This window comes from Panicum virgatum, chromosome 8N (assembly GCF_016808335.1).
Source record: "Panicum virgatum strain AP13 chromosome 8N, P.virgatum_v5, whole genome shotgun sequence".
Lineage (NCBI taxonomy): Eukaryota > Viridiplantae > Streptophyta > Magnoliopsida > Poales > Poaceae > Panicum > Panicum virgatum.
In genome coordinates, this window is record NC_053152.1 from 42,952,243 (window position 1) to 43,094,250 (window position 142,008).

At 46.3% G+C, this 142,008-nt stretch overlaps 8 protein-coding genes, 2 long non-coding RNA genes and 1 pseudogene across 15 annotated transcripts in view; 6 read left to right on the forward strand and 5 right to left on the reverse strand.

Moving 5' to 3' along the window:
- Positions 1 to 18,022: 18,022 nt before the first annotated feature.
- LOC120685341 (DEAD-box ATP-dependent RNA helicase 52C-like) lies at positions 18,023 to 22,409 on the forward strand. Its single transcript, XM_039967196.1, has 6 exons — positions 18,023 to 18,842; positions 18,950 to 19,033; positions 19,395 to 19,637; positions 20,471 to 20,629; positions 20,716 to 20,829; positions 21,211 to 22,409. The coding sequence occupies exons 1-6, from the start codon at positions 18,066 to 18,068 to the stop codon at positions 21,721 to 21,723; spliced, it is 1,890 nt and encodes a 629-aa protein (XP_039823130.1). The 5' UTR covers positions 18,023 to 18,065; the 3' UTR covers positions 21,724 to 22,409.
- A 1,145-nt stretch (positions 22,410 to 23,554) lies between these two features.
- On the forward strand, positions 23,555 to 26,841 carry LOC120685726. 4 transcript variants are annotated; one of them, XR_005679713.1, is made up of 3 exons: positions 23,555 to 23,934; positions 24,018 to 25,996; positions 26,639 to 26,841. It is a non-coding gene; the product is annotated as an uncharacterized LOC120685726 (long non-coding RNA). The 4 variants fall into 4 exon arrangements; XR_005679714.1 differs by lacking the exon at positions 26,639 to 26,841 and adding an exon at positions 26,342 to 26,548; XR_005679712.1 differs by lacking the exon at positions 26,639 to 26,841 and having other exon boundaries at positions 23,564 to 23,616; positions 23,713 to 23,934; positions 24,018 to 26,528.
- Positions 26,842 to 49,300: 22,459 nt separating this feature from the next.
- Positions 49,301 to 54,496, reverse strand: LOC120685094 (bifunctional endo-1,4-beta-xylanase XylA-like). Its single transcript, XM_039966933.1, has 3 exons — positions 54,415 to 54,496; positions 49,803 to 50,362; positions 49,301 to 49,537 (listed from the first exon to the last, which is right to left on the reverse strand). The coding sequence occupies exons 1-3, from the start codon at positions 54,494 to 54,496 to the stop codon at positions 49,301 to 49,303; spliced, it is 879 nt and encodes a 292-aa protein (XP_039822867.1).
- Positions 54,497 to 57,671: 3,175 nt separating this feature from the next.
- On the reverse strand, positions 57,672 to 59,096 carry LOC120685095 (annotated as a pseudogene).
- Positions 59,097 to 59,279: 183 nt separating this feature from the next.
- LOC120686699 lies at positions 59,280 to 64,856 on the reverse strand. 2 transcript variants are annotated; one of them, XR_005680324.1, is made up of 3 exons: positions 63,887 to 64,855; positions 63,750 to 63,795; positions 59,280 to 59,545 (listed from the first exon to the last, which is right to left on the reverse strand). It is a non-coding gene; the product is annotated as an uncharacterized LOC120686699 (long non-coding RNA). The 2 variants fall into 2 exon arrangements; XR_005680323.1 differs by having other exon boundaries at positions 63,750 to 64,856.
- A 1,222-nt stretch (positions 64,857 to 66,078) lies between these two features.
- Positions 66,079 to 84,986, forward strand: LOC120685317 (cysteine-rich receptor-like protein kinase 6). The gene is made up of 7 exons (XM_039967160.1): positions 66,079 to 66,197; positions 83,288 to 83,378; positions 83,501 to 83,735; positions 83,836 to 83,986; positions 84,074 to 84,378; positions 84,733 to 84,799; positions 84,885 to 84,986. Exons 1-7 carry the CDS (start codon positions 66,162 to 66,164, stop codon positions 84,984 to 84,986), a joined length of 987 nt encoding a protein of 328 aa, XP_039823094.1. The 5' UTR covers positions 66,079 to 66,161.
- Positions 84,987 to 92,285: 7,299 nt separating this feature from the next.
- On the reverse strand, positions 92,286 to 96,462 carry LOC120685314 (cysteine-rich receptor-like protein kinase 10). Its single transcript, XM_039967156.1, has 7 exons — positions 95,348 to 96,462; positions 94,534 to 94,677; positions 94,121 to 94,251; positions 93,822 to 94,032; positions 93,467 to 93,704; positions 93,202 to 93,352; positions 92,286 to 92,935 (listed from the first exon to the last, which is right to left on the reverse strand). The coding sequence occupies exons 1-7, from the start codon at positions 96,249 to 96,251 to the stop codon at positions 92,588 to 92,590; spliced, it is 2,127 nt and encodes a 708-aa protein (XP_039823090.1). The 5' UTR covers positions 96,252 to 96,462; the 3' UTR covers positions 92,286 to 92,587.
- Positions 96,463 to 102,445: 5,983 nt separating this feature from the next.
- Positions 102,446 to 107,823, forward strand: LOC120685315 (cysteine-rich receptor-like protein kinase 6). 2 transcript variants are annotated; one of them, XM_039967158.1, is made up of 8 exons: positions 102,618 to 102,747; positions 102,841 to 103,492; positions 105,956 to 106,084; positions 106,166 to 106,290; positions 106,439 to 106,649; positions 106,752 to 106,989; positions 107,088 to 107,238; positions 107,325 to 107,823. In XM_039967158.1, the coding sequence occupies exons 1-8, from the start codon at positions 102,694 to 102,696 to the stop codon at positions 107,631 to 107,633; spliced, it is 1,869 nt and encodes a 622-aa protein (XP_039823092.1). In that variant the 5' UTR covers positions 102,618 to 102,693; the 3' UTR covers positions 107,634 to 107,823. The 2 variants fall into 2 exon arrangements, with proteins under 2 accessions (XP_039823091.1, XP_039823092.1); XM_039967157.1 differs by having other exon boundaries at positions 102,446 to 103,492.
- An 11,811-nt stretch (positions 107,824 to 119,634) lies between these two features.
- Positions 119,635 to 119,985, reverse strand: LOC120685096 (probable calcium-binding protein CML46). The gene has a single exon (XM_039966935.1). It carries the CDS (start codon positions 119,983 to 119,985, stop codon positions 119,635 to 119,637), a length of 351 nt encoding a protein of 116 aa, XP_039822869.1.
- A 12,320-nt stretch (positions 119,986 to 132,305) lies between these two features.
- LOC120685319 lies at positions 132,306 to 133,299 on the forward strand. Its single transcript, XM_039967162.1, has 3 exons — positions 132,306 to 132,625; positions 132,729 to 132,793; positions 132,916 to 133,299. The coding sequence occupies exons 1-3, from the start codon at positions 132,454 to 132,456 to the stop codon at positions 133,033 to 133,035; spliced, it is 357 nt and encodes a 118-aa protein (XP_039823096.1). The 5' UTR covers positions 132,306 to 132,453; the 3' UTR covers positions 133,036 to 133,299.
- Positions 133,300 to 138,160: 4,861 nt separating this feature from the next.
- The window catches only part of LOC120685318, a 4,324-nt gene continuing 476 nt past the window's right edge, over positions 138,161 to 142,008 (forward strand). Inside the window, exons 1-8 of the mRNA XM_039967161.1 lie at positions 138,161 to 138,333; positions 138,879 to 139,205; positions 139,986 to 140,057; positions 140,857 to 140,921; positions 141,042 to 141,183; positions 141,510 to 141,593; positions 141,673 to 141,762; positions 141,999 to 142,008. The exon at positions 141,999 to 142,008 is cut by the window's right edge and continues 476 nt beyond it. Of these exons, the coding sequence (XP_039823095.1) occupies positions 138,939 to 139,205; positions 139,986 to 140,057; positions 140,857 to 140,921; positions 141,042 to 141,183; positions 141,510 to 141,593; positions 141,673 to 141,762; positions 141,999 to 142,008 (730 nt within the window). The 5' untranslated portion in view covers positions 138,161 to 138,333; positions 138,879 to 138,938. The remainder of the gene's footprint in view (positions 138,334 to 138,878; positions 139,206 to 139,985; positions 140,058 to 140,856; positions 140,922 to 141,041; positions 141,184 to 141,509; positions 141,594 to 141,672; positions 141,763 to 141,998) is intronic.

Consider the following 142,008-nt stretch of genomic DNA (forward strand, 5'->3'; position numbering starts at 1 on the left):
CTTAAAAGATTCATCTCGTCATTTACAGTAAAACTATGTAATTAATTATTTTTTTAACTGCATTTAATGCTCCATACATGTGTTCGAAGATTTGATGTGACGGGTACTGTAGGAAATTTTTTGGGAACTAAACAGGGCCTAAAATTGGTCTTATCTCGTGGTCGTGTTACACGCATTTCCATAGATTTAGTGGACTCTCTACGCAGGGGCAGAGACAGGGGGGCAAGGGCCTGGTCCCCCCTAATGCTCCCGTAGCACCATTATCAAAGGTGAAACTTACCTCAGCGGCACCCTGCGGCAAGACTGTTGGCCCCCCAATGATCAAATCCTGGCTCCGCCCCTGTCTCTACGGTGCATTTTTTACCACTATCTTGTCCCTCTTGGTGAGTGGCCGTGTTACACGTTTTTGCCTTTTTGTATTTTTTGGAAAAGACATGGCCAACGCTGCTCATCGAGATTGTGATGGCTGTGCCTGAGCTTTCTACTAGCATCGACGTCTATGTCTCCTATCTGAAAAACTATTCCGCCCACCGCCAATATATCGGGCTTTGATCAACGTGTAGGGTTCAAATCTCGAACAGAAGAAACAAAAGAAGAGAGAGAGAGAGAGAGAGAGAGAGAGAGAGAGAGAGAGAGAGGTGCCGCACGGCATGGAGAGTGGGAAGAAGAAGGCAGCAGCCGGCGTGGCGACTCTGATGACGGCAATGGTGGTTCTGCAGCTGGTGGCAGCTCCCCCAACGGCCATGGCGCGCTCACTGCAGGCTCATCCGGAGGGGCCGGGGGAGATGGTGATCGGGGGAGCGCTGCGGTCGGCGAAGATAGCAATGGAACGCTTGATCCTGAAGCCGCCGGTCGGAGACGCCAACTGCGGCGGGGAGACATGCTACCTCCTCAGCTGCGACGGGAGTGGCTGCAGATGTCAGTACCCGTATTGCTGGAAGAGGCCAGAGTCTCAGTCTCCCGCTGCTGATGCTTGAAGCTAGCCATTCCCATGGCGGTACGATCGACACCTTCCCTAAATTGCTTGCTGGATGCATGGACGAGAACGACGACGATGTCCCCGCGTTTTGCTTTCGCTCGATCTGAGCTATATTTTGTTTAGCTGTGTGCGAGTGTGTTAACTATAGATGTATATATCTGCATGTTCGTGTCAGGAAGTTGATGGAGAAGGGCGGTGTTAGTTTTGCTATAGCTACGTTTGGCGATTGAATAAATGGGATGACTACTATGTGAGGGTTGCGTGTATTAGTACCACTAGAAAACCTAGGCGCGGCGTTGCCGCGCCAGCTTGATTTGGCCAGTGAGCCCTTCACTCCGTAATGATAATTGATCAGTGTTTTCTTTGTAAAAGATCAGAATAGTAATGTCAAGGTAATGTGAAAACAAGGGATCAAACACTTCGGTAGGACTCCGTTTTAATAGGAAACTTTTACACTTCGTTAAAATTACTTTCTAATATGCTTAAGTGGTCACGCTGCTAAGAAATAATTTTTTTTCTAAAACGGCTTTAAGGAATATATCACAGCTATAGGGGGGGGCACTCAAGTTATTAAAGTTTTGAATTGCTCCAAAGTCTATGAAATGGCAGATTTTAAATTATGTTACTGAATCCTGATGAACATACACTATCATTTGTGGAGGTATATACATATTGAATACGTGTCTAAAGTTTTAACCCATATGTCATTTTCTATTTGTAATCTTTCTCCAAAAATGTTTGAGTGACCACACTGTTTGGAGTATGCATAACAGTCATAAACAAATTGTCCGTAGATGAGTAGTATACATGTTTGTCTATGTACTGACAAAATTGTTTCCTGCCATTTATCCAGCTGATTGCAACAATTAAAACATCATGCCCAAGCCACTTTTTAGGCTTGGATATTACTATAGAGAAATTAATGAAAAGATGAGCATAGCTTGGACTTCGAGTTGTTTTATTAAGCTATATTATCCCAAAAAAAACTTTAGTACTACAATCTAGAACTTCCTCGCTGCCCAATTTATTCAACAAAGCAAAATAGTCAATGCAACTCAGTAAGATTTAGTTTAGTTCAAGTATCACTGTAATCTAAGCACTAATCTTTTGTACAATACTGTTGCAGGAGAGTAAGATATTTCTGATAAAATCAGTTTTCCTAGAAAAAATATAATTTGCACTCTGGACTCTTTTTGATTGGTTCTTGTATAAGGGTTCAGGGATGGCTCCTGAAACAAAAGTTGTTAAGTCAGCTAAGCCTGTGCTTAAGTGGCATAATAAATAGGATAGCACAAGTGCATACTACACGTTAATTGCTACATGTAGCTGCATCTTAAATGGCATTTGTAACATCTGCTGGGAAAGCCATCCTTCTGATGTTTCTCATGATTAGTACAATTAAAGCTGGAGCTCCATCAGGAAAACACAGCAGTATGTTGAGAGTTATATTTCTGAAGCTATATGGAAGTTCTTCTACGTCCTCAAATTTTCTCTTTTCAAGTTCATTCAGGTGTACATCCTAGTTTGATGATAGCCAAATTGGCTGCTACTACACTGTTATTTGTTAGAATGTATAGATGCCATTTTATCCTAATGCTTACAGAGCACAAGATACTCCTACAATCCAGAATGGCATAGCAGCTGAACTTCACTTTACTAAATACTTGTTGAAGTTGTTGTAGAGAGGTGAATATGGGGAACACCACACACCCCAATCAGGGGGGTGTCACTGATATATTTATATAGCCAATGGGCTTATGTATACATGGTAGAGAATCAGTATACAATGAAGGCCAATGAATGCTAATAAAAGCCTACAGCGATACATATCTCTAATAGTTGTTATTGCTTAACTTGTAATATGCTTCTACTTTATCAAAAAAATTATGCTTGTGGTACAAACTCCACTGTTTGGCAATTACTGAGATGTGCCTGTAAAGTTTGCATGCACATATCTTTTTACCAGCTTTGTGATCCCACCTCCATGCTATGTATTAAACAAACTTTGTTTGGTTCGTAATTATTGGTTTGTGCTCATGCTGCAATGCTCTGTAAATTTGTCACTGTATCTGTAAGGTAATATTGTTGAGCTACAGAATAAAAGGTGAAGTAGCACAAAAAAATGAGATTCATCCTTTATAAGGCACACCACACACTCCAAGCAAGGCGCATGCATGTGTAGGCCATGAAAAAAAGAAAGCTTTAAAAAATTTCATCAAACGACACATTACCTACAGAGAAGGCGACTTGCTGCAGCTACAATCTCATCTAACACGAGTAAGACATGGCTGAGGATGTTGTAGCCACCTTGTTCCTAGGCAGAGGATGTCTGTGTCGAGTGTTGGTCCAGTGAGTAGCTTGACTTTGAGGCATTTCGTCGAGCAGCTACCGGTCATCTTCCAATGGCCACTCTGTCGGCTAGGCCGCTAGCAGGTGTGCTCTGCAGAGTGTGAGGGTGCAGGGGGAGCTGCGAAGCGATGGCATTGCCTGCCTGTGTCGTCGTGTGTGCCTTTGCTTGGCACTGCCATAGATGTTGCTCCTCCCTCGCATGCGTTGGACAGTGGAACGAGCAGAGGGAGCCGTATAGGTAGGCGGCGAGGGTAAGCACCCTTTCTTTGGCCACGACCGCGCTCTATCGGTCATCTGGGGCCGTGCTTGCCATTCTGCCAATGCTGCTGCTTCGCTTGGCCCAGTTCTGCGACGGCGGCGGCGGCGCTTGGCCTCGCGTGGCTGCGCGGCGGCGCTTGGCCCTTCTCTCCCCCTCCCTTCCATGGCCGCCGGCAGCCGAGGCTTGAGGTATGGGCCAGCGCGGCGTCCTCGTCCTCCCCTCTGTGGCATGGTGGCAGGCCGGCCCCTCCCATCCCCCTCCCACGCGGCAGCAGGTGGCCAGGGGCCGGCCGGTGGCGGCGCGCGACCCTTCCCCCTTGCAGCTGCCGGCGGCGCTTGCGGCAAGCGCAGGTGCGCGACCCTTGGCCCCGCAGCGGTCGACGGCCGGCCCACCTCCCCTGCTCTTCGTGGTGCGGCGGCGGGCCGGCATCTCCCCCTTCCCTTCATGGCCTGGCGCGAAGTCGGCGGGGCGTGCTGGGCTCACTGCCCTCGTCAGCCGCCGCGAGGAGCCGGTCGCGGGGGAGCCTCGGCCGCACGAGATCATTGGGGCGGCAGCCGGTCGGCGGGTGGCAGCGCGCGACTCGTCCCCCCCCCCTCGACGGCCGGTGTTCGGGTGCTCCTCCCGCTTCCATGGCCGTTCATTGCCGGATGGAGGGCCGGGATGTCGTGTGCTGATGTGGCCCAATGAGAGAACTCGGTATTGGCCACGAATCGTATGTAGAGATGAGATGTTGCGTGCATGTATTAGTACCATGCATCGGGTCTGACGCGTCGGTTACCCTCTATTCCCCTATGACCATCGGGTCGGAGTTGGACCGAAGAGCCGAGCGAAGGCACGGCCCAGACAGCAAAGAGAGAGACGGCCCAGACAGGAGAGAGACCAGACAGAGCGTGCCGGAGAGAGAGGGGTGGGCGGCCCACGAAAGCAATAGCGGATGTGTTTTCCATGAGGAAAAAGTCCTTTCCGCCTCCCTCAACTTTGGACTGAATCCATTTTTCCTCCCTAGACCACAAAACTGGTTATTTAGACTCCTCAAACTTCCGAAACCGTTCGCGCGACCTCTTTTGAGTGGTTTCACCGTGACGTGGCAGCAGTTTTTTCTTTTTCTTTTATATTTATTTTGACTGAATCTTTAAAAAATCATATTAAATAATAAAAAATCATAAAATAGAAAATCCAATTTTGTTGGACTCCACATGAGTAGATCTATGCAGTGAACATATTATGTCGTATACTTTAGTATAAATTTTTTGCTATAATTTTATATATATACTTTTCTGGAATTAATTTATAGATACAGTGTCCTTTGTCTAATTATGATGAAATTTTTATGGTGGGCTAATCATTATATGGTGGAGCTATAGTAAAAATTTTATGATTATAGGATCATGTATGATTGAGATATAGATTTATCTAAATTTATCTATAGATTCGTCTAAATTTATCTAAGTTTATATAGACAAATCTATATCTCAGTCATACATGATCCCATAATTATAACATTTTTACTACAGCTCCACCATATAATGATTAGCCCACCATAAAATTTTTACCATAATTAGACAACAGAAACTGTATCTATAAATTAATTATAGAAAAATATATATATAAAATTACAGCAAAAAATTTATACTAAAGTATACCATATAATATGTTCACTGCGTAGATCTACTCATGTGGAGTCTAACAAAATTAGATTTTCTATTTTATGATTTTTTTGTGATTTAATATGATTTTTCAAAGATTCAGTCAAAATAAATATAAAAGAAAAAACCGCTGCCACGTCACCCTGAAACCGATCAAAGGAGGTCGCACGAACGGTTTCGGAAGTTCGAGGAGTCTAAATAACCAGTTTTGTGGTCTATTGAGGAAAAGCGGATTCGGACCAAAGTTGAGGGAGACATAAATGACTTTTTCCTTTCCATGACCTTTCTTTGCCTGTTCTGAAGCCCAGCTTCTGGAAGCTCCACAGCCCACGTGGCACGAGAATGTTGTAGAGCGAACCTTAACATGTTGCATGATCGGACAATGTGTGTGTGTAACTGTGTAAGTGTGTTCTATTTTGTTAGATAGATGTGCAGTCCTTGTTGTAAGAATAGGCTGTACGCCTGTATTGTGAGAAATCTACGTCAATTAAATGATTTTTTAGTGTACACTAGTGGTGATGTCCGTCCAAAGTTATTGCAGATATGAATCCACTGAAATCATTTGTGTTTGGAAAGATGCGGATTTCCTCTTCCTCCGCCTTCCCGCGGGGATTCAGACGAGCGCGCAGGCGGGGCGCAGCAGACACGCGCCGGGCCGGCGCAGGCGCAGCTCTATCTGCAACGCGGGCACGCAGCTGCGCGCCACCGTACCGTGTCTCGCGTCGCGTCTCCGAGTTCCGTTCGCCAATCGCCGTGGGGTGCCGGCTGCCGGCTGCCGGCTGCCGGCCTGCTTCGTCACGCTCCTCCTCGTCGCGGGGGCTCGCGGCGCCGGCCACGGCGTGGGAGTACGTGGCCATCTTCAAGTTTGGGGACTCTCCCTAGTGGACGCAAGATTTCGTCCCACACGTCGTGGGCTTCATCGCCAAGGGTGTATTTGGATTTTTTTTACTGCTGTTGATTATATTAATACAATACCGTGAGAATAAGTTAACGTGATATTAACATATGAGGTTTACCAGTTATATTCTAAAATGTGAGTATTTTTTAGTCCGCGTTTTACCGTCGGACCTGGTCATATAACCATACAACTTTCAAACATGTGCATGCTACACGTGGACTCTACTAGTTTTATTTAAAGGGAAAAGTCCAGTTTACACCCTTGAGCTATCGCAAAAATCCGATTTTCAAACTTAAACTACAAAACCGGATAAGATAAACCATCCAACTATCGAAACCGGGCAAATTTGACCCTTTTGGGTGCTTTGGAAGGTGGTTTTCTATTTTACGAAAATTAAAAATATTCAAATTTAAACTAAAAAATATAATTAATTCATTTTAAATTATAAAAATATGAAATGAGTATCAAATTTTTTCTAAAAATGAAACCTCTCTATTGGCATCGTACTTGTCATTTATTCGAATCCATTTTTTATGTTCATAGTATTTGATTGCTTGTAGTTATACTATTATTCTTCAATAAATAGGATTCAAATAGAGCAATAATAGATAGATTACACTTTTAGCAAAATTTTGATACTAATTTCATTTTTTTGTTTTAAAATGAATTAGTTTTGATTTTATAGATCTCATTAGAATTTTTTAATTTTTCTTAAAAATACAAAATCACTTATGAAACCACCCTAAGGACCAAATTTGTCCGGTTTCAATAGTTGAATGGCCTATCTTATCTGGTTTTGTAGTTTAAGATTGAAAATTAGATTTTTGCGATAGTTCAAGAATGTAAACTAGACTTTTCCCATATTTAAAAGGGAAAAGTCCAGTTTACACGCTCTAATTATCGCAAAAGTCCGATTTTCAATCTTCAACTACGAAACCAGACAATATAGGCCATCCCACTGTCAAAATCGGGCAAATTTGGCCCCTGGGGTGGTTTTGAAGGTGGTTTTTCATTATGTGAGAATTAAAAATATTCAATTTTACACTAAAAATTTATAAGTAATTCATTTTTAAGTTAAAAAATTATTAAATAGGTATCAAAAGTTTTCTAAAAATGTAACCAATCTATTGTCACATGACTTGTGAGCTATTCAGATCTAATTTTTTTATGTTCGTAATATTTGACTACTTGCAGTTATGCCTATTATTTTTAATAACTAAGATTCAAATGGAGCAATAATAGATAGGTTATATTTTTAGAAAAATTTTGGTACTAGTTTCTTTTTTTTATTTAAAGTGAATTAGTTTTGATTTTTTAAATCTAATTAGATTTATTTATTTTTTTTTAGAAAATGCAAAACCACTTTCAAAACCACCCCAAGGGCCAAATTTGCCCGGTTTTGACAGTTGGATGGCTTATGTTGTCCGGTTTCGTAGTTGAAGGTTGAAAATCAGACTTTTGCGATAGTTCAAGAGTGAAAATTGGACTTTTTCCTATTTAAAAATGCATCAAGATTATTTATGTACAAGGATTCGAGTACTAGCGAATAATAATCTAAACTAGAAGCATATCTCTGTATCTGATAATGGTGCAAGATATCAACAAAAGTGCATGCATTAGCATTAATTTAGGAGAGTTCATAGATTCATGTAATAATAAATAAATAAATAAATAAATAAATACACAGCCAAAGTCATGTCCCGGCCGGCCTCTATATAACCATGGACAGACAGACAAACAAAGCCATAAGCAAATTGGAACAGAACAGAACAATCCACAGGCACTCCAACATTGTTCTTCTCTCCAGATGGCCGTCGTCGTCAAGAACGCCGCAACGAGGGTGGCTTTGTGCGCTGCTCTTTGCATTCTTGTGATGGCGTCTTCAGCCCTCTCCAACCTCGTAGTGGGTATGTGGCTATCTAACTGCTCTTATACTTTCCATATGCATGTATATATCTTCCAGGATGCATGGCTTGCTAATCCGGTGAGATCGGTCGATGTGGGTCGCTTGAACTTTGCAGTTAAGACAGATTGTTTCCACATGGACCCATGCACTTTCAGGAAGTGCGCCGATGAGTGTCTGCACAGGGCCAGAACGGAAGACAAGCCCGTGAAGAACAACTGCGACACGCCCAAGGAGTGCTGCTGCAGATACTACGAGTGGCATCCCTCTCCGCCGCCGCCGCAGCACCGCGCCGGAGTAGCTGCCGCTGCAGAGGGTGACGACGAGGGGTTTCTTGGTTGAGCAGTACTGATCAACTGTGACGCCTAGGCTTGATTCATTCATGTCATGGATGAAGCCGATACCCGAATAAATCTAATGAAATAAATAAGTGTGTCCACCTTTTATCATCATATATACTAGAACGTTAACCTACGCCACTCTGATACACGTACATAGAATCCTTCACTAATCTAGACGCATCGTCCAACCTCAAAGGAAACATGGAGGAGAGTTGGTATCAGTGTTCAAAATTTCGGCGAAATTTCACGAAATTCGCTGATTTCGGCCCAAATTTCGGAAATAATAATTTAAATATAGTTAAAAGTATTTTTAAAAATAGTCTAAAAATATATTTCGGCCGAAATTTCGCTGATTTCGGCCATGTCCAAATTTTTTTGTCAAACGAAATTGAAAACCCTGGTTGGTATCACTCTCCCACATGTGTTTTTTTAGCCCTGCTAATGGGTTGGAACCCGCACCATACCCAATCCTACCCAAAATTAACATATTTAGATACCCAACCCCACCCAACCCAATTAGTTAATTTCTCAACTCTAACCAACCCGCCCCATTATAAGCGGGTAACCCATAAAAAACCATGGGTTCTATTATGCAGAGGAATTTAATGGTTCTACACTTAATGTGGGGACCACATATATGTCTAGCCACACTACTTTGCACAGAGTATCTGTCAGTCATATTGACTCATCTCTAAAAATTTCAGTCAATTTCGATAAAATTTTATAGTGTGAACGCGATGTTTTAATTCTAGGGTCCGAGTCTTGATGTGGAGCCCACGTGTAGTTCTAGCCACGCTACTTTGCACAGAGTAGCTGCCAATCGTACTGAGTCATCTCCAACAAATTTCAGTCAATTTCGATAAAATTTTATAGTGTGAACGCAAGATTTTAATTCTAGGGTCCGGCTCTTGATGTGGAGCCCACGTGTAGTTCTAGCCATTCTGCTTTGTACAGAGTAGCTGCCAGTCGTACTGAGTCATCTCCAACAAATTTCAGTCAATTTCGAAAAAAATTTATAGTGTGAACGCGAGGTTTTAATTCTAGGGTCCGGCTCTTGATGTGGAGCCCACGTGTAGTTCTAGCCACGCTGCTTTGCACAGAATAGCTGCCAGTCGTACTGAGTCATCTCCAACAAATTTCAGTCAATTTCGATAAAATTTTATAGTGTGAACGCGATGTTTTAATTCTAGGGTCCGGCTCTTGATGTGGAGCCCACGTGTAGTTCTAGCCATGCTGCTTTGCACAGAGTAGCTGCCAGTCGTACTGAGTCATCTCCAACAAATTTCAGTCAATTTTGATAAAATGTTATAGTGTGAACGCGAGGTTTTAATTCTAGGGTCCGGCTCTTGATGTGGAGTCCACGTGTAGTTCTAGCCACGCTGCTTTGTACAGAGTAGCTGCCAGTCGTACTGAGTCATCTCCAACAAATTTCAGTCAATTTCGATAAAATTTTATAGTGTGAACGCGAGGTTTTAATTTCAGGGTCCGGCTCTTCATGTGGGGCCCATATGTAGTTCTAGCCACACTGCTTTGCACAAAATAGCTGCCAGTCGTACTGAGTCATCTCCAACAAAATTCAGTCAATTTCGATAAAATTTCCTGATATAAACACGTGGTTTTAATTTCAGAGTCCAGCTCTCACGTGGACCCACATTTATATATAGTTATACTATTTTGTAAAAAATATCCATTTCAACCCACCCCAACCCGCCTAAACCCGCATTTATATAGAACCCGCCCCGACCCACCCCATTAACTAATACAACCCATTTTAAATCATCCAAACACACTCCATTTTAAAATCCACCCCATAAAACCCATTTCAACCCAACCCATTAGTAGGCCTATGTTTTCTAATGTCTTCTACGGTTCCAAACTGGAGCCTTGGAACCGTTCGATGCGAGGGTAAAAGGTTCCTCACCGTTTGGGGTGACAGGGAAGTTCATGAAATCTGGTGAACAAATTGTTTTTCCTCGCATATCTAGACTCCCAATGGAGAAGATCTCGCGGTAGGAACTGCAAGGTTCCTTCCAGGATAATCTAGAAACACAGCACACCGGCCCGAGCGATGCCGCGAAGCAACCGGACCTGAGACGTGCAGGGGCGTCCAACATGAAAAAAAAGGTATTGTTCCACTTAGCTGCACATATCGCACAGTCATGTTGTATATAAACTACTACAGAATATCACATCCCAAATGCTGCCTCATCACCGCGGGTTCCAAATAGTGATAATCGCCATTACCACCAATTTGTAATACGATCGGATGATGATAGGTACGATGGGCATTACCGTCAAGTCGTAATACGATCCAGCGGTGATGCTTATTATGACCGGTGGTGAAGCGATAACCACCATAATATATTTCCTCCCTCTTCACACTTCTCCCTGCCGCCCCTCCTCTCCTCCTGTCCCCATAGCCATCTCCCCCCTGCCGCCGCTCCGCTTCCCGCCGCCATCTTACACCGTCACCCCTCCACGTCCAAGGGCAGGTGCCGCCGCCGCAGCAGGAGGGCAGCCCCATGTGGTGGCAGTGGCCACGGAGCAGTGAGAGGGCGGCCCTCATACAGCGGTGGCAGCCGGGGAGCAGCAGGAGGGCGGCCCCGTGCGGTGGCGGCTGGGAGTGGGAGGGCCGTGGTTCAATAGGAGGACGACAGTGGCATTTTTTATTTTCATTACAAGGGAGGGCATTGTGGCAGCACCGTCCGACATAAACCGGCTTAAGTGCGCTAACCATCGTTGCAAAGACAATTAGGTTTAACTCGCACCGCAGACGGAGCACATCGAAGGTCTGTCGGGTAAAATCCCGATAAAACCACTTAGACCTGGATCGAACAAAGCAGCATAACTCACGCAAAGGTGAGTCCAGAGATTACAACACCTCACAATATATTACACCACAAAGTTTAACATAAAAGTAGCATTACAACCCAAGTTCCAAATTTACAAAGTACTCTTCGTAAAGCCAACATAAAAGAAGTTCACCAGAGTCCTTTATTTTCGCAAAAAGTAAACACGAGAGCTAACGACGATAGGGGTGTCACGATGAAGCCCGATTCATGACATCACTCGTTCTTGTCATCGCTGGCCGGGGACGTATCCCACTCCACGGACCAACCAGGCGGGAGAGTGCAAGGCCAGGTCAGACTGGCAAACATGTCCTCCAAAGTATCTCCTGAAACAAGTTGAGCCACAAGCGAGGCTGAGTATACTAATACTCAGCAAGTCTTACCCGACTAGGATATACATAGTCCTCTAACTAGACATGCAAGGCTTTTGGCTTGTGGGGGTTTGTTTTTGCTGAAAAGCCACAAAGAGTAAGTCCTTATTTCAGGTTTTTGCTTGCAAGTTCTAGTTTAATTAACCATTCTACATTAGCATCTATCCAATAGCATATATGGTGGAAAACAATTATCTTTCATCATCCAACAATATTCATCATCATACATATTCCACTTATTACTCTATGTGATAGAAGGGTTAAGCAGTCACAATAACCGGTGAGAAATGGACGATTCGAATCGAATTTGTTAACCTGGCCAGGCAGACCTAAACACACGTCACGTGGTTACTCTCAGAGTCACACGTGCAACTTTTCCCTTCAATTCCCGCTTCACGGAACAGGCCCACCGCCCTCGACTACAGAGCCCGGCCCTGCACCCGTCATTAGCTAGATGAGAACGACGTCAAGACGATGGGGAGTATATTCCGGCTGCGGTTCAATCCAGTACTTAAGCTTACCGATTACCATATTCTCGGCATGTGATTAGTACGTTCAAACGCTTAACCACCACTACCACACACTGCGGCCTTATCACTTTTCACTAAACAGACAGGGCATCCCGAGTATCACGACCCCGACCGTAAACCTTATAGTTGTAGCAAGTAGTAAACAACAAACTCCTATAATTTCTCGCGAGTGACAGGAAATCAGTCGACTTCTACCGAACCATTAGCATAGCTAACTAACGACCTGCACATACTAGTGTTCAAACATCGGTACCTAGGATCATGCAACTAAGGTTCCAGTCAACTTCTGTAACTCAAATGCACAAGTAGATAGGAACAATAATAAGTTGCATAATTTAAAATAGAGGGACATGCTCCGGGGCTTGCCTTCCTGGGCGTAACTGGATCTAGGCTCTTCCGAAATCGGGTTCGGGTCTTCAGTAACTTCAGTTAGATTCACCTGAGCTTCACGCTGCTCACTCTCGGACTCGGGCACCAGCTCGTATGTTCCGTCAACGAGAGTGGTAGTATCTATATGAGATGCACATGGGTGAGTCATTGTGATGGTAATAATTTATGAGTTAGTTCACAATAAAAATGTAATACAACAAGACTCAAATTAGAAAATAAAACACTATCATTTTTCTTTCATTGGGCAATCGTTTATAAAGTAGGAAAACAATATTAGTTAGTTCATAAAGTCAAGGTGGGGTTTTCATCACAGACCAAAACCCCCAAAAGTTGTTTCCTTTAACAACACTAACGATAACATGCTAGGATCAAGATGAATTTACACAGATTAAACCACAACACTTTTGAACCTAAAATTTTTACAGAGGAGTCTACACATAAAGCTAAACACACTTTAAATTTATCAGAATTTTTCTAGACATATAACATGAGTAATAAAATTGACAAATTCCACTCACATACAACAAGACTAATTTGTACAGAGAGTTACAAAGTGTTTTTGGCTCTCAAAACTTGTGTGCTAGCTTAACCTCTGAAGACTGAGCCATGGTAAAATTTTCAGATTTTTCCAGTTATAATAACTATTTATAACAATTTAGCACCATTTTTAAAGATTAAATCACAGAGCTAGCTACAGAAATCTAAAATTAATTAAACTTGGACAGTGATGTTAATCTAGTATTGTAAGCACACAGAAAAAGTTTCATACACATATCTATAACAGAACATCCAGAAATAAAAAGTAAGCTACTCTACTAGATCTAGCCAAAACTAGGGTTTCATCTAGTTATATATGTTAACTGGTGCTCAAATTTTTACACAACACTAATCATGGCATGGATTAGCTACCATCCAAAAATCACCTATATATGCTAAGTAGAACTCCCAGAATAATTATGGTCTATGTAATCTAATCTTTTTCCTAGATTAAAATATAGACATAAAATAAAAATGTGCTTGTAATGAAAGTTGTAGATCTAGTAACAAGGAACACAGATCAATTGAGTTTGCATTTTTCCGATTTTTCTACAAATTTATATCGAATTTACAAGTTCACTGCTTTGGAAAAACAAAAAGGAAAAAATGATCTTTTAGCGCAGAGGCCCCTAGAGAAGTGTTTTCTTCGTAGATACGCCCCTGACCGGAGTTGGAGGCAGGGGAGGCGGCGGGCGGCCGGATTCCGGCGCCTGCGGCGGCCGGCGGCGAGGGGGAAAAGGGGGAGGAGCAAGAGGAGGGCGAGAGGAACCTAGAGGTGGGCTCGGTTGGGCCTGGGGTGGCCGGAGCGGGCGGCACCGCGGAGAGCAGCGGCCGGCGGTGGCGGTGAGCGGCGGCGGCGGCGGTCCGGCGGGCCTGGGCGATGGCGAGCGGGTCGGGGAGGACCAGCGGAGGGTGAGGGAGCTAGCTGTGGGGTCGGTTGGGCGCGAGGGAGGGTGGAGGAGGGAGCTCCGCGGGAGCCTAGGGGGCGGCGGCGGCCATGGTGGCGGCGGTGGCCGTTCCAGGCGAAAGGGGGCGCGCGGAGCTGGGCTCTCGAGCTCAGGAGGTGAGAAGGAAGGTCGGGGACGTCTCTGAGCTCGAGGGGAAGCTCTAGACGGTTAAGGGCGCGAGAAGGGGCGAGGTGCGGTCGGTCGGGTCGTCACGGCATCGCCGTGGCGCCTCGGCGGCCATCCTCGGCGTGCGCGCGGGGGACAGCGACATGTGGCGAAGCCGAACGGATTGGAGGGAGCTGGTTTGGACGAACCCGGGGGTGGGGAGGTGGTCTGGCCGGGCGGGCGGCGCGCGGCCGGCGCCCTCTGCTCGGCCGGCCAGAACAGGGGAGGGAGAGAGAGAACAGAGAGAATAGAGAGAGAGAGAGAAATAGAGATTTGATTCAAATTCGAATTTTTCTCAAAAATTTTCAAATAACACTCGAAAAGTTTTGAATACGAAAGCTGTTCCAAAATTCAAACCCTACCATTTTTGTTTCAGGCTTACTTTCATTTGGAGCTCAATTCAAAAGTTAAATTTGAAATCCCGACGAAAGTACGTTATTACCTGATTCGAGTTAAATTCAAATTTTCTTCGACTTTTGTATGAAAACTTAAAAATATTTAAACATGAAAATTGTTCAACACTTAAAACTCTACAAGCTTTATTTCAGGAAAATGTTCAATTAAACCACGGTTTGAAAAATGATTTTAAATCTAACACAACTAAGATTTTAAATTCCTAATTATTTCATGTAGACTTGCATTGGGTTAAGAGTACATGATTTGGTGCTAATGACCCTGGTTTAGCTAATGAAACACCTGGGGTGTTACAGGCATAAATTAATAAGGAATAAATTAAAGTATTTGAAAATTTTCATCAATAAATATATCAGTTTTGGGTTAAGTCAAGATATTATATATCTATAGCATGGTCTTGATAGGAATACAGATAATATAATTTATATATACATAATTACATATGCATACTTATTTTGGATACGCAATTAGAATTCAGATCATGAAAAATTAATATGGATGTTGAGATGCAAGGATCATCATAATCCTATGGAGTTTTGCTACACATTTCGTCGCCGACAACTTCTACCACAAGTCAACGGTGATGTTGGAATTGTTGCTGCAGAAGAGGATGATAACGGATTGACTGGTTAGGATAGTTTAAAAATGGATGCTGATGGCTAGATTCATTTCATGGATGCAGCCAATACCAATAATCATCTTACTTTACATGTAATGCGCCCTTGATTTGTTTCTGCCCAACTCTAGTAAAATAATTGTTGCGTCTTTTTTCCTGCTGATGTTTCACTCCCAAAAATCTATGCAAATAAGAAATATTGCATCCATCATGTATTTTACAAAAACAATTTCAGAATACAGCAAATTTGATAAGTCTAAGCAAACACCAATTTTTGATTCAACCAAGAACTGTTCAGAGCAACAGCATTTTAAATCTTGGCACAAGCTCTGGTCATAATTCGCTCAACGACGCTCACATGATAGAACTCCAACCCAGATTGAAAATGCGCCCACATGATAGCGATTTGGAGAGAGGAGGGCGGGGATGGCAGTCAGGTTAGAGCTAGTTTGGAAACTCAAATTTCCTTAGGATCCCAAACTTTTCTCAGAGTGAGTAATCCACGAGGATGTTATTTGAATAAGATATTTAGCTCTCGATGGAAGGTTTTCCTTACTTGGGTTTAGCTCCCTCTTCCTCATTTTTTTAGATTACACATTACAACTCAGACACTCACAAAGCACGCACACTCACCCTATGAACGCACTCAACGCACGTACGCAAACCCTACCCTATAAGTATTTTCTAACATTGAGCTGGCAAATTCTCGAGATTGACGAATTCACCACATGTGAGCAACTGGCCGGCCAGATTGACCAAGACAACGGAGCCACGGATGGCGTGCCGGGAGATGTGAATTTGAGGAGGATAAGGAGGAGCTGGTGTTCATGAGCACAGCGTCCTGGTTTCCCGGAGCTCTTACTGGACATTTTCAATGGAAGTATTGGGGCTGATGTTTACAAGAGCATTTCTATAATTTCACATACCGAGAGCACAAACCAAGACGCATATGAAATTATTCCGGGATGCATCGAGTCTAAAATTGCAAATTCTCCATCGAGCCGAGTTGTATCCTTTGCTAATATGGACTCGATGGAGAAGATCTCACGCGAGTACCCGCAAGATCCAGATTCCAGAACCATCTAGCTAGCCGCTTTTAGCTAGCTGCAGGCCGCAGGCAGGCAGAATTACAACAGGTCCACCTCACGTCCACCGACCTCATCCCCCGGCGCACACCCACCGATCGGAATCGGATCCCCTCCTCCCAGGAAAAAAGCTCACACCAAATTGACCCTCCTTCCCCTCCGCCGCCGCGCAGATTCACCGCCGCCATGGCGACCTCCCGCCCGTCCTGGGCTCACATCATCGACGTCGAGCCAGCCCTACCCCCGCCCATCATCAGCACCACCCCCACGGCCTCCAACACCCCTGCCCGCTCCCCCTACATCCGGCCCCACCTCCGCAACCGCTCCTTCTCCACCGCCTCCCCCGCCCTGGCCCCACCCTCCACCGCAGTGCCGCCCTCCCGCTCCGCCACTAGCCTCCTCTCCTGTCCTGGCCCCGGCCCCAGTGGCGTCGGCGCCCACCCCCATGGCGGTCCCCACTAGGACTGCGAGCCGGACCCCTTCGCGGGCTCTTATGCATGTGTTGCATCAATGATATATATATACATACGTATGTTTTTATCCAAATAAATATATATAATGAAATAAATAAGTGTGTCCACTTTTTTCTTTTGTTTTCCTTGCTACTCCCTCTATCCAAAATTATTGATGAAGCATGCAATGAACAAGAAAAAACATCGTGAAAGACTAGCATGAGAGTTCTCTCCACGAATCACCTCAGCATTTATTATTCATTGGTTTCACTAATAAGAGAATTTTAATAACCGGTTGTAAGCGGGTTGATGTCTACTCCGAGCTAAGAGAAACGAGGAGAGAGAACGGGGCGGCCGGCTGAGAGACGCTGCCGCCCTGCTATTGGCGGAGCAGTGATGTTGTGCATTGAATGGTGGTGGGGTCTATCACACCGCGCGCCAAATACACCCTGTCCTGTAGTCGGCGGATTCATTAAACTTGCTCTACGTCCATTGCAACCGTCTAGACTCCTTAATTAGGATGCATGTTCCCTGATAAGTCCATTGTGATAGATCATAAGACTGCGCCACGTAAGTTGGTGTTTCCTCCATGCTAATTTTGTTCAACAATACTCTCTTTTTTTTGGAGTAGAGGCTAGGAGGCCAACCATGCTCAGCAAGAGATGGAGAGATCGTGTTTTTTTTCCTCGTGTCTTTCCTTCTCACCGATTCATCACAGGTACGGCATCCTTTTACTAACCTAACTCGATGGAGTTGGAGAAGGTCTCGCACGAGTAGCCGCACGGTTCCTTCCAGAACCATCTACAAACACGCCAGATCCGGCACGCCGGCCCGCCCCCGCGAAGCAAACCCGACCGGAGACGTGCAGGCGCGCGCAGCACGGAAAAAGGCCCGCCCGGGTAACGGAGCGCGACACGGCACCAACCCCCCCCCCCCCCCCCCCCCCAAAAAAAAACACGCCGCACGCCGCACCCCTCCCTCCCGAACCGACGCGTCACCAAAAAGACCACGAGAGCTAGCTAGCCTCCACCCACCCATCCAGATATTTTCCGCCCCCGCTCGTCCAGCTGTGGCCTGTTGGTCCCTCCCCACCGACCCCGCGCCGAGCCGCCACGCCGGCCGGGGCGGCGACGCACGGGCACACGCCCACCGCCTCTCCCCTCCCCACCCCGCTTTTAGCTAGCCGCAGGCAGGCAGGCCGCAGGCCCGATTACAACTGGCCCACCTCCCGTCCACCCACCTCATCCCATCGATCGGAATCGAAATCGAAAAAAAAAAACTCACACCAAATCCCCCCTCCGCCGCCGCCGCCGCCGCGCAGATCCGCCGCCGCCATGGCGACCTCCCGCACGTCCTGGGCCGACGTCGCCGACGCCGAGCCCGCGCCGCCCCCGACCGTCACCACCACCACCACCACCGCCCCCGCGGCCTCCAACGGCCCCGCCCGCTCCTCCTACGTCCCGCCCCACCTCCGCAACCGCTCCGCCTCCGCCTCCTCCGCCGCCGCGGTCCCGTCCTCCGCCGCGGCGCCGCCCTCCCGCTCCGCCGCCGGCATCCTCTCCCGCCCCGGAACACGGGGCGGCGGCGGCGGCGGCGGCGGCGGCGGCGGCGGCGGCGGCGGGTTCGGGGGCCGCCCCCGCGGCGGGCCCCGCTGGGACCGCGAGCCGGACCCCTTCGCGGGCTCCGAGCCCCCGCTCCCCGCCGCCGACGCCGACGGCGTCCCCTTCGACGACCACCAGAACACGGGCATCAACTTCGACGCCTACGAGGACATCCCCGTCGAGACCTCGGGCCGCGACGTGCCCGCGCCCGTCGCCACCTTCGCCGAGATCGACCTCGGCGCCGCGCTCAACGACAACATCCGCCGCTGCAGGTACGTGCGCCCCACCCCCGTGCAGCGCCACGCGATCCCGATCTCGCTCGCCGGCCGGGACCTCATGGCCTGCGCGCAGACCGGGTCCGGCAAGACGGCCGCCTTCTGCTTCCCCATCATCAGCGGCATCATGAGGGGCCCGCTCGCCGAGAGGCCGCATCGGGGCGCGGGCATGGGGATGAGGACGGCCTACCCGTCCGCCCTCATCCTGTCGCCCACCAGGGAGCTCTCCATGCAGGTCACCGTCTCCTTCTTTTTCTTGTGCTGGTGGTGTAGGAAGGATGCTACCTAGTTTTCCCCAGATTCATCAGGGTTGCTGATGCTGTCTTCCGTTTTTGTGGCCAGATTCATGAAGAGGCCAGGAAATTTTCGTACCAGACTGGTGTTAGGGTAGTTGTTGCATATGGAGGAGCGCCGATTACGCAGCAGGTCTGCTTCTTTCTTTTGAGCAGCAGATTTAACAGGATGATTTATGGATAGACTATCTGTCTATCTATACTCTTCTTTAATTAATACCTCAATTGGTTAGGTTGAAGCTTGCCTGGCATAGCATACATTTGTCTAGACTAACCTTGGGTGCAGAATTATGAGCTTTATATTAAAAACTTGTGCTGCTACAATGCAAAGCTTATAGCTAGTTAATACTTGTAGTATCAAGACATGAATCATAGTAGTTCCCCAGACTTGTCATGACACAAGATATTTTCCGCCACTGGGATCACTGAACCATCACAATAGCTTATTTTCTTAGGTTTCTATCACATCCTAAAGCTGTGTTCTATCTTTGCAGTTAAGAGATCTTGAGAGGGGTGTTGACATTCTTGTGGCTACCCCTGGCCGTTTGGTTGACTTGTTAGAAAGGGCAAGAGTGTCATTGCAGTCAATTAGATACCTTGCACTTGATGAGGCAGATAGAATGCTTGATATGGGTTTCGAACCACAAGTTAGAAGAATTGTTGAGCAAATGGACATGCCCCCACCAGGTGTCAGGCAGACAATGCTGTTTAGTGCGACATTCCCAAAGGAAATCCAGGTGAGCTGTTGTTTCTTTGTTAACATTACTGTGATGTTAAATTGCTGAACCCAGACATCTCCTAAGTAAGATTCCGCGCTTCTTGTAAGCTGTTGTTCTCCAAAAAAAAAAAAAACTGTGGTCCTTGTTGCGTTTCTGTTTGATTTCTTGTTACAGTTATGGCATGTTTGCCCCCGCTGATGTCCTGTGTGTGCTTGAGCGTTGTGGCTATTAGCTTTGCATGTTTTTCTTAAAATTTCTTTCCATGCTAGATGAGCTTAGGCAAAGCAATTTGTTTTAGTTTTGTGACCTGATGTGCTATATGATTTCTAGTTAGTTTAATATGTTGTTTATGAATGTTGAATTGACAATCTGATACTGCCATGCTTGTGTAGCTGAAACTTTTGATATGCTATTTAATGCTGTGATATAATTTTATATGCGGGTTCTATTATCATGTTCATTGTAGAAGCATTTCTATCGTAGTACGGTATACCATGATTATCTTGGCATTGCATATATGTGATTTTTTTAATCCTTAACTGCATTCGCCCTATGTTTTTATTAAAAACTTGAGAAGAAAAAATAACATGGACGTTGGATTATCCTTTGCTAGCCAGTGCTTGTTCCAAATTAGTTTTCTTCTTCAAACATCTTTTATTTGTTTTCTTGTTTGAACTTCTCTTTCCTGGAGATGATCATCGGGACTTGTGTAGATCAAGCTGCTTGCTGTGCTGATTAATTGTATCTGCACTTGATATTTGAACTTGTTGGATATTTTTTATTTACTCTAATGGCAAAGTTGTTCCACTCTTACATTCTTAATGATATCGATATTACTCCAATGAATACAGAGAATGGCATCAGACTTCCTGGAGAACTACATCTTCCTGGCTGTTGGAAGAGTTGGGTCGAGTACTGAATTGATTGTCCAGAGAATTGAATTTGTGCAGGAGGCAGATAAAAGAAGTCACCTGATGGACCTTCTACATGCACAAAGAGATACAGGAAAGGTAATGTTCGATCTAATCTTTTTGTCCATGCTATCAAATCAACTTTCCTTATATTTTTACTCATTTTGTTTTCCCCCCTGCTGCAGCAAATGCTCACGCTTGTCTTTGTGGAAACCAAAAGGGGTGCTGATTCATTGGAAAGCTGGTTGTGCATGAATGGGTTTCCAGCTACTTCTATCCATGGAGATAGAAATCAGCAGGTTTGTTTTTGTTTGTACTCCCTTCAGAATAGTTAGTTTTGTTCAGGGCATTTATTTACACTTGTTCAGTGCAGTACCACTGGGCAGTTAGTGCCACGATGACGAGTGAATATTATCTTGTTACTATTGCTACCTGATCTAATGGTGTGTCTGGCAAGCCCTAAACAGGATGCTATTTGCAAATGTTGCTATTAGGCAGCACACACATCGAGTTGCTTGTGTTTGCTCATATCTATATCCAAGATTCCAAGTTCCAACACTGCTGTATTATTTAACCATGTCCAATTTGACCTTTAATTTTTTATTTACTTGTTTCAAATCATTATGAGTGTTAACAGTGACTTTTCTATTCCTGATTCATTGATCTACTTTTTCTGACAGGAAAGAGAACATGCTCTGAGATCCTTCAAGAGTGGGCAGACTCCTATCTTGGTTGCTACAGATGTGGCAGCTCGGGGCCTTGACATTCCTCATGTTGCTCATGTTGTCAACTTTGATCTCCCCAATGATATTGACGACTACGTACACAGGATTGGAAGAACTGGGAGAGCAGGAAAGAGTGGCCTTGCAACTGCCTTCTTCAACGATAATAACTCATCAATGGCTAGATCTCTTGCTGAACTAATGCAAGAATCTAACCAGGAAGTACCTGCATGGCTCTCACGCTATGCAGCTCGCCCATCTTATGGTGGTGGGGGAAGGAACAGACGGTCTGGAGGTGGGAACCGCTTCGGTGGCCGTGACTTCCGCAATGACTCTTCCTCATTCGGCAAGGGGAGTTCTCGTGGAGGTGGCGACTACTATGGTGGAGGCAGCAGTGGTGGTTATGGTGGTTCCTCTTCATATGGTGGTGGTGGATATGGTGGAGCTGGGGCTCCTAGTGCTTGGGATTGATGTTATAGTCGCTCCCTGGTAGGGTTGCCAAGTCTAGGTCACTTTTTACTCTAGTTCTCTTTAGGTATACATTTTTGGTAGGAGCTGTTATACAGCTATAGTACAAGGTGAATGGTATCCCCTTTTTTCTTCTGGTTACTACCCGCTGCAGTCTTATCTTGCCGATGTTCATTATGGAGAGGGTCTTGAGGACTTTCAAGCACATGAGATTCCTAGTCAAGAATAGGATTTCGACTTCTGAAATTCCTAGTTAGGGACAGTAGCTGGTGGTGTTGCTAGGCTGACAAGTAGTGCTTGAAGGGAAGTTTCTGCCTTTGCTTTTTCCTTTGTCCGTGTCTCATTTTGGTGGTCGGTTGTAAAGCTTGTGTTGAGGGGGCTTTTGCGGCTTGATTTTTGTCCTGGATTCGAGTTTTGACACCCAGAGGTTGAAGAAGCGGTAGGATCGTAATAGTCCTTTAGATCCTGTTGTAATGTATATACTGTGAGGTGAGGCTGGATAGAATAAATTATGTAGGTTTAGAGGAAGAAGGGGTGAAGTCTGTGTGATGGTTTCGTCTGAGGATATCTGTTATTGTGTATTGAGAATTTCTTTTGGATGGAGTTCAACTAATATTAGCATTATCATCCAAATGCATTGTCTCCTGTACTAAAATTTCATGTATCTTTGTGCAATTATGTTACCATGATACCTGCCTGTGAATTTCGGGTGCTTTTGTTACAATGCTTCTGTTGGTACAAGTGATACCTAACCAGTTACTGCACTGCCCTACCAAGGATCGAACACACTCTAATGTGTTACGTCCATGTGTTTGTTTCTGTTTGTCAGGTAGTTCGGGAGATGCTTTTGTTTGATGGCTCGGATGGTTTGTGTTTTGCTAGTGAATCCGATGTCTGCTGTGCAGGGATGTTTCTTTGCAGAATTTTGTGGTGTGGTCATCAGGCTTCTATCTGCAATTTCCCTCTAATTTCTTATTGTGATTGAACATGAATGACCTCCGATTCGTCTCGTGTCCATTTATCTCCAGCTACTCCTTTATGATTTCCCTTTGATATGGCTGCACGTATGCTCTTAAAATACTGGACATATGCCTCATGATGATAGTTCTATTTACACTACTTTTAACTTTTGTCAACCTAGAGTGTAGTTCTGGATCCGTACGCCGCTAAGTAAAGCATGCCTTACTGGCAAAGTAATTGGTCGGGGAGAGGATGAAAGCACCTAATGAATTCTCGCCAATATTTTTAAGGAGAAATTTTGATATTTGACTCACAATACGAATGTCTCACTGGATTTGACATTCGATTCACATACCTTTCAAAATTTTACATCGAAACTGCGAATACCTTTAAGATAAAGACTAGTGTTAGGCCGGCAGCGTTTTTGCTCATCCGAACGGCCGCCTCCATCTGCCATCTATTTTTGATCGGACCCGTACACTTGATGTTCAGAATATCTATCCCTCCGCTGAAACCATAAACGATAACCATTTCACTCCCCCTCTCGTTGGAAACCATTTTTACGGTCTCTCTCTCTCTCTCTCTCTCTCTCTCTCTCTCTCTCTCTCTCGCCGGAGATCACCGGCAGCCTGAGCTCCCCGCATCGCCGCCTCAGGGAGGCCCAACCTCAGCACGCAGAGCCCCCATCCTCCTCCTACTGCAGACGGGGGATGGGGTTTTGGGAGAAGGCGGCGGCAGCGCAACCCTAGACTGTGGGATGTGCGAGCAGTCCTGGTGGCGGCGGCGGATCGAGGGAGGAGCTGCACCTTGGTCCACACCACTGGCATCGCGTGGGCGTATGCAGGCACGCATGGTTAGCGAGACCTATCCCCCCCCCCCCCCCCCCCCCCCCCCCCCCCGCGAGCGTCGCGCTAGTGAAATGCATCAGATGCGCAAGTAAGTTCATCCCATTCCTCTCTCTCTCTCTCTATTTCCTTCGCACACATTTCATCCCATTCTCATCTCGACCTCCATTTTTCTGATCTATTTCAGTCTTATATGTTCTAATCCTCCTCAAATCTAGGAGCTGCGAGCAATTACGGGGTCAAGGATTTGTTTCTGAGCAATTCATTGCAGGAACACATTGACTTTAATCTCTGTGTTCGAATTCCCTATGAATCTAGCATTATTCTAGAGGTTGATCTGCTTTTCCTTCAGTTATGCAGTGGTTGTCATGAGGAGGTTCATTTCTGGAGTTGAGGAGGTTGTCAGCAGGTTTGTACGGATCTGTCCCCCCTTTTTGTTTCTTCATCATTTCCCTGCTGCATGTTTGATTCAATGCATATTGTCTCATGCAGGGCATTAAATGGTGGAGGGTGCAGTGAATAGAGGTAGATCTACGAAAATATTTGATTTAAGCTTTAGCATATTCACCATTGTTAGGCTATTCAAGATTCATTAGTTTGTATATCCGGTGTCACTATGGAAGTGAGAAATTGGTTGCAGTTATACATCATTATGTAGCCAACGAAATACCTTAAATCTAGTTGGCTACGTACTAATCTTAAGTTGCAATATATGCATTGCATCAGTAAGTTGGCTAGGTACTTCACCTGGAACCTATATCTTTCCCTACTTGAGATTATAACTGATATTTTGTTTGTATGTAACTCTTGCTGTCTTGTTGGAGTCAGTTCATAGTGAAAGTGCAAGTATTTGAGAAGGTTCTTAGTTAAAAGAATAACAGTTACCTGAGGTTTGAATTAGTAAATATCAAAGCAAGTTAGAATAGATTTGGTTTCAGCTTCTCTTTATTCACAGATGCATTCTGCTATATTGTCTATACTACAAAAATAAATATACTTGTGGTGATTTGATAAAAAAAATACTTACATGCGTAGAGAAGGAACATTTGCGGAACATTAGACAACAATCATGATTCATTCAGGCAGTACTATGTAGTGCTACTGTTTTGTTGTTCGATTGGTGATGCTAGTTATTTGATTGTTCACTATTTAAATAATTTATCTTTTAGATTCAAGTAGTACTACTATTAGCATCAAGTTACATGATAGTTCATGTTTTCATCAGTAGTGAACTATCGGACATGTAATATTAGATATTTACTCCCTGTTTTCATCTATTCAAAGTAATAAAGATAATATAAAAAGTGATGTTATATAGAAAGAACCCCACCTCCTGCTATGTTCAGTTTTCTTTCATTACAATTTTTCTATGAATCTGTAAGCAAGGTTTTAATACCATGGCACCATGCAACTCAGTTATATTTTGGTACTATTATAAAATTGCCTTTTTTTTCTTGAGGAAATACAAACCCCAAATCTTGAGAGCCTCAGTGGAGGCTGCCACTCCACAGTTTCCATGGTCATCGGCTCCCATGCTGAGATGTCTAATACCATGCACCTCTACAACAGTTGACACTAACCTTTTCTTTTATGTTGCCTCATCATTTTATTTTTATTCCATCGTAATGTTCCATTGCTAATCCATAATTTAGCAATGACAACTTTTCTTAAGTCATCAAGTAATTTAGTAATTTTAGTTCAGCACTTTTGCAGTCTGATTCTAGCATTTTTCCAATATTCCTACTAATCATTTTTTATTTCATGTAGGCAACTTAAGCTAAATCATCAAGCAATTTATTTTTACTAATTTAGCATTTTTGTATTCAGATTCTAGCATTTTTCCCATGTTCCTACTGATCATTTGTTTGGATTTCATGTATGCACCTTATGTTCAATCAACATGCAAATTAATCATACTAGCTAAGCAATCTTGTGTCGTGATTGTTAGCAGTTTTTCACGAATTGTGATAATTTGTTTTTTGTAATTTCTACTGATCACTGCGTGCACTTACATGTGTACACCATCTATGCTAAATGAGCAAACAAATTATTCATTATGCAATGATACTATTTTGTGGGTCGATTGTTAACTTTCTAGACTGCAAGTTACTTGATTATTTTAGGGTACACATTATCTAGCATCACTATGGGATCTGATTTTTGGAGCTTTCTATTAATTTCTCCCTTTCTCTCTATCATAGATTGTCATGCTCGTATCCTCTTTCTTTCTTTATCACTCTTGCTGCCTTTTTCTTGAACTTCTTCTCTTAGGTTCAAAATTTTATGTAGTTTCATAACGTTTGCATTTCTATAAAATCATGTTGTTTCAGTCACATGTGTTTTGTAGTTCTGAAATGATGTACAATTGAAGGTGTTGCCGGATGGGGCTACTCATCCGATCAATAAGTCATTGCATTTGTTCAATTTGAAGTGACCCACAACTAGGCTCATTGCACTGCTGTTTTCTGCAGGTTGGTTTCCATGACATTTTTCTTGGATGGAGCTTGTTGTTGCTCATGATCCACAATTTGTATAGCTTGAAATTTGGACACTTTTAAATTATATGTTTTAAACTACAACTTGTAGGCAACTTAACTAAACCAACAAGTAAATTATTCATAGATTAGCTATCGGTTCTACTGGAATTCACTTTTAGACAACTCTAATGAACAAGCAATTTATTCTATTTTAGGTTAGCATTTTTGTGTGTTCTGGCTTTGGCATTTTCTCCTATTACAACAGGTTGTCATTTCGGATATACTTATCTTACCTACCATCTTTTGTTTGTACTTATTCAAATTCTTGCTTGGTTATAGGGTCCAGAGGAGGTGTGAAGACTTGTTTTTTATATGTTCGGACAACCCCTTCTTGTTTAGAAATGTATTATGATATCTGACATATGTGTTCTTTTCATCAGGGGTGGGGTGGGGGTTGAAAATAAAATATTAATGTGCTGAATGACAGTATGGTGTTCTAAGTTGCCTCATCATGTATGTTTTGCTTGATATTCATGTTCTAAGATACCTGATAATGTTTTCGTGCCTCTTTTAGCCTTAAATCAAACACCCTGATGCTAAATGATACTTGATCAATTCACTATATTATATTTGTAGGTCATGTGCAGCGAAGCTAAAGTCAAAGTATAAGCAGGGTGTATGTAGTTGTTACGTGATGACTTATGAAACAATATTATTGTGAATCTGTTTTATTTGCTTGTATATTTATTCTAATTTGCTTCGGATCAATCTGTTTTATTTGCTTGTACATTTATTCTAAATTGCTTCGGAGTTCATTATGATATGCTTTCAACTTTTAACAAAAGTGCTTTTTGAACTATACGAGAAAAATATCATCGAAACATATTGAAGTGAGATCTTGTTTTGATCTTTTTTTAGGGGCAATGCAATGGCGCAATCAGATTTTAATTTAGATACTCCGTTGTAAAATTATAGCTTTTTCAAGTATGGGATTGATTTTGCATGTGTCGATGTCATTTTTTTTGTTCTTATCCTTGCCACGGTTGCGCTCTTGTCTAAGAGTGTGCAGTGGATAGCAGTTTTTCCTTAGAAAGAAAAGAATAGGTGACATTGTGTTTTTCTATTCCAAAAATGGATCGGCAGTAGCGGAAGGCTAAAATACGGCCGGCCGTAATTTAGCCAAGTTCTTTATACTTTTAATTGGGATGTGTAACACCCTAATTTTCAATTTAGAAATCCAAATAAATTTAATTGATTTAATTATAGGTTTGATAAGGTTTACTTCAATTTATCTTGTTTCTAGAGCATTTATCGAGAATTTATATAATTTCTTTAGCCATAAAAATAAATACAAGGAGAATAGTTTTTGAGCATCCATGCTATGCATTGTTCTATTTGATTGGGTTTTGTTGAATTCAAATTCAAAATTGAATTCAAATAGTTGTGACCAGAAAATCAAAAGGGTTTTCTTTCTCCCTTTTTCTTCTTTCTCTCTTCTGGTCCATCTCTCTTTTTCTCCCTCTCCCACAGCCCATATCCGGCCAGGCCACTCCTCTTTCCCCTTTTCCTTCTTTCCGCCGGCCCAATTTCCGGCCCATTTCCTGCGCTTAGCCCGTTACCACGCCTCTTCCCTCTCTCTCGCCGACCGGCGGGCCCCATTCGCCAGCTCCCTCTTCCTCCCCGCGCTAGACTCAGGTTCGAGTTTGAGCTCGACGGGGCGTGCTTTCGGAGCGCTAGGCCCGCACGCCAATGCCCCTGCTGACACTTATAAAAGGCGCCGCGACCCCTCCTTGACTCCTTTCCGAAGTCATAGCAGCCGCCGCCTCAAACCCTAAATCGTGCCGTCGCCATTGTTGAAGCTCGGAGCTCCGTGACGCGCTGCTGTTTCGTCATCTCCCCTCGATGTTTTCACTACCCCGAAGCTTCACGTCGCCGTGAGGACCCTCTCCAGCCCCTGCTTTTTCCGGTTTCCCCCTCTGTCTCGCGCGAGATTCCTCGCCAGAGTGAGCTATCTCCGCTCGCGCCGCCTTTCGCCGTCGCGCGTCCCACTCCGTCCCTCGCCTCGCCGAGCCGGTGTCCTAGATGTGTTTGCGACCTCGTCCTCATTCTTCCCGTCCTCCCTGCTCTCAAATCCGGTTCAGAACGGTCGTTTTTTGGCCTGCGCCGGCGAGCCCGCCGCCGGCGCTCCGCTGCCCGCACCGTCGCATTGCCCCTGAGCCGTCCGATCTCAGACCAATGGCGCAGATTAGATCTAGATCTAGTCAACAGAGGCAAATACCGGTCAACCCAGCCTCTTTTGCAAAAGAGCCCCTATGTTTCCCTGGAATCAACCCGCGGTCTAGCATAGTTCAAAAATATTTGCGAAATAGACCTATTATTTACGTTTTAGACCCTGCCCTTTAATAAATTTAAACCCGCCATCTAGGAGTTGTCCCTTTGTGTGTCAGCCCCTGTGAATTAGATTTATTTATATTTAGGCCCTCGATTTCTTTACTAGAGCCCCTGAACTTTTCATTCCTTCGCAAATAAACCCTAGAACTCCGCTTTGGCCATAACTTTATCATTTTAAGTCCGTTTTAACCGATTCTTGTGCTCACGCGATCATTGTAACGCGTACAACAGTTCGGTAATGTCATTTTGTGCTGTTTATATTGATTGGTGTATTGTTTCTTATTTATTGCATTTGTTTGCTTGTATGTACGTGTGTGATAGATGATACGCAGTTCGAGCAGCGGCCCTACCGTCGGGGACGCCGTAGACCCGGAGGCCCAGCCCGAAGTCCCAGCAGAGGAGGCGGTCGCCGATCAGTAGGGCCCTCCTTTGTCTTATTTTGTTTGATGTAGATATCCAGCGCCTCCGTGCGCTTGTAATGAACTCCCCTGAGGGAAGCACTTTTGTTTGCAATGGCGTCTTGGCCGGCTCATCTTATTTTTTGGCCGTTGTCGTTTTCTTGTCACCGTGCCATTGGGAGAAGCCGGTACACCGTGCACTCCCTCGTCGTGTTGGAGTCCCTAGGGGTGCTCAACAGCGAGTCCTGCACCGCCTCCCTTGACGTGACGAGTGAGCCGGGTCAGGGGGAGCGGCCGTCGTGGCGCGCATGCCCAGGGCCCGACCAGGTGATCGGATCCTCGTGGCACCCATGCCGTGCTGCTAGACCTGTTGACCGGGGCGCGTGGCGGGGCCGAAGCAGCTGTCGTGCTTGCCTTCCCATGCCATCACGCCGTGCAAGGAGCTGAGCGAGGCAGAGAGCACACTAGAGTAGGGGGTGATCCTTGGTGACCAGTGGATCCTTCGAGGGTCCTGCTGGGAGACCCTGGTTAGACCGCCCGTGACCCTTGCTGGGCTATAAATGGCCAGGCAAGGGGGGTTTCTTCAAGCTCAAGTCCTCCTAGCCCTAGCCAAGCCACCAGACCTGAGTTCCATGGCAGGACTCCGGTGCTCCTCTCCGGGGTCGCCCTTGTAGTTGTGCCTCCCGCCATCGGTGGAAAGCATGGGGGTACTGTTGTCCCCCACCCTTCTAGTGTAGTGGAGTCGGGTCGAAATGGCGTTGTGGGCCTGGGCACCCACGGTGCTCCTGAAGCGCGGAGGAGGCGGTCCTTCGGGTCCTCCGGCGGCAGCCCGAGAAGGTCCCCCTCTGACTCGAGTGTAGTCGAGAGGGGTTGAAGGGGGGCTTGTTTCTCAGGAAGAGGAGGAAGTGCGGCTATGAGTGTTCTTCCTCAGAGCACTCGTGCCTGCTGCCTTCTGCCTCTACTGCCTCCGGGATCCACAGCACGCCCAGATGAGGGAGATGCTGCTCCACCATGTCGCCGGCTTGACGTCTTCCTCCACTGTGGGGGAGGAGGGCGTTTGCAGGCTTGCACGTTCGGTGGAGCGGCGCCCTCTGGGCCGCCGCTGCTCCTCAGGGACTGCTAGCCCCCGGCCAGCCGCCATCCACTAGAGGTTATCGTCAGCCGATGAGGGTTCCTTGTCTTCCTCGTCAGCTGGCGGTCTCCATCCTAATGATGGAGCTGGCTGTTGCTGCTTGTGCCGGCACTGGGGCTGACCCAGTTTATGCTGCTGGATCAGGTGAGGGGCCCAGGGCCTTTCTCATCCTCCCCAGTGCCGGCATTTCCTCCAATGACGCCCTGTGAGAGGGCGTCGCTTGCTTCGTTGGCTGCGCGGAGGTCGTCAAGAGCCTCCGGTAGCATCTCCAAGGCGACTGCTTTCAGCAGTTGCTCCAATATGCTAGCCCGGGACGCATGAGGTGGACAAGAGCATATGCTCTCATCTTCTCCCATGCCCCGGGGCTGCATATTGCCCCCGCGGCCCTTCCTGCTTGCGGCCCGGTGAGTGAGCCTGCCTTGGCCTCGTTGTAGGCCCGCTCCGACCGCGGCGTGGTGCTCCTGGAGGACCAGGGAGTTCTTCGCGACAGCTTCATGTAACCGGACCTGTACTTTGTACTGTGTACATACCAAAAAAGCAATAAAGTTCTCCTTTTTTGGGATCCTAAGACCCCGGTCGGCTTCGACCTTTTCTGTTGGTGGAAAACTTGTTGCCGTTTGTTCCTTATACAGAAAATGTTTGTGTCTCGGGGTGGTTGCTCGTTCACTACTCCGAAGCTTGCCAGCGCGAGGAGTTGGTGGGGGCATAGGGTTCCCGGCATGCAACTAATCCAGGAGTCCGGAGATCAAGTAGGGAGTTGGAGTTGGCCGGGAAGGGCCTGTGAGCCCCGCAACCAGTGTGCCGACCCGGCCGAGAGTGCCCTTCTTTCACGATGCTAGGTGTCCCACACGCCAAGACACAAAGTTTTTTTTTGAATTTGTTGGGAATTCAAAACGTACTTATCATAACTTGGAAACCAAAGTGGTACCTAGGTAGGAGGGAGCCCCTGAGCCAAGCTTCCCGAGGCGACCTCGAGTTGCTTGGTCCTCGTGCCGGAGCGTAGAGCTTTTCCCTTCTGTTGGCCCCTGATGACTATGTAGGAGGTCTTTCGTCCCAGCTTTGTTTGTCCGGGCTTATGTCATGCGCTGGTTATGTGCTAGAAGAGAAAAACCATAAAGTTTCCTTATGGGGATCCTGGGATCCCTATCTGTTTTGAGCTTTTTTGTTTGTGGAAAACTTTATTCGCGGTTATATGTTTTCTTTATGCGAAAAGATTCCATGTCCTGGATGGTCTGCTTGTTTCACTACTTCGGAGCTTCCCAGAGTCCGGAGACCAAGAAGGGAGTCGAAGTTGGCCGGGAAGAGCCTGTGAGCCCCACGACCAGCATGCCGACCCGACCGAGAGAGTCCTTTTTCATGATACTGGGCGTCCCACACGCCGAAACACAGAAAGTTTTTGAATTTGCAAGGAATTCAAAACATGCTTATGAAGAAAATGGTACATAGGTAGGAGGGAGCCCCCGGGCCAAGCTTCCCGAGGTGGCCTCGATTTGCTTGGACCTCATGCCGAAGCGTGAAGACTCTCCCCTGTCTATATACAAGACTTACATAGATGCTTGAGTTCTCCCGGCGTTGGTTGCTCGCGCCCCGCCCTTTTCGGTGGTCCTAGGCACACCGGGCCGGTTTTTCTCCGTCACACGGAAGGGGATTTTCTTTCCCATGCGGGTGGGAGTTTTGTTCATCCCTTCGCGTGATTGGAATTGGCGCAGTGTCGGGTTCCCGACAAGGAGGGGCACGGTGGCACGCTGTGCTGCGTCATCGTCACATTGTGATGCGCAGGTGTTGTCAACCGAAACCCACCGGCGAGCAACGACGGGCAACACGAAGAGCCGGGAGGTTGCTAGGGCGCTAGAGGCACTGCTCCCTCGTCGACGGCCCGCAATTTCTGTCACGCGCCCGGAGGATGTGTGAAAACCGGGCGTGCCACCTGACCTATACCCGATCAGGAGGGTGCGAATGTGCTCCAAACAGTTTCCTGCGTACAAAGACACGTGTAAACATAAGTCCGAGCCGTGGTCGGCTCCCCGGGACGACTCTTGCATCGGCTTTAAAGAGCCGATCGAGTCCCGGTGTCAGATTGGATCTGATTGTATCCGGATATGATAAAATAAGGAAATAACCGTAAAGTTGCTTCAATTGAATCTAATTAATCTAATCCACAAAGGTAAAAGCTTCACTGCTAGATCGGAACATCCTACACATGACTGGGCCTAATGAACGTAATAGATAACTAAACCAAAACCCAAAACATAGGCCTAAGAACTAGCAAGAGCCGATTCCCGGAACAATCCCTATCAAGGCTAAGATAAAGCATCTACTACATCACCGAATCATCCAATCCGTTTGCAAGGCCTAACCTAGCAGATATTACGCCAACTCTTAGAGATAAGAGCAAACCATAACAGATTAGATCTACTAGATATAAAAGAAGCAGGGTGTTGTCTCTGTGCGACTAATTCTATGCGACAAGAACTAGCATAAGATTGAAAACGTGACTGCACAGAGACAACGTGATATTCGTAGATGATAAGCAACGAAGCACAATGGATCTACTAAAAGCCATGCTACGAACATCAGGATAACTAGCATTACTCGCAATAAAAAAACGCTTCAGTACGAGTAATACCAAGGTAAAGGCAAGAACAATGCTGCCCTGATCGCGAGAAGCGATCAGGGCAGCATGGCACTTACTTGGATGAAACCCTAGGATTAGGGGTGGCGATGCGCCGAGGTTTGTTGTGGTGGAGACACCCGCTGTGTGTAAACGAATGCCGTCATCTTTATTCAATAGCATATGGGTACATATTTATAGTCCGGAGACTTCTTGCCGTGCAAGGCAACCTCTAAACTCTTTCCTAAACGAAGACTAGAGATAGATTACAACTCAATAAAGACTCGAAGATTAGATAACATGATCTGGACTCTTCCCTCCACCAGTCCAGATCTTCATGAAGCTTCCAAATATCAGCCGAAACATGCTGTATAATTGTGGCAGATTCTAGTCGTCCTACTGTTTCGGCAGTTCCCGTCAACTCCGAGCGAATCTGGACGTGATTCCAGTTGTATTGGAAAGCTTATCTCCTTAGCTTTCTATGCATATCTAGAACATCCAAAACGGAGTCCATATGTGGCCTGGGCGTCCATTTTTGCGCAGCCTCTTCCTGCAGTCCGAACCAGCCTCGCGAATAGACTGGGCTTCAACATGGATTAGGCCCGTAACTCCATCTCGGCTTGAGCCTTGAGTGCACAGTTATCATCATATTTGGCCAAACTTATGATATAAGCCTGGCTAAGTGGACTCCTTTACCGTGGGCTTCTTCTGACATTTGGCCTACCAATCCCGGTCAAATTCTGGCGATAACACATGCCCCCAAGCTTGGCCAAATATGACAGAATCTTCTAGGCGCCAGTCGTAAACCAAATAAGAACATCATCTCCTCAAATTATCTTCTCATACCACTGATGGTCTTGCCCCCCGAGCCAATAGATCGGCTATTAGCCAACTGACTTTTGTGACCGATTGCTTGAACCGGCCTCACGCCTTCCTCGACCAATCTCAATGTTGTTGCAGACCGGTCCTAGTTTTCATATTCCATGGATGGCACTGACTTACGGGATCATCCTCAAGCTTCATCAGATCAGCATCAACATACTTGGCCTCTTCTTGATGATCGTTGATCGACAGGAGTTGGTGAAGACATAGATATTCAATAGGTAGTCGACTCTCCATCGAATAAATAATAATGTGGGCTACATGGATTACCTGCAAAACAATCACTTGCCGGACCGGCTCTACAAAGATCTTTGTGAATCGGCTAAAAGCCGATGGATCATATTTAGTTAGGCAAAAGTCATGCAAGCTGACCCAACATCAAAAAATCTCTTCCCCCACAAAAATATGCTATGTCATGCAAAGGGTGAGTGTGAGCTTCCAGGTATGTCTCAAAGCATTTACAAGTGCTAGCATGTATATACAGTGAGGGTATAGCATAAAGACACCGCATAGAAAAGCTCAAAAGAATATATCTATATTAGAACATGAGCAGGCAATTTTTAAGATTTTCAAAATAAAAAGCATCACCACTTAGCCCAACCAACTAGTACATTAAAGCATGACAAGCAAAAACCAGCAAGTACCTACACCAGTGAGCCTTTTCCAATACAAGGATCTTTTAACAAGCTTGATTACTCATGCCCTCAGGTCTTGCAGGTTAAAACATATTGCATTTGAAACTCAAACAAGCCTTTTGTTCTGTGCCAGGGGTTATTTGCTTATCAGGCCACTTCTTACCAACCAATGCTAAGCCTAGGTCCATTGAACCATTAGAAGCTTAAAGCAAGGTTTTGGTCATTCACAGCCTAGTCCAAGTTCTTGCTAAAGTGCAATAGCAAGCAGTCCCGAACTAGATCAGTGAGACAAAACAAACCCACCTGGATCTTTTCATTATAGACATCATCCAGATTTTAATGTAATTTAGCACAAGATTATCATATAAGCATTGAGACTTGAGCTGCATAAATGATTCCAAGAAAAGGATATAGCTACCAGGCATGTACAAGATAGTAAAAGCAAAGTCAGCCTACACATACTAGTAGCCAAGTAAAGCGGTGACCATATTTCAGATTTTCAAAAGAATAAAAGCCATGCTCGGTATCAGATATTCAACATATTCAAATGAGCCTAACAACACATGGTCACCAGCATCCACACCTCAAAATATATACACGAAACACAAGTAGAAGCTACTAAGCATACAAGGAAGCTAGTGCAAGTGATAAACGCATATACTGTTTGATGATGCAATGGTAGGTTTGAATATTACCAATCAAATTGGATGTTGAAGAGCCGATGGTTAAAATCCCTCCTGGTCCGTACTTGCCATAATGCATTCTCATCACAACTATCGGCTGTTAGAAAACTGAACATCTGTAGCCTAAAGTCCAATCGCACATCTGTTGTCGTAGAGAGCTCTTCAAATGCTTTGTCGACGTGGATGAAGTAACCGATGTTGATCGCATCGAAAGAGCACAGAAGCCGAATCAGCCGGTTGATGTGACGAATGCCCTGACCCTCTATCCGCGGGGGTCGGGCGAGACGGACCCGTCCGTAGGCGATGAATGCCTTGACCCCGTAGGAGTTGCATTCGCCGATGTCGATGGTGTCGCAGGAACAGGAATAGCCGATGACGATGATGATGCAGAAGTACTGTTGGTTGGATCGATCGGCTAATGTATCAGACATTCCCACGCCCACACAAGAGCAGAACTAGCCGTTGTCAATGGCCGGAACTGCGAAGGAGCGGAAGTAGCCGATGGCGAAGAAGCTGTAGGAGCACCGGCGGTAATTCTTTATCCGGACGAAAATTTTTTGTATGGGTCTCCATATTTCATCACCAAATCTCTGCTTATGCCCCCCGAGCCGGATCCTTCATGTATTGGAGGAGATCGGCTCTCCAATCGGCCGTGCCCAATTCACTATGAACCAGAGGATTCAGACGTTTTGCCGCCGATTGCTGAAATCGGCCGTGTTTGGGGCTGATCTGCCCATCGGCCCGGACTCAGATGTTAGCCATGCAGCAAATTTGTTCTGCTACTATTTCTTTTGAGTTTCTTTTTCTGGCATCGCATCGGCTGGGGCCGATCACTTAGATTGGCCACTACAGGGCTTGATCCTGTAGAATTCATGAAGTGGTACCAGAATGTGTTTATTCTATGAGACCAGTGGATAAGACCAGCCTCAATCCGTTTTTTGTCGCTTCGATCCGATCACAGTCTTCCAGCGCAATCCCTGAGATCGGCTCTTGTCGCTCCGCGTCCCAGGCGTTCATGTCTGCGAGCGAAACCTCACTGGAGTCATCTGCACGGACCACCTCCACTTCGTTGCCATCCCATTGAACCAAACACTGGTGCATTGTGGAAGGAACACAACAATTGGCGTGAATCCAATTCCTCCCAAGCAGCACTGTGTACGTACTCTTACTGTTGACGATGAAGAATGAGGTTGGGACGGTCTTGCGGCCAACTGTCAACTCCACATTGAGGACGCCCTTTGCCTCCAACGGCTAGCCGTTGAAATCATTGAGCATCACGTTGGTCTTGATCAGATCGGCAGAAGAATGACCCAATTGGCGCAGCACAGAATAAGGCATCAGGTTGACTGCGGCACCAGTGTCGACCAACATCCTGTTCATAGGCTTGCCATTGATGAAGCCCTTGACATACAATCCCTTTAGGTGCTTGTAGCTTTTCTCCTTGGGCTTCTCGAAGATGATTGGTTGTGGGCCCAGATCCAGCTGTGCGATAGCCAATTCTTCCGGTTGGGGTGCCCGAAACTCCGATGGGAGCACGAACACCATGTTCACATCAGCCGATGGCTTCTCATCGGCTTTTGTCTACTTGGGGCGCCACTCTTTTCTCGGAGGGCGCCTTTCCTCCCTTCGCGGTCGCCTGACTTGCTCCGCGAGATCCGGACTCGCTTTCCTCAGCACGTCAAGATACTTTGCTTCTGCGTCTTCCAGATTGCGCAAGCGCTGTACTCTGCGCTTCTGTGACCGATTGAGCCCGTCAGGACACCACCGTGGGCGATGGTACCTGTCTTCTTCCTCTAGCTCTGAATCACCTCCGGATGGGCGCCCCACATGGTCGTCCAGACGTGTTCTGGGCCCCAAACGCCGGAACACCGATGTCTTGTCATGTTGGTGTCCTCGAGGCCTGCACTCCAAGCAATCATCTATAGTAGGTAATCGGCTCATGCCGGAATTGCAACAGTACCTGAAGAATGGGCAATGCCAGTGGTCGCGTATAGCCTGGCGCCTCCCCAATGTCCTTCCTGAGCGGTGCTGGTACTCGTCTTCCTCCGAATCGTATCGGCGGCGTAGCTGGTACTGGTACTGGTATTTCTCCAGAAGCCGATTAGAAGCTGGAAGCTGATTGCGGATGTGACGTACTTGCTCTTCAGTCACATGCTACTGTTCCAACTCATGTTCATTCTGCGGCCGCTTGCCAGAAGCGGCCTCTCTCCTCTGCTTGTCATGGCGGCGCATAGGTCCCACCATGTTGATCTGGAATGCCAAGTCCTGGCCCTTGGACCTGAAGTCTGACAGTTCCACCACGTTAGCTTGTGGGAAGGGCTTCGTGTCCACCTTCATAGTGTGCTGAGCCAGGATTAATCGGCCTTGCTCGATAGCCGATTGGATCTGGTGACGCAGCTGCTTGCATTCACCAGTGGCATGAGTAAACGAGTGATGCCATTTGTAGTACAGTCTTCCCTGCAGCTCTTGGGCCGTTGGCGACTTGTGATTCTCTGGAAGCTTCAGCTGTTTTTCTTTGAGGAGCAGATCAAATATCTGCTCCACCTTGGTCACGTCGAAGTCGAAGCCCTTCACAAGTCCCTGCTGTTTGACCCACTTGCACGGGACAGGGTTTGCCCCCCGGGTCCACTCTGCCACGGCTACTTCTTGCTCCTCACCAGAGTCGTCAGATTCTTCAGCTTGTGCCATGTTTACATGGCGCTTGAACTTGTTCTGGTACAGCTCAGGATGGTAATGCTCGTATGCAGTAAGCTTCTGCACCAGGTGCGCCAGAGACGTGAACTCCAACTGAAAAGCCGCATCCTTGATCGGCTTAGCGAGTCCCAGGACAGCCAGATCGACTGCCTCCTTCTCTGTGATGCGCGACGAGTAGCATCGGTTCTTGACGTCCCTGAAGCGCTGTATGTACTCTGACACAGTCTCTCCCCGCTTCTGCCTGACTTGGGCGAGGTCGGCAATTCCAGCTTCTGCAGCTTCCGAGTGGTACTGGGTATGGAATTGATCTTCAAACTGCCTCCAAGTCCGAATTGAATCCGGAGCTAGTGACGCATACCATCCAAAAGCTGGGCCTGTAAGGGATTGGCCGAAGAACCGGACCCTCAATGGATCCGACACTGAGATCATCCCAAGCTGCGTTAAGTATCGGCTCACATGCTCGATGGAGCTGGCTCCTTCTGACCCGTTGAACTTGGTGAACTCAGGAAGCCGATACTTGGGTGGCAGTGGGATCAAGTCATAGTCGCTTGGATACGGCTTGGAATAGCCGATCGCCTTTCTCTTGGGCAGGATGCCGAACTGGTCTCTGAGTATTGCACTGACCTGCTCCACACTAAGAACTCCTGGGGCCGATGGCTCAGCACTCGGCCCAGTAGCGTACTTTGCCAGCCACGCTTGTTTTTCTGCGTCCACTCCAGAAGCTCCTGGGTTCACCACCTGCACCGAGCGTGCTGGACTGACGCTGTCAGGGATGTAGGCGCACGTGTAGCCGTGCGGAATCTCCTTAGGTGGCTCGGTGAGGAACTGACCTTCTCCAGGATCACCGCCGATCTTGTGGACGACGTAAATCGGCGAGCTCTGTGGTCTGGGAGCTGCAAACGAGAATGGCAATTGCGGCCTAGAATGCAGTGCAGCTTCCTCTGTGTGACTTCCCAGGATTGGCTCGGATGGAGAGTACTGGTTCTTGATTATCTCCTGGATGACGCGATGCGCCATGCGCTCAAGCTCGTTCATCAGGCTCTGAGAATGCCGATGAAGAAAATGGGCCACCATGTAGTTCATCTCCTGACGCAGGGCCCTGGTGCGCTCCTCTGATGGTACAGACAGGTCCACATTGTCGAGAGCGCCTTCAGGCGAGAACCCCTTCCACCTGATGCCATGGTTGCGGGTCCTCTCAAAAGAGCCGATGAGATCGGCTTCCAACAGAGCTTTGACCTCATCATACTTCTTCTTGTGTTCAGGAGGAAGCTCTTCATACGTGACGGGCTTGAGAGCGGGTTCTTGATCTTGAGCTCCAGTCATTGTTGCAGTAGATGTTGTTGCCGAGAAGAGTCCCACCGAGCGTGCCAGAATGTGTTGTCAACCGAAACCCACCGGCGAGCAACGACGGGCAACACGAAGAGCCGGGAGGTTGCTAGGGCGCTAGAGGCACTGCTCCCTCGTCGACGGCCTGCAATTTCTGTCACGCGCCCAGAGGATGTGTGAAAACCGGGCGTGCCACCTGACCTATACCCGATCAGGAGGGTGCGAACGTGCTCCAAACAGTTTCCTGCGTACAAAGACACGTGTAAACATAAGTCCGAGCCGTGGTCGGCTCCCCGGGACGACTCTTGCATCGGCTTTAAAGAGCCGATCGAGTCCCGGTGTCAGATTGGATCTGATTGTATCCGGATATGATAAAATAAGCAAATAACCATAAAGCTGCTTCAATTGAATCTAATTAATCTAATCCACAAAGGTAAAAGCTTCACTGCTAGATCGGAACATCCTACACGTGACTGGGCCTAATGAACGTAATAGATAACTAAACCAAAACCCAAAACAGAGGCCTAAGAACTAGCAAGAGCCGATTCCCGGAACAATCCCTATCAAGGCTAAGATAAAGCATCTACTACATCACCGGATCATCCAATCCGTTTGCAAGGCCTAACCTAGCAGATATTACGCCAACTCTTAGAGATAAGAGCAAACCATAACAGATTAGATCTACTAGATATAAAAGAAGTAGGGTGTTGTCTCTGTGCGACTAATTCTATGCGACAAGAACTAGCATAAGATTGAAAACGTGACTGCACAGAGACAACGTGATATTCGTAGATGATAAGCAACGAAGCACAACGGATCTACTAAAAGCCATGCTATGAACATCTGGATAACTAGCATTACTCGCCATCAAAAACGCTTCAGTACGAGTAATACCAAGGTAAAGGCAAGAACAACGCTGCCCTGATCGCGAGAAGCGATCAGGGCAGCATGGCACTTACTTGGATGAAACCCTAGGATTAGGGGTGGCGATGCGCCGAGGTTTGTTGTGGTGGAGACACCCTCCGTGTGTAAACGAATGCCGTCATCTTTATTCAATAGCATATGGGTACATATTTATAGTCCGGAGACTTCTTGCCGTGCAAGGCAACCTCTAAACTCTTTCCTAAACGAAGACTAGAGATAGATTACAACTCAATAAAGACTCGAAGATTAGATAACATGATCTGGACTCTTCCCTCCACCAGTCCAGATCTTCATGAAGCTTCCAAATATCAGCCGAAACATGCCGTATAATTGTGGCAGATTCTGGTCGTCCTACTGTTTCGGCAGTTCCTGTCAACTCCGAGCGAATCTGGACGTGATTCCAGTTGTATTGGAAAGCTTATCTCCTTAGCTTTCTATGCATATCTAGAACATCCAAAACGGAGTCCATATGTGGCCTGGGCGTCCATTTTTGCGCAGCCTCTTCCTGCAGTCCGAACCAGCCTCACGAATAGACTGGGCTTCAACATGGATTAGGCCCGTAACTCCATCTCGGCTTGAGCCTTGAGTGCACAGTTATCATCATATTTGGCCAAACTTATGATATAAGCCTGGCTAAGTGGACTCCTTTACCGTGGGCTTCTTCTGACATTTGGCCTACCAATCCCGGTCAAATTCTGGCGATAACAGCAGGTTATTGAAATCTTTCGACAGATCCCACGGGGATGGCTCTGGTTGTCGTGCCTCTTCCTCGATGTCGCCAACATATGTTTCGACATCATGGGACTAGGAGCTCTGTAGGTTGACGCGCATGGTCCGTTGGAATGTCCAACCAGTGGTCCGCTGGAATGCCGAAGGGCATGCGGATGTGGTTTCGCCCCTTCGGGCTTGGCGCCGGGTTCTCTGCTGAATCGGTCGCGAGCCGGAGTGCATGGTGAGACTGTGCCCGATCACCTCCCTTGGAACCCTGGGTACGCCGAACGGATTCCATGCAAATCCGTCAACACTCTCCAGGAGGAAGGTGCTGAGCGCGCCTTCCTATTTGTCCCCCAGCTCTGCCCCCGCCGAGGCGATTTCCTCGACGAGGGTAGAACTGTCTGGAGATAGGCGCTGCTTCGTCGATGGATGGGCAGATGATTCGGGGCGTTCAACGTCATCAGAGGACGTGGTCGCCACCGCCTTGTAGGGCCGCTCGGCGCAGTGCACCGAGCCCTTCACGTCGGCTTTGACGGAGATGACCCCGGCTGGGCTGGGGAGCTTGACGGTGTTGTAGGCGTAGTGGACCGTGGCCATGAACTTGGCAAGCGCTGGGCGCACAAGTATGGCATTGTAGGGGAGGTTGAAGTGTGCCACATCGAACGTGATGTTCTCCGTGCGGAAGTTGTCCCTCCCGCCGAACGTGATGGGCAGTTCGATCTGCCCCAACGGAACGGTCTTCCCATCTGTCAAACCACAGAAAGGGGCAAAAGGGGTGAGCTTACGCTCCCCGATCTGCATTATGCGGAACACTTCCATCGACAACAGGTTGAGGCCTGCACCGCCGTCCACCAGGGTCCTCCCGACCCCGATGGTGCAGATGGTGGGCGTCACGACGACCGGGAGGAGGCCCATGCCCGCCGTGTTGGAGGAGTGGTCGCCCCGATCGAAAGTGACGGGAGTGCTCGACCACTTGAGAGGTTGGGAGCCCCCGGGTGCTGGGGACGCCGCGCAGATCTCCCTCCAAAGGAGCTTGGCCCTCCTCCGGGATTGTGGTGCACTTGCCCCACCGAAGATGGTGGTGACCGCATGCTGCTTCTCCTGGAATCCCAAGCCCGCCTCACCTAGGCCAGCCTGGTCGTGGTCGTCATGGCCGTCGTGGTCGTCAGAGCGACGGTCGTCACGGCCCCACTGGCGTTGTGCCGCGAGGTACTTGATGAGGCGGCACTCGGTGAGGTCGTGCCAGTCGGTGGAGTGGAGCTCGCACCATTTGTCGCCGTCCCGGCGGGGTGGAGCGGTCTTCCTCTCGCCTCCCGTAAGGTTTCTCCTGGGAGGCTGCCTTGGACGCCCCTCCGCGGCCAGGACGGCAGTAGCCTTCCACTTATTCGCCATGGCGCCAGACTTGGGGCCATCGCGCGCTGGAGATTCCTCTAGGGCACCCCGGCATTCGTGCCTGGCGAACAGCTCGGAGACGGTCTCCACGTTGTTGGTCTCCAGCTTGCCCACCAACCGCTTGTTGGTGACTCCCTTGCTAAACGCCATGATGACGGCAGTCGGCGAGATGCGGTGGATGGTGTTGCGTACCTGGCTGAAATGTTGGATGTACTATCGCAGTGTTTCGCCCATGCGTTGTCGGGCGACGAGGAGATTGGCGCGCGTTCCGGGTCGGGTGAATGATCCGGAGAAGTTGGTGACGAACTGCTCGCACAACTCCCCCCAGGATCCGCCGGATCCCGGTGGGAGGTTCATCAGCCACGAATAGGCCGTGCCCCGGAGGACGACGTGGAAGTAGTTCGCCATGACCTGGGGGCCTCCTCCGGCCGCTTGGACGGCGGTGATGTAGATCTGGAGGAATTCCTCCGGGTCGATGGTGCCGCCGTACTTCTTGGGCTAGTCCGGCCGGAATTTGGTGGGCCAGTTGACCCGCCTTCAGTCTGTCGTGAAAGCCTGGCAACCGGCCCCGTATGGGCCGGTGTCGTCGTCGGAGGTGGTGCTGTTGCCCGTGGGCACACCCGATGATGTGTGCTCGTCGGTGGCTTGGCGCCGCCTCTCCCGCACTCTTTCCAGAGCGGTGTGGGCGTCCTCGCTAGCCCTTACCATGTTGAGGTGAGAGAGAAGGTCAGGGCTTCCCCCAGCACAGATAGCCGACCGCTGGGCCTGCGCCGTGGGTACCCCACGAGTGGCGCTGGAATTCGGCGCCTTGGGTCCTGGCACGGCCTTCCGCACCAGGCTGGCCAGCTCGTCCAGCCATTCCCCCTCAGGGGCACCTACTCCTGCCCTCAGTGGAGGGTGGCGGAGCAAAGCACGCACCGTGGCGAACGCTTCCCCAGGGGGAATGCTTCCGCGGCTGAGGCGGCTGCGAGCCAAGGATCGACCCCACCGCGCCGCCCGGCCCCGTGCTTCTGCACGGAAACGGGTGATGCGGGTATTGGCCGACGTCGTCCCACCGGACTCGGCCCAGGGGCGTCGAGTCGCGGTGGCGCAGTAACGTGCGATACTGCCCGACGGACGGGCGTGATCATGGTCGATGAGCCCCCAGCCCCCAGACGAGGAGGGGCGTTGGAGAGCCCGCGGCACGGATGCGCGCGTTCATTGTCGCTCTCGCCGTCGGAATGGTCAGAGCGGTTCGCCATGGATTCCTACGAGGTGGAGCTTCACAGAAAGGAAATCTTACGCACTATACCCCCTACCTGGCGCGCTAGCTTACGTTGTATGATTACCGCTAGCAGGGATTACTGGGAATCTTCGTTTAGTGATTCGGCCAGGGGTATAAACCACGCAAGGAATTCCCCTAAGAAAGCGAATTTGAGACGGTGGATTTAGACAGGTTCTGGCCGCCCGTAGGCGTAACACCCTATGTCCTCTGTGTGTGGTGGTTGATTCCTTGATGATCCCGGGTTGGAAAGTCCAAGCACGGAACCAGTGTGCTAGTTAGGTCCCGAAAAGATCAGTCCCCTTACATGTACATCTGCCTTTTGTGTTGCTCTGTAACTAATGTGAACGCACACCCTTTGCATGGTGGGCGCCGTCTTCCAGACTGCCCTGCCCTGTCAGGTAGGCAGGCGTCTTGTCGAGCCCACTGTAGCAGCCATATGGGGTCCCACCAGTGTCAGAGCCGTCTGGAGTCACCCCGGGAGAGCCCGGGGTGGCCGTAGACACTGGCCGGTGGACCCTTCATCTCGAGGCGCTCCGAGGCCTTCTGTTCGATCCGAGCGTTCCGGGGCTTCCCTAGGGGCGCCCGGGGGTAGCGTGAGTGTGGCCACGTGGTGGCCTCCGGGGTCCTCCAGTGGACCCTTCAGGCCCGGGGTGACTCCGGTCAACCCCGGGGCTTCGTCCGGGGTGACTCCAGCCTTTACCGCGACGGGGGCGCGATAAATGGAGGTGGGTCCCAGCCACCGTCCACCTTCAAGTCGATGGGACGGGCGGCACAGAGATAAGTTGTCCGCTGCCTATCATCTTATCTTCTGAGTACACGGCATCCTGTAATCATGATGTTCTTACGGGAGAGCCGTGCACCCCCTCGGGCTCTTTATAGAGTCTGGCGGCGAGGCGCCGTAACCGCCTGGTAAAAATCTTTTTTACCAGGCGGGTGTCTTCGAGGGGAAGAAAATGTCCTCCCGGGTTTCGCGGGGCGGGCTAGGCCCAGCTCGCTCTCGGTGGGTGCCCACACCCGATGTGCGGACGTTTGTGGGGCCCATGACCGCGTCCAGCTGACGTTGCCGGCTGACGCGGCTGGCAGGCCCCGCCCTCCTTAATCACGCATGAGTCCGGGGTTATGGGGACCCCCGTTGCCATTACGCTGACAGACCCCGTCAGGGTAGGCGCACGTAGGGTTGTTCTATGATCGGCAGGATACCTAGAACGGTTTCAGACATCGTGGAGACGAAGGAAGAACAGCAGATGATGGTTGAAAAAACTAGGGTTTGGAGAAAAGGTAAAGACAATAAAAAGTACTAATTGTATTGTGTTTTGATCGATTAGATGTCCTCAATCGGCCGTGACCCTTTATATTTTAGGGTGGGGTGGACTTATCCCGCAAGAAATTTTGTTTACAGATCTAAATCTATTAAAAACTCTAATTGTACTCGGATTCTTCTCAGGCCGGTCGGTCCCCTGCCGGACAGGCTACAGCACTGGACCGGTCAAACCGCTTGGTCAGATCGGTCGGACCGGTTACAGCCAATTTTGGTCGTCAACAGCGCCGGTGAGGAGAGCTTCGGCGGCGAAGAGAGACGAGCTAAAGAAAAGGACGGGTAAAACTGACGCCGGAGAATGAAAAAGGAGAAAAAGAAAAAGAAATGATGGAAAATAAGGAGAAGGGTGAATAAACACTCCTATTGAAACAATTCACAACGCCGGTGTCAAATTTGGCAAATTGGATATCAAATTCAGTGAGACGTTCGTATCGAGTGTCAAATATCATTTTTTTTTAATTTTCGGGTGGTGTTTGGTCCGTCCAATTTGCTCCGGGAATCAATTTTTTGGTGGTGTTTGGTTCATCCAATTTGCTCCGGGAACTGATTGCTGTGCAAACTCGTAATGTTGTTTGGTGTTTGGTTCGAGTGATCCGTAAGGTTATACAGATCCCGTGTGGCTTTCCTTTCATGATTGGGGTCAAATAATGAGTTCTGGCCTCGGTCTGTGGGGAAGCGACACAACGTTTTCTCTTCCCGTTAGAACAAGGCTAACAACTTAGCCCGCCGGTCGACTGCGTGCGTCCGCCGGTCGACTGCGTGCGTTCGCTCTGCGCCTGCTATGCGCCCGCTGTAGGCTGGGAGCTAGCCTTTGCCTATGTCCGGACCCACGAGCAGAGATGAATCCGCCTATTTCAGCCAGCTGCGAGTGAAGCGTCCACTTTCTTCTCTCTCTTTTTCACTCTCCTCCATGTAGGATTCAGTTGGCTTGCTGTCTGCTATAATACTTGCTCTTACCAGATAGGATGATGTGTGAATCAAACAATCACAGTGATTCATTAATGTTATCAGGTCGCAGTGTGCGTTTACATCCTCTGGACCAAACAGCACCTGTCATCTTACCTGACACACTGAGTGGTATGCTGCTAACATAGCACTTCATTTACAGTAATATTAGAAATATAAACAGTTGTAGATGAATGTGCCTTAACAAAATCCTACCGGGAGCAGAAGATGATGACTCTAGGGAAACTCAATCAGCAAGTCAGATAGGAAAACAAATAAAATAAACACGGATCCTAACAAGAAACTGCAGGTTCCTAGCTACATGTTTGTGCTGCTTCCTACACTACCAGATTCAGCCGCTTTGCCGAGTGCCGGTTACACTTGGCAAAGGCCAGTTTGCACTTGGCACTCGGCAAAGGCCGAGACACTCGGCAAATTAGGGTTTTCCGGTAGTGCTAGCTACATCATGCCATCGCACAGTTACCAAGATTGTGAATTAGATAACCGAATTGAAGGAGTGTCATGGTGATGACTTTCCTATCACATCCCAGGACACTCACTCTTTTCTCTTCTGTCATGCCAGCAAATTTAATGGTTGTGACACTCCATCACATTTCCATTGAGATTAGCCTAAACCAGTGAAGGTTCATTTCCTGGTACCTCCAAAGCCCACGCTAGCTTCAAATGATGAAATCAAGGCAAACACATGTCATTAAGGGCAACACTTTCACAAGTAATGTGAAAACAACATTATTACAATTTTTTAGTCTATGCACCACGTGGTCTTACATCTTATGTAGCAAATAAAATAGTACAATGCATGGCATGATGTTAAACATAATGGTTTCATGAAAGGTAGCTAAACCTAATTGAAAGAGTCGTGTTGGTTCAGCTGCACAGGAGACCCCCGCGTCGCTTCCTGCAGGCGACACGGGGGCCGCCGCTCGAGCGCAGTCGCCGGCAAGCCTCCGCACGTCCCCAGCCCCTCGCCGTCGCCCGAGTGGGATGCTGGAAGTCTCGCGCCCGCATGGAGGGCGGCGGCGAGGCACTGTCCGCCGGCGCGGGCATCCTGCTGTGCAGGCGGCGCGATGCTTCTTCTCCAGTGATGTGGGGCCGCCCTGGCCCTTCGGCGGCCGGATCCACCATCCTCAAGGGTGGATCTGCTGCCCCCCTCGCTAGATCTGCTCCTGCTGTGGTGGTTCCGGTGAGGAGCGGCGCCGGTGGCGGCGGCCGCCGCATGGGCATGGCGGCTTGTGTCACGGCACGGGCTGCTTTTGCACGTCGTCCTAGCGTGGGTTGCCGCCCCGGCGACGGCTGCGAAGGCGTGGTGGTGGCCGAGCGACGGGGCAGTGTCCAGTGGGCTTCATGGCAGCGGGGCGAGCTGCGCTAGAAGGCAGTGGCGCGTCGATGCGCCATCGGAGTGGAGCTGAGGAGGTGGCGGTGACGGATAGGTGCAGTGCTGGGCTGCGCCTGCAGAGGCCTGCGGCGCGTCGGCGGCGCTAGATCTGCGTGGGTGTTCTGGCATGGAGGTGTGAGCCACCTGCCAAGCAACACGCTAGCTAGGTGGCGGCGACCACGACCGGCGGCCGGCAAGGGGTGCGGTGGGTGCTGTGTGTCCGGTCCGTGGTCCTCGAAGCTGCGTTTGGTCTGGGCCGATGGTGGCGCGTGACTTCGAGACGACAGACGATGATTGAACAGCTTCGTCCCGACGCGGCATGTTGGGGTGGCACGGCGACGCCACCACCCTCGGTGGTCCGCCTTGGCTGGGTTCCCCGTGCGTTCCAGTTCCGGACTGGACACGCGCGGTGGCTTTGGGTTGTGGGATGCTCTGGGCGAAAGTCCTTGACCGCTAGTCTTGCTGACGGTGATGCCGGCGGCGTCTTCGGGCATCGTTCTCCCCGTTGGGGGCGGCATCTTCGAGCTCCTCCCACGTCTGTTTGGGTCTCTGGGCGAAAGCCCCATCCAGCTCCTGGACGAGCGACGGCGGCGCCACTGGCTTCGTAACCTTCTTGGAGGCGCCGCTCCTTGAGACCCAACGCGGCTTGGGATGTCGGCGGTCGATGGTGGTGACGGACACGTGCAGGAGGTTGAACTTCAAGGGGGTTGACAAGCTCACGCGGTGGCGTCTCGCTTGTTGTGGTGTCGACCAGGGGTTGCAGCATGTCTGTTGGCTTGGCTGCTTGCAGCGGATCGTGACAGCTGGCGCTGCTTAGCGGCTGTCAGTTCGGCGTGGCACAGCGTCTGAGGGCGGCGCTCGCGGCAACGACAACATGGGGCAACTAGGTTTGCAGCAGATTGCGGTGGGTGGCTCAGCGACAATTCTGGTTTGCTTTCACGGTGGCGGAAGCTACGTGCGTGTGTGGAGCAACGTGTTGCTATCAACCGACGGGTGCGTTTCGGCTGTTCAATGAAGATCTTGGAAATAGGGTAACACTATTCATCTTTCTGACGGTAATACAATACACGAATCTGTGGCATGGAGTACTGAGGCGGACGTGGCGAGGCCCCCACGTATGGTGTCTTCGGCGTGGCGACGAGAGTGAGGAGGAGTCCGACGGCGGGGCGAGGCGAGGCCCCCGCGCGTTGTGTTTTCGCGACATCGTCTGCGAGGCATCCAGCGAGAAGTCCGGATTCGGTGGTTCCACTCTATCAGACGGTGGGTACTGTTGCAGCGGCACTATGGCGTTGGGTCCCGTATGGCGGTGGTCTGTTCGGTGCAGGGCTGTCTATTTCCTTTGTTTTCTCCTTCGGCTTTTGACTGCATCTTGGCGGCAACTTCAAGTGCAGGAGAAGGTGGTTTGCCGCACCGATTTGGATTTGTCCGGCCAACGTTTGTATAGCAGAGTTGCCTTGACTGTGTTGATGCCACAATCCAACTGGTCAGGGTCTCTCGAGGTTTGTTTCGAGTTCTCCCCGTGTTGATGTCCCAATCTAACCGGGTGAGTTTGACTTGCAGGGTTTCCCGTGTTGACGTCCCAATCCAACCGGACGAGTCCTGTTTTTTTTATTTCTTTTGTTTTCCAGACTATGGCCTTCCAGGGCCGTTGTCTTGTATTTTTCTTCTATATCAATGAAACTCACACTATCTTGTGTGGTTCGTTAAAAAAAACTAATTGAAAAGATAATTTACTAATTTATTGTATTCCCAAAATAAAAAAATTATATAAATATATATATCTCCTATTACATCTTAGGATCGGAGGTTATATGTAACAATAACTATCTAGATCGATCAACCTAAATGGAGGGCCCACCACATATACTTTACCCCAGCAATTCCTCAAATATATACATGCTTGACGGAGTTGTAAAAAATCTGCCACCTTTTCTGGATTTTGTGATAAAACTCAAATATATACAATTTTCTCGAATACTACGTACGCAGGAGAGCTGCCTATCATAGATCATTTGACAATTAACAGAAACTCAGAACCAGCAGATCATTATATGCATCGTACAGGTGATGCGCTGTTGAATCAGCCTGTACTCGTTTCCAAACTCATACTGGCCGATTTTGGTTGTGCGACATAACAGAGCCCCTAAAATTTAGGGGCCCCAAAATCATGAATTAGGCTGTATGCTGTCGTTCTGTGGTTGGAACACTGGCTCATGAGCAACAGCATAAGCTTTGGATGCAAATGTATTCCAATTTCTGGGAGCTGTTTGGAATGCGGTGATGTAGTAGAAAAAAGATGAAAGAGCATGAAACCTTTAGGTTCAACTTCAAGAAAACTAAACTACTTTGCAATCTTCCTCAAAAGATGAGCAGAGCTAATGTATAAGCATAACCAGGTGAACTTTCTTCAAAAAAAAAAAACCAGGTGCACGATTGCAACAACAAGAAAACCAAGACTACAGCTCCGGAATAGCAGCAGCACAACTCAAACATCTATTTACACAGGTACCAATTTTACCAGCAGCTCACTGACTGCTCAAAGCAAAAGATGCAGCCACTCATCTCTCAACCGAACACGCGGAAATTTCGGCAATCAAGAGCCATCTTCTGTTTTCTGCGCACTTTGGCAGGCCCTGTTCTGCACTGGACGCCATTCCTTCTTTCTTCCTCTAGGATCCTGCCAGCTGCTCCTTCCGAAGACCTCATTCTTGTTCTTCATTTTATTGTTCTTCTGGTGGAAGTGTCCACTGCCGCTCTGTATCCTTCCTGATGTGTGACTTGGATCCTCCTCCTGGTACCTGTTATTGTTGGAGCCATCATATAAATTATTAGAGAAATTATACAATGATTAAAAAAATAGTTCATCTGATAAAATTCTACGGTGGTGGTGAAGTTAGAAAGTACCTAGAATAAAGTACGTGGTACTTCCAAAATGTGAGACCAAGTATCAAAAAGTGAGACCGAATACTAATTTACTTTAATTTTTATAAATATTTTCCATAGATCAATGGCTAGAAAAGAGTTCAAGGTATAAAAGTACTTGAAAGTACCCATTGATACTTTATGATCATTGTAAAAGAGCTCAAATTATTATACCTGTTGTTTGATGCATAGTGGTCGTTGCTCCAGCTGTGCCAACTAGGCTCCTCCGGAGCACGACTCCAACATAAGTTGCTAGTACCCCATTTGCTGGAAGATTCATTGTTCCCTCCCCAAGTGGCATTGGATCCTGGACTGGGTTCCCAGTTCCATTCATTCACTTCAGCCGGCTTTTCTATGTAGATACCCCAGTTTCCAGACTGATTCTGAGTACACATTTTGTCTGAATTATTATCCATGGCTGAATTATTATCCGAGTCAATTGGCAGCCCAAGGTCAGCTACCAACTCAGGGTCAACTTGGCAGTGGTGGTCGACCTTATCGATGTACATATCAGGGTCCGGCAGAGGAATATCAGAATGTTGGCCATGATAGTTAGCCCAGAACTTTGTCTTTGCATTCTGGAAATTCTCAAAGGCTCCTGAATCATCCCACTGCTCAAGGTCATGGAATATCGAAACATATCGCTTGTTTTCGCAGAACCTCTGCCAGGAAATGTTGCCAACATAAGTGCAGAATTCCCTTTCCCATAATGGTACTGACCGGGGCTTTTGTCCTGCATATATGAAAACAAATGTTATAATTTTATGGAGCCGTGTCATGGTAATGAAGGATGATGCAGGATTCGCTAACCTACTGCCTTCAGCAAACTGTAAGAAAAGGAAACATAAATAGATTGTCTTATAGCTAGATTCATCAATACTCTTCTGGGCAAATATGGAAGATACCAGACTGAAGTTTTAGAACAAGTTCACTGTTCGGTAAGGGTAGAAACTGATCAGTACCCAGAGCTGAAACTTTTTTTTTGAACGGACGGCAAGAGCTTTGCCGAATTTTTATTAGAAGATGAGAAGAAAGAAAGGGCAGAGAGCCCCCTCAAACAATACAAAAAAACCCCAGGAAAGCAACTCACTGCAACAAAGGAAAAAATAAAGAAACCATGGGGGTTAACAACCAAACAACAAAACAACTAAACCATGGAAATCTGCTTTTGTTAGGAGGGCTACTTCCTCTTCTGATTTTGATACTTGATTGAAAGTTCTTCTGTTGCGTTCTTTCCAAATATTCCACCAAAAGTAAATGATAATGCCATCGAAAAAAGGTTTGTTATGCTTGTCAAAACCAGCTCTGCATTTTTTCCACCACCCCCTCAGGGTGGTCGTGGCCGTGGTTGGTGGTAGACTCCCAACTTGTAGCCAACTTATGAGTGTATCCCAGCTCGCTCTCGTGAAAATGCAATCTTTGCATAAGTGTGTCAGCATTTTTTGTTCGCTATTACATAGCTTGCATAGCGTGTCTTGTGGCCAGCCCCTTTTCCCCAGATTGTCTGCTGTCAAGATCTTTTTTTGGAGTAGGAGCCAAGCGAAAAAACGGCATTTGGGTTCGGTTTTGGCCTTCCAAATTGGGTGGAACAATGACGTTTTGGTGCGGCCAATGAACTGAATACGATATGCACTTTTTGTTGTGTATTCTCCATTAGGTGTCCATCGCCAAGTGATCTCATCATCTGCATTGATGTCTCTTGCTTGTAGCTGAATCACCTCCCACAACTTTGCATATTCTCTGATTTCCACTCCCGTCGTCAATGGGCGGACTAGGTCTATCCAGTGATTTCCATGCAGCGCCTTTTGTACCGAAAGATTTTTTTCTTCTTGATTTTTGTAATAGATGTGGTGCTAAATTATTTGGTGATGAACCATTCAACCAACTCGAATGCCAGAAAAGTGCTTTGTTACCCTTGCCCACTTTGACAATCGTGGAGGTATGGAATAATTCTTTGTCTGTTTTGTCACAGGGGATCGCTAGTCCTGTCCATGGCCGTTCTTCATTTTTCCATTGGAACCAAAGCCATCTAAGTCTGAGTGCCCTTGCTAGCCGATCAAGGTCGAGTATCCCAAGTCCCCCAAGTCCTTTGGTGTGCACACTGAAGGCCATCTCACTAGGCAATGACCTCTGTTCACTTTGTCTGGCTCATCTCCTCTCCAAAGGAAACTTCTTCTCATCCGATCGATTTGTTTGATCAACCATTTTTGGGTTGGGAACACTGTTAGATGATAGATTGGCTGCAATGTAAGCACGCTTTTGACGAGCGTTTCTCTTCCTGCCGTTGATAACATTTTCCCTTTCCACCCTGGTAATCTCTTCCCAATCTTGTCAAGGAGCGGCTGCACATCTACACTCCGAAGCTTGCGAGTGTGTAGTGGTAAGCCCAGATATTTGCCGGAGAATGAGGAAACTTTCCCTGGGAAATCTATCAAAGCATTGGATATGTCCTCGGTGCATCGAATCAGAAATATTTCTGTTTTGTTCATGTTGACTTTTAGTCCCGAACATCTCGCAAAGACTTGTAACAGTTGGCCAATGCAACTCTATTCTTCATGGTCCGGGTTTGCAAAGAGGGCTGCATCATCTGCATATAGGGAACATCTTAATTTTGCCGCCTTTGGGAGGACCTGGTGAATTATGTTTCTTTGGGCTGCTAGCTCTATTATTTTTTGAAGGGGATCAATGGCTAGAAGCTGAAATTTTTTACAATCATCCATGTGTATGACCGCAAAGAAAGACAAGTTCAGAAGCTGTTATGTACCCATTCAAGGTTCCTTATAAACAGATATATCTCAAAATAAGTTCATGTGTTAATCACATGGCAATATAAAAGGATGCCCATTTAATTTGCAGCATTAAATATACAAATTGGTTATGTGGCACGCTCTAATTACTGGAAGGGAATGTCATTTCAAATCTATGCTGACCTCTGCACCAATAATTCTGACTTCACCAGTGAAATGGTGATAGCTGCCCTTTTATTCTTAAAAGTTGATAAATAAACAAATATACAACAAAACCTTCCAATATTACAAAAAACGTGGACAACTACTCATATTGCTGAAATAGCTAATGGTATCCAACCATGATGTAATAAATTCATGACAATGAGAAGTCTAAAACACTAAAACTGGAAATTTGAAATGCAGTTCAAAGGAAGAAGGTCGATAGGACAAAAGCTATGCCCAAGAAAGAAAGACAGGTTCTTCCATTATGTCTATGTTCTGGTTTTATCTGCTGTGATTGTTCTGTAACCTTATTTTGGTTCCAACACATAAAGCAGGGCGCCTATCCTACGCGCTCCAAAAAGAGTAGTTAAAACCATAGTGGGCAAGGAACATTAAGTTTCTTTTCTTGTGTGAAGATTGTTGGAACCTTTATATGTTCTTGGCTAAATTTATTTTTAAGGCTTCCTGATATTTAATGGAGTTTGTGTGCCCTGTATTTCTTTTTACAAAATTTCATTTTTCTCCTATAAGGGTTTCATTAGCAAACATATCGAGGCTACTCCATCTAGAATCGACTATAAACTAGGCATTCTAGCAAAGTGCAGAAAAGGACAAATTAATTAAAGATGATGCACAAAGCTTGAAGTGAGCCTTAAATGTTGTTCTACCAGCTCCGGAAAAAAATAGGCAATGCAGAACCATAGTGGCAACCTCTACCCCCATGCAGCTCATGGATATAAACTCATTAATTTGTGGGAGTGGTTTTCCACTACATCTTCAATTCAAATTAAAGAAGATCAAGCATGAAGGAAAAAGTTGGACAATCAATTTATAGCATGCTAAATTGGGCAGTTTCCTACATGATTGATTCACTATGTCATTTTATTATTGTAACAATTATCATGCAAGAATAAAAGCGAGCATGTGCCTATTTTTAAGAAGAAAACAACTTTAAGGTTCTATTGCTTGGGGAAAAAGATAGACACCATGTTTGGGACTAATGGTCATACCTCCATTGGCACGAGTACGGACAAACCGGTTGCTTAATTAGGAAGGGACTTGCGACTAACCGTTTCAGCAAAGCGCAAAAAGGACAAATTAATCAAAGATGGCGCACAAGGCGCGAAGTGAGGCTTGAATCTAGAAGGTCCCGACCATTGGATCTATGAAGAGCGCAAAGCAAACCGTTCTAAGTGTGGCCAACTAAAAGAAGCAAACATTCAAAATACATCTTGAAAACAGTGCAGTGCATGATTTTTATAGATCTCTACTTCCATGTAACATCAAGATTGTTTTGTGTTAATTGCATACATTAGCACAGCTGCACTTTGCAACACACCAGTCCCCTCAAGATTCCTAGCTGTTTCCCCAATCCGGAGTGTGGCCCTCTCGAGTTTCGACTGTCTGAACTGTTTGCTGAAATCTTACAACACTCGAGAGAGGGCCTGAGCCTGAGGCAATAGACTGTAGTTTCCATTAGCTACCCTGATGTTGTTCGAAAAAAAAATAGCTACTCTGATAGTCTGATCTAAAGCTCGAATCAGTGATCAGCTAGCTCACCAGAAAATCTCCATTCACAAGAATCAAGAGAAGAAAACGCCGAGGTCAGTGATGAACTTGTTGTAAAATGTATTGAAACATTCTGATGGGCCACTTCAGGGCCGGATGAAATGAAAATTCAGGTGGGGATTCTCTCCCCTCCGGTGACCTTAAAAAAAAACGCCGAGGTCGAACAAGTTGGAAACCGATCGTAACCGAGATAGAGATTACGGGATGATAGAACCCAGAAACCAAATCGGAACATGGGGCTGGAGCGAAAGGCACCCGTCCGTACCGTGAGCATGCGGAGGGAGAGGAGGACGCCAAGGGCGGTCGAGCTGCCTCCTCGCATAACGCGACCGATTCCGACCCCCCATCTCGAATTGAGAAGAGAGGATCGGCGGAGGAGGACGACCCAGTCCCCAACTCGACGATTCACCGAAGCTCCCGAGTGGCAAGGGCACCGAGCCACAAGGCAGGCCAAGAACTGGCTCCTGAAGTCCTGATGCTGCTAGGAATAATCCATCGCCGCCGCGAGATCGGGTGGGTGTCCCGCTGCCTGTGCCCGTGACGGTGCCTTCTCCGGGAGTGTATCCACACAGCCGAGAGCGGAAAGGGCCGGGCAAGCAGACAGCTGCGAGTGCGCGAGGCACGAGGAACGAGAGGGAGAGACGATCGAAGACGGCAAGTGATGGATGAAACCGCCGTTGAGAGCAAGTCTGAAACGTGGACGCTGCCTACCAATGCAAGCAAGTGGCTCTTTTGGGGCCAGGCCAGGCCCGTTGAGGCCCATGGTATACTTGGGCCCGGAATATCTAGTAGGCCTTTATTCTTAATTGAGAGGCTTTGCATTAATTCTCATTTTCTCAAAAAAAAAATTAATTCTCATGAGACGTGTTAGAAACCAGTGTTATGCTTTGCATTAATTCATTTGCAGTGCAGGAACTGTTTCTCGTAGCCAAGATAGCAGCCTCCGTTGGGTCTACCCAACACCGCATATAAACTACAAGATGAAGATCTGGTGGTGACATAATTTTGTACCGCCAAGAACATTAAAAGATGGATTGATACAGTGGAAACATTAATTAGTCGATCACATACTTAATTACTGCTTACTGTCTATGTTGCCATGAACCTTTATTTTCCTTGCTGAAAATAAAGGGCGATATGAGTGCAAGCATTAAGAACGGTGCATTGCAACTGAACATGAAAGAGTAGTACACTGACTGTACACACACAGGTATTTGGGACCCTGCTGGTTGCTCTCGCTCACAGTGACGTCTGATGCTGATCGAGGTGACTATACTTGTTGTGAGTTATCTCATCGCACTCCTAGCAAGGCGATGAAGTTTACAGCAACACCACCATGACTTCTGTTATTTGAATTCAAATACAATGCATGGAGAGGAGTTAATAGTGATCACACAACATTCTAATGAAATACAGACATGTAGGCCAAATCCTAGGCGTACACACATTTATACACCCTTGTCTACTTTGGAATTTTGGATACAAACAAGATGCACGCCAGGTGTTCCCCCCAGCAACTCGACGGGGGCGAGCGCTGCGGCTTGCAACGGGCCAACGGCGACACCATGGTGAAGCTGCCCATTGGGCCGGGTAAGGTTATACATCGCTGCAGGCGATAATAATAGAAAATTGATGACATCATAAAACGTGAAGAATGAAGAAATTCTAATTTTGACTACCACCAATAGATCCGAGGGGATTTCTAATCCGAGCGCCCTCGCCAGGAGGCTTATTATACCTGTGCGTTGCTATGAACAAAAATAGTATAAATATCAGATATGTATAGTTGCCCGTGTGTTAATTTGTAGAAATCTACATGATCAAATGGTGGATGGAGTGAGCTGGTCCGACTCGCATACGAGATGGACTAAGGCCCTCCTGTCACTCCTGTCAATAACACGAGACGGATCAAAAATTGAGGTGGAAATCTTACCCACTTTAGAAACAGGTACAACTATAGGCAAATTTGATCATGCATTGCTACGGATAAAGTTGGTATAAGTATCAGATACATACAGCTGTCCGTACATTATTTTATATAGAGATCTACGTGACCGAGTTGTGGATGAAGGGATGTGGTCCGACTCGCATATAGATATAAGACGGATTAAATCAAAAATTTAGATAGAAACTTTTACTCGCTTTAAAAATTAGTATATATTCATTCTAATTATTAATCCATACGGGAGCACGGGTTGATAGGCTAATACAATATAAAAAAAGTAAACAAAAAGGATACGGACTCCAACTAGCAACTAGGCTCGTGTATCTCATATACATGCACGATAAGCATAGTACTCATCCTCTCATAGAAAATAAAAACATATGTACATAGACAGCAGCTAGCTTGCGCCGCTATCGCGTCGCGCGCTACGAAGCCAGTTCATCCGGGAAGAGATGCTTCACGTGTGGAAAAGAAAAACGAAAGGGAGAAAAGGCACCTATAGGGCCCACGCACGATGTCGCTGTCTCATCGATCTTCGGGAAGCTTGCTAGCGCTCGCGCGTAGGAATGGATTTGCGATAGATCCTTATTTAGGTTTGTGTGAATTTCCTACAGGAATTAAAGGTAAACAATAGCGTATTATATTTAGAGAAATTTTACAATCATTGAAAATAATAGGAGTCATCCATCTGATAAAATCATACGGTAGTGAAGGTAGGAAGTACCTAGAATAAAGTATCTGGTACTTTCAAAATATGGAACCAAGTATCAAAAAGTGGGACCGAATACTAATTTAGTTTAATTTTTATGAATACTTCCAATAGATCAACAGCTAAAAAAAATTAAGGTAATATTTATGCATTGCATTAAGATGTTCACGCTATCATTAGCAAAGAAATAATTTTTAATGATTACACGGAAGCATTTCAACCGTTTAGTTCGCACCCCAACGACAATCATGCCATCATAAAAACTTTTATTTTCAGTATCGGGTTGGGAACGCACAGTGTAAAAGATTATCCAAAAGTATGACACGTCGGACCGGGCTTTGGTTGGACATGAAAACCCACATATATCGGATTGTATGTGGGACGTGACTAATGGGCCATGCCATGTCGGGCCGGGCCTTGGTGGAAGTGGGTCGGTCCCTTATTATTAGAGACGGTCCATATTGCCAATCGATGGTAGAATATTTTTTAAAGTTGCAAGTCAACAAGTAAAGGTGAAACTAACAGCAATATCCTGTTACAAACTGCCACTAATATCTTTTTTCTACTACTAGGTTCATACCTGTGCGTTGCCACGGACAGTCAAAAGAGGAGCGTGAAAATATGGAATTTTTGAGCTATTATTTATCTCCAAACAACTGCAAATCTGCATACTAATTTATAAATCATACTCACAAATTGTAGTTCAGTATCTCGCTAGCGGCATCAAACATATTAGTGGCTGCACTTGTTTGACTGGTGGCTTGATTGACTGGCATAAGTGCCATCGCAAGGCATCTAACGATGGGACGACACGACTACACGTGAGACACCAAGAAATTACTATTTTACCATGATGAACACCATGATGTCATCAAATACACTTATACTTTGTTGCCCCTAAGACCATTTAATGCATTGAAACAATGTGAACTGGAGAACAAAAATAGTGAACTTCTGAAGTGGTAAGGAAAACATACCGGGAAAGTAAGAGCAATGTGATTTAGTAAACCTGAAATCACACAGTAGTATCCAAACATCTGCTCAACCACCAGCATATCTTCAAAAAAAGATGATAGAGCTAGATGAGCAAGATCTGCAGGTTTATCTATGTATGCTCATTACCATCGTCAATTTGTCAATAACTCAATCCCACTTTCTTCGAACTCTGAACTCAGCAAGGTCAATTGACAAACCACACATCATCGAATCAAATCACATCAGAGCAACATCACTTCCATCCCCTCACTGAATTGTCCTTGTGAGTTTGCACTTGGAGATGAAGAGGGTGTCAGTGTAGTTCAACCGGCACAGCTTGAGCAGCTCTGAGGCTTTCTGCTTCAGCTCCGACGCACAACCACTCTGGATGACAAGTAGAAGCTTGGCAGCCAACCCAGCCTCCACGGCAACAAGTGCACACTCTTCAGGCACCATCCGACACACTGTCCACAGCATTGACAGCGCTCGTCGTGTGCATGCCTCTGAAACTCATCAGCAAGCGGATGGCATTGGGTATTGTCCGCGGGCAATCCTTGAGAGCCGCCCTGCCCTCTGGAACTGTAGACAGGGCATCCAAGATGTCCAAGGCCGGCTCGACACACTCGGTTGCTAGCTCCAGCAACAATTCCACCAGCTGTGGAATCGCACCAATCTAAAAATCATACTCCTTGCCGACCCACGCACTGCACAAATGAATTCAGCAGCTCCGCAACCACGTGCCGCTTGTCCCGGATGAGGCACATGACACTGACCAAGAGGCTCAGGCTCGCAACCGTCTCCGGCTGGAAACCCCCCTCATACATGAGGATGCGGATGAGGCGGACACGGTTGATCTTGGTGTCTGCCGCCCCCTCGTTGAGCATATCCACCACGAGTGGCACCTTCTCCAGCTGCATGAGCATGGTCTTCGCGTCGGCATCGAGCGTCAGGCCGCTGAAGAGAATGGCGACGGCCTCGGTCCCCACGGCGTGGGACATGAAGGGGCTGAGCAGCGAAGTCAAAAGGGTCACGCCCCAACCTCGACGATGGCCTTGGTGACGGACTGATGGGATGGGTGGCGACGAGGGTGCGCAGTTCCCGGAGCACGGCGATGCGGGCCTGGCTATGAAACAAAATTGAGTATGAAACTAAAAAGGAAATGCAGTACCTGGAAAAAAATACATTGCAGTATATCTAGGATTGTATAGATAGATACCTACCAACTTACAGAGAATAACAAGAATGTTTAAATATATGTCAGGCCCAGTCTAGTGATAATATAGCTCTTTCCTTTATTTCACAATCTATGTCACCTCATTTGGTACAAATTCAATGGTCAACTTCAGTTCAATCTGATTGGCCAGAAAATCATGAACACGACAAATGAGTCTGAAAAGTTCACAGCGAAAAAATGGAGAGCTAGCAGCACAAATCAAGAACATAGTAAAAAATTTGAATATTGTATGCCAGCCCAGTCCTTATCAATCCAAACTTCCAAAAGAAGATCTGTCGACTGAAGCACTGGCTATCTGAGTTATTAATAGTTGTATCATTTGCAATCCATTTTAAAACAAAAGTGTGGTCATTAAGGTCAACCCTTCAAAGTTCACATTCATAGATAATATTATGTACTCTTGCAATTTTGTTCCCTCAAACTAACCTTTCCAAAAAAAGGCTTCCAAACTTTTGACTCCCTGATCACCTAGTGTACTGCTATTCACGCTCAAGTTGTTTGCATAGTCAATTAGTAATAAACTAAAGGGGTGCCTGCAAAAATAAGAGAATGTTTTGAGCAACTGCGATCCATGTTACTACATTCTGTTTCATATGGGCATATGGCTTGGGCAATTCGTAACAAATGGTAAAAAGATCAAGGATACTTACTTGAATGTTTCCTTAAATTATTGCATTGAAATTTTATGGGTCCGGTGGCAATGCATAGAAAAGTAGTAGAGGTATAAATCTAAGATTGTCGCTTCAAACAAATAAATCTATGAGAATTGATGTGGCTAGCTGGCTGCCCATTGCAATACTCCACTATAGCTTTTGCGATATTGCATTGACAGAGCCACTATTGTGAACAATAAAAGTTGTATTGGCCGCTATTCTCTAAAAGCCACTATGCCAGAATCGCATAAAGATGACACAGCATTTGGCGACGCTGATTTGAACCGCGCCACCAAAAAACTTTTGGTGATGCGCCCGAACTACCCGCGTCACCTATGTAGTAGCTACAGCCGAGGAACCTCAAAACGCATCACCTATATCGGGTAATCGGAGACTCTGGTAGAACAAACGCGTCACCAAAAATGACCTCAACAATAGGTGACGCGTTTTTTCAACTAGCGTCATCGATAGTGTTCGTAAAAGGTGACGCGTATTGAACTGTACGCGTCTCCGATAATGGAATTGACATCAGTGACGATATGCTTGTGCACTCGCGTCTCCAATGAGCACGTCACCTTTTGTCATCTGCAATAATACCACTCGCTGTTCTGCTCTGATGTCAGTGCTCGCGGACAGTCCACACTCGCTCCCTGCCTACCGGCCAGCCGGCGTGCGGCGCAGCCTTACTCCGCCGGCGTGGAATCCGCGCGCCGCCGGCGGCTAGCGGGTGACGGAATACCTGCCAATCAACAAACTGATTATCAGGATGCTAGTCAGGATGGCGGTCAGGATGGCAGTCAGGATGGCGGTCATGATGGCAGTCAGGATGGTGGTGAGGCTCTCGGGAATGATAGTGAGGATGACTTAGTTCACATTGGTGACAATTATGTGCATATTGCTGACCAGTTGGAGGAGTTGGTGCGGGAGTTGGTGCGTGACGCCATGGGATATGATGGGCATACTAGTAATGAGTTGGAGAAATTAAAAACTTTGGTGACAGATATGAAGACCCCACTGTATCCCGGCTGCAAAGAAAAGTACACTAAGCTTTTCACTTCACTTAAGCTTCTCCAGCTAAAGGCTACCCATCATATAACTGATCGAGGCTTCAAGGCTTTGTTGGATCTGCTAAGGGACATGCTGCCACAGGGAAATGAGATACCAAAGAACACCTATGAGGCCAAGCAGAATGTTTGCCCTTTAGGACTTGAGGTTGAAAAGATTCATGCTTGTAGGAACGATTGCATCCTGTACCAGGGTGATTATGCAGATCTAACTGAGTGCCTCGAGTGTTCAACTCCTCGATACAAGCGTAGAAATGATGGTGGTGATGAGAAAAGGAGGCATGAAGCTCCTCAAAAGGTGGCATGGTATTTCCCAATAATTCCTCGCATAAGGTGTTTGTTTGCATCAAGCAAGGATGCACAGCTATTGCGATGGCACAAGGAGGGCCGCAAGCAAGATGATCTTATAAGGCACTCGGCTGATTCAAGCCAGTGGCACATCATTGACTACATCTATGAACAGTTTTCTAAGGACCCAAGGAATCTTCGGTTCGCTCTAAGCACTGATGGGATGAACCCATTCGGTCACATGAGCAGCTCGCACAGCATGTGGCCGGTGCTACTATCAATCTACAACCTGCCGCCCTGGCTTTGCAACAAAAGGAAATACATGATGATGTCGATACTCATCTCAGGACCACATCGGCCAGGCATTGATATCGATGTGTACATGAGACCACTTGTGGATGATCTGAAAAAACTATGGTCAACATGTGTCACCGTCTATGATGCGTAAAAGAGAGAACAATTCACACTACATGGCATGTTGTTCACCACCATTACTGATATTCCAGGTGGCCGTTCTATGTCTGGTCAGTCTAAAGGGGACAAGGATTGCATCCATTGCTTAGATGACACCGAGACTCTTTGGCTCAACAATTCACAGAAACAGGTATACGTATGGCATCGGCGTTTCCTCCCCGCGTCCCATGGGTACCGAGGCATGAAATGTCAAATTGATGGCACTAGGGAGGAAGGGAAAGCTCCAAGGCATTTTAGTGGGAGTACGTCTACAAACAGGTCAAGGATCTCGCCGTTGCACATGGGAAGAAAAGCACTACCATCGGAGGAAAGAGAAAGCGGGATAAACAAGATGATCCAAAGAAGACAAAGCGGGAAAATAAACTAGATGATCCAAAGATCAGGTGGAAAAAGAAGTCAATCCTATGGGAGCTACCTTATTGGTACATGTCACAAAGTTTCCAGTAAGTGCATGAACAACACAGTTATCTTTATGTTAGTTTATACTTAACTTGAGGCAAATTTTGTTGTGAGTCAACCCACATGTGCATAGTGGCATAGTGGTCTGCAAGCAATGCCATAGCCCAGGAATAAACTTCTATAGTACCCTATTTAACCTAGCTCAGAATAACATCAAAGTTGTGATAATCAAACTGTAAAATTTTTTGCAGTGCCACCAGCAACCTGCGGTCGGCAATGAAAGTGGGTTCTACACAGCCAATCATATGATGGAGGCTCTGCGAATACTAGATGTCGAAAATCCCAAGGTACATATGTGCTAAACATGTCATTTCTGAATGTTTGTTGTAGCTGCATGTAGAACATATCATTTCTGAAAGTTTCTGAACATTTCCTAAGGTACACAGCCAATCTAAATTAGAAATTACAATATCTGAATGTTTGTTCTCAATGTTTTTTCTGAATGTTTGTTTCTGAAATGATATTAAGTGAAAACGCAGACTGTTACTTGTTCTTAGGTTGTGAAAATGCTGTGGGGAATTCCTGTACTATCCAGAATAGTTGATAGTTTCCACTTTCCAGTTTCAGCAAAGCATAAAACTAATCATTTTTTATTGATTTAAGACTAGTATTGCAACTGCCACTTAATAGTTCATTTTCAGAAAAAACTTGTGTAGTTGATTGTTGAACTGTTGAACTGTTGAAGCTGCAGCTGATTGTGTTTATGGACAATGCACTAGAAACTTGTGCAAGTAGCTTTAGCTAGATCTTGCAGCTTGTACAGCATTTTGTACATGTGTTTCATACAAACTGATACCTACCTCTTATTGTATGTACACAGGAGTTCGAAGTATCAACTACTCCCCTTGACAAAGATGAGTTACTCAAAATTCAAGAAAAAATTGCTTCATTCATCATGGACCAGGTCATTAGTAACAATGGGGATCACCACTACCAAAATCCACGTTTCTCAGCACGTTAGGTAATGATGTGTGAAGTGCAAGAACATGAGATTAACCTATGTGATGTACTCTGAAGAATTATCTCTTATGTTGTCACCTGTTATTTGTGTTGCTACTTGTGTGATGAACCTAGTTAACATACAGTAAACTTCTTGTGATGGAATCTATGTGCAATGCATGTGTGATATGGCTTTGTGAAATGTGGCTGTGTGAAATTTGCTGTGATAATCATATGTGCCTGTGTGATAATCGTGGGAAATGTGAAACGCATTTGTGATATGGAACGTCTGTGGCATGTGGCATGAAGCAGGTGGTCAAAAAAAAATTGAGATTGCAGACGCGTCTAGACTTCTAGTGTCTGTCAATATGTAAGTTATCGGTGACGCGGATCAAAGATCTGTGTCACCTAAGATAAGTTACCGGAGACACGATTTATAAGGAAGCATCACCAAAACTGAACAGTTAGCAGACACGGATTTTTCACGCGTCACCAATATAACGTTATAGGAGACGTGGAGATGAAAATGCGTCACCAATTAACAGATATAGGAGACGCGGAATTCCGAAGTAACGTCACTGTTTGACGATATGGGAGACGCGGGTACATAAGAACCGCGTCTCCGAAAAGTCGTCATTGGTGACGCGAGAAATCCACGTCACCAATGACATTCACATCGGTGACGAAAATTTGGTGACGCGATTTTTTTTCGTCTCCGATGCGTGTTTTTCCGCGTCTCCAATTTGCGATTCTGGCATAGTGAGCCAAGATACAGAATATTGACAGAGCCATTATCCAAAAGCCAAGATACTCTAATATTGACAGAGCCATCATCCAAAAGCCAAGATACAAGAACTCACCCGTCACCATACACTCCTCAAAGCATCACAACAGGAAGTCATCCATCTGCAGCAATAGCAGAGACAAACTAACGGAAATAGCAAGACAGCAATTATTTTTGCATGATCGCGATATGGAAAATATAAGAGAAACATACCTTTATTTCGGTTCCTTGAACCTCAGCAACTTTGATGCAATTACTACTATTTAGAGGACCAATCATCCCATTCAAGTTAGTAGATGTTGTCCATGTGCTTTGCACTGAAAGTTCAGGCACATGGCACAAGCACAAATTCACAATCAATTTCATATCGCTGAGCATTTGATCGGAGTAACTTAAACAACATGTTATACTTTTGGGGAACACATATAGCATGCAGAATGCTTGTATGCTACAAATAATTCATACTATTCCATTTCCATGTACGCACACAAACATTGGTTTTCAAAAGAAAAAAACAACCACAAGCAGAAACCTCCAAAATGATGCAATTTTGGGATTGGAACCTGAACGGAGCGTGCATATACGTGCGAATCAATTGCAATCATTCAAAGTGAACTTATGATCCAAACGTAGTGAAGCCTCAAGTGGCAGGGATGGAACCACATGCACAGAACAAGCCCGACAATACTGAACCCTATCGGTACGCATTGCCGTCAGTGCACAATAGATCGCAGGATGAAAAGGGCAGTAAGGGCTGTGAGGCGGATCACCTGACACATGAAAGGGGAGTGGATCGACCTTGCGCCTCCTTGATGTTGGTCCATCATCACGAATCTCGCCGCCGCCACTGCCACGGAGCCCACGGATCGTGAGACGCCTTCCGCAGATTAAGCATCCTCACAGCTGAAGCACAACTGATCTAGCGCGTGCGACGGTAGGGACGGCGGCATCACTGTGGCAGGCGTGCACGCATCGGCGGGCAGCGGAGGCAGCGGCACCACGGCTTGGGGCGTGGGGGAGGCAGGGGGCGGGGGAGAGAGAGAGAGAGAGGTGGCCTTGGGCATCAACTCGCACGACTAATCTCGGGAGGACGGCCATGGATCTGCGGCGCGTGCGGCGGTGGGGATGGCGGCATCACTGTGGCAGGGCGGCGTGGATCTGCGGCGCGCGCGCCGATGGGCAGCGGAGGCGGCGGCACCGCGGCAGTTGGGCGTGGGGGAGGCGGGGGCGATGGACGGGTGACGGACAGATCGCAAACGAAGCAAATCGGACGGTGCACCGACGCCCGTGGTCGGACGATACGAAGGTCGCACCAGACGGATGACGAACGAAAAAAAAAGTGACCCTTACCTTCTTTTTTTAGTACTAGTAGAGAAGAGATAGAAATTGTATCCTGACATTGTTCTTCTTAACTGAATCAATTACTACTTTCCATAAGTGCTAAGAAAAATATCCATTCAATTGTACCTCTACATAGATAGTGTTCAATACGAGAAGTTGACTTAGTGCAACTGGCTATTGTGCTTGGGAAAGAGTTTTTTTTCGCGACCGTGCCTGAGCACGTTTTTCATTAAGAAGAGAAGAGAAGTGTTACAAAAGAGTCGGTTATAGAACCATAACCGACTGCAGAAAAACCCACAAAGACGATTACACGACCCCTATTGAGCGACCCGGAAACCTACCTAATTTACAAAGCACCGACTCGAGGCACCTAAACCCTGCTTGAAACCAATCAGTAATCTCATCGTACACCCTCGTAAGTACATCATCGACTGTACGCACTCGTCGATCGAAGGTCCTGTCATTCCTTTCTTTCCAAAGCATCCAAGAAGTGAGAATTACCAGGCTGTCGAAAGAGCTAGCGGACTAGAGTTCAAATTTGGCTCGTTATATTTGTTCAGGTGGGGTATTTAATACCTCCACATAGCCCACATCATTTTTAGATAGTGCTCAATACCTTCAAGGAAAAAAGTCGGCAACGACTTCGGTTCTTGCAATAATAACGCCTGCAGTATTGGGTGGACTATTCACACTTACACTAATTGCCCCCTTTGGGTTTGGCGGAAGAAGAGGTCACCAAGAAAAACGTCACTTTTCGGTAAGTCCGCTTGATATTGCAGTAATACAAATTCATATACCTTGTTCTAGTAATCTTTATTGGACTCCAATGGATGCAGTAAAAGTAGAAGACATGGAAAGTTTTGAGTCCATATTTATTTATTGGTCTATCCACGCTTAAATCAGCAACAAACAACTTCGATGAAAACAACAAACTTGGTGAAGGAGGATTTTGTGTTGTTTATAATAAGGTATGTCGTCGTCTCTCATTTGCAAAATGATACAAGATATTTTTTTTCAGTACAATTCCAAACAGCCCGTGGATGACCAACTAGTAAAAAGTTGTACTCGCAATAAGGGTGCTCTGCCAGATGGACAAGAAGTAGCAGTCAAGAGGCTTTCTGAGAGCACAACACAAGGACTAGGGCAGATGAAGAATGAGCTAGCTTTGATAGCTAAGCTGCAGCACAAAACGATGGAATTGATCTCTTGGCCCGATCCAACAATCGGGCCAGACCCTTGATGCACCCTGATCAGAGGCGCCCAGCCCGTTATGGCTGGTGGGCCCCCGTCGCACAGTGCTATAAAAAGGGAGGTGGGGTCCCGTGATTTGGGGTCAGATGATTGTAGCCACTACAGAAACCCCACCGACAGCCCTAACCCCGTCCGATCGCAAGGGGGCGCTGATGCCGACCGGAAGTTCCACCAGCGTCGTTCTTCGCCATCGCGTCGTCCTCTCCAGGTACTGTCAAAGGCAACCCCCCATCACCGATCCGGCATCGACGAGAAGCAGCGCCTCCACTCCGCCTGTATCGGTCTACTCCTGCACCCCTCTCTTGTTCATCTACTAGAATTAGGGAAGAACCTCTGATTCACTTGTATTCATAACAAGAACCCGTTTTCCCCATGCCCGATCTAGTGCACAGACTCGATCTCGTGCTAAACCTAGAACTAAAGAACCTAACAATGGTATCAGTCGCCTTTCTTGTGCATTGATCCGGTTGGGGAAAAGATCCAGAGAAGAAAGAAAGAAAGCAAATCGAATCGAATCGAATCAAGAAAATGCGACTGAAATCCAAGATCCCGAAACCCTAGCCCTAGAAAAGAACCTCGGGAAAGGGGAGGAACTTACCTTTCCCGGCCAAGAACCACTGCGCTTTGCGCGGGTCAGAGACCTCACGCCGCTGCTCGTCGGGGCGTGGCATAGAACCGAGCTCCGCCGCCGTGACCCGTGCGCGCGGGCTCTTGAAAGGGCACCACCGTCAGGCCACTCGACGATGGTGCGCTCCCACACGGGTGAGCGCGCGCGCACCGGCGAGGGGCCGGCGGCGGCGCCGGTCATCTTCCTGCGTCCACCCGACCGCTGGTGGCCACTCCGTGCTCGCATGGTGTGTGCTGCAGACGGGGGACAAGAAAGAACAGAAGAGGTTGCCGATGCGGCCGGCATCAAGACCCGGCGGCGCGCCGACGAGAGTCGGCGGCGGCGGCGCTGCCGCCGGACACGGAACAGAAAGGGAGGCGGCCGAAATGGGGCTAGGGTGTGCCCCGGACGGCCGAGAGGCCGGTTTTGATCGGCCGGACGCTCCGGGGAGCCGTCGGATGTGATCCGACGGTCGGCGGCTCTCCGGCGGCCGATGGGCCGAATTTGGCCCAAGAGGGAGCCGAGCGCTAGCCGAAATCGCGGCCGAGGCCCAGGTTGCGGCCTGGGCACGCGTGGGAGTGGCTGCGAAGATTGGGCCTTGGGCAAAATTCCGGTTTGGGCCGAACAAAGAACACAGAATGAGTTTTTCCTTTTTATTTTCCAGAAACAACATTGAATACGAATTTAGATTAGAATTTACACTCTGTAAATAAATACACCAATGTGTATTATTTAAAGAGCAGAAAATTACAGAAACATTTTCATGAATACTTAGAATTTCACGTATTTCCGCTGCGAAGAATTGTGAATTTCCTCTGTGTTAATTTGAACCAACGAGATAATTAATACGAGGAATATAGAACTTTGACTTGAATACGGAATTTTGTGAATTATGATATTGTACTTTCTGACCAAAATTGATATTACAATATCATAATTTTGACCAGAAAATTTTATGCATTTTTTCTATCTCTACCCAAAGGTGATTTAGACTTAATGCACATAATATTGTATATTTGAATTTTGAATATAGAATTTTGACTTGAACACAGAATATTATGAATTATAATATTGTAATTTCTGACCAAAGTTGATGTTGCAATATTATAATCTTGTCCAGAAATTTTATGTATTTTTTTATCTCTGCCCAAAGGTGATTTAGACTTGATGCACAGAATATTGTATGTTTGAATTTTGACCAAAGTTAAATTTAAACATGTCATTATCGTTATCTTGAATTTTTACTCAAATTTCCGAATTTTGTGATCCAATGCTATATCATATGTGAATGCTATTCCAGAATTAAATGGCCAGAACTATGGGAAATGATTTTCATAAGTTACCAATTGCTCTGGCGATGACTAATATAGATTTGGCCATCATAATGCCAGCTCCAGAAGAACTAGAAAATCCTGTAAGGGCTCAGAACAAAGCAGACGATGCATGGGCTATTCGACAGAAAGCCCATGACATTGCTTGGACCAAAATAGAAAATTCAGCAGGCACGTTGGAATATTTCAAACCGCATGTGCCTGATGATCACCAGAGGTACCATTTCAGATGGTATAAGAGTGATAATTCCAGAATGAGCCACCGCTATTGAGTATCTAGCAATGGTGAAGAGTCAGTTTGATGATTCTTCCAAGCTTATGCTGCCACTTTGGCTGAGCAGCATATGACCATGAAATATGCTGGCGGTGGAACAAGATAACAGATTCTAGAAATGAGCCACATGGCAAACAAGTTTAAGACAATGAACATGCCTCTTCCAGATGCCTTCATTGTTCAGCTGGTGTTCAAGTCTATTCCTAAGGACTTTCTGACTTTTCATTTGACTTAGAACACTCAGCCAGAAAATAGGAACGTTGAGAAACTGTTTACCATGTGTAGTCAAAAATAGGATAGACTCAAGGCTGCCAATGGAGGTGAGCTTGTCTTCCATTTTCAGCAGAAAAATAAGAACTATCAGAACAATAAGAAAATTTTCCCATCTAGTACAAATCAAAAGAAATTTGATAAGTGTGTCACGATCAGATGATGACTCTATTGATTGTCATTTTGGTGATGGCAAGTGTGAAATACAGTTTAATAAAGAATGTGTTGGTCTTGCCTTCCGACAAGGCAAGATATACTTGCTTTCATTATCAGAGAATGTGAATGTTGCAAGTTCTAAGAATAAGAATTCTTCCTCATATGAGAATGTTACAAAGAAACACAAACGAATTGATGAAATCTCGTCGTTATGGCACTGTCGTTTAGGCCATATTTCGAGGAGGAGAATAGAGCGCTTAGTGAAAGCATCAATTCTTCCGCCATTAGAATTTTCAGAATTAGAACAATGTATTGATTGCATTAAAGAAAATTTGCTAAGAAAATAAAGAACGATCGGAAGCATTGGATAAATTCGAGATATTTAAAGCAGAAGTAGAAAATCAACATGATTTAAAGATCAAGATAATAAGATCCGACCGTGGGGGGGAGTACTACGGTCGGCACACCCCTTATGACCAAGTTCCTGGACCTTTTGCGAGGTTCCTTATGGAAATGGCATAGTTGCCCAGTATTTGACACCGGGCGAGCCTCAGCAGAACGGAGTAGCAGAAAGAAGAAACCGTACCCTGATGGATATGGTCAGAAGTATGAATTATGGACAGAAAGACAACCCTTGCTTAATCATTTTCGCGTGTGGGGCTGTCCAGCTGAGATTAAGGTATTTGATCCAAACACTGAAAAATTAGATCCCAAGATAGTCAGTGTCAGACCTGGGGCAGCAGGACTGCTCACAGGCATAGAATGTTCTAGAGTAAGGGATAGCTCATAGATGTACCTTACTCCTTTTGTAACTACCCGAATAGGCGTAGAACTAGCTGCAGTACAAGGAAACTACCCGATCGTGTTGTAGAAGGACTTCAATTGTACTCAGCTAGGACTTTTCATGTAACCCTGTTCCCCCGGATATATAAGGGCGGGCAGGGACCCCCTCGAAACACATCTACACCTAAGGCAATACAAACCACCACACAGGACGTAGGGTATTACGCAACTCGCGGCCCGAACCTGTCTAAATCTTTGTGTTCCTTGCACCATCGAGTTCCAAAGCCATCGATCCCTACCTACAAATCCTACTGCTAAGGGCATCCCTGAGCAGGCTTGGCGGTAAACACCGACAGCTGGCGAGCCAGGTAGGGGACTCGGCGAGTTCGATGGCCAGTTTCGCTTTCAGCACCATGACGCCTCCCAGAGGCGCCACCTTCATCTTCGGTTCGTGGGTCTGCGTCGCCAATGGTTCAGGCGGCTTCGATAGCCACTTAACCAACTCTCCCACGCCGAAGAGCTCCACGTCGGAAGACTCCAACAAGCTCGCCAGATCTCATGATCGCAGCATTATATTGCTTCCCGACCTCGCCAAGGAGATCGAGCCGAAACTCGAAAACAACTCGAGATCTATTCGGACTCAGATTGATCTCAAACCGAAATCCACTCGGATTGAGACTCTTATAATGCAACCCATCTTTGGTTTTCGTAATTCATCGTCTGTTTACAAACAGATGACTAGATCCTCCTATGAAAATAGCTTGGATCGCCTACTTCACGTCAAAAACCAATCAGCCACCGCTAGCCGGGAGGCACCCGTTTTTGACGTTTACCTAGATCCAGTCGAGTCACCTCAAGACAGCCTGGATTTCATCACCAATACGCTGGCTAAGATGCAACTCAAATCTTGCCGAGGTCATACCCTCGCAGAACTACTCGACAACCTGCAAGAAGTTACCAGCATTGATGATCTCCCGTTTCAACACGGCACTCCCCTCGAAACCGAGAGGGAAACTGGCTCCGGTGGAACTGTCCTAGCTGATTACGAATCAGACCTGGAAAGCTTCTCTTACGAGTGTTTGGTTCCGGTAATCATCCAGCCCGGGGGAGCTCCAAGCCTCCATGATCCAAACGAAGCTTTGGATCAGATCTCAGCAGACAATCTGACCCAAGACGCTCCAGCTGATGAAGACGAAGTCACTCGTACAGCCCGCAGGGAAAGGAATCAACGCAAAGAAGTGCGCAAGACTCGTGCGGCCGAACATGCTCATCTCCCGCAATGCAACCTCAACAACGAATTCAACAATGTTGCGGATCCTATCTTCAGAACACCAATCGCCGCAATGACATAAGCAACCCTGCGACTCATAACGATGCCCCAGAATCCCGAGTTGGAACGAGTCATAAATCTCACCAAAAACGCTATTGAACAACTCGAGAGACAGAACCCCCTGTCCTCGCTTCACGGTACGCGATCAAGGGCTACTGCAACAGCAATACCTCAAGCAAGCCGTACCCCCGGAGGCCACCAGCGTCAACAGCAGCAGGAATAGCAGAACCGAAGAAACCAAGAGGATCAGGAAGCTGCGAGTAGTCATCGCCCCAGAGGTGGCCAACCACAAGCAAATCAAGCTCCTGGCCCTCAGCCAAACTGCAACAACAACAACAGTGGGAACAATAGGGAAGAAGTAGCCGATTTCATTGTGGATGCACGGGACATCATCAATGCAAGATGCAGAGCGCAACTTGCGGACAACTCCGACTGCTTCCAAGCCCTGAGCAAGGCTTTCGACAACATCGAGTACCCGAAGGATTTCAAGCCTACGAACATCCAAAAGTACGACAGTAAGCAAGACCCTGCTCAATGGTTACGTTTATACTCGACCGCTATTAGTGTTGCAGGGGGAGATACCAACACCAAGGTCCTCTACCTCCCGATGGCTCTGGAGCCCGCACCCCTCACATGGCTCGAAAGCCTGGCGCGCGAGTCAATCCACTCGTGGGAGGACCTCAAGAAGGCGTTCGTCGACAACTTCCAAGGGTCGCTACATCGAGTAGCTACTCGCCACGCCCAATCCATGATCAAGCAGGAGCAAGGCGAGTCGATCAGATCCTATGTCAAGCGCTTCTTCGACACAAGAGCTACCATCCCCAACATCGCCGACGACGACGTCATCGACTACTTCCAGAGCGGCATCACCGTCCATTAACTATACCGCGACTTTGGGCGTAATCGGCATAAACGGTGGTAGGTCTACGTGACATGATGCAGCGCTGGGCAGATGAAGAGGAGCAAGAACGCAGTCGCTTTCCCCGCCGCAACAATGACAACAACGGGAAGCGCCACAACGACCGTGGAGGGCCCAGCAACCAGCGGGATCCTACGCGTAAGCGTAAGCCTGACGACACTATCGGCACTACGGATTGCACACTGCATGGTAAGAAGGGCGACAAGCCACAGGACCAGTTCGACAAGATCCTTCACAACAAAAGATGTCCAATCCACCCCAAGAGCAACCACTCGATGTGGGAGTGCACGATCCTGCGCAAATCCTTCCAGTCGGCACCTGCTACTGCTCCAAAGAAAGAACAAGCCAAAGATGATGAAGATGACAAGAAAGACCCTGATGGTTTCGAACAGCACCAAAATGTCGTCAACGTCATATTTGGAGGAGATCCTAGCTTCTCTAAGCGAGCTCAGAAGCTCCTACTCAGAGAGATCCTCTCAGTCGAGCCAACAATTCAGAGGCCACTCAAATATAGCGAGGTCCCCATTACCTTCTCCAGGAAGGATCAGTGGACCAGCTTCTCTAAACCTGGAAAGTTCCCGCTAGTACTCGATCCAGTCGTTCAGGGCTCCAAGCTTACTCGAGTACTCATCGACGGCCGAAGTGGGCTCAACCTGATCTTTGCAAGCACATTGGTAAAGATAGGCCTCAACTATATGAGCCTGCTTACCCCCAAGCAAGGCTCCGTTCTACGGTATCGTCCCCGGGAATTCCTCTACACCAATTGCCTCGGTTACTCTCCCAGTCACATTTGGTACAGAACAGAACTTCCGGACACAGTACATCAAATTCGAAGTAGCCGACTTTGAGTCCTCTTACCATGCTATCTTGGGAAGACCTGCACTAGCCAAGTTCATGGCAGTGCCGCACTATGTCTACCTGCTCCTCAAGATGCCAGGCAACACAGGAGTCCTTTCACTACGCAGAGACCTCCTCAAGTCTTTCGAATGTGACAAGGAAGCAATAGATCATACGGCCACAATCCGGGTTCCTAGCTCTGTCAGCGAAATACTTGCTGCTGCTAAGGAACTCTCCCTCAAGGAGTCGATGCCTTCTAAAAAGCAAAGCCAATCATCGGTTAAAGCAACTGGTGATGTGGGCACCAAGGGAGACGACTCCAAGATAGCCATCATCGGAGCAGGACTGGGTGACAAATAGGAACTCGAGCTCGTAAACTTTCTTAGGGCTAACCGAGACGTATTCGCGTGGAAACAAGCGGATATGCCAAGGGTGCCCAAGGAGTTGATCGAGCATGCCTTGAAGATCGACCCTAACGCCACACCAAAGAAGCAATGGCTACGGCGGTTCTCACCAGACAAGCGAGAAGCCATCAAAAAAGAGCTGGCAAAACTACTCGCAGCAGGGTTCATCAAGGAAGTCTACCACCCTGATTGGTTGGCCAACCCTGTGCTCGTCAAGAAGAAGAACAACAACGAGTGGAGGATGTGCGTCGACTACACTGATCTAAACAAGCATTGCCCGAAGGATCCTTGCGGGCTACCACATATTGATCAAGTAATCGACTCGACAGCAGGATGTGTCCTATTATCCTTCCTCGACTGCTACTCAGGGTATTATCAGATCGCCCTAAAAGAAGAAGATCAAATCAAGACGGCCTTCATCACCCCTTACGGGGCATACGCCTACGAGACCATGTCCTTCGGGTTGAAGAATGCTGGCGCTACCTACCAGCGTGCGATACAGCTATGCTTCTCCGATTAGCTACATCACAATGTTGAAGCCTATGTTGACGACGTCGTTGTCAAAATGAAGACCCAGAATCAATTCATTACTGGCCTAGAAGAGACCTTCAACAGCCTCCGAAAATTCCACTGGAAGCTCAACCCAACCAAGTGCGTCTTTGGTGTACCCTCTGGAAAACTACTCGGATTCATCGTCAGTACTGAGGAATTGAGGCTAATCCAGAGAAGATCAATGCCATCATGGCCATGGATGCTCCAGCTACCATCAAGGACGTCCAGAAGCTTACAGGCTGCATGGCAGCCTTGAATCGATTCTTGTCCAGGCTTGGCGAACGGGGATTACCCTTCTTCAAACTCCTAAAGCGACAATATAAATTTGAGTGGACTACAGAAGCCGCGGAAGCACTCGAGAATATCAAGCATCATCTCCAGTCACCGCCGATTCTAACAGCTCCACTACCCGGTGAAGAATTACTTCTCTACATCGCTGCGACTACCCATGTAGTCAGTACGGCGATAGTAGTCGAACGCCCAGAGGAAGGCCACGCTTACGGTGTCCAGAGACCAGTCTACTTCATTAGCGAAGTACTCTCTGAATCAAAGGTTAGATATCCATCAATTCAGAAACTTCTGTATGGAATTCTAATCACCTCCAGGAAGCTCCGGCATTACTTCGATGAATACAAGATCTCAGTCATAACTGACTTCCCATAGGGGGATATACTCCACAATCGGGATGCCACTGGACGAATCTCAAAGTGGGCAGTTGAACTGGGAGCCTTGGAAATCAACTTCAAGCCAAGAACAGTAATCAAGTCACAGGCACTAGTCGACTTCTTGGCTGAATGGCGGGAAAATCAAATTCCAGCACCCCAGAACATTCCAGAGCATTGGGTGATGTACTTCGATGGCTCACTCAAGATCGACGGAGACAGCGCAGGAGTTTTGTTCATCTCCCCCAAGGGAGAACAATTGAAGTATGTGTTCCAAATCTTGTTCAAAGTCTCCAACAATGAAGCTGAATACGAGGCATTGCTACACGGCCCCCGACTAGCAGTATCTCTCGGCATCAAGCGACTACTTGTCTACGGCGATTCTCTACTCGTCGTTCAATAAGTCAATAAAGAATGGGACATCAACAAGGATACAATGGACGCATACATTGCAGAAATCAAAAAGCTTGAAAACAAGTTCTCAGGATTGGAAATCCACCACGTTGGTCGCAACAACAACGTGGGAGCTGATGTCCTCTCCAAACTTGGGTCCACTCGAGCAGCTGTTCCACCAGGAGTTTTTGTCCATGAACTTCACCACCCATCAGTCAAGGAACAAAGCCAACAAGCAACTGACACGGAGGCCCCGGTCACAGTCAGAGAAGTGCTGATGATTGAAGAAGATTGGCAGACTCAGTTTATCAACTTCATCAAGGAGTTCAAGCTTCCACCGCACGTCGATCCTAAAAGCGCTGAAGCTGCCCGCATCACTAGGCGTAGCAAGGGGTTCGTCCTGGTTGGCGACAACCTATACAAGCGCTCTGCTTCAGGCATCCTCATGAAGTGCGTTACCCTTGAAGAAGGAAAAGACATCCTCCGAGAAATACACGAAGGTGTTTGCGGCAATCACGCTGGATCAAGGACACTAGTCGGCAAGGCGTATAGGTTAGGATTCTTCTAGCCAACAGCTGTTTCGGACGCAGAAGACCTGGTCAGACGGTGCCCTGGCTGCCAATTCTTCAGCAAAAAGACTCACGTCCCAGCACATAACTTGATAACAATCCCTCCATCATGGCCGTTCACCTGTTGGAGTTTGGACATGATCGGACCATTAACCGTCGCTCCAGGAGGATTCAATCATGTGCTAGTAGCAGTCGACAAGTTCACCAAGTGGATCGAGTACAAGCCCATTGTCAAGATCTCATCAGATAGAGCAGTGGACTTCATCTCCGACATTATCCATCGGTTTGGTTTTCCTCACACCATTATTACAGATCTTGGCTCCAACTTCATGTCACAATCTTTTTGGGATTTCTATGACAACTCCTGCATTGAGGTCAAATATGCTTCAGTAGCTCATCCTCGGGCAAATGGACAAGTTGAGCGCATCAATGGTTTAATACTCGATGGCTTGAAGAAAAGAGTCTATGATGCCAACACCAAGAAAGGTGGCAATTGGATTCAAGAACTACCTCATGTAGTCTGGGGACTGCGAACCCAGCCTAGCAAAGTAACTGGACAATCTCCTTTCTTCCTTACCTATGGGTCAGAGGCTATACTACCCGCTGATATCATGTGGAGATCCCAAAGAGTAGAAGCCTATCAAGAAGGAGAAGCAGATAAAGCTCGACAATTGGAGTTAGATTCAGTCAAAGAGGCCAGAGTCAACGCCTTAACTCAATCGGCTAGATATCTTCAAGGAGTCAGACGCTATCATGATCGCAATGTCCAGCAAAGATCCTTCAACATTGGAGATCTAGTACTTCGCCAGATTCAGAATGAGATAGGACCGCACAAGTTAAATTCCAGATGGGAAGGTCCCTTCATCGTAACTAAGGTTACAAGACTAGGTTTATACAGAATCACTGATGCAGATGGCAAAGAGGTACCGAATTCCTAGAACATCGAGCACTTGCGCAAGTTTTATCCTTGAACCGAGCAATCTAGTATTGCCAGTTGATTTCTTTAATGAAGCACGGGTCCTTAACGGCATATCGACTACATTAAAGGCAATCTCCCCGTCTGACAGCATCCCCAGTTCAGGATAGCTTATACAGTTTTTCATTAGGATAACTATACAAGCCACATCCTTGCCCTTAATATAAGGGCGCAACCTACTCGCGCTAGCTCGAGAAGGTGAATGGATACATTTACTAGTTGTCCATCTTGGGTAACTCAACGGAGTTCATCCTAACAGGTCAACTAAGAGGACCTCCAGCATTGCTGTAAATGCAAAACTACTCGCTTGCTCGAGTACGTTGTGGATACTACTATATTTTGTCCATCTTGGACAACCCGACGGGGTTCGCCCTAATAGGTCAATCTTAGTAGTTACTCCAGTCTACAAGTTAGACACCTTACTCGCCTCGCTCGAGTAAATTTCGGATATTTTTCTGGTATTTACATCTTGGACAACCCGACGGGGTTCGTACCTAACAGTTTTGCCTTAAGGATTACTCCAGTCCTTGGTTAAAGGACACCTTACTCGCCTTGCTCGAGTAAGCCTTGGATATCCCTATGACATTTACGTCTTGGGCAACCCGACGGGGTTCATACCTAACAGTTTTGTCTTACGGATTATTCCAGTCCTTGGCAAGGACACACTACTCGCTTGCTCAAGTAGTTTATCGATACCTTTACAAGTTTATCAAATCGGGTAGTCTGACGGGACTCACCCTAAATGATTAACTTTAAGGATTACTTCATTCAAGTATTCTACTCGATTAGTTTATATTATCCTACGGTATCAGATCATGCTTCTGAAGACACACCAACAGGATGCAAATTATGGACAATGATAAGAATCCAATGAAGATTATAAGAGTTATTACAAGCAGTCTACTCTGCCTTGTTCTTCAGAATTTCCTCCGCAATCACTTCTGATTTCTTACAATACTCTCGGAATTTCTCATCAGAGCAACTGGGAGCTATTCTTTTAGCTATCGGGGCTAAATTATACTGAGACAAGTATGACTTGACAACTCCTATCATGTGGGTTAGATAATTCTTGGAAGTAGCCGTCATAACATCAAAAATTTTCTGGGGAGCTTCTTCCAAACACTCCACCAAGGACTTGCTACTTGACGACTCTTCTCCAGTATCAACCACATCCACAAGAGCTTGAGCTGCTGCTATTAGTCGAGTATGGTCTTCCGCAGAACCTGATGGGAAGATATCTCAGAAATTGATATGACAAAGCAAAATCAAGACAAAAGATCGAGTGCTTACAGGCTTGGGCAGTCTGCAATTGCTTCTGAAGCCTGGAATTTTCTTCTTGAAGCTTTGATCTTTCTTCTTCAAGGTTCTTAATCTGGCGCTTCATGTCACAAACCTCCAGATGATGCTGCTAACTTGCTTCATAAAGCTTGTTCCGAGCAGCAAGGGCTTCATCCAGTCATTTGGCAATCATGGCCTTTTGCTCCTCTAAGATCTTTCGATTGTCTACAGTCTTATATAAAGCATGAGACTTCAAGAAAGATCGATTGGCTACATCCTGAGACATACAAGGCGAATCTGGTCAGACATCAACAACTACTCGACGAAGACAAGTCGCGGCAGAAGACTCACCTTGGTAAATTTAAAGCTCCACTGCATATAATCTGTAAGTTTCTTCATGTTGTCTAGAGACAACAGTGGATCATCAAATAGTTCCTTTCCCAACTCTTCCTGGGCTGACTGAGGCATAGACTGGAATGGTACCAGTCGAACGGAAGGACCTTTTGACCCTTATGCTCCACTACTCCCAGACCCACCAGCATTGGAGGCTCCTTCAGCAGCAGCTGGAGTATGTTCAGGTGCTTCAAGGGTTGGCTCGCTTGGCTTTTCAGTTGTGTCTGTACTGGGCAAACTAGCAGCTGGGGTTTCGATCAACCCAATTACAGGGGATTCGGGGGATGATCGACTAGTTCCCTCTGAACCACTCGACACCCAGTTGCGGAAGTCTAGGACTTGATTCTTCTCATGCGCCGGAAGATGTTGGACCCTATCCAAGCAAGATTCTAAATAAGAAAGCTGAGGCAACGAGGATAAAATCAACAAAATATTATATACTTACTGGCCGGCATCAAGACGAGAAACTTTTCTCTGCAACATTGATCCGGGAGTCGCCTTCCATTTCTTGCTGTCATCAGAATCAGCATTTACAGAAGTCGGTTGCATGCAATACCAGGATTTATAATTTTTTGCAGAAAAAAGGCCAAGAATTAGTCAGAAGATCACAAATGGTTGACTACAAGTATTCAACATGGTATCCAAAACACGTACCTAGGCATTCTCGTGAGGATTTTGTGCCGAGAAGAGTGTTGAAAGCGTCAAAGACTTGTCGAAGTTATCGAGTACTTTGCAGCATCTCTTTATTACTTCAGACTGAGCCATTGACTATGAGGACATCCTAGTGGGATCCTGCGTGCCTTCATATCTAAAGGCAGGATGCTTTCGCAGCTGGAGAGGTTGTGTTCGGCGACTGATAAATGAGAAGACCACATGATCTCCAGTGACTCCCTTCTTCTTAACAATGGCTATTGCACGAAGAATGGCTTCAACTTGCTTGCCACCAGGTCCTCTACTCGACTAGCTCTCCTGGACTTGGGGGGCACCAGCAGTCCTTTCTGGAAGTGGAGATTCAAAGTTCCCAACATGGAACTAGAACTTCTTCCATTCGGCTCCTTTACCCGCCAGATCATAAGCCAAGTACTCGCCTCGGCTCTCAGGGCGGAGTACCAATTCACATCCCCTGACGACGGTGGGATTGGTGGCATTAGGGATTGGAACAAGGAAGAAGAAATGTTGAAAAAGGTGGAAATGGGAGAGAATTCCAAGGAATGCCTCACAGAAATGAGTAAAAATTGAAAGATGCAAGATGGATTGGGGAGTGAGATGGTGTAATTGAATTCCCCAGAACTGAAGCAGTCTATAAAAAATTCTGACACGGAAAGAGCGAGACCACATTCTACAAAATCGCGAAATATAACGGTCTCAAGAGTACCTTCCATAGGGTAATCTTCTCCTTCACCAGCGCGCCATTGGCTCACGCCCTGCTCTTGGAGGAGACCCATATTCTCCAACTCCCGGACCAGTGATTCAGACATCTTGCTTTTACGCCAACCTGTGGACATATTGGTGACAGTTTCCTCTTCAACCTTAGATTTGTTCTTCTTGGGAGTCATCTCAAAGTCATGAGTTTTGGCGCGGGGGCTACAAGAGGGGCTCTTAGATTTTGACTGAGAAGAGGCGAATGTGAATCTGAGTTTGACGGCGGCCAGGAGTTCAAGGGGTAAAACCCTTGGAAGTTTTCAATCGGCTTTATACGGTTTTCGGGGGTAATTTTGTGAATATTTGGGATACCAACAGATTCTTTCCTTCTCAGGGAAGTCCTCAGTTTTTGCCACGAGTTTACATTGATTCTTAAATCTAAATGGAGGGATTTAAATTCAAAGAGTTGGGGGCTGCGGAATATATGTATCAGAGATTTATTTTTCAATTTTTTTGAAAAATAAAGAAGAAGAAAAAGACTGAAGTGACCCTCAGCCTAATTCTACGATTCAACCTAAGGCTCGGGGGCTACTCCATATGGAACGCGAGTACTTCGCACACCATATATGATCAAGATTTCGGGGCTTGAGCACCTCACAGCCTCGAAGCAATCAGAAGTACTTGAAGGACTGCTCGAAGAATCAGAAGCAACCAGAAAGATGTTCTGACTACTCGAAGTACTCGAAGATGCCCAGCCAAGTACTCGACGCCTGCAGAACTCGGCTACGTAGAGCTCGGGGGCTTGTCAGACCCGGGGTAGCGGGACTGCTCAAAGACATAGAATGTTTTAGAGTAAGTGATAGCTCATAGATGTACCTTACCCCTTTTGTAACTACCCGAATAGGCGTAGAACTAGCTGCAGTATAAGGATGCTACCCAATCGTATTGTAAAAGGACTTCAAATGTACTCAGCTAGGACTTTTCATGTAACCATGTTCCCCCGGATATATAAGGGCGGGAATGGACCCCCTCCAAACACATCTACACCTAAGGCAATACAAACCACCACACATGACGTAGGGTATTACGCAACTCGCGGCCTGAACCTATCTAAATCTTTGTGTTTCTTGCACCATCGAGTTCCAGAGCCGTCGATCCCTACCTACAAACCCTACTGCTAAGGGTATCCCTGAGCAGGCTTGGCGGTAAACACCGACAGTCAATTGCCATTTTATTGGCTATCCAGAAAAGTCTATATCGCTTCTACTATCCCGACAGACACATGAAGTTTATAGAAAAAAGACACGCTGCCTTCTTAGAAGATCAGATGATCAGGGGGAGCATGGTAACTAGAAAAATTGATCTTGAAGAGAAGCGGGTATTCGTTCCCACTCCGATGGCTCAAGAGACTTATTTCTCATTGCCTGTTGTTGTGGCACCAATAGCGCAGGAAACTGCAGTGCCAACGCCTATTGTCCGTTCTCCAGATGTGGCAGCAAATGGAAATGAGGAACCTGTTCCTCAAGATCCAATAGAACCCATTGCCACAGATGAGGGGGAGCAGCAGTAGCCTCCTGTTCAAGAAATGCCAGTTGCAGTGGCCCCGAGTAGGCCACAAAGAATTAGAAAATCAGCTATTTCTGATGACTACGAAGTCTATAATAGCGAAGAAATTCAAATGGAGGATGATCCCACCTCTTTTGAAGAAGCCATGTGAAGCGTGAATTCATCCAAGTGGATTGCAGCCATGGAAGATGAAATGAAATATATGAGTGCCAATAGAGTTTGGAACTTAGAAGAAATTCCTAAAGGAGCCAAAACAGTAGGCTGCAAATGGGCCTACAAGATGAAATGTGACTTCAAAGGGAACATAGAAAGATTTAAACCGCAGCTTGTGGCAAAAGTTTGTACGCAAAGAGAAGGGATAGATTACAATGAGACATTTTCCCCGGTCTCATGTAAAGATTCTTTCAGAATAATAATAGCCTTAGTGGCATATTATGATCTAGAATTACATCAGATGGATGTAAAGACGGCATTTCTGAATGGGATTTATATGAAAATGTCTATATGGCACAACCGAAACGTTTTGTCGTGGAAGGAAAAGAAAATTTAGGATGCTGCCTGAAGAAATCGATTTATGGCTTGAAGCAAGCCTCAAGGCGGTGGTATTTGAAATTTTATGAAACAATAAGAAAGTTTGGATTTAAAGAAAATGAAGAGGACAAGTGCATTTATGCAAAGTTCAAGAACGGGAAATTTATTTTCCTCATCCTGTACGTGGATGACATTTTGCTAGCTAGCAATGATGTCGATCTACTATTAGAGACATAGAAATTCTTGTCCTCGAAGTTATGATATGAAAGATCTCGGTGAAGCTTCATTCATTTTAGGAATTGAGATTCATCAAGACATAAGAAATGGAGTGTTGGCATTATCACATAAAGCATACCTAGAAAAGTACTAAAGAAATATGGTATGCACAAGAGTAAACCCACACCTGCTCCAATAGTCATGGGCGACAATTTCGGGAAACATCATTGTCCCAAGAACAAGTACGAGCTCGAACAAATGAAGGCAGTGCCTTATGCTTCAGCTGTCGGAAGCTTACAGTATGGACAAGTTTGCACACGCCCTGACTTGAATTTTGTTATCGGGATACTTGGCAGATACCAGAGTGATCCAGTCATAGAGCACTGAAAAATAGTAAAGAAAGCTTTATGCTATGTGAAGGGTACAACAGGCCTCATGATGACATATAGAAAATCAGAATCTTTAGAAATAGAAGGATATTCAGATTCAGACTTTTGCAGGAGATGCGGATGACAGAAAATCCACATCTGGATATATCTTCACTCTTGCAAAAGGGAGTGATATCATGGAAAAGCTCCAAGCAGTCACAGCATCACCCAGTATGCTGAATTCGTAGCATGTTATGAGGCCTCAGGACAGGTCACATGGCTTAAGAAATTAGTACCCGGATAAAAAGTGGTCGACAGCGTAGAAAAACCACTGAAATTATACTGCGGCAACGAGCCAGCAGTATTTTGTGCTCATAACAACAAGTCGAGTGGTGCTGCCAAACACATCGACATTAAGTTTTATGTTGTTATAGAGCAGGTCCAGGATCAAACGATTTGTCTAGAACATGTCAGAACAAGCAAGACGTTAGCGGATCCGCTTACAAAAGGCCTACCACCCAAAGTGTTCAGAGAACACTTAGCCGGTATGGGTTTAAGGGAAAGCCTATAATTCCTAGACAAAGAGGGCCCAAGAATAAGACTTTGTTTCAAAACGGAAAGGTGATTGTGGCTATTAATCTGACGGTAATAACTGTCATGACGAGGCACGCCCTATATACTGATCTGTGATGGGATGGACCAAGCTCAGGAAAAGAACAAGAATAAGAAACAAGAAGAGATCAAGGGGGAGAATGTTGGAATTGATCTCTTGGCCCGATCCAACGATCGGGCCAGACCCTTGATGCGCCCTAATCGGAGGCGCCCAGCCCGTTATGGCTGGTGGGCCGCCGTCGCATAGTTCTATAGAAAGAGAGGTGGGGTCCCGTGATTCGGGGTCAGATGATTGTAGCCACTACAGAAACCCCACCGACAGCCCTAACCCCGTCCGATCGCAAGGGGGCGCTGATGACGACGGGAAGTTCCACCGGCGTTGTTCTTCGCCATCGCGTCGTCCTCTCCAGGTACCGTCAAAGGCAACCCCCCCATCACCGATCCGGCGTCGACGAGAAGCCGCGCCTCCGCTCCACCTGTATCGGTCTACTCCTGCACCCCTCTCTTGTTCATCTACTAGAATTAGGGAAGAACCTCTGCTTCACTTGTATTCATAACAAGAACCCATTTTCCACATGCCCGATCTAGTGCACAGACTCGATCTCGTGCTAAACCTAGAACTAAAGGACCTAACACAAAAATCTTGTTAGGATCGTCGGCGTTTGCTTGGAAGAAGGTGAAAACTTGCTTGTCTACGAGTACATGCCCAACAAAAGTCTGGACAGTGGACACCATGATCTTCGGTACCTCTCCTCCTGGCCTACAAATTGGTTAACCTACCAAATTGGCAAAAACTTTCATATTTTTCAAATCGCAGCTAAAGTTGGTGTCCTTTTTGCATGTTAGATCCTGATAAAAGTAAAAATCTTGACTGGGGAGCGCGATTCAGAATACTCAACGGAATTGCTCGAGGCCTGCAGTTGCATGAACATTCCCAGACGACGATAGTCCACCGGGATCTGAAAGCGAGCAATGTTTTACTTGATGCCGACATGAAACCCAAGATTTCAGACTTTGGTCTGGCAAAGATTTTTGATGATGACCAAACAAGGCACGCCACAAGCCGCATCATTGGAACACTGTAAGTTCCTGTTCTGCCAAATGTTCTATGACACTTGAGAGGCTCAGGTGAGAGGTGCTCTGTGCTTTTTGGATTTTACTAACATTTATCCTCACTGCAGCGGTTACATGTCTCCTGAATATGCCATGCGTGGGCACTACTCTACGAAGTTAGACGTGTTCAGCTTCGGCGTTCTTGTCCTGGAGATAGTGACTGGGCGAAGAAACAACTACGCACTGAACACACTGCATTCTCAAGACATCTTCTGTCTCGTAAGCACCATGCCTGGCGTGCTGTTCCTTGCTCCTCTCACTTTCATGGATGCTGCTTGCTGAATTGCTACATGGCTTGCATTGCAGGTGTGGAAACACTGGGTCGAGGGAACAATAGCAGAAATAACAGACACTAGCCTAGGCAGGCACTACCCCATGGCCGAAGTTCTGAAATGCATCAACATTGGGCTGCTCTGTGTTCAGCAGAACCCGACGGACCGGCCATCTATGTCGGTGATCGTCGCCATGCTCGGCAGCGACACGGTATCCCTGGAAGCTCCCTACCGGCCAGCCTATGTCGACAGGAGCAGGAGCTACTCAGAGACTGCTGAGCGTGTGAAGGAAGAGCTATGCTCGGAGCCTCAGACGTCGATCACGGAGCTCACACCTAGGTAGACAGAGAATTTGACAAAGAATTTGCCTGCAGCAATATAGTCAGTTCAACAGGCACAAATATGAATTCGAAGGATGTGTGTATTGTGTCCGTTGTGTATATATACTGCACAAATAGTTATATAATAATGTACTTGCAATGACATTAGTAAATCCCGTGGCAAAAATATACATGATGCAAACAGTTCGCACAGAGTTCAGTGCTCAGCCAACACACAAAAAAAATGTCCTCTGAACTGTGTTTCAGCTTCAGCTTGTTTTTGACAACTCACACGCAATGATCTTGTTTTTTTTGCTACAAAGTTCGTCATGGTTCTAATGCTGCTATTGATCGCTTTTTATCTTTGATGTAGTGGTGGGAGACTCTGTGCAGGGAGGAGCTGGTATGAGAAGCTATCAGCAGCAAAAGGTTGGATCAGGGTGAGGACTAATTGTGGTCACCTTTAGATGATGAGCGATTGATAACGTTGTTTAAATTTGATATTTATTGGCTCGTGATTTGCAGTCGCAGAATGCGACGTGGTGGTCGACGGATGCGGTGAAGGTCAAGCGAAAGGTTTGTGCTAATGGATCAAAGACGGTGAAGGACGAATACGAGTGGGCTTGAACTAAGGGATCCAAGGAGTCCAGGTGAAGTCACGGGCAATCCACGTGTTGCACTGAGGGGCGAGAGTACATGGACGGATGAAGACGGCGTCGGTCTAGTCAAGCGGGATGGGGGTGTCACATGCTTGACAGAGACTGGATACGTATCGACATCGAGGAGGTCGTGTGGCGGCCAATTAGAGATGGACGGTTTGGGTGGTTTGGACCTTAAAACCATCAGGCAAGAAGAATTCTCAATTTGGGCATCAAAAACAGGGGCGCGTCCGGCACGGCCGGATTTTGGAGATGGAAGATACATAGCGCCATCGCAAAGCTTTCATCGAGGCGAAGCAAAGTCATGAAGACGGAGTGTCCGTCCAATGCTTCTATAAAAAGTTGGACCATTTTATCCCTACATAGGTATGTACCGTAGTTATTAACGTAGAGGTATTTTCATCTTTCACTGGGCGCCACATATGGATAGGGATGGCTGGTTTGAAGAGTATCTCTCTAACCAAAGTTTTTCATTTTCTCCTTCCTAGGTTTTAGCCTCTCTTATCTTAAATTTTGGATTAGAGTTTGTGCAACGATTTTTTTTTTTTTGAATGAGGCCCTAATCTCCTCATGTCCTTCGGGCTTGAAGATTCAAATTTCCGTGTGTCCCTTCCCTGGTTCCCGAGCATTTTTCTTTTTCACCATTTTCGGATGAATTTTAGGTGATTTTCGTTCATCGTGTTTCGACGCAAATCCCGTGAAATTTGTTGGAGACTTCTGTTGCTAGGGTCCTTGTGAGCAACTTTGGTGTGATTCCCCCTCAAATCTCTCACGAATTTGGCCTGAATTTGAAGTTTTCCCAAATCGCATTCTTGGAAGGGGCGCTCGGTTTTTCTCTACATTCGCAGCGAGTACTTGATCTTTTCACAATCTTTTTCTTGAATCTGCTAGATCTTATAGCTTCACATCTACGGTCAAATTCATTCGAATTCATGGAATATTGCGCAAGTAATTTGAAGTTGAAGCGTACCCTCCCTCCTTTTTCTAGTTTCGGTTAGTGTGTAGGACCACCGGCGGCAGCCCAGCTATAGATGTCCAAACGTGCAACCCGGCCCAACACTGCACTAGAACTATTTGGCACTGACACTATTCGGCACTACACTACTCGACACTAACTCTTAGTCGTGCCGTGCCGTGCGGCACTGCGTGCTGGCCACTCGGCCCAGACACTACACTATAGGCACTTAACCGTGTCGTGTCGTGCCGCCGGCAAGGTTAGCACGCCGTGCTAGTGCCGGCCCAGGCACTACCACCACAAAAAGGCTCAAAACACTCAAAATTTGGGTTTGGAGACGGATTCGAGGAGACAGGAGATGGGAGAGGAGGATGGGACTAGTAGGGGAAGAAGTCCTGCGATAGTGCCGGGCCTGGCCGACGATGGAGGCGCAATGCAGCTTCACCGCCGGACTGCAGCTCCGATCTAGATCTGACAGCCGAGAACAAGAAGAGAAGGGGAGTCGAGCAGAAGGACGATGGTGTAGCACAGGAGCAAGACTAAATGGCTCAGGACAACGTCCATCGGCGGCCGGCGGCGCAGATCGGTGGCCGAAGCGGGAGAGGCGAGCGAGAGGCGAGAGGTGAGCGTGAGAGGCGTCGTTCGTGGCATATATACGCCGGTCACTGTAACGGGTCTTAAGTGGGCTCCCGGTCTAGTAAACCTATAAGGCTAACGACTAGTAGATCAGGTCTAACGGCTAATATCAAATAGGTACCGTGCCAGGTCCGTGCCGGCCCATTATCCGTGTCGTGCCCGTGACAGCACTGCGTGCTAGGGTTACGGCCCATGCACTACACTATGTCCGTGTCGTGCTTGCACTGACACTAAACCCACCGTGTCGTTCTGTGTTCGTGTCGTGTTTTCTAGTGCTGTTTTTCATGCCGCCCATCTGACCCGCCTCATTTGGACATCTATAAGCCCAGCACTAGCGCACGTGGCGCACGCTCAGCTTGCTGCAGCACATGCATGCCAGCGCGGCCCAGGCAGGGGCGCGGAATCGGCCCAGGAAAAACAGGCCTGGGGCGGCTCTTGCAGCCTAGGATGCGGCCCAGGGGGCTCTCAAGGAGCAGCCCAGGCGGGGCAGACAAGGTGCGGCCCACAGCTGGCTCGCAGTCCAGGCGCGGGGATGGCACAGGCCGGGGGCGGGGCAGCTGGCCCAATTCGCGCCACAAGCCCAGGAGGGGCTAGGCGACGTGGGGCAGGTGGCCCAGTCCGCGCCACAGGCCCAGAAGGATCAGAGCATGCGCGGCCCAGCGCGCGGACGCAGCCCAAGCTGAGGAGACTGCCCAGCAAGCGGCTCAACCTGCACCGGAGAGAGATTGATGGTCCGGATTAATTCCTGCCCATTAGTTTTTATTAATTAGTTCTTGTGTCGTTAGTCCTTGATAATCCTTGCTTGCTTTATTAGCTAGTTTTAGTTAGGTTTTTATTCTTGCTAATTTTAGTTAATTTTGTATGCTTAGTTAAGGTGCTTTAAAGGTAGTTTTGCCTCTTTCAGTGCAAGTTTTCCTCGGCCGTGCTTTCCGCGTTGCGTTGCCTTTGTGTTAAGGATTCTAATCATTCCTAGAATGACCGTGTGACCAGTTATCTCGTGTCATTGAGCAGTGATTTGGAATCGCCTTTTCGGAGAATTTTTGAAAGACTCCTATTTACCCCGCTCTCGTCGCCCGTTTGGTCCCACATTGGGGCATTCAAACCAACTGCCTGCAAAAAGATAGCAAACGAGGAGCAGAGATAAGAAAAGGAAATATTCGGTTCTTCAGTTTTGTTTTAGGTTACCCAATCGGACTAAAATCAATTTTCAAAGACAAAATAAAGATTTTTTTTTTCTGGTCCCTTCAATGCACTACATGGCTCGCTCTGAAACTGATATGCCAGAGACGTGACTACAAGTAACACATGAGTTTTCGAGCTACTTTTGTATACTAATTTTCTGAGAACATTTTTCATAATCCTTTATAGAAAGCAAATATTAGTGCATTACAAAAGAAGCTGGAAACACCAGATCGGCATGAGGCACCAACTAAACTTAGACAGAACACCACTGACATTCTGAACAGTAAAAGCATCTTACATACTAGAGCAACCAAAACAGAACATTTGGAGAATATCCATCATCAGAAAGAACAAAACGAAACTACTTTCATCAAGACCTTGCCTCTTCGGTTCAGGTTCAGGACGTAACTTCAAATAAACATCTAGTTTACCTTTTTTTATCTATTCGAGTGGAAATATAAAAGTTTAGGATCATATGTTCAACACTGAATACTGATATCCTGATTAAACATATTCTGTTCTATTTCTCATAAATAAGATCATAGGCCAAACTTGTACTTTTGTACCATTATACATATGCCTTTTGCCCAAGTATGATGAAGCTTTGCGTTCTTGGAGCTGAACAGTACTGGAAACCACCCTAACCTAGCTTAAAACCAAAACCATACCCCTAATTAAATTATCAAACTTACTACAATTCTAAACAATATCTCAAGCAAATGTTGTATTAGCTTATTCACATATAACCCAACATTCTAGGATGACTTGCTTCTGAGCCTAAAGCTATTTAGGTGTTTCTTTCGTAAGTGAAGCTCAACATGATATGGCCCCGCACAACACTTGAGCTAGAATATAAACACATTAATTTGTGGGGATGTTTTTTTGCTTTATCTTCAATTCATATTAAAGAAGATCAAACACGAAGGAAAGAGTTGCACAGTCAATTTATAGCATGCTAAATTGGACTTTCCTCCATGATTGGGTTCACTATGTCATTTAATTATTGATAACAATTAGTCATGCAAGAATAAAAGCGAGAACATGTGCCTATTTTCAAGAAGACCATAACTTTAAGGTCCTATTGCTTGGGAAAAAGATAGACACCATGTTTGGGACCAATGGTTATACCTCCATTGGCAGAAGTATAGAGGCAGAGCCAGCAGAGGCAGATAGGATGGGCTCCCAGCTGCTGCTTGCCTTCTTCAACCTTCAGCTATGCTTCCCATGGCGCGAAAAATGGAGGGGGCATGTTGGGGGGGGGGGGGGGGGGGGGCTCCACTACTGCATGCAGGGCAGGAGGGCTCCACATTAAATCCTAGGTTGCTTAAGAGCAAGTATTATAAAAGACTGAAAGTTGGCTGAGATCCTATATGGAAGAGAGAGAAAATAGGAGAGAGAAGGGAGCAGCCGACTAGCGAAGTGCTCGCTTGAGCGGGCGGAGATGTTGTGCAGCGCATGCTATTGGTCAGTGCTTTCTGCTCTGCATTAAGTAAATGTAAGGTCCACCACCAGAATGCATCCTTGCAGCCGGCAGTAGGCGTATGCCATTAGCCTTGCTCTAATCAGGAAGGGACTTGAGACTAGCCATTTCGGTAAAGTGCAAAAAAGGACAAAGTAATCAAAGATGGTGCGCAAGGCGCGAAGTGAGGCTTGAATCCGGAAGATCCCGACCATTGGATCTATGCAGAGCGCGAAATGAACCGTTCTAATTGTGGCCAACTAAAAGAGGGAAACACTAAAAATACATCTTGAAAACAGTGCGCTGCATGCATGATTTTATAGATCTGTACTTCCATGTAACATCAAGATTATTTTGTGTTATTAACTGCATATATATATATATATATACATTAGCACAGCTGCACTTTGCAATAACCCAGTCCCCTCAAGATTCCTAGCTGTTTGACTGTTTCCCCAAACAGGAGTGGCTACCTCCAATATATATGCGCCATAGCCAGGCCAAGGTAGTATTTCTCTGACACTTCGTGTTGTAACACTGCGATTTCAGCTAACAGTTTAGACAGACCAGACGAGAGAGCCTGAGAGGCAGTAGGTTGTAGTTTCCATCAGCTACCCTGATGTTGTTGGGGAAAAAAACAGCTACTCTGATCTAAAGCTCGAATCAGTGATCAGCTCACCAGAAAATCTCCGTTCCACAAGAATCAAGATAAGAAAACGCCGAGGTCGAACAAGTTGGAAACAGATCGTAACCTAGATAGAGATTACGGGATGATAGAACCCACAAACCAAATCGGAACATGGGGCTGATGAGTGAAAGTCATCCGTCCGTACCGTCAGCATGCGGAGGGAGAGGAGGACGCGACCGATTCCGACCCCCCATCGGGATTGAGAAGAGGAGGAGGACGACCCAGCCGGTCCCCAACTCGACGATTCACCGAAGCTCCCGAGTGGCCACAAGGCAGGCCAAGAACTGGCTCCTGATGCGGCTAGGAATCCATCGCCGCCGCGAGATCGGGTCGGTGGCCCGCCGCCTGTGCCCGTGACGGTGCCTTCTCCGGGAGTGTATCCGCACAGCCGAGAGCGGAAAGGGGAAGCAGACAGCTGCGAGTGCGCGAGGCATGAGGAAGGAGAGAGAGATAGACGACGACGGCAAGTGATGAAACCGCCGCTGGAGCTAGTCTGAAACGTGCGCCGCTGGAGCAAGCAAAAGGTTCTTTTGGGGCCAGGCCCGTTGAGGCCCATGATATACTTGGGCAAGGAATATCTAGTAGTAGGCCTTTTCTTAATTCTTTAAGAGGCTTTGCACTAATTCTCATGAGACGGGTTAGAAACAAGATTCTAGAAATTCCTATAAAATTAGAAATTTCCTGTCACCAATCCAATAGGTTCTAATTATCACAATCATTGAATTTATTTATTTTTAGAAAAATTATCCAACTCTGCAATATATTATTAAAATAGTCTGCAGTAACTCTCTCCATCTATATCAAAATTAACCACCTCTACCATTATGAAAACCGGTATAAAGTGACCCTGATATTCATATGATTCCAACATATTCCATTATGAAAAAAATAACTTGAAATACAATCTAAATTTGCGCTTTCGTTATCACAACCGTAAGAGAAGCAACTACTGTGGTATAATGTGCCTTCGTATGGCCGTTAGACAGATGAAGAATAAGTAACTCACTTAGGGATACTACCTGTAGTGTGATAGTCTATTTAATTCTATGGATACTAGTAAGGTGGAGGATTAGGATGGCTCTTACTTCCTCTAACAAGCGACAATGTCACTGGTTTCTGTTGAGGTGGTGGAGAGAGGAATTGCACTTGCTGCTAGCGCAGTTTGCCGGGTACAATGTGACTTGAGAGAGAGGGTACAGAGATCGAGAAATGCTTGAATAACTTCTGTCCGGCAATTTCGCCACGGCTGTTGGAGGCGGTGTTATGCTTAAAGATTTGAACGGTGAAGAAGTGGTAGCCCCTGAATATTATGCTTCCACGATCCGTCTTTTGCAGGAACTATTTATCATAGCCGAGATAGCAGCCTCCGTTGGGGTCCACTAACATCGCATAAAAACTACTCCCTCCTTCCACTTTTCTAAGGCGCACACATATTTCAAAATTCAAACTTTGCTATCTTTGATCAATAATTTAATTATTAATTTTTTATTTTTATAATGTAAACTTTATATGATTGGATTTGTAATCAAATATATTTTACCATGATTATAATTTTATAAGCACAAGTGATATAACATATATGATAAATAAATGGTCAAAGTATTATTTGGAAGACTGTATCATGTTATACTATGCCTTATAAAAGTGGAAGGAGGGAGTATAAGATGATGATCTGGTGACATAATTTTCCACTGCTAAGAACATTAAAAGATGGCTTTACGGAATGATAGGGGACACATTAATTAGTCGATCACAAACTTATTTACTGCTTACTGTCTATGTTATCATGAACCTTTATTTTCCTTGTTGAAAATAAAGGGTACTAAGAGCATCTCCAAGAGACTCTTTATATCTTTCCTAGTTTACAGGAATAGAGATTTTGATGAAAAAATACCCTTCAACAGCCTCTTCAATTGGATATCTAAATATAGACATCCTCTATTCCGGATTTCTCGCTAGCCAAAAATGAAGAGCGAGAATGACTCTCTAGACTACATACAAGATATAGAAAAGTTGTTGGAAAGTATAAGGATATAAAAAACGATTTTTATTCAAATGACTCTCTAAATAATGATTTAGACAGTAGATTTTAGAAAAACTCTCCAAGATGCTCTAAGAATGCACGCATTAAGAAAAAGGTGCATTATTGCAACTGGACATGATAGAGTAGTACACACAGATATTAGGGCCCCCTGCTGGTTGCTCTCGCTCACAGTCACGTCTGATGCTGAGGTGACTAAACTTATTAGTTATCTCATCGCACTCCTAGCAAGGCAAGTGTGATGCAACTCTGCGAACCCCACTCACATTATTTATTTCACACGTAGAAGCTTGCAGCATACCGATGTTTCATCAAATTTATTTGGTAAGATGTATGATGATCTTACTTTTTTTTTTCAGTTTTATACGATGAAGTTTACAGCAACACCACCATGACTTCTTTTATTTCAATACAATGCCCGGAGAGGAGTAAATAGTGACCACACAACATTCTAATGAAATACAAGCATGTATCTAGTAGGCTAAATCCTAGTCGTCGTACACACATTTATACACCCTTGCCTTCTTTAGATACAAATAAGATGCTTGACTTTTTTCCTTACAAAAACCACGTACATTTATGCTTGTTTTGGTCAACTATTTCCAACCTTACCTTGGTTCAGGATCTGTAACCGATAGCTCATTCGGTGATACTACCGTCGACTTTGCTGTAGACTTATTAACAAATCCTGGGTATGATTGGGATGAGTACATGCCTGAATCAACGTTGCCACTCATTTCTACGTAGAATGCTGGTCTGGATGGAGGTTGGGAGGGGACCGTTCCGCTATCGAGCATGATGCTGATAGCTGATATAGTTGGCCTATCCACAGGGTCTTCCTGGACACAGGATAGTCCAATATGAATGCACCTCAAAATCTCGTCCCAAGATGAATCACTCCTAAAATAAGGGTCAACCATGTCCGTGATCGATCTTGTTGTCCAGTGTTCCCATACCTGAATAAATATAGTGAATGAATGGTGTTTTAGTAACAGTGATATTGAACTTAATTAGCTTCGACGGTTGAGTAACATTGCTGTGATTAGATTTGTGTTTTCCACATTTTATAATATATATAGCTTCCGAGCATTAGATTTTTGTAGTATTCACATCATAACGATGAACGATATGAAAGTTACATGAATATAATGTCGGAAACACTACCTACTATTTAATGGAAGGAGTACCATTCGTAGATTATGAACAGCATGTAAGTACTCACAAGACTTGGTAGATCAACAGATTGGTCAGAATTGTAGGAGTCACTGTTTCTCCTTCCCGTGATGATCTCCAAAATCAACACACCGAAGCTATATATGTCTGACTTAATGGAATACTGCCCACGCAGAGCATATTCTGGTGCCATGTATCCACTGAAAGACATTTCACAAATGTATAACATGCATTAGAAGTTTCATGGAGGAATCAATAATAATGTATCCACTGAACAACAGTCCACAGTATTAATTTGCAGCAACCAAACTTACTATGTACCAACAACTCTTCTAGTGGTATCTTGCGATTGATCCTCTCCAAATAGCCTTGCCAAGCCAAAGTCTGAAATCTTAGGGTTCATTGCAGTATCTAACAGAATATTGCTTGCTTTTAGATCGCGGTGAACTATCTTCAGCTGAGAATCTTCATGCAGATATTGCAATCCCCGGGTAATTCCATTTATTATTGTAAACCTCTTGCCCCAATCAAGCTCTTTCCGCTTCTCTGAGTCTGTGGCACCAATGAGTTCAGAGCATATTTCAGAATCATGATATCTCAGTAGACACCATGATGCTCGAAATTAAATACAATAAGAATAGTGTTATAGTTTTTCGTTTGAATATTTACCGAAAAGAAAGGTGTCCAAACTTGTGTTAGGCATGTATTCATACACAAGAAGCTTCTCTTCCTCTTCCAAACAAACTCCAACAAGCCTCACGAGATTTTTGTGCTGGAGCTTGGCAATTAAAACTAGCTCATTTCTTAGTTCCCCTATTCCCTGTCGAGAATTCTGAGATAGCCTTTTCACCGCTATTTCTTGACCGTTAGGAAGGGATCCCTATATATCCAGGTTAATTAACACATCTGTAAATAACTGAACGAAACTACAGATATGTAGGATATAGGTAACACGGTAATGCCCCTACCTTGTAAACTGCACCAAATCCTCCTTCACCGAGCTTTTTATCTTCAGCGAAGTTATTGGTAGCCAAACGTAATGTTGGTAGATCAATAACAAGTGACTCAATACATTCAATGTCCTCCATATGAGATGTAACTGTGTTAAAAAAGATAAGCCTTTCAATAATTTTTTAAATATATATATAAGTAGTGAACGTTTTTCTAGATCAAGGTTTCCTTTTTCACTTCGTTGAAACAACCATGAATATAATGTCCACCACTGTAGGTTGCATAAAAAGAAAAGTAAATGGTGGCTGCGAACTAATTATAACTCCCAAGCACGTAAGATTCTCCTTAATCTAATTCAGTGCATCTGGCGCCACCACTAGTGGCTTCCAAAAAAATCAATTAGTAATTTCAGATATTTGGAGGAACTTACATGATAGCGACCTTTTACTTTTACTTTTTGTTCTCCTCCTGCAGAAAACGCACATCGCCAAGCTTGCAGCTATAGCCACCACTATAGGTAGCACGATTGCAAGAATTTTACCAGTATCATTACTCTTCTTGCTTCCGATTCTCCCTTCATATTAGACATAAAAAAATATGTTAATAAAATATAGAAGCATTTACTTGTACACATATTATGATGAAACTAATATAATACTAACTACTAGTTCCTCAACCCATGCTCCGTCCTATGGGTTAGTAATTTAATTAAGTGACAAATATTTATAAATTCGTAGATAAATGTAAATCCCATAACTAATCAGAATTTCCTTCTCTCTCTCTCTCTCCATGTGTGTGTGTGTGTCCGCGCGTGTTATCCATCTATGTATTCTTATTCTGGCATGATACTTATATAGATATTTCCTCATCTTTAATTTGTTTAATTATGTGGATATACTTTATTAGTTACCAATTACTTTATATGCTTCTCTATATATACCCATTATTCATAGTTTTTCTCCTTTTGCATGGTAACTCTATATGTTATTGACATTTGTTTAGTCGAGAATATCAAATTCACTAGATGGTTATTGGAAGGCAACTATTTTTTTTTTAACATAATGGCAGGCCCTCTGCCTTTCAATTAACAGAAGGCAACTATTTTTCTGAAGGATGAGTAAGCAATCTAACACTTTTGAAAAGGAAGATATAATATTAAAACAGTCAGATGGCAAGTGACAATAATAAGATAGATTATTTTCGCCGCGAAAAAAAGAATAATATATATAACCCAAGAAACGGACCAGCATGGGTGCCTGGCAGCTGAAGCATGGTGGAACCGTTGTAGAAACGGTACACCTCATAGCGCACGATGCACCGCAGCCCGGCAATCCTGGCACCCTTGGTGTTCGGGATGAACACCCGTGGCATCTCGGCAATTGCCGCATCAAGGCACCCGCGGCACTGCCCGGGCGTCAAGTCAGAGGTGCACGACGCCATGCCGTAGATGTTGGGGTAGGTCGCGTCGTCGAAGCCAATGGTTCCGGTCAGGAACTTCTCCGAGTTCGTGGTCGCCATGTGCTCGGCCATGGCGTTGAGGAGCTCGTAGGCGGTCGCGTTGAACCGGTCGGCGCCGTCGGAGGTGATGTTCTGGCCGTTGTAGAGCTGCACCTCCTGATCGTCCGAGTTGGTGGTGGAGGCGAGGAAGTCCCGGCCGGAGAAGCCGACGAAGCACGTGTCGTAGAACACGGCGGCGCCCTTGTTGAAGGGGCACAGCTTCTGCGCGGCCGCGAAGCTGGCGTTGATGCAGTCATGGCAGGCGGCGGCGCTCTGGTCGCCGCTGCATTGCCCGAGGGCGTACACGATGTCCGGCGCCGTCCCGATCACAGCCTTGGCGAAGAGGGTGGGGGACGTGGAGACGTTGCCTGGCAGGGCGGCGGCGACCAGGCGGAGGTTGCCGCCGTAGGTGCTGTTGGCCGTGTAGTTCCCCGTGATGGTGCTGTTGCACGCCTCCCACGGTATACCAGCCACAAGCAGCGTGAGGGTCAGCAGCAGACCTGCAGGAACCACTAGGGCCACGGCATGGCCTTGGATGCACATGGTTTGAAGCCACCAACTGATGAGACGATGAAGCTCTGGAAGAGGATGAGGTTGGAATTGAATTGGTAGCAGTGAGGAACGAAGCGAGCTAGCTAGGGATATGAGCATGCACTACGGTCGGGAGCCAGGGGATGCATTGAGCCATTGACTTGACTTGTTAGCTTCCCTTTCATGGGAGACTTTGCCTCGTCTTCCTTCTGTTTAGTGTGAAAGGGGCGGATTGAACTGGAGTGCAGGGCAGGGAATCAACCGGCATTACGAATATGCACATCTACTAGGGGCCAACGCAGTGGGCTCCATGAATGGGAGAGTCATGACCGAGTCGATGTGCTTGTGTGGTGGGCATATACCATATAGTCGCACGTCATGGGCCACCATCGACTTCTCAGATACCGAGAATTATTGAAGCCTCTTAGCGTCCTAGATATTTTATCATTGTACTGCTTTTAAATATGGATAGAGATGGCTGAACCAAGTGAATATGCTCCTCTTAGCGTCCTAGATGTTTTATCATTGTACTACATTTTAAATATTGATAGAGATGGCTGAAGCAAGTGAATATGCTCCATTGCCTGGAACATGGATTTTTCACATACCCCTGCGGTCGCTATAGTTATCCGGGCCATCGGAGCACTACCACATGTGGAGATTCGTGAAACGTAATGGGACTTGGGGAGCACTGAGAGAGGATGGTGATGTCTATGTATTGGGGGCAAAATTAAAAAATCCTTGTCGGCTCTTATCTCTTTCTTCTCTTCTACTTCATCCCTTCCGGCGTTCCCTTCTCTTCTTCCTCCGCCAATCACCGGTTCTCCACAAGCACCCCCGCCAACACCCCATGGCCCACATGCATGCCCCGCAGCCAACTACATCGTCACCGACGCAGCGGCCGCCCGTCGTACCCCCACCGGCCACTTCCACAAACCGCAGCCAGCGAACCATGCCGCTGACCACTACTACAACAAATATTTTCTGAGACGGTCAAAAACCATTAACAGAGGCGGTCAACCCGAACCGCCTCTGAGTAAAGGTCACAGTAAATGGAGTATTTTCTGAGGCGGTTTCCTACCCGCCTCAATTAATCAACTAGAAAAAACAAAAAAAAGGAAAAGCCCGTCGAGCCCATCATGGACCCGTCGAGCCCATCACGGGCCTGCTGAGCCCATCGGCCACCGCCGCCGCCGGGGCCGCCGTGGCGGCCCTCCTGGCGGGATCTGCCGCCATCGCAGCTTCTTCGCGTCCTCCACACGCGCGCCACTAGCCGTCCTCCGCACGCGCCGCTGCTTTGCGCCGCTGGCCCTATGCAGCTGCAGCTACTCCGCGTGCACCGCCAGGCGCCGCTGCTTTGCATCCTCCATGCACGCGCGCTGCTGCTTCGCGTCGGATCCGCACCGCCGCGCCGCCGAATCCGCACTGTCGCCTCGCCTCCGCCCTTCTGCGGCCGCGGATGGAGGGGAGGGAGCCGCGCGTCCGCCGCCGGATCCGGCCCCGCGCAGGAGGGGAGGGAGGGAGGGAGAGAGAAAGAGGGAGAGAGTGAGAGAGTTTGAAAACGGAAGGTGCGCGGAGCGCTTAGGATTTATAGCGCCTTGGTCAAAAGTAAATGGCAGACCGTCCGTCCTTATGGGGCGGACCGTCCACGAGATCGGACGTTCGAACCTTATCGGGCTCGTATGGGCTCAGTCTATTAACCGAGGTGGGCCTTTATAAGGAGTCCGCCTCTGATAATAGGGGTATTAACCGAGGCGGTCATTTTAATGGTGACCGCCTCAGTTATTGTATTTTGATAGGCGATTTTTTTAACTGCCTTGGTTAATAAGAGATGACCGCCTCGGTTAATGCCTGCCATTAACCGAGGCGGTTAGATTTCCTGCTGCCTCTAAGGGGTTTTCAAAACTCCTCTGTTAATGCTTTTTTTGTAGTAGTGGTCCACACCACCCTTATTTCTGTTGTTGTTGTTTTTACCGTCAATCTAGGGATACCCCGAGGTAGTAGATTGTAGGAAGGGTGTTGCCGAGATCAAGAACTTGAAGGTGCAAGAAAAAAAGGTTTAGATAGGTTCGGGACGCATATTACATAATACCATGCGTCCTGTTTTGTGGTTTGTATTGCCTAAGGTTGAAGATGATTTGGAGGGGGCTCCTACCCGCCCTTTTATAGTCTGAGGTGATAGAGTCACAAGGAAATCTAGCCTGATACGAACTTATTAGTTATCCTACCAAACACTATTCAGGTAGTTTTCTTATGTTCCAACTAGTCCTAATGACGTCAGGGTGTGAGATATACTCCATCCCTTGTTCGGTACAGACCTATACCATGTAAGCTATACCATGGTTCTGGGTCTGACAGCCACCATCCCACCCTCTGATTGCTCGCCTCCGCCTCCTACCCTGCCCACCGGTTCTCCTCCACCACCCAGCAGACGACGCCCTCGTCATCCTGCCACTGCCGCCCACAACCCACCTCCTCTGCCGGGGTGCCCGCCACCTATGTCCATCTATCTCTTTAAGGTCATCGGCCATGGATACCTCCCCAACAGCCCCAAACCCAGACCCCTATCCTTAATCTCACATCATCCCCATCTCCGACGTGTGGTGGCGAGGAGGAGCTAGGGTGAGCGCCAGGAGGACTAAGGAGCAAGGCTACGGCCGGGGTGATAGTGACGATGAGTTGAAGCTTCTGCACCGGCTGAGTGAGAGGTGAGGAGGGAGGAGGAGGAGGAGCGCGGTGAGGGCGAGCTGGAGCTTCTCCGCATCTGGTCTGCGGTGGTGGCAAGCATGGGAGGAAAAATAAAGCGAGTAGCATAGGGGAAGGAGAGTGTGGACTCTGGAACGGATAAGGCTCCCGAGTACTTCTTTGATTCCCATGACACCCCTATCAAAAACTGGTCAGAGAAGCATTAGGACACAGCCGGAAAAACAAGTCTGGGCCCACACATTCAACGGCTGCCCATGATAGCCCCGGTGGTCGCAAGGGCATGTGGAACAATATTTTTGCCATTACCTGGGTCTTGATTGTTTTAGCTCACAAATGATTACGAATAGCATCCTGCAAATTGGTATAATCAGTATTCTTTTTGTGTGGGCAGTGGGGTGATCATGTGGGATTTTGTAAGTAGGATAGCTTCACAACTCTTTTTAAATTCTTGGTTTTCTTATTTCGCATCCGTAAATATGGATAACTAGCACCGGCGATGGTACCTCATCCTAGAAAGTCATGACCGAGACATGGTGTATAGTAGCGCACATCGTGGTCCTTCAATATTTATGAGAGGATTGAAAATAATTGTTGTTATCATACTGAATATAGACCAAGATGGTCAGAGGTAAATGTTTTTTTCCTACTCCCTCCGCTCGGAAATGTTTGATTTTCCAAAATGGTCGAAAATGTTTGATGTTTTAACATATTCTCGTTGTTCCAGAATCTATGAGTTTTTAGCCTCTTCTTGTTTGAATATAGGTTTTGTAACAATTCTTGTATTACCCCAGTTTTTATCACTTAGTAGTAATTGAGTACTTTACCCACCTCTATTAGTTACGTTTACATGGAATTACACCATGCCGTTTAGTATGAAAGGGGCTAATTTGACTGAAGTGCAGGGCAGGGAATCAACCAGCATCACAATTATGCACATCTACTAGGGGCCTACACAGTGGGCTCCATGAATGGGAGAGTCATGACCAAGTCGATGCACTTGTGCGTATAGTCACATGTGGCCATCGACTTTTGAGATACCGAGAATTATTGAAACCTCTTAGCGTCCTAGATATTTTATCATTGTACTACATTTTAAATATTGATAGAGTTTGTATGCTGAAGCAAGTAAATCTGCTCCAATGCATGTCTAGGTCTTGATTGTTTTACCTCACAGATAATTATAAATAATGGCATCTTGCAAATTGGTATAATCAGTATTATTTTTGTGTGGGGTTATGGGGAGTGGGGTGGGGGGTCATGTGAATTTTGTAAATAGGATCACTTCGCAACTCTTTTCAATATCCTACTTTTTTAATTATTTTGCATCCGTAAATATGGATAACAAAGCATCGGCGATTGTACTTCATCCTAAAAAGTTATGACTGAGACATGGTGTAAAGCAGCGCACATCATGGCCCTTCAATATTTATGAGGGGATTGAAAATTATTGTTGCCATCATACTGAATATAGACTAAGATGGTCAAGATAGATATTTTTTCCTATTCCCTCCGTTCGGAAATGTTTGATTTTTCAAAATGGTCAGAAATGTTTGGTGTTTTAACCTATTCTCGTTGTTCTAGAATCTATGACTTTTTAGCTGCCTCTTCTGGTTGTTTGAATATAGATTTCATAATCATTCCTGTATTACCCATGTCTTCATCACTTAGTAGTAATTGAGTGCTTTACCCACCTCTATTAATTACGCCTTCATGGAAATTACACCTATTGTTTTTGCATCCCCGAGCTGAGTCTGTAGTTCTTTCACCTGTCACCTATGTGCATGGATTCATGGACTTGCAAGGAAATCGACAGTGTATTCAAAGCTAGTACTCTTAATAGATATGGCACGTATTTTGTAATGCAGAACTAGAGGTTCATCAAGTTGGTGATGGAGCTGGAGGGGCTAAGGAATCTGCTGGCAAAGCAATATAATGAACATATGGGCTGCACATATACATGGACACGGCTTATTAGGAGGCCACGCAGTGGGGTCCATGAAGCTAAAAGTCTTGAGCTAGTCAATGCTTAATTTGCCCGGCGGTCTATAAATCTCTCAGACGGTGCGAAGAAATATTAGTCATTTATTGTCCTTCAAACATTTACTGCAAAAGGTTGCATTTGTACATATTTTCATTGCAAATTAAGATGAACAAAACCGATAATTTTTTTTACTACTTAAAAATACCAGATCAACGTTTTATTTTACTCTGCCCCTCCATATTGCCCGTCCTAGAAACTTTATTCATTTTCTCGACAACTAACATGACATCCTGGCATCCTGCAAAATACAAAATATGCGCAGGAACAACTTTTTGTTTAGTTTATGAATAATGAAAATAGTTATTTAACAAATAAATAAATTTCATTTTATATGTTGATCTCGAAGTGACAGCACATGTTATTGAAGATGTACCCTTGGTCAAACGAAGTGCTAGGAGTGGAGCTGAATGTGAGGGTGCGTATACTTATGTCATTGAACAACAGTTGATTGCATCGATCATCGCATAGTTCATGTATGAGTATTTGGTTATGTTGTTATCAACTTCCATCACCATGCCATTTTCCCTACTTCATTAGACTATATGGGATAAGCAGTAGTAAATTGTTAGAAAGGGTGTATCTGAGATATAATTATATTTATAGTATTGTTAATTGTTATAGTTCATATCAACTATTTCTATCGCGGATCGGTTTTTTGTCTTTTACAATAATCATTCACCTTTTTATTTGTCCTAATTCTTCAATCCAAACTAAGTCATGTTCCACTACTGAAAAGTAATGAATCCTGTCCAATTGTACAAACCAAGAGAATTGTGCCTCCCAATTTGGCTACTTGATTATTTTTTTCCCTTTTGCGTGATGATGCATATCTCTTCAAGTGGTATTTAATTTTTATGCACCCTCTTCTTAGTGGGAGATGTCCCCATTTCCTAAGGTCCCGAAAAGTGACACCAACCCTAGCAACAACTCCCATTCATCAACCAATGTGTTATTATATTATAATTTGAACTTATTACAATGTCAATGAATTTAATATTTTAATTTTTCTTTTCTATTTTTTGTGGTACATTTTAGTGAAGTCAAAATTTAACTTTGGTATTTTTTAATCTTTTTACTTATTAAATTTCTAGTAATAATAAATCTTAACTTTGAATTTCTTGATTAATTTTGAAATATTTAGAATTATGCCCGACGAGTCAACTATCCCAATCTGATCTGGAGTCAAATTATTTGGATATTATTCAATAATATAATTGGATATCCATCATATATCCATATTAGATATCCAACTTTAAGCACTCGGATTCAAATCTGGTATCGAGCATTGAATATCCCGATTGTGATATGAACTATCTATTTAGTGATTGAACCCCTTCAGCCTTACCCTAGTCAAACTATGCTGAGTCCATCGTAATATATATGATGTTCTTGTTGTCAAAATATCTAAAATTTTATGTACATTGACAAGAAAAGACTTATATTATTACCATGCTAATAAAAAAATATTTTTCAGGATATGTAACTCTTAAGTCAAATATATTTTTTAAGATACTATCAGTCAAATTGTATTGTATGTGGAAGATGGTGACGTGTCCTAGTGGACTTATAATGGTGGTCCGAGCAAGTAGTGGGTACTCTAGCATCAAGCAACAAGGTTGTGTCGGCGTCTCCAACATTGACAAAACACCAAGGACGACCAGGTGCGCTTGGCCCCACAACAGTAACTGCGTGATGGCTTCCTCTAGAAACTATTACCGCCACCACCACCTCTCCTCCTCCAAGCTCGCACGGCCACCACTCGCAACCTATCCTTGCATTCCCAGCATCGTCGGCATCACGACGACTTAGTACGCCATGAACGGCGGGCTCCTCGCCGCCGTGCTGATCCTCGTGTTGCACCCGCCACCGGCCGACGCGGCTACGTCGGCGACCTGCGACAGTAGCGGCGGCGGCGGCCGCTACACGCCCGGCAGCGCCTACGAAGCCAGCCTCCGCCGAGTCGCCGACGCTCTCCCCACCAACGCCTCCACCTCCGCCAACCTCTACGCCACCGCCGCCGTCAGCGCCGGCACCAACCAGACCGTGTACGCCGCCGGGCTGTGCCGCGGCGACCTGGTCCCCTACACCTGCCTGGTGTGCCTCCAGTCGAGCTTCAGCGACGCGCAGCTCCAGTGCCCCCTCGACACGGACGTGAGCATGAACTACGACGCCTGCCACATGCGCTTCGCCGGCGTCGACTTCCTCGCCTCCACCAACAACTCGGTGCAGCTACCCTACTTCACCAACTTCCCCGCGGTGGCCGCCGCCTCCGCCGCCGGCCGCTTCAACGGCCTCGTGGCGGAGCTCCTCGCCGCCACCGCAGGCTACGCGGCCGGGTCGGGGAGGAGGTTCGCCACCGGCGAGATGGACGTGGACAGCGACTACTCCCAGGGGCAGTTCTCCAACATATTCGCGACGGCGCAGTGCACGCCGGACCTGACGCCGGCGCAGTGCCGCGCTTGCCTGGCCGGCGCCATGGCGGAGATGCCACGCCAGGTGTTCCCCAGCAACTCGACGGGGGCGAGCTTCGTGGGCGAGCGCTGCGGCTTGCAGTTCGCCCCGTATGCGTTTTATAACGGCGACACCATGGTGAAGCTGCCCATTCGGCTGCAAGGTGAGTTGCACGTGCAACTGCCGTGCCTCTCATGTCTCGAGATCTGAATATTGTTTTCTTAAAATATAGTATAGATGCAGACGCTCGAGCCATACGCCCCTAGGAGATAGCTTAATTTGATACTAGCTCCATTCTTAAATTAAACTTGTTAAATTAAATATACGAGAAGAGAGAACTACTCGATGTATATACCTCTTATTCACTAATTCCGATCCAAAGTCACACGGCAAATACTAGACACAAACACAACATTTACCGTGTGCCAAAGTATAAAATACACGATAAAAAAAGAAACACACGGTAAAAAAGAGGTTTGCCGTGTGCCCCAAATCTGGACACACGGCAAAAAACATTTGCCGTGTGCCCAGATCTAGGGCACACGGCAAACAGCCGCCGCACCCCCCCCCCCTTCATAAAGTCTCCTCCGCCTAGACTCTCCCGACGCCGCCCCCATCCCCTCCCTCCCTCGTCCGGCGCTGCCCCCGATCCTCCCTGTCCCGACGCCGCCCCCATTTCCTCCCTCCCTCGCCCGGCGGCAGCGAGCTCGCAGCGCGGCGGCCCTCGAGCTTCGGCCACGGCATGCCCGCGCGGGGCCTTGCGGCGGCGGAGGAGCAGGGGCGTGACCTCCCGCCGGCGCGCCGCCCCCTCCTGCTCCCTCTTCCTCCCTCCCACTCGATCTCCGTCCAGTGCAGACGAGATCCGGACCCTGGCTCCCGGCAGAGGTGGCCGTCGGCGGCCTCGACATGGAGCTGGGCTCCACCGGCCACGCGACAGCGGTGGGGGCACGCGCGAGGGGGCGGTGCGGGGACGCGGCATCTGGATGCGGTGGCGCCGGCCTCGCCCCCTAGAGCTCCTGCCGTCCTGAGGCGGCCTCGCCGGCCATGCCCTCTAAAGCTCGCGCATGGGCCCCTCCCGCCTCTCCGCCAAGATCCGGCGCGGCCTGCGAGCCCTCTCGCGCGGTCCCGGCGGCCCGTGTGCGGCGGCAGGGCCGGCGCGGCGGCGCAGCCCGCGCGCGGCGTCGCGGCCGGCGCCCGGCGTCGAGGCCCTCTTCCTCTCCCTCTCCGGCGGCTCTCTCCCCGCGCGAGCTTCTTCCTCCTCGCGCCTCCTTCCTTCGGCGGCCTCCTTCCTTCGGCGGCCTCGACGGCGAGCTGCTGCTGCGGTGCCCTTCCAACGCGCCCGGCCGGCAGCGCAGTGGCCGCTCCAACGGATTTTTTTTGTTTTTTTTTTGTTTTCGGAAAATGTTTGCCGAGTGCTAGTTTTAACACACGGCAAAACTTTTGCCAAGTGCGCGAAGAAAAACACTCGGCAAAGGTGCCATTTGCCAACGTTTGTTTGCCGTGTGTAGTTTGCCGTGAGCAACACACGGCAAACATTTTGCCGTGGGGAAAATAGCCTTTGCTGTGTGCCCCTGGCACACGGCAAACGGCCTGTATCCGGTAGTGGCTGTTTGTGGAAGGCAAAATAGCCCAATCATCCCTGAACTATGGAGCTCAGCTCAATTTGGTCCCTAAACTATAAAAATGTCCAATTCAGTTTCTGAACTATTCTAATCGGTCCACATTTATTATAAAACGTAATAAAAATTGTGTAACTTCTCTGCAGGAAGAAAAGGTAAACAATAACGTATGTTAGATTTATACATTGCGTTCAGATGTTCGCCCTGTCATTAGCACAAAAGGAACTTTTATTCATTACATGGAAGCATTTATACCAATTCGTTCGCACCCTAACAATAGACATGCCATCATAAAAAAAAACTCTAAACAACACTCAAGTGATTTTTTGTTCCAGTCATCAATCGATTTCTGTACTATCCGTCACTGGTGATTGATTTCTGTACTATCCATCACTGGTACGATCGTTCCTTTTAAGCTGTATTTAGTGGTTGTTTATGTTTTCTATTAAATGCAGCCCGGTCCATCCTCAGTCAGTAGATTGTTTTTTGTCATCACTCGAACCTTAAACGGAATTACTAACCATCACTCGATTGTTTTTCATGTTATGTCATCACTCAATTTTTCGAGTGTCAGTTATTGTTCTGTCCGTTGATTTTTATTTGCAGTGTCGGGTTGGCAACGCAAAGTGTAAAAGGTTATCCCAAAGATATGACTTAATAAAAACGATCATGACATGTCGGGCCGGCCGGCCGGGCGGCCTTGGTTGGACATGAAACCCAGGAATATCAGATTGTACTTATGTGGGGCGTGACTAATGGGCCATGCCATGTCGGTACCTTATTAGACACGGTCCATAATTGCCAATGGATGGTAGAATATTTTTTAAAGTTGCAAGTCCACAACCAAAACTAACAGCAATATGCTCCGCCACTAATACTTTTTTTCTACTAGTGTATCCTGACATTGTTCTTCCTAACTGAATTGATTACTACTTTCCATATGTGCTGAGAAAAATATTCAGTCAGTTGTACCTCTACGTACTTAGATAGTGTTCAATACCTTCCAGGAAAAAAGTCGGCAACGACTCCAGTTCTTGCAATAGTACCTGCAGTATTGGGTGGACTATTCGCACTAACACTAATTGCCCTTTGGGTTTGGCGGAAGAAGAGGTCACCAAGAAAAATGTCACTCTTCGGTAAGTCCGCTTGATATTGCAGTAATACAAATTCAAATATGTCTTGCTCTAGTAATCTTTATTGGACTCCAATGGATGCAGTAAATGTAGAAGACATGGAAAGTTTTGAGTCCATATTTATCGGCCTATCCACGCTTCAGTCAGCAACAAACAACTTCGATGAAAACAACAAACTTGGCGAAGGAGGATTTGGTGTTGTTTATAAGGTATGTCTTCACTCATTTGCAAAATTATATAAGATTTTTTTTCCATACAATTCCAGGCAACCAGCGGATGACCAACTATAACCAGTGAAAAATTGAACTGACAATCTGGAGATATTTGGTTGAGATGCTGTTTTTGTTGCTTGTTCAGGGTGCTCTGCCAGATGGACAAGAAGTAGCAGTCAAGAGGCTTTCTGAGAGCACAACACAAGGACTAGGCCAGATGAAGAATGAGCTAGCTTTGATAGCTAAGCTACAGCACAAAAATCTTGTTAGGATTGTCGGTGTTTGCTTGGAAGAAGGTGAACAATTGCTTGTCTACGAGTACATGCCCAACAAAAGCCTGGACACCATTATCTTTGGTACCTCCCCTCCTGGCCTAAAAATTGGTTAACCTACCAAATTGGCAAAAAGTTCTTATTTTCCAAATCCCAACTAAAGTTGGTGTCCTTTTTGGATGTTAGATCCCGATAAAAGTAAAAAGCTCGACTGGGGAGCGCGATTCAGAATACTCAACGGAATTGCTCGAGGCCTGCAGTACCTGCATGAACATTCCCAGCCGACGATAGTCCACCGGGATCTGAAAGCGAGCAATGTTTTACTTGATGCTGACATGAAACCCAAGATTTCAGACTTTGGTCTGGCAAAGATTTTTGATGATGACCAAACAAGGCACATCACAAGCCGCATCATTGGAACACTGTAAGTTCCTGTTCGGCCATATGTTCTATGACACTTGAGAGGCTCAGGTGAGGTGCTCTGTGCCTTTTGGATTTTACTAACATTTATCTTCACTGCAGCGGTTACATGTCTCCTGAATATGCCATGCGTGGGCACTACTCTACGAAGTTAGACGTGTTCAGCTTCGGCGTTCTTGTCCTGGAGATAGTGACTGGGCGAAGAAACAACTACGCACTGAACACACTGTATTCTCAAGACCTCTTCTATCTTGTAAGCACCATGCCTGCCCTGGTGTTCCTTGCTCCTCTCCCTTACATGCTGCTGCTTGCTGAATTGCAACATGGCTTGCATTGCAGGTGTGGAAACACTGGGTCGAGGGAACAATCGCAGAAATAGCAGACACTAGCCTGGGCAGGCACTACCCAATGGCCGAAGTTCTGAAGTGCATCAACATTGGGCTGCTCTGCGTTCAGCAGAACCCGACGGACCGGCCATCTATGTCTGCGATCGTCGCCATGCTCGGCAGCGACACGGTCTCCCTGGAAGCTCCCTACCGGCCAGCCTATGTCGACAGGAGCAGGAGCTACTCAGAGACTGCTGAGCGTGTGAAGGAAGAGCTGTGCTCGGAGCCTCAGACGTCGATCACGGAGCTCACACCTAGGTAGACAGAGAATTTGACAAAGAATTTGCCTGCAGCAATATAGTCAGTTCAACAGGCACAAATATGAATTCGAAGGATGTGTGTATTGTGTCCGTTGTGTATATATACTGCACAAATAGTTATATAATAATGTACTTGCAATGACATTAGTAAATCCCGTGGCAAAAATATACATGATGCAAACAGTTCGCACAGAGTTCAGTGCTCAGCCAACACACAAAAAAAATGTCCTCTGAGCTGTGTTTCAGCTTCAGCTTGTTTTTGACAACTCACACGCAATGATCTTGTTTTTTTTGCTACAAAGTTCGTCATGGTTCTAATGCTGCTATTGATCGCTTTTTATCTTTGATGTAGTGGTGGGAGACTCTGTGCAGGGAGGAGCTGGTATGAGAAGCTATCAGCAGCAAAAGGTTGGATCAGGGTGAGGACTAATGGTGGTCACCTTTAGATGATGAGCGATTGATAACGTTGTTTAAATTTGATATTTATTGGCTCGTGATTTGCAGTCGCAGAATGCGACGTGGTGGTCGACGGATGCGGTGAAGGTCAAGCGAAAGGTTTGTGCTAATGGATCAAAGACGGTGAAGGACGAACATGAGTGGGCTTGAACTGAGGGACCCAAGGAGTCCAGGTGAAGTCACGGGCAATCCATGTGTTGCACTGAGGGGCGAGAGTACATGGACGGATGAAGACGGCGTCGGTCGAGTCAAGCGGGATGGGGGCATCACATGCTTGACAAAGACTGGATACGTATCGACATCGAGGAGGTCGTGTGGCGGCCAATTAGAGATGGACGGTTTGGATGGTTTGGACCTTAAAACCACCAGGCAAGAAGGATTCTCAATTTGGGCATAAAAAACGGGGGCGCGTCCGGATTTTGGAGATGTAAGATACATAGCGCCATCGCAAAGCTTTCATCGAGGCGAAGCAAAGTCGTGAAGACGGAGTGTCCGTCCGATGCTTCTATAAAAAGTTGGACCATTTTGCCCGTATATAGGTATGTACCGTAGTTATTAACGTAGAGGTATTTTCATCTTTCACTGGGCGCCACATATGGATAGGGATGGCTGGTTTGAAGAGTATCCCTCTAACCAAAGTTTTTCATTTTCTCCTTCCTTGGTTTTAGCCTCTCTTATCTTAAATTTTGGATTAGAGTTTGTGCAACGATTTTTTCTTTTTTTTTGAATGAGGCCCTAATCTCCTCATGTCCTTCGGGCTTGAAGATTCAAATTTCCGTGTGTCCCTTCCCTTGTTCCCGAGCATTTTTCTTTTTCACCATTTTCGGATGAATTTTAGGTGATTTTCGTTCATCGCGTTTCGACGCAAATCCCGTGAAATTTGTTGGAGACTTCTGTTGCTAGGGTCCTTGTGAGCAACTTTGGTGTGATTCCCCCTCAAATCTCTCACGAATTTGGCCTGAATTTGAAGTTTTCCCAAATCGCGTTCTTGGAAGGGGCGCTCGGTTTTTCTCTACATTTGCAGCGAGTACTCGATCTTTTCACAATCTTTTTCTTGAATCTGCTAGATCTTATAGCTTCACATCTACGGCCAAATTCATTCGAATTCATGGAATATTGCGCGAGTAATTTGAAGTTGAAGTGTACCCTCCCTCCTTTTTCTAGCTTCGGTTAGTGTGCAGGACCACCGGCGGCAGCCCAGCTATAGATGTCCAAACGTGCAACCCGGCCCGACACTGCACTAGAACTATTTGGCACTGACACTATTCGGCACTACACTACTCGACACTAACTCTTAGTCGTGCCGTGCCGTGCGGCACTGCGTGCTGGCCACTCGGCCCAGACACCACACTATAGGCACTTAACCGTGCCGTGTCGTGCCGCCGGCATGGTTAGCACGCCGTGCTAGTGCCGGCCCAGGCACTACCACCACAAAAAAGCTCAAAACACTCAAAATTCGGGTTTGGAGACAGATCCGAGGAGACCGGAGATAGGAGAGGAGGATGGGACTAGAAGGGGAAGAAGGCCTGCGGTAGTGCCGGGCCGGGCCAACGATGGAGGCGCAATGCAGCTTCACCGCCGGACTGCGGCTCCGATCTAGATCTGACAGCCGAGGACAAGAAGAGAAGGGGAGTCGAGCAGGAGGATGACGGTGTAGCACAGGAGCAAGACTAAATGGCTCAGGACAACGTCCATCGGCGGCCGGCGGCGCAGATCGGTGGCCGGAGCGGGAGAGGCGAGCGAGAGGCGAGAGGTGAGCGTGAGAGGTGTCGTTCGTGGCATATATACGCCGGTCGCTGTAACGGGTCTTAAGTGGGCTCTCGGTCCAGTAAACCTATAAGGCTAACGACTAGTAGATCAGGTCTAACGGCTAATATCAAATAGGTACCGTGCCAGGTCCGTGCCGGCCCATTATCCGTGTCGTGCCGGTGCCAGCACTGCGTGCTAGGGTTACGGCCCACGCACTACACTACGTCCATGTCGTGCTTGCACTGACACTAAACCCACCGAGTCGTTCCGTGTTCGTATCGTGTTTTTTAGTGCCGTTTTTCGTGCCGCCCATCTGACCCGGCCCATTTGGACATCTATAAGCCCAGCACTAGCGCACGAGGCGCACACTCAGCTTGCTGCAGCAGGCCATGCATGCCAGCGCGGCCCAGGCAGGGGCGCGGAATCGGCCCAGGGAAAACAGGCCTGGGGCGGCTCTTGCAGCCTAGGATGCGGCCCAGGGGGCTCTCAAGGAGCAGCCCAAGCGGGGCATACAAGGTGCGGCCCACAGCTGGCTCACAGTCTAGGCGCGGGGACCGGCACAGGACTTTTTTATATTTAAAAAAAATCAAAATTTCAAAAATATATGTCTATTTTGAAAATTTTCAAAAATACCCCCCGGTCGGCCTATGGGGGCGACAAGGGTCCTGTCGCCCAAGCAACGGGCGACAGGACCCTAATGTAAATTTTTTTTTGGAATTTGCAAAGAGGTCCCTGGCCGGGGGGAGGGGCCTGTCACCTCTCCAATGGGCGACAGGGGCCTGTCGCCCCCCCCAGGGGCGACAGGGGTCTCCCTTCTCATTTGAGCCTAAAAATTCAGAAGAAAAAGAGAGGGGTGAGGAGAAGAAAAGCGGCGAAGCTCTGCCGAATTCCGCACTTGTGATCTACCGGTAACTTCCGTATGAATCCGTTGATATTGTATAACAATTTAATTTAATTAGCGGATTAGCTGAATTAGATTTGGTGCTTTAGAACACTCGTTTAGTATTACAATTTCAATACTATTACAGACTTGTTTTTAAATTAATTATGAATTAGAATAGAATTATGACAGTACCTTATTGATATTGCAGCATAAGGCAATAGAATTATGACAGTGCCTATATTTTCACGCATCGATTTGGTATACGATAGGTGTATTATTGAAATCATTGTTCGTCATTTGGCGCACCACACTATAGCGACAATGTCTTCGTCAGTATCAACCTACATTCCGTGGAGCAAGTATGAAGCCACCGTACCCGAAGGAATTGATGTGCCAATGTGCTTCTGCGGTTCGTTATGCAAGTTCATGCAATCTGAGGTTTTAGGAGATTACTACGACATGAGGTTCTTTATGTGTGAGAACTACGAATATGATCCACCTAAGCGATACAGCAAAGACCGGGCCAAGGTAGCAGGACAACAGACGCTATTTTCTTTGTGACCTAACATTGAGTTATGATTCTAACTTTTGTTGGACAAAGTCTCCTCCGCCTCTTTGTGATTTTATACTGTGGTTCGACACCGTGCAGTCGCAGCAGGCAAAGGACTTTGTGGAACAACAAGCAAGGTGGGCTGCAGAACGTTGGCGCCGAATGAAGCACGAGGAACAGCAAGAGGAGAAGCGCGAGAAAGAGCAAGAAGAGATCCGCAAGAGGATGGAGGAGGTGGATCGTAAGGCGGCGGCGGAACGTGAAGCTGACAGGGAGAGAAAGCGAGAGAGGGCACGCCGTGCGAAGGAAGCCGGGCCCGAAGCAATTAGGAAGGGCAAATATCCTCGGTGCACTCAGTAGAGTAGTACCATGTAATCCCGGCATTTTACATTCCATAAGGCATGGTAGGTTTAGATGCAACAAGAAATTATCTTGTTGCGTGCACATGCCACTGCAATTAGTTGTTTATGTTTTCAGTTGAGAGCTTGACTCTGTGTGTTGTAACTTTTACCATTAATTTGCAGTTGTATCCGGAAATCTATGAAATCTTTGAGCTTGTCCTTAATATTTTCGGAGCTTTTCATGTCACTAGAATACTAAAAAGCACACATTTAATTAATATAACGATAAGAAATAAGAACTAAGAAATGCATTACATAATGTGAACCATCAAGTTTACATTATAATACAATGGTAATGAAACACACATCACACATGCAGTGGCATGGCAGAACCCGTTGCAAACTACGATAAACAAATTCTGGACTAGCCTAACATGCCTTAGGTAATTTAAAAAAACACAACAAACACAACGATGCAGCATGTCACTAGCACTAGGGTAGTCCTAGTAGCCGTACCCCCACGTAGCAAACTGCGTTGAGCCTTCTCCGCAGTATCCACCCATTGCTGGTGGTGCAGGCGGTGGTGCCGGAGGCGCAAGGCCCTTTCTTCTTGTGACAAGGGCAGTTGCAGTAAGGAATAGTACATGGTTCATCCTGTGAACCGGCAGCATTGCTGGTATCATCATCTTCGTCGTCTTTGTTATCCTCGCTCACTTCCTCATAATGGTTCACCTTGCATTCCATATCAAAGATCTTTATCTGGAGGTACTCGATGAACTCCTGAACTGAATCAATTGGTGCAGGATCGACCCACCTAGTAAAACCACAGTTTTCTGGAGCATCAGAAGACTGCAAAATAAATTTCATGTAAGGTGTCTAATTGAAGATAAAGAAATGAAACAACCGAGTATTACCCATGCGTGTGGACATTTAAAGAAACGCCGACCGCCATCCATCCCGTCGGTGCACATCTGCACTAAGCAGTCCTCACCATGTCTGCATTTTGGCCACGGTTCTCTACGGTTATCGTATTGTCGAAGAGGAGTTTCATTAGTAAATTCACTCTTGTGCTGTGGCGGAAACTCAAACACTAGTTCCGAAAAGGAATCAGGTCCAAGAGCCCCCCCCCTCCCATATTATGGGGTCTCCCTTTCTTCCCCCTTTTCCTTTCCCAAAACCGTAGTTCCCATAGTGGGCCTGTCGTCCTTCTCGTCGCCGTACATGGCCCCGTGGTAAGGCTCGTGGCTGACAATGGGCCGACCAACGGCTAGCCTCTCGTACGACCAAAGTTGTAGCAGTAGTGGGCACCCCGCCAGGATAGCGTTCCCATGTGTCTTCACGCAGCCGTCGCAGAGTCCACGGCAAGTGGCTGCAAGTACCGCCTCACCCCAGCTGTAGGCCGGTACGTCCTCGTCCCCATCCGCAATCTCCCGTGCATACGGAAGGAGAATCCTATCGACCGAGTTGCCATGAGTGTTGTTGAAAATGATGTAACCAAACAACCAAAGTAGGTACGCCTCCAGCGATCTGGTCACACTGTACTCGTCGGCATCCGCAGCCAACAGGGCAGGCTGCATAAACAATTAAGATTAATGGTTTCAACTGACAATGCAACATGTGAATTGTAACAATTAAACTTAAATATGCAATGAATACGTACTGTAAACTGTAGAAACCAGGTCTTCGAAGGACCTGCTGCTCGCAGGTGCGGGTTGATCGGACCTGCTTCTTCCACGCGGTCAACCAGGGCAAAACGGCCTCCAGGTCATCCATCCACGAGGCCGCCACCACACGCGGACCTACAACCTCCCCGACGATAGGGAGGCCGAGGAGGTAGGCCACGTCCTGCAGCGTAGGAGTCATGTCCCCACACGGGAGGTGGAACATGTGTGTCTCCGGCCTCCATCTGTCAACGAGCGTCGTCAGGAGGGATCGGTCGAGCTGAATAGGCCCACCCTCGACAAGACGGCCCAGAGTCAGTAGATCGGCCTCACGTAACCTGCAATAAATAAAATTGTCGAAACAAAGGAATACCGACGAATACATAAGTGATAAACAATAATATTTCATTACATATCTGTCAACCCAATCGTGGTGTATAGAGATCGCCTCCCCGGGTGGACGAGGACGTAGCACCTCTAGGGCTCGGTGCTCAACTGCTGCAAAGCAAGACCTGTGGCTCGAGTCGATAACTGGGTCTAGCAAGGAATCCATCTCCATACCTGCATTCAAAAATATATGAGAACACATAGGTACATATATGTTTCATACAAACTGGACGTGTAATATTTATACATTACAGATAGGTTCGATACAAACTCCACGCACGATTACTACATATTATAGATAGGTTCGATACAAACTCCACGCACGATTTTTATACATTACAGATATGTTCCATACAAACTGGACGCACGATTACTACATATTACAGATATGTTCGATACAAACTCCACGCACGATATTTATACATTACAGATATATTCCATACAAACTGGACGCATGATTACTACATATTACAGATATGTTCGATACAATTGTGGATCATGACACCGAGTGCCTTCCACGAGCAATTCTCACCGATGGTCGTCTGAACGTAGGAGGTGCTCCATCTCTGGGATTTCCGGAAGGACCGACGTCAGCAGCATCGTGAAGTGCATTCTGAGGACACTTCTTGTAGTTGTGACCCAATGCTACACATTGGCTGCAACGCTTTTGTGCCTTGCTTGCTTCGGACTCGTCCATACCATTCCGAATACGACGTGTTTGACGGCGGCCTTTGCCTTTCTTAGTGGCTGGATCAGGAATAAACATCTTATTCTCATTATCCTGAATGAAAGGTCCCACTATTCCAATCTCGTATACCTCATGTCCCTAGGTGAATACAGCTGCTTCCTTGCTGAAGTAAGGTGAAACAAATACTCCTGGCTGCAACCCAGACTCTACACATGCCGCAATGAGATGCGAGCATGGCAAATGCAATAACTTAGGCTTCATGCAGGAGCAGAAGGCTTTGCCAACTACTGTAATCAAACTCTCTTGTACCACCCTATCTCTACGGATACCACGACCAGTTCTATCCTTGCATAGAACCTCAAATCTATGCTCCATTGTACCTGTTGATATGACGCGGTGCAGTTTGGTCTTTTCAATCTTCTCTTGCATATATTGTGTCACTCTTGTGCAAAACTGAATTTGGGGTTGCTGATGTTTATGCTTGTAGCCATGTAACGCTCTCTGAAATACTTCATGCACCCAAACATGATGAACTCAACAATTCCCACAAGAGGAAAGGCACGACAAAAACGCATAACCATATTGAAACACTCTGCATGGTTCGTTGTCTGAATACCATACCGTATTCCGTTGGTATCATAAAGGAATGACCATTTCTCCTTAGGTGCACCTCGAATCCAGTGTGAAAATGACTTTTTAATTGAATCCCTAGCCTCTGCAGCCTGACTCGTGCTTGTTCCTGATGCCCTTACCTTCACTAACTCTGCAGTCAACTGATCAAGCATCTGCCATAATGCATTGAATTTTCTCTATTGATTTTGGGTGCACAACCTCTTAAACATGTTCTTAAGATCCTTGTTCTTGAAGTGGTCATAGAAGTTTGCACCCATATGCCTCATGCACCACCTGTTTTGGACATCGGGCCACAATCAGGGTTAAACTATCCGACCAGTTAGCGGTAACTGCCGGCGTCCGGTTCTGGTTTACCGGACCGGTTTGACCGGTTACCGGTAGAAACCGGTCAAATTCAAATTTGAATTCAAACGGCGCAGTTCAACCGGTTCGTACCGGTATACCGGCCGGTTAGACCGGTTTACCGGCCGGTTTGACTGGTAACCGGTCGGTTTGACTGGTAACCGGTCAAATTCAATTTTTTTTTGGTTTAAATTCAAATGCCCACAAAGTATACTAAATAAATATTTGTATAATATATTTTAGTCTCAATGAACCCTACAATCCTCTTTTGTACTACTTTTACATTGTATTTGTATACTTTTGTATGCACATTTTTTATTTAACTTCAAATCTCCGCAAACTATACTAAATGAACGAATTTTGAAGAAAATTTGACACCATTAGATTCGTCGCACCTTGAAGTATTTTTAGTAATTTTTTGGGAATTTTTCATTTTTTTTGAATTCAAATTTAAATTTTGAATTTGGACCGGTTTCATACCGGACCAAACCGGAACCGGTCCGGACCGGTTTGACCGGGACTGGTTACCGACGGTTTGGTGAACCCTGGCCACAATGGAGGCATTATCGCAGTTCCTCGTTACAATTTCAGTATTGATTGCAGCAGACCTGCATGCCTATCGCTAATAAGGCACACATCTGGACGTGCAGCAACAACATGAACCTTCACTCATTTAAGGAACCAAGACCAACTGTCTAAGTTCTCATTCTCAACAAATTCAAATGCGAGCGGAACTATTTGGTTGTTGCAATCTACCCCGATTGCGGTGAGTATCTGACATTTATACCTTCCAGTCAGAAATGTGCCATCAATACAGATCACCGGAAGACAACACAGAAATGCTCTAACACAGGCACGTAGGCAAAAGAAGGCTCGTTGCAGAATGCTTTGCCCCCTAGTCACGGCTAGTACGAGGTATGTGTCATAAAAGCTTTCAGAATTTCTAGCAGCAACCTGTGATAACATACGAGGTAGGTTATCATATGATGCCTCGTATGTGCCGAACCGCATCTTCAACAACCTTTGTTTAGCCCGCCATGTCTTCAAATAACTAATGGTGTACTGGTAAGTCTGCTCAATGTGTCGAACAATCATTTTTGGCTCATAATTTAGGTCGTCCATAATCAACACATATATTTGCTTTGCAACAAAGTCGCATGATATATTGCAATGCGAGGGAAGAACTTCTGACAGCAAACAAGTGTGCTCTGTCACAATGGAACATTTCCAGTTCGACTTCCATTTTCCCTTAAATGCATGTACTCGCCATGGACATCCATCATTCACACACTTCACCTCATATTCTTTACTGCCAGACTTTACGACTCTAAATTCTCATTTCAATGATATTGCCCATAGTCTCACAGCATCTTTTACGGCTTCAATGTTTGGATATGTTGCACCTTGCACTACCTCATTCCCTCTGTACTCCCACTCCTGATTTCGTACGTCTTCTGCGACATGATTGCCAAAATCATGCTCCTTCCACTCTTTTGGCAATGAGTACTGCTCGTCATCAGATGAGCCCTCATATTCTTCCATCTCTATTGCGGTTTGGTCTTCTGCCTCCATCTCGTCCACAATGATATGTATCCTCTCTCTCTCATCAGCAAGGCCTTGTGGTCCGATATTTTGGTTCTCTATCTCTTCTGACTCATCTTGCTCAACATAGTTGGTCTCTCTTCGAATACTCGGAGTTGCTTGATCTGCACCATGTTGGATTTCATTTTGTGTCTTCTCCCGGATTTGAACAAGAATGGCCAGAGGCCACCCACGTTCTAGAGCTGCTTGCATGTACTTCTGCCAGTCATCAGTGTTGTGTATCATCATCAATTCTCATAAATCACTTTCTACCTCCCAATTAATAAGAGACTGGACGATCATCACATGTGTCAACGGATCAACACGGAACCCACGCTACAGCCACTTACATATGGAACCAAAACACCTTTTCAGAGGTTTATCTATGGCGCTAGATGTGCACTTAAAGGCATAAAGGTCTACTACATTTGGCCCATACAAAACATTATAGTCATCATAAAATACTTGAAACTGTATCTTGCTCGACATATCTGTATATCACAGAATACTTATCGAGTTATACTCTTTACTTCACTACCTTATTCAATAATCCGTAAAAACTAAGTATGGATTTCAACTACAACATATAAGTATTCATAACTACGTGATGACACTCAAATTCTATACTGCATATGTGAAATTCTATTCTAAATCGTTATTAATTTATAAACACGTCTCTAATAGTATTGCAATTGTAATAATAAACACGTAGTACTAATTTTCTAAACTAATTTACTACTACGTAACTAAAGTATCATTAAACTCCTACTTAAATGGTTCTACTATAGCACTAATTAAATTAAATTACTCTACAATACTAATGGAAAAATACATAAGCTAAATGTACTAACCTGCAGATCACAAGTGCGGAATCCGGCAGGGCTTCGCCGCTTCCTTTCTCCTCACCCCTCTCTTTTTTTCTGAATTTTTGGTGGAATTTTTTGGCTCAAATGAGGAGGAAATGAGGAGGGAATGCTTATATAGGGGGTGAGACCCGGTCGCCTGAGGGGGGGCGACAGGCCCCCCTGTCGCCCGCGGGGGGGGGGGCGACAGCCCCCTGTCGCGCTTGTGGACGGGGCCCATCGGTCGCCCGAGGTCAGGGACTTCGTTGCAAATTTGAAGAAAAAAAATTACATTTAGGGCCTGTCGCCCCCCATAGGGGGCCGGGGGTATTTTTGAAAATTTTCAAAACGGACATATATTTTTGAAATTTTGATTTTTTTTAAGTATAAAAAAGATTTAAGTATAAAAAAGAAAAAAGCTCACCGGCACAGGCCGGGGCCGGGGCAGCTGGCCCAATTCGCACCACAAGCCCAGGAGGGGCTAGGCGACGTGGGGCAGGTGGCCCAGTCCGCGCCACAGGCCCAGGAGCATCAGAGCATGCGCGGCCCAGTGCGCGGACGCAGCCCAAGCTGAGGAGGCTGCCCAGCAAGCGGCCCAACCTGCACCGGAGAGAGATTGATGGTCCGGATTAATTCCTGCCCATTAGTTTTTATTAATTAGTTCTTGTGTCGTTTGTCCTTGATAATCCTTGCTTGCTTTATTAGCTAGTTTTAGTGAGGTTTTTATTCTTGCTAATTTTAGTTAATTTTGTATGCTTAGTTAAGGTGCTTTAAAGGTAGTTTTGCCTCTTTAAAGGTAGTTTTGCCTCTTTCAGTGCAAGTTTTCCTTGGCCGTGCTTTCCGCGTTGTGTTCGCTTTGTGTTAAGGATTCTAATCATTCCTAGAATGACCGTGTGACCAGTTATCTCGTGTCATTGAGCAGTGATTTGGAATCGCCTTTTCGGAGAATTTTTGAAAGACTCCTATTTACCCCGCTGTCATCGCCCGTTTGGTCCCACATTGGGGCATTCAAACCAACTGCCTGCAAAAAGATAGCAAACGAGGACCAGAGATAAGAAAAGGAAATATTCGGTTCTTCAGTTTTGTTTTAGGTTACCCAATCGGACTAAAATCAATTTTCAAAGACAAAATAAAGATTTTTTTTCTGGTCCCTTCAATGCACTACATGGCTCGCTCTGAAACTCTGATATGCCAGAGACGTGACTACAAGTAACACATGAGTTTTCGAGCTACTTTTGTATACTAATTTTCTGAGAACATTTTTCATAATCCTTTATAGAAAGCAAATGTTAGTGCATGACAAGAGAAGCTGGAAACACCAGATCGGCATGAGGCACCAACTAAACTTAGACAGAACACCACTGACATTCTGAACAGTAAAAGCATCTTACATACTAGAGCAACCAAAACAGAATATTTGGAGAATATCCATCATCAGAAAGAACAAAACGAAACTACTTTCATCAAGACCTTGCCTCTTCGGTTCAGGTTCAGGACGTAACTTCAAATAAACAACATCTAGTTTACCTTTTTTTATCTATTCGAGTGGAAATATAAAAGTTTAGAACCATATGTTCAACACTGAATACTGATATCCTGATTAAACATATTCTGTTCTATTTCTCATAAATAAGATCATAGGCCAAAGTTGTACTTTTGTACCATTATACATATGCCTTTTGCCCAAGTATGATGAAGCTTTGCATTCTTGGAGCTGAACAAGTTTCTTTTTTCTTATCAAATTTGACTGGACTTAACACGGTAAAATGTGATTGCAGAAAGGGAAATATCTTTTTTTCTGCTACTTTTCAAAACCAACTCTCGGCATCCTGTTCTGCATATCAATCCTTTTGCTTCTGGGACATTGAAGCAAACATACACATACAAGAACTAGCAAAGGCCTGCCTCCAAAACCTTGGTGAACTCTGCTATATCTATTCTCCGGTCCTTGTTCACATCGTATTTGGCAATCATCTGCTCACACTCATCCATACCTACACCTTCCCCTAATCCTAGACTCCGGAGCACTCGCTCCAAATCCGACGCGTCGATGTACCCGTCATTGTTGTGATCAAACACCAAGAATGCCTGCCATACCTCCTGCAAGCTGGGCTCATCCTCATCGAAAATCTGAGCAATAGAGTCATTGCCAATGCACTTGCAGACCATACTGTTTTCTTGATCAAAATCCAGCCTTATGTTTGTCATCATGGTGTTTATATCTTCATGTTCCAGCTCCATGTCATCGTCCTTACTCATATTCCTTGTCTTGATTACTTCTCTTTTGGCAAGAACCGATTCCGGTGCCGCCTTTCCGGCGGGACTACAGTTGCAGGATTGGCATGAGCTGGGGAGGAACATATTGAACATTGAGATGCACCATGTGAGGAACTGGAGGAAGAAGATGATACCACACGGTTCCTGCAAAAAGGGTTCCAAATATTGGCTTGTTGCAGTGGCTGCTGACTTCTCCATTGATGTCGCTTCGTAAGCTTCTGAGCTTAAGATGTTTGTTGAAAGTTGTTGTTGTTGTTATGGTGAGACTAAGCTGCTGTCAGAAAAAAAATGAAGTTAGTAAATTCAATGAGAGAAGGGAGATGTTGCGACGGAGGTTATATAGGAAAGATGTTGTTGTCATCTTGTTGGCTGTTTCAGCAGAATTAATCTGAAACATCGAAGCAGATGACAAGATGTTTCCTCTCTGAAAAATACGTGTTGAAGGATAGCAGACAGCAAGAAGATCTTGACCGACTGATTCAGAGTCTACGGTCTTAGCTGATTTAAGAAACAACACTAACTTAGTCTTGGTATTTGTTCTTTCTTGTAACCTTCTTCACAGTGATAGTGGAGGCTTCCTGGAAAGTGCGGAGTACTTCACTTTACACACACACGATTTTTTTTTGTTTGTTTTTGAAAATTTCACAATCGTAAGCACTGATGTTGCCGTGCTAGTTTGAACATGATGTTATTATCAGTGGGCTCGGGGCTCCTGAGATGTTTTGATGTTCTTCAGCTTATGCAATTTGTATGTTCTTTTCATTTAGATGCTAACATGTTTCTATTGTAGAAAAATCCTTGTCTTTTTATTCATTGCAAAAAAAATCATTTTAGGGCTTTGCTATGGTACACCGGTTACCTTCTAGGAGGTAAGAGCTCAAATGAATCACATCCGTCAACTTATTAGATAATTAGAAACATTTAAATAATTAATAAAATCTGAAAAAAGAAAAAAATGCCGGAACTCTCGCCGTCCCGCAGGCGCCATCGTTCCTTCTCTATTCTCTATCCGCTGGGACCCGCCTTCTCTATTCTCTATTCTCTATCCGCTGGGAGGCACGCCGATGCGGCGATAGGCAAAATCAAAGTCCTATCCGACGGCAGCCATGCCCGAGCTCGACTGCATCTTGTTCGTCGCTAATCCATAGTCCCGATCCTGATCCTGATTCAGTTCTTCTCCACAAACCTCCGAGATTCATGATTCCGTTACCCTGTTTCCTGTAATTAATCTCGGGTGATGGATTCGGTAGCTGCTCATGGATTAAGGTTCTGTGTGTGGATTAACGATCGTGTGTGTGGCTTGAGGGTGATCTCCCATGGTGGAGGAGTTCGAGGTGCCGCTCAGACTTGGAGCGAGCCGCATTTTTTTGGCATGGCAAGCGTTGGCGACGACGGCGTAGTTCGCGGCGGTTTCTTTTGCTTCTTCTCCCAGTTTGTGGTGGTGTAGTGTTTTGTTGGGTGTGTTGTTTGCGTGTATTGATTGTGGGGTGGTGGTGTTCGATTCGGCGCGTTAAGTACGAATGTTTTTTCTTCTTATATGATGTGCTCCTACCTTTCATTAAAAAAATTAAGATTATGTTACCTAGAGGCCGCCGCCGCCTCCTGCACTGCCCCTGCAGGCCACCCCATCGGCACCAGGGCTGCTACCAGAGGTTGCAGTCACCCGCATCCGAGCCGAGCGGCCGAGCAACACATTGGTCTCTCCCACTCGACGGCACATCATATGGGGAAAACAGTAATGTGGTTGGCAAATGTCACGTCATGGCAAAAAAAATTATTACACCCAATCTGCTACCGGTATGTGACGTGCATGAAGTAGATAAAAAAAATTTATTGTCTCAACTAAAAGTCAGCAGATCATCTGGAGAAAAAACAGAAATACGATATCTCACCTAATCATACATGCAAGTTAGATCTAGTCCTCTATTTTCTGATTTAAAATACATAAAATAAATATAAAAATATTACCTCTTAAGAAGTAATATGATATTATATCAACGGTCCACAGTCATTTCAGTGTACCGTAGCAAAGCTCATCATTTTATCTTTGAATTTTACCAGAAACAAAGGGGTATGTTGTGTAATCAATGGCAATGGTGACTCCACGAGTAGGTCTAAAAGTGATGTTTTTGGAGCACCTCTTGAGGAGCTTCAAAAAAAAACATGGAGTTGGCCCCTTACTCCAGGTTTTTATTGGAGTTGGAGTTGCTGGAGCAGGATGTGTTTGACACGACATGTTTCTGGAGTTGCTGGAGTGGAGCCCTGCCAAACACGCCCTAACTAGGGAAGAAAATATTGGGTACAAACCACCTTCTGGGTGGAAACCAGAGTGTACCGTCTGGTTCCATTAGCAGGCAGTTATCGTCCTAAGGTTTTCGTTACCGGAATTAAAAATTTATTGAAGGTCATAGATAAATAGGATAAACAAGATATATTGGAAATATCAGACCAAATTAAAAAAGCAAATTGTTACGAAAAAAATTGTAAAATTTGACTCGAAGCTATTTCTAAGCTATTAAATATTCCTTCTCTCTTTTTATAGTCATGAGAAAACAGATTGCCAACTACGGGCTGGCATGGGCTGAACGGCATAAAAGAGTAGTTGACCCAAGGTCATCAGCAGGCCAGCAGATTGGACCCGGTCCAAACCAGGCAGCCTGGGCTGGCAGTCCAGTAGTTCCAGGCCTTTCTTGATGCCCTGAAAGTATTTTTTGTTGTGTATTTTCTCAGTTATAATAATTTGAAAAATACGTTATGAACAGTATTACACTTTTTTGTAGTAGAATCATTGTGGTGGACTGGTGGTTGTCCAGAATCCAGATTGAAAAGTAAGTAAAAACTGAGAACCAGGAGAAGGTCTGTGCGTGTTTGAATTACGAACAAAAGAACTAAAGAAGTACCACAAGTGAGACGCAACGACCGACCTTGGGAAATTGTTCAGAAGTTGCAGGGAAGCCAGTATTTCTTTGGTAAGATCAAGACTCAAGACCTGGGAGGCTGAGACAAATATTGTCTGGAAAAGATTCAAGACCTTGAAAAGTGTAGAGCAAGCAGGCAGAAAATTACTGATCCTTAAACTATTGCAACTTCTCTACGTTTGTCTTCTCAATTCTCATACTATTCCAAGGCCTTGCTGTTTAACTTGACTCTTATTCCGAGATTACGACGACGATCTGGATGGGTACTTATTCATGTTTTCTTCCCTACAAATGTCAACTATTGGGATCGTAAGGATGTCATTGTTTTGTGTGATCATCCAAGACACACAAACCGTTTCAATTTCTTGATCAACTTGACTCGGTAAATATAGTCGTTGTACTGTCTTTTTTTTTTTTGCGAAAAGAGAGAGCTTCATTAATTAACTGAAGGGTTTACATCTCAAGCAACAAGCTGCTCGACACAGAAAGGGAAGCGATTGCGCCAGACCGCAGAATGGTTTAGGCGTCTCGCAAGCTGCGCCAGCGAATGAGCAACAGAGTTAAGCTCTCTCCCAACATGATGAAACTCTACTCTCGGTAACTTGGCCGCTTCCTCTAGTGCCTCCTGGATCGTGAAAGATGAAGGTGACCTCTGCCGCTCCGGCTGGGACAGAAATCTGACGATGTTTGCACAGTCACTCTCCAGGATCGAAGGGAGCGTAACCCATTCGGCAGCCAGGGTCAGCCCTTCCTTACAGGCGAGCGCCTCCACCTCCTCTGTCGAACCTGCATCAGAAACATGTTTCCAAGCAGTTAGTAGTACCGAGCCGGAGCTGTCGCGAATCACCACACCGATGCCAGCGTCCTCCGATCCCTCCATGAAGGCGCCGTCCACATTAATCTTCACCCATCCTGCATTTGGCTTCGTCCAGGTGCTACTGACCTTTGGCTTCCTCTCAATTGACCTGATAGTAGTGACCACCATCGGTCGTTTGCCCTTTGAGTCATTCGCCTCTCCTTGCCGGATAACGGACAGGGAATCCCAATAGCTTGACAGGAATTCGGCTGAGGTTTTTCCGTTGATCCACCTGCCTTCATGGACCCATTTGTTGCGGACGAACCATGCCCGCCACAGGATGAGAATCAGCTGGGCTGCAGCGTCAGGATCTGACGTGTTGATCACATTTAAAAGCCACTCAGGTCCAGTAAGTCCAAGCTCCTTTTCCCCGGGATTGGCCAGCAGGATCTCATGGCATCTCTCAGGGACTTCGCGTGGGGGCAGCACATGACAGCATGAAACTCCGTTTCCTCCCCTGAGCCACAGATGGAACAAGTTGCTGTTGGCTCCAATTTCCTCCTGAATTTGTTGGCTTTAGTCGCTAGCCCTCCATGGATCAGCTTCCACGCAAAGATGCGGACCTTGTGGGGGATCGGCAAGCTCCATAACTTCTTCCACACCGGTCTGCTCCCATCAGGATGACTGCTTGATGAGCCCAGGTTGGAGTCAATGTCTCTGAGACTGACGCCCAGTCTGTACGCACTCCGGACAGTGAAATATCCAGATTTTTCAAAGTGCCAGGCCACAAAATCTTCTGACGACCGCCAAGGAATTTTGATCTTCTTAATTACCTCCACATCGTGCTGATGGAAGTATCTCGTCAACACATCTATCTTCCACCTTCTCGACTCCTCATCAATCAGCTCGCTGACCCACTTTAATCGGCAAGGACGCTTCCGACCAGCCGGCTTTAGTTCAAATCCTCTCGGGATCCACGCATGGCGCCAGATTTTGACGTCCGTACCACGCCCAATCCTCCAGATTGCTCCCTTCTTCAAAAGCTCTAGGCCGTGCATGATGGCCCTCCAGGTTGGCGACACTTGAGATGGGAAAGCGGTATCTAGCAGATCACCATTGGGGAAGTATTTGGCCTTCAGCAGCTTGGCGCAGAGGCTGTCAGGATGCTCAATTAACCTCCATGCTTGTCTGGCCAACAGTGTCTGGTTAAAGATTTTGAGATCTCTAAAACCCAGTCCTCCTCGGCCTTTGCATCTCGTGAATTTCTCCCATGCTAGCCAGTGGGTCCTCTGATCCCCATCCTCACCCCACCAATACTTCCTGATAGTGCGCTCTAAATCCTCACACAGGGAGGCCGATAACTGAAACACACTCATCATATAGGTCGGTATCGCCTGGGCGACTGATTTGATTAACACCTCCTTAGCTCCCAAAGAGAGGTACTTCTCTGACCAGGATGTAATCCTTTTTGCAAGCTTCTCTTTAACTGGTTGGAAGCGCTCTTTCTTTTGCCTTCCATCTGGTGTGGGCAGGCCCAGGTATTTTGCTTCAAACTCGATGCGTTCAACTCCCAGTGTTGAACGAATTTGTTCCTTCATCAGATTGTCCAGCGACTGACGCATCAATATAGAACACTTTGCCGGGCTCAGTAGTTGGCCTGTCCCTGACTGAAAAACTTGTAGCACCTGCATTATACGCTCTGCTTGCTGCGCATTAGCTTTAAAAAACAGTAGAGCATCATCTGCAAATAATAGGTGAGAGATGCCAGGCGCGCTACGACAAATACGCAGGACCTCCACATTGCCTTGTGTAACTTCGTTCTTTAACAGAAGCGATAAAGCATCAGCAACAAACAAAAATAGGTACGGTGAAAGAGGATCTCCTTGGCGCAAACCACGGGTCGGCCGGAAGGGTTCAGACAGGACCCCATTGAGGCGAATGGAGTAGCGCACGGACGAAACACAAGCCATTGTCCATTGCACCCAAGTACTACTAAAGCCCAGCTTCACTAACGCTTTTTCTAAAAAGCCCCAGTCAACTCGATCAAACGCTTTGGATAAATCCAGTTTAAAGGCACAGAAATTTGTTCTTGCCGAAGTGGAGTTTTGAATGGCATGGATACATTCGAAGGCTATAAGAGCATTATCTGTGATGAGCCTCCCTGGGATGAAGGCACTTTGGTGTGGTGAGATAAGCTCCCGAAGGAGAGGTCTAAGTCTAATCACTAGGCATTTCGAGACGACTTTATACAGGACATTGCACAGACTAATGGGTCTAAAATCACTTAGCACAAAAGGATGAGTAACTTTAGGAATTAGAACTATAGTAGTATCATTTACCTCATCAGGCATGGAACCGGTGGAAAAGAATTCCTTGACTGCCCGTATGATATCTTCCTTCATCATCCCCTAGTTACGCTGAAAAAATCTTGCCGGGAACCCGTCAGGGCCCGGAGCTTTGAGGGGGCCGATCTGAAATAGAGCATTTCCAATTTCCTCATCCGAGAATTCCATGCAGAGCTTTTCATTCATATCCCTGGAGACACGCTCTGGTAGATATTGCTTTAGCACCTCCGGATCAACGTTGTCATCTCGTGTGTACATGGATTTAAAGAAATCCTGGGCCATTGCAGCCATCTGTTTTGGGTCATCACACCATTGCCCATTGCTAGCTTTCAGGCGACAGATCCTGTTTTTTCTAGAACGCCAGACTGCCTTTTGGTGAAAGTATTTGGTGTTACGATCTCCTTCCTTTAACCAAGAAACACGCGAGCGTTGCAGCCACATCATTTCCTCACGATAGAGCATTTCATTCATTTCATCGGCAGTTTCTTTCGCCTTTTTCCTGCTAGCATCGTCGCTCTGACTCTGGAGGAGGGCTAACTGGTCGCGCAGTTCCTTCAGTTTCCTGCGGACTGATCCGAATTTCTCCCTGCTCCATTCCTATAGGGAACACATCACGCCTTTGAGAGTAGAGGCAATGGATCCCAGGTCCGATTTAGTGGAGACATTGTCCCATGCCGCTAGCACCACATCTCCTAGTTCCAACTCCCGTTCCCACATTATCTCATATCTGAAGATCTTGCGACTATCTGTTCTTTGCTCAGTCGGCCCCAAACGCAGGAGCACCGGACAGTGATCCGAACATGGTGAAACAAGATGCTCAACCGAAGCATGTTAGCTTGGACCAAGCTTCAGTAGCTACCACTCTATCCAGCCTAACCCGGACATTTCGTCTACCAATTTGTTTATTATCATAGGTCCAGGGAAGGCCCGAGAAACCCACATCATGGAATTCACAAAAGTCCAGTGCATCCCTAAAATCTTCCATCTGCCGCTCACCTCTTTTTGTTTCTGAAAAATGTTCAAACTGCCACATTGTTTCGTTAAAATCCCCCATCATCACCCAAGGGTTACTGTCCCTAAATTTAATCCGCTTCATGAATTCCCAAGTGAGATGTCTGTCCTGTACTCTTGGTTCCCCATAAATAAAGGTGATCCTCCAAACCGGGGAGGCCGGACACTCCTGAACTGACACATCGATTGCCTTGTCAGAAATAGTAACTAAATTAACAATCAGCGATTCCTCCCAGAACAGGGCTACACCGCCACTTCTCCCCACACAGCTTCTCGCAAGACAACCTGTAAGACCAAGCCTCCAACGAAGTTGCTGCATTTGTTCCTCGCTTTGCCTGGTTTCCGAGAGGAATACCAGTTTGGGGTGGTAGGACTGCACGAATGCAGCAAGATCACGAACTGACCGGGGAGTTCCCCACCCCCCGGCAGTTCCATGCCAACGCATTCATTGCGCCTGACGGGACTCGTCGCGAGCTCCCGTCAGGGGTGTGGTGCACGAAGGGGGTCGTCTGCTGCGCTTTGCAGGGGATTCACCATCCTTCACACCTGTCGAGCGATCGGCCTCCTCAACCCAGACACTTTCCTTTTTAATTTTCAACCCTTCCGCAATCAGTCCAGCTTCCTCAAGCTCCTGTATGGTGGCTGCAATGTGTACTGCTTTCTTATTGCGATTCGCCTTCTCACTGTCCTTAGAAGCACTGCGAACACCTAGCACAGTCCTCTTGTCCCCAGCAGTACCCATCTTAGTCCCTTTGGCCCCTGCTAACCTTTCTAGCATGGAGAGGTGTTCTGTTTCGTTTGTCTCCAGAGCACCACCACCTGTGGTGTCACTGGAACCCAAGTAGGAATCCAGACCTGACACTTTCCCTGGCTCATGTTCAGAGGGTTGTGCATTCAGGTCCAGTAACCTGGGATCCACAGCCATGTTTTTAACCCCATCAACAAGCTCCTCAGGGATTTCGCTATCATGTTTTTCCTTCCCTGGGAAGGAAACCGGTGACTCCTCCTCTCTATACTTCCTTCTGTTACTCATAGCCCCCTCCCCCCTGCGGCTATTAGAGGAGTAAGCTGCTGCCATCATTCGTTGTACTGTCTTCATCTCATTCATTAAAAAAAACTAATAACAAAACGTGTCTACTACGGCCAAGTCTGCCAACTACTTTCTAAAGAAATGACTAGTCCATTGCATGGACATTGTCTGAAGTTCTGAACAAAGTATAAAACAATCCATTGTTGTATTTGAGTGTCTTAAACAAGCTGCTAAAAATACACATGGCTCATCAACGTAGTGAAATTCAGTGGTAACATCTACCCACTGACAAATATATGCTGGCACTTATTTCAACCCTTTCAGCAGTTCGACCAAAGTTCTACCTACATGTTCCTGCAGTTTCACTGAAGACAAACTTTGGTGTCAGAATTCACAAGAATAACTTTTGCATAGCTATCAAACTCCAATTGAGGCACACTAACACAATGAGTTGTTAAGTACTGTTGTTACTTGATCAGATAAGGTAAATTAGGTTTAGTGGAGGCTCACAAACTATCTATGAGTGCTGAATCCACTACATGATTAAAGCAAATGGACTCTGTTTAGTTTAATAGAAGTCTGCAGCTCACACTGCCTACATCGATATGAAAAGCCGCTACATGATTGGTGGGTAGCTGAGCTGAGGCAGTCCTCGGGCAGCAGCAAAAATTCCCAGCATCATCTGCGCCACGTCAGCGCCCAATAGGCAAGCGATAGTGCACTGTACAACGATAAGATCTCCACTTGATCCCAATACAAATTTCCTGTAAATTCATCTTTTTCATCTGCTCCCAACCTTGTCATTTCTATCCAATCATGTTTGTCTTCCATGTTCCTCCTTTTGCCATCTTTTACATGACATAACCTTCTCGGCTTCTCGCACCGCCTTTTCGCATCCCGAACGAGGAAATTCGGTACGATTGCGTTTCGATCAGAGCCCCTGCCGATGCAAATGCGCAAGAACCAACCCACGAGGATCGATCAGCCATTACTTAAGCCATTTCAGGAGCTGTAAGGAACATGGCCCCATTTAGGCCATTTGTTTGTGATTTTGGTGATCGAGTGACAACATAATTGTAAGGATCACCGGGGTGTCCGACCCTAGAGGGGGAGGGGGTGAATAGGGTCGCTAATCGCTTTCTATTCTAGGGCTCAATCTATTTGCATGAGATAAACCTAACACGTCCTACACATGCTAGTTATGACTAAGGTTTATCTATGCTACTCTCTACTTACTCCTAAAAGACTTGCAACCTATAGCCAATCCTAATCAAACTAACTAGGAAAGTAAAGACACGCAAAGTAGAGTAAATGTGGAAACGTAATACGTAAGTAAAGAGGTAAGAGAGAGAATATGCAAACTCCCGTGAAGACACCCGATTTAACGTGGTTCGGTTAGGACACCAAGTCCCTCCCTACATCCACGGCCACTTGTCCAACACGAACAAGTGTGATGCCGAGTCTCTTCGCTTGATCACCGTCTTGCGTTCGCCACCAAGTCTCCTGGCAAGCAAAGGCTAAGTGACCCCAAGTCACCAAGACAAGGCCACCGCCACCGTCTCTCTCGAAGCGTCACCAACGGCACCGTCTTCACTATTGGAGCTTCTCACCAAGAGGGGTCTCCTTCCCCGCACAAAGTGTCGTTGCTTCTCCACACCAAGTCGGAGGGTCACACGACGAGTACACAAGATGCTTGCCACAGCAAGACTTTCACTCAAGCTAGTTCTCTCAAGAACTAAGCCTAATCAAGCACTAAGCACTCTCACAAGTGTGCTTAAGCCTATATGATGTACAATGAAGCTCTATGGTGGTTGGAGGTGTTCTTCAAGTGTAGTAAGCTTTCAGCAACTCCAGCACCCTCAAATGATCCGGCCTTGGGGGTATATATAGGCAGCCCAAGCAAATATAGCCGTTGGAGAAAAGCTGCTAGAAAAACACTAAACGCCGGTTAATCCGACGCACCTCCAAAAGCTATCGTCGGTTCAACCGGTGATACTAAACTGCCCGCCTCAAAAACTAGCCGTTACGTGTACAGGCAATCAACCGATGCTGTGTCGGTTTAACCAGTGAGTGTAGTTGTCCTATGAACTCTGAAAAACCAACTCTCTGGACAACTGCACCGACGTTCACCAAGACCCAATCGTCGGTTCATCCGGTGTATAGACCTTGCCTCAGCTACTGTGTCCATTGCACCGACGTATTCAAATTCCCTAACGTCGGTTCAACCGGTGAAACCAAAATTCCTGGTGTGCTCCAAGTCAATGCACCGACGTATGTGATTTTCTCAGCGTCGGTTTAACCGGTGATACTAAAGTATCTCTGTCTTGATTTCTTTGACTTGGATTTCTTCACGATCTCTTCAATTCTTGTCCTTTGGACCGAAGAGGTTTCAGGGCGCTGCCCTGAGACCCGCGAGGGGCGGCTCCCCCTCGACCCCCGTCCGCTAATCGGTTAGCGGAACCACCATAGGTGGGGCCCTTCGGGCCTAGCTATGCCTATCTTCTCTTTGTCATCACTTGAACCTAAAAGCCTGAGAATGGTCATCTTAACAATCATATTAGTCCAAGTGTTGTGTTGTCTATATCAATCACCAAAACATTATATTGAAATATGGCATGAGAGGCCATTTTCGCTACAATAATCAATGGGACTAATGAGTTTGTGAGATTACACTTGTAGGAGTTTTTAGGTCCCATGGATATGAGTCAACATGTCTAATTCATCGTCAAGACGCAATGTCTAATCTATTGTCGAGACGCCAAGTCCAATCCACCATCAAGATAACAAGTCCAATCCGCCGTAGAGGTGTAAAAGTATAGTGGAAATCCGGAGGCACCTGTTTAACCGATGCATGAGCATCGGTGCATCCGATGGTTGTCGGAAGATCCGACACCCTGTCATCGGTGCAAGTCTGAGCGCCCCTGTAGATCAAGGGAAGATCAACTGAAGAAAGAGTGCAGCACCGGTTGAACCGACGGTCCATTCAGAGGCATCGGTGCAATCGATGTACCATATTCCAGAGACGATGTCAAGCGTGCAGTAGCCAAGCTTTCAACACCGGATGAACTGATGGCCATCGGAGCAATGCGTCGGTACAATGACGTCAGCAAGGTGTAACGGCTATATGAAGATCAAATATCACCGGAAGTTCCGACGCTATAGCATCGGTTCATCCGATGGTCCCTGAAGTTGCTGCAGCAGTGTCAGAGAGGCCAACGGCTACTTCAGAGCGCAGAGTGACCGGAAGAACCGATGCCCTATGCACTGGAAGTTCCGATGCCTACGCAGAAAACTGGCCAACGGCTAGTAACGGTTCTCTTAAGTTGGTGGCCTATATATACGCCTCACCCCGGCTATTTTGAGTTTGCTAGAGTCCCAAGACATCTAATACACACCTAAAAACACCTCCAAACCATACAAGAGCTCATTGATCATATCATTAGGTTTTAGCACTAACTTTGTAAAGTGTGAGTACTAGATTAGCTCTTGAGTGAGTGAACAAGCAAGGTTGAGATCCTTGTGGCTGGTTCTAGAGTGAACCACACTTGTATTACGGTGTGCTGGCCCCTTGGAGCAATTGGTGGCTCGCCGGCAAGTCAACGACCCTCCGGCTTGGTGTGGAGCGGCGTCGACGATATTGTGCGGGGGACGGAGACCCCTCCTTCGTGGGCAATCTCCCTTAGTGAAGATCGGGATCAAGGTGACCGTGATTGTGTTCACGGAAGAGACTTGATTGCCGGGAAGCGATACTCTTCGTGAGTGCTTCAACAACATGGACGTAGGGGCGCCTTTGTGGCAATCCGAACCACGGGATAAATCCTCGTGTCGAGAGTTCGCTTCCTCTCATCCTTCCCTTTAAGCTTCCGCATTTCATATTGCAACTTGCGTGCATTTACTTTCTTAGTGTAGTATCTTGTTAGAATTGGCTGTAGGTTGTAAAACTCTTTTGGGATGAAGGTTTCACACTAAGATGATCCGTATTTGCACATCTAGATAGTTTGATCTAGTTTAAGTTTTGTGCAAACTAGATAGAGTCATAGGTTAAGATTTTAATAGTGCCTAATTCACCCCCTCCCCCACTTAGGTTAGAGCCCACGATCGCTTTTAGGAGCTTTACCAACTTTTCTAGGTACAGAAAAAAAAGCTCACCCTGTGTGCTAATGAGGCACTTTGCTCTCCGAAAAGCCGCTTATATAGCGAAGATGGGCTACAGCTACCGACCATCATGGATGCTGCTTCAGAATCCTCTATCTCTCTGCCCATCTTCTTCCACAGCTAGCAACGTCGCTATAAAATAGGCAAGGACCCGGAAGCTCCATGTGAACCCCATGGATGCAGCAGAACAGTGATTGGCAGCGCAGCAACTGTTTCAAGAAAGCCTGGAGGAGGAGAAGAGAGATGGCGAGGCTCACCGCGATGCGCCTGGCGGTGGTCGCCCTGGCCTTGTGCTGCTGCCTGAATCTGATCCATGCAGATGCAGCTGCTGGCACTGCGTTCCCTCCAGGTATGTGACCTGAACCCTCTGCCCTCTCAGTGCTCAACTCTGAAGATTTCTGTTGCTCGTGCTCAACTCTGAATGTTTCTGTTGCTCGTGCACCATGACGTAGGATCGAAGGTCACGCAGGGACAGGGTACCAGAGCAGCTCCGCCTTCGTGCGGCGCAGACGATCAGGTGGTAGTATGATCTGATCGATCACAGTTGTTTAGGATCTGTGCTGGTAATTGGTGAAACTTTTAGGGGCTCCGGTCCAGTAGTTTCAGAACTCTGACATGATCGTTTTGGTCATTATTCAGGCCGTCGTGGAGGGAGAAGCGGAGGGGGCCGGCGGCGGCGGCGGCGGCGGCGGCGGGAGGATGGATCTGGAGCTGGAGGACTACCCGGGCTCCGACGCCAACGACCGGCACTCGCCGTGAGGCCAGCAGCGGAGGAACTGATGAGCTGGTCGCGTTCGCGTGCAGAGGAATGGACCTGATAGAATCCAGAGCATCTTGTTCAGAGTTTCAGAGTTGACTAGTGTATACGACTACCGTATCTGTACCGTAAAGCTTTACACGTTAGTCTGTATATGTACGTCACACATCAGGTGTTCATGAGAGGCTTGTCAACGGGGTCCAGTTGTTTTGAATTGTATTTTCTTTCTTCTTCTTAATACAAAAAAGATACATGGTTCTTCTGTATTCCGTGGAGCAGAGGTCGACCTTATAATATAAAAGTATTTTACGAGTTGTTATAATAATAACGTATCGTATATGCGTGTGGAATTTAATTTCTCTTCTTGATTTTGTGTCTTGCCTGAACTTGTAGGGTAATAGGTTTGATGTGGTCGTCACGCCATGTCGGATCGTGTGCTGAACGATCCCGGAATCTTTATCTTTATCAACTTTTTACATGGTGATGGATGATTTGCTTTTGAGCTCGATAGAAATTATTGGTGGGCGTCTATTCATCGCATGTGCGACTAGGTGACATATCATCGCACAAATCCGTTGGAGATAATAATATTTCGGAACAAAATAAAAATATTCCAAAGAAGATAAATAAAAATAGAATGTTCCAAAACAAGATAAATAAAATATCATTTCATCTTGTTTTAGAATATTTTATTTTATTTTGAAATACTATTGTCTTTAACGGATATGTGTGATAATATGACGGCTATTATTCGCATGTGCGATGAATAAACATTCTGAATCATTTTAAACTGCAAAAAGATAAAATAAAAAAGAGTTTTGACCTAGACCCAGTTTGTTTCAGGCCTTTTAGCATCGTCTGAGGTTGTCCAATAGATAACTCGATCGGGCGCCTCTTTGCGCCCAGTTGTAGGCGGGCATCAGGCCATGGCACGAAGAGTTAAAATGATTATGCCTCGCTTACATGATAGGGAAAATGGAAAAAATCGATGCCACAAGAGGAAGAAAGTAGCTTAGGAGGCTACATCTAATAAAAATTGCTTATCTTTGCTTAATTTTCCATTTCTACTATTGAGCTTAGGTACCCTTGTATACCTATCTTGTACAAGAGAACATAAAAACAGTGATGGGCAGCTCCTAATTTCATCAATTTGGAGGTCCATTAGCTCATTCGTTATGCAAATAAACCCTATAAATGTTGCATGCTGAAATTGGGGCTGTCTATAATATTATTCTGAAGCTCCGAGGGCTATTCTAAAAAGCTGCAATTATATGACTCATTGAAAGAAGCGGGTTCTCGTAAGCTAATAGGGGAGAGGTAAATTAGGCAACTTAAAACCTTAACCTAAGGCTATCTAGATATTCAACTACGGTTCATCTAGTAGAAAACCCTCACCCCAAAGGAGTTAAGCAACCTATAGCTAATCCTAGCTTGATCTACACTAAAAAAGTAAAGGCACACAAGTTGTAAGTAAGAAATGTGGAAACATAAAGAGAGAATGAGAGGAAGCAAACTCTCAACATGAAGATCTCACAAACTTGTTAGTACCATTGATTGCATTGTCATTCGATCACCAAAATCACAAGAAATGACCTAATTAATGAGGCCATGCTCATTACACTCATCCTTAACTCATGGGCGGGGAGAGTGTTCTGTTCTTTATCCTTGTGAGTGAGCTAGAGTTAGGACTTATGAGATGAGAGGAGAGATTTAGATTCACCAAAACCATCCAATAGAAAGTAAAATCAATGGAAGATTTGGAGTCTCTTCATCTTTGTTGGCTTCCATCTATTATACTGCTTCTTCGTACAATGCTTACTTATATGGATGAGCTAGCGATATTTTATCTGCTATTGATCCATATGCCAAATGGTTAGTTGTATGGATCATGAATGAGTTGACATAAGAGACAAGTATTCAATAACAAGATACTTGTTGGAGTTAGTTTGCTAATTTGATTATTATTCCACTGTGTGCCGCCGGCAAGCGTTAAAATTAGGAAGCTAAATCTAATAAATATTGCTTTAAAGACAACTCACCAGCATCAAAAAGACTTAGATGGTGTAAAATTTTGAGGTAAAGTGTCACATCGGATATTCCGGCACACATTTGAAGTATTAAACGTGGACTAATTACAAAATAAAGTACATAATCCGTCAGTAAACTACGAGATGATTTATTAAGCCTAATTAATCTATCATTAGAGCATATATTACTATAGCAGTTTAGCGTCTAATCATGGTCTAATTAGGCTCATTAGATTCATCTCACAATTTACAAGCAAATTGTGCAATTAATTTTTATTTTGTCTATATTTAATTCTCGTGCCGCAATATTCTATGTGACACTTTTGGAAGTTTGAATTTTGAATCTAAACAAAGCTCTTAGAGCGGTTGAACGTTTAATTTATAAAGATAGCTACTGTCGCAATATAGAATTTCAGTTTGGGTCTTGGCTGACAACGCTGAGTACCAGCTAGTTTCTGTCATATATATGTGTGCCACACAGCTGGTGCGGAAGAACCTTTGCATTGGTTTGATCGATTCTTAACTGCTGCGTAGCGTCCGTCTAAGAGCATGGCTTATGATTCAGCCGGCAGCCGGCCTAAAGAAGCACCACGTCATCCAGCTGGGCAATAAAAAATTAGTGGTAGTGGTAGGGCCTACACCAATATTCAATGCTCACTTTGATCCAACAGCGATGTGGAGCCAATAGAAATCACAGAAGCAGTGATGGTGACCCCACATAACCACAACCCGATGCTATACGCCCGTTCTGAGCCGGTGAATTGCGAATCGCCCGTCTCATTCTCTCTCTTCCATTCTCTCTCTACCAACAATGATTTTTTTCTGACCGTGTGACCTTCCCAGCCTGCCTAGGGAAGCCTGCCTAGTTGGCATTATAATACTTGCTCTAAGGTGGTTAGCTGCTGGTGCCTTTGCGCGCAAGAGTTGGTCAAGAAAAATACTCCATCGTCTAGAATATCAAACAGTCTTTGCCATGTGCAGTGCAGCTTGCACACTAGTAGCTGAAAAAGAAGCGACAAAGGAAAAATGGGTTGACACGACGTGCTCTACGCGCCCATGTACGCCCTTGTTAGTTAGCCATAGACCCTTTGTCCTAACCAGATATGCGACTGATTTTACTTTTATAAGGTTTATTATGTGCATTTTATTTTTACACATACGGCTAAAATGGTGTGCGCTTTCCGGTTTTTTTTTTATAATGTCCAATTTTAATCTTTAGTGAAATTTTGTTTAGAGTTGGGCACATGATGTAAGGAGGTATATAAAAGGAGAGAAAGTCTATTTTAATATTGTAAAATAATTCTTTTAACAAATCACTCTAGACACTTATATATAACTCCTAATCAAAATTTGGACTTGGTTTACTCTCAAGACTATTTCGGCTGGTTTAATCTAACCTCTAATGAGATGTGTTATTTTTCCTGAACTTTAAAATTTTCCAAATTTTCATGATTATTATCATAGATTAGAAAAGCTTAATGGGAATCGTTGTTATGGATACAAAACTTCATAGAAAAGATAACTTGGAAAATCTCAATGTATTTTTCTAATATAAAACCTTATTTAGCCCTTGTATTTTTCATAGGTTAGCAACGTTTCCTACAAAGTTTATCTTAGAGAAAAACACAGAAAAAATAATGGTAAAAATCTATTTTATTTTTCTAATATAAGATTTTTGTTTCTTGTAGAAAAAAATTAGGGAAATCTAGTTAGCACGTCCCTAGAAGGCAAACTGATTCATAATAGCGGCAACAAGCTAGAAGATATTGATTAGTCATGCGTGGGTGCGATTAGTCAAGCATGGGCGCAGATCCATATCATATATTATGATCTCATACAATATGGTTATTTAATATGGAACAGACATCTAAGTAGAGCCTCTATGTCGTCCCAGTGTAGATGTAGGTGTTAATGGTGGTGATTTTTTTTTAGATTACACGGTACAACTCAGACACTCACAACGCACGCACACTCAAACTCCTGTGAACACACGTACGCTAATCCTACCCCTATGAGTATCTTTGAAAACCGATCCTGTGAACACACGTACGCTAACCCTACCCCTATGAGCATCTTTGAAGATCGAGCCGCCAAATCCTCGAGATTGACGAAGTCACCACTGGCGCATCGCTGTCGACGGAAACGTCGCCTACCACCGAATGCACAACTCCGTTAAATCCCAGAATATTCGCTTCCAAGAGGAGTCGAACTCAGGACCTCAGGTGCTACCGGGGCTCTTATAACCACTAGGCTACATACCCTTTCGCTAATGGTGGTGATATCTGGTATAGAGTAACCATGATATGGGCTGTAAATGGCAGTTAGTGAGAGCTTAATAGTAGAGAAGTGTCTGGCTATGAGTTATAAGAACCAAACTCTACAATAGGTAGTTTTCTATTTATCTACTAAATTTATTTATATTATTATATACTTTTATTATCTTTTCTATTTCTCCTCACGTACATCTCTATTGGGACTCACTGTTGCTTGTTACTCGCATGAGAGCCAAACTCTCTTCTCTCTTCTTCCTTCTCTTTCACATCAGCAAAAGTATTGATTAACTTAGTTATAAGCTATAGTGCCCACATGAATACCGTATACTTGGAAAGTCGTAGCGAAATTATACAATAATAATTATACAAAACTTATCTATCTGGTAAGTCTTTCAAAAAATCTACCCAATACAGTACTTAGCTCTCCTAATATTTTGCACGGTTCTTCTCGGGTTGGCCCTTGTTTACTTTAGCCGTAAACCCAACCACAAAGCCAGACCGGACCGGGCAGAGTCCGCAGGCGCGTGCGGGTGGCCGGTTGCGTGTGCACTGACGGGAACAGAGCACGGGCCCGTCGCCGCCTCGCCGGTTCGCCGCCCCCGTTCCGTTCCCAACGTCGCCAGCCGGGGAAGTAACGGAGCCGTCGCGCCCTCCGTCCGTCAACGGCAGGTACACCTAGAGCCGAGACGGAGCCGCCGTGACTCCGGCAGACGGCGACAGGGCCCCACGCGCCGGGCAGGCGCCCCGCGTTTGACCGTTGCAGGCGCAGCAGACGCTTTCTCCGCAGTCGAGAGAGAGAGAGAAAAAAAAAGAAATCGCGTGGTATTTAGACCAAACCAAATCCAAGCCCAAGGGAAATTCGACGACGAAAAAAAAAACTCGGAATTCTTTTTCAGTCTCCCCAGCCGTGCGACGACCCGACCGGAAGGAGGAGGAGCCGAGGAGGAGGAGGAGAGCGGAGAGGAAGGAGGGGCCCGCCGCCGCCGCCGCCGCTTGTGAGGTACGTGGCGTCCCTCCCCGTTCCCCCGGCGCTAGATCCGCCGCCGCGGCGCGGGGCGTGCTTCCCCCGCGCTCGATCGAGGCGGCCGGCCTGCCCGCCCGGGTGGGGTCGGTTCGTGGGCACCGCCGCGCCGGGAGTGGCGCGGCCCGGTTCGGCGAGGAGCCCCGAGCCCGGCGGCTGGCCTCGTAGGTTTCGCTCGTGAAGAGGTCGAATTCGCCTTTGCGTTTGGGGGTTCCGCCGGAGTTAGAGGGCGGCTGTACCTAGGGTTCTGAGGGTCGGCTCGGGGCTACAGAGTCCAGAGCGGTAGTCCAATTCCAGTGAGGGGGGGGGGGGGGGGGGTGGGGGGGGGACGGGGGACGGGAGGGGCGCTGGTGCTGCTGCTACCGTGCTCCACCAAAATGGAGGCTCTCCATTTTTAGGCAGCGCTGCGCCCCGTTCCATCTCACCCATTATGTGTAACGTTCTAGTTGCTGCTCTTAGTCGTGCCATCATGTTGGTTGTTGATGGAGAGGAATACCTGATTGTGCCCGCCTTTGCTGTTGCAGGAGTTTGGTTTCTGAGAGGGGGAGGCGATTGCGAGGGTTGCAGAGGAGGAGGGATTCGGGATGGCCGGCCAGGACCATGTGGTGGTTCATGTGGATGGCTTGGCGAAATCCAAGGACGACGGGGTCGCCGAGAAGCCGTCTGGGGGTGTGACCACCTCGGCGGCTGCTGCGTCTCCCTCCGCGGTTGTTCACGTGGTCGATGAGAATGAGGAGGGCGGCGGTGGGGAGGAGGAGCCGCTCATCCAGGCAGCCGAGTGCCGCATATGCCAGGAGGAGGACAGTGTCAAGAATCTCGAGAAGCCGTGCACTTGCAGTGGCAGCCTCAAGGTATGGATCCTCTCCTGTTCTGGTTTCCCAACGTTGTGTAATGTTTCTTATGTTTGAAGAATGTTTTAGTCTGGTAGTTGTTCATGAGGTGCATATACAACTAGATTTTTGCTTCTTGTTCTCGTTTGGCTTAGACATGTGCTTCTCATTTCATCAGCATGTCATCTGTCTTACAAAGTAGAAAACAGTCATAATTGTACCATTCATAATGTATCATCTGTCCCCAATCGTTACTGCAAAATGTCCTTGTAATATTGTATGTTTATATTCTTTTTGTTGGAGTTGTTGGTATTTAACAGTTATAAAGCATTCATTCACTACATTTGAGCTTTGTAGTAGATTTGCATTTCTACAACACTGTAATGAGAAAAACCACTTATTCACATACTGTGCGTCCTTGTGATGTGATTTCGTATGTTAAAGCATACATTTGTAACCCTACACTTCCAGTTCAGTCTATAGCAATAGCTTGCCGAGTTTGAAATCCTTATCAAATTCATTTGATCCATATCTTCTGGATCTCAACTAATGTGAAGTTATTGTCTTGATTATTCTTTGGACTGAGTATAGTAACGAATGACTTTTGTACTGTGACTATTCTTCGCAGCTATCTTTCAATTTGGTCACTTTGCTCCATGGTACATTAATGGTGTAGTCATTGATATTCTCAAATTGCACTTGCACAGGATGTCTTTAACTTCTTGTGATGATGTAGAAGTCATTATTCTTGGTATTCATGTTTATAGAAACAGTGTTTATAGCTTCATTTTTCATGTGCAGTATGCTCATAGAGCTTGTGTTCAACGCTGGTGCAATGAGAAAGGAGACACTACATGTGAAATTTGCCATGAGGTTGGTTTAAGTTTTCTCAGCTTCATTCCACTAATACATGTTTCATTTTGGTTCTAGTTTTCTGTACAGATCTAAATATGTTGATATTTGTATCTCTGGAATCTTGTTGTGCATGTTTCTTTCTACTCGAGATTTATTTTGTTCAAACATTGCAACCACTGTGGACAGCATTTTGTTCAAACATTGCAACCACTGTGGAAAGCATTTGGCTTTCTTGTCATCATGATAACCTCACAAGTATCATGCACCACAAGAAACCATAACTATCTTTGGAAAAATGAAAAAGAAAAAACAGAATTAAGATGGTTGACCCATGACAAATGTGGCTGTCACACCATGTGCAGTTACTATGCTATCAACTTGGGATTGTACTGCAAGGGTTGGTAACATGTCTGGTTGTTGGTGGGATCAGACTTTAGTGTTTTTAGACAAGCGATCTAATTTGGATGATGTTGTAACACTCTGAGTAAACATATGCAAATTTTTGTGTGTGTTTTTAAATGGTCATTATCCAGTTCAATAATTTTTGTCAGCTCGATTTGGATGTTAAATATTCATAATTAACCATGGATTTCCTCTATTATTGATTCCATCCAAAATTTTTTCTTAAAAGGAACTCACATTTTGGCATTAACAACCACTGAGATAATAAAAATATTCAAACAATTTTTTTATAATTTCTGTTATAAAGATCCTAAATTTTTCCAGTGTGCTAGTCTTGTAGAATTTTCCCTTTGTACATTTGTAGAATTTTCTTTCTTGTATGCTGATTCCTTTCAGGCTTGATGATAACCTGTAGGAATACAAGCCTGGTTACACCGCACCACCTCGTGTTGAACCAGATGAGACAACCATAGACATCGAGTAAGTTATTTCATTATATTTCTGTTAGTAATTGTTGCAATTATTTCAGCCATTTTGTTCCATTTATGTAAGAGTTCTTAGAAGTTATAATATATCTAAGCCCATACTATCACTTTGCAGTGGAGATTTGATTATGGATTTGCGTGACCCAAGAATTCTCGCTGTAGCAGCTGCCCAGCGTCGTCTTCTTGAGGCAGAATATGATGGTTATGCTACGACAGATGCAAGTGGTGCTGCATTCTGCCGTTCTGCTGCACTTATTGTAAGTACTTTCCAGCAATGGCTGATCTTATTGCCCTTCATTAACTGAACTGATGTATCATGTGTGAACATTAGATAATAGCTATTTAGGTTGTTTCGTTTTGGGATCAAAGGATGTTATTTTATGTCATCTGCAGTTGTCTCATAATTTGTCTATGGATGGTATTATTACAATGCTTTTAGTTGCTCAATTGCTTAACGAGTAGGGAAACTGCTGCTGCTTTTCATAGTGAATCCTCCTTGGCTCCTAGTCTACTCACCTTGGCCCGTGTCAGATTTATAGTATTATCAAGGTAGAATACCTGAAGATCCTTGCTTCTTTTGCAGTTAATGGCACTGTTGTTGCTGAGGCATGCATTGTCCATCTCAGACAACGAAGGAAACGATGATGATGCTTCTACCATGTTCTCAGTGAGTGTTGTGGCATTCCTTTTTCCTTCTGGTATTTTGCGGTTCAGTTGGTGCTTTGTGTTGACTTGAGCCTTTGCAGCTTTTCTTGCTGCGAGCTGCTGGGTTTCTGCTGCCATGCTATATTATGGCTTGGATCTTCAGTATTTTGCATCGCCGGCGACAAAGACAGGTGCCTTGTTGATTCAATCCTGTAGGCATCATCTGTTGGCCATGAAAAATAATTACTCCAAATAATCATAATGATTCAGATGCATCCTTTTTATAACCATTTAAAAGCAAATCACTGCAGAAGATTACTAAATTATTGATGCTTTAAAATAAATCACTCTATAGCTCCTGGTAATCTACTTCTTGCTGATGTGGGACACACCACCATCTAACTTCCAGTGTTTCGTCTATCTGCAGGAAGAGGCTG

Excerpts from the sequence above, each read along its gene's own strand:
- LOC120685341 (XM_039967196.1), top strand. The coding sequence starts at position 18,066 with ATGGCGACCTCCCGCACGTCCTGGGCCGACGTCGCCGACGCCGAGCCC. Across the intron at positions 18,843-18,949 it reads CCAGGGAGCTCTCCATGCAG|ATTCATGAAGAGGCCAGGAA; the intron begins GTCACCGTCTCC and ends TTTTGTGGCCAG. Across the intron at positions 20,830-21,210 it reads ATGGAGATAGAAATCAGCAG|GAAAGAGAACATGCTCTGAG; the intron begins GTTTGTTTTTGT and ends TTTTTCTGACAG.
- LOC120685094 (XM_039966933.1), bottom strand. The coding sequence starts at position 54,496 with ATGGGGGGTCGGAATCGGTCGCGTTATGCGAGGAGGCAGCTCGACCGC. Across the intron at positions 50,363-54,414 it reads TCTCCCTCCGCATGCTCACG|GACAAAAGCCCCGGTCAGTA; the intron begins GTACGGACGGGT and ends TCATATATGCAG. Across the intron at positions 49,538-49,802 it reads ACTATGCATCAAACAACAGG|AATAATTTATATGATGGCTC; the intron begins TATAATAATTTG and ends TATAATTTCTCT.
- LOC120685317 (XM_039967160.1), top strand. The coding sequence starts at position 66,162 with ATGAAGAATGAGCTAGCTTTGATAGCTAAGCTGCAG. Across the intron at positions 66,198-83,287 it reads CTTTGATAGCTAAGCTGCAG|CACAAAAATCTTGTTAGGAT; the intron begins CACAAAACGATG and ends TAAAGGACCTAA. Across the intron at positions 84,379-84,732 it reads ATCACGGAGCTCACACCTAG|TGGTGGGAGACTCTGTGCAG; the intron begins GTAGACAGAGAA and ends TCTTTGATGTAG.
- LOC120685314 (XM_039967156.1), bottom strand. The coding sequence starts at position 96,251 with ATGCTCATATCCCTAGCTAGCTCGCTTCGTTCCTCACTGCTACCAATT. Across the intron at positions 94,033-94,120 it reads GATTTGGTGCAGTTTACAAG|GGATCCCTTCCTAACGGTCA; the intron begins GTAGGGGCATTA and ends CTGGATATATAG. Across the intron at positions 93,705-93,821 it reads TTTGGACACCTTTCTTTTCG|ACTCAGAGAAGCGGAAAGAG; the intron begins GTAAATATTCAA and ends TTGGTGCCACAG.
- LOC120685315 (XM_039967157.1), top strand. The coding sequence starts at position 102,694 with ATGAACGGCGGGCTCCTCGCCGCCGTGCTGATCCTCGTGTTGCACCCG. Across the intron at positions 106,650-106,751 it reads CCTGGACACCATTATCTTTG|ATCCCGATAAAAGTAAAAAG; the intron begins GTACCTCCCCTC and ends TTTGGATGTTAG. Across the intron at positions 107,239-107,324 it reads CTCAAGACCTCTTCTATCTT|GTGTGGAAACACTGGGTCGA; the intron begins GTAAGCACCATG and ends CTTGCATTGCAG.
- LOC120685096 (XM_039966935.1), bottom strand. The coding sequence starts at position 119,985 with ATGGAGCTGGAACATGAAGATATAAACACCATGATGACAAACATAAGG.
- LOC120685319 (XM_039967162.1), top strand. The coding sequence starts at position 132,454 with ATGCAGCAGAACAGTGATTGGCAGCGCAGCAACTGTTTCAAGAAAGCC. Across the intron at positions 132,626-132,728 it reads TGGCACTGCGTTCCCTCCAG|GATCGAAGGTCACGCAGGGA; the intron begins GTATGTGACCTG and ends ACCATGACGTAG. Across the intron at positions 132,794-132,915 it reads CGTGCGGCGCAGACGATCAG|GCCGTCGTGGAGGGAGAAGC; the intron begins GTGGTAGTATGA and ends GTCATTATTCAG.